At 41.4% G+C, this 144179-nt stretch overlaps 1 protein-coding gene across 1 annotated transcript; it reads right to left on the bottom strand.

Annotated features, from left to right (window-relative positions):
- Nucleotides 1-8707: 8707 nt before the first annotated feature.
- MEI4 (meiotic double-stranded break formation protein 4) lies at nt 8708-71982 on the bottom strand. The gene is made up of 5 exons (XM_063124824.1): nt 71910-71982; nt 70781-71026; nt 66995-67554; nt 42567-42698; nt 8708-8977 (listed from the first exon to the last, which is right to left on the bottom strand). The coding sequence occupies exons 1-5, from the start codon at nt 71980-71982 to the stop codon at nt 8708-8710; spliced, it is 1281 nt and encodes a 426-aa protein (XP_062980894.1).
- Nucleotides 71983-144179: the final 72197 nt, after the last annotated feature.

Genomic DNA, 144179 nt, shown 5'->3' on the forward strand with positions numbered 1-144179 from the left:
GATTATTTCTTTCCAGGACAAGCGAGAAGCATCTGGGTTGAAGTAAGGACAAGATCACTGACTCTTATCAAAGATTTAAAAGACATTCTGGCATATATAACAGGCATTCTCTCCCTTTGATGATCCTATTCCTAGTTCTGGCTGGCTGTCCTGTGAGCCTAAGGCTGACTGCCACATTTGAATTTCATATACTCAAGGGCTTCCCGTGTGTTACATGCTGCCACCAGAAGATAAAAATAAACAGAAGCACAGGGAAGACAGGACCAAGCCTGAAAAGTCATTGCTAGGGTGGTAAATGCTACTTGTCATTTAATGCTTTAAAGTACCCTTCCCCAACTGGTACCCTCCAGATATGTTGGACTACAACTCCCATAATCCATAGCTGGCCAGGAGTGGTATGGGAGTTGTCGTGCAGCACTTCTAGAGGGCATCAGATTGGGGAAGGTTGCTTAAGGGGTTTCAAAGTGCTTCACATATATCATCTTGCCAGGGCCCTTAAAGCAACACTGTAAGGAATGCCAGTCTTTGCCATGTTGCAAAGGGAAGAGGTTGAGACTGGCATGCCCAAGGCCCCATTGAATTCACGGTAACGGTAAGCTTTGAATCAGGGATATCCTGTCTCTCAGGCACTATTCTACGGCACCTCTTAAGATCCAGACTCAGTTCAGACAACATGCTAAGCCACGGTAGTGAAGCATTTTGAACTAAACATTATGGCTTAGTGTGCCATGTGAACAATTCTTAACCATGGCGACTACATAACCACGGTTTAAACACGCTCACTAACCATTTGCTTCAAAAAGGTTAGCAGCCTAACCATGGTTTAGTGTGTTGTCTGAACAGGCCCACAAGAGTTTATTATATTACCAAGTTAGTTACTAAGTTAGAAGCTGCCTTATGTTGAGTCAGACCATGGATCCATCTAGCCCAGTATTGTTGACACTGACTGGCAGCAGCTCTCCAGGGTTTCAGGCAGGATTCTTTCCTAGCCCTACCTGGAGATGCCCAGGATAAAAACAGGGATCATCTGCATGCAAAGCAGCTGCTCTATCACTGAGCTACGGCCCACCCCTAAACCATCAGTAACAATTTGATGGTTGAAATCCAAAGCAAGAAAATGAAGGTCAGGTGAAAGTGAAGAAGCAAAACAGAAACTCAGAAATGGTGAAGGCAGACATGGAGTCACCCACTGGTAACCCAATTCTATTTAACAGCATTGCCAGATTATCTGTCTGAGATCCAAGTTCCAGAGCTTTAGCAACCTTTGGAACTTTTATCTAGGATGGATAGGAGGCTGGGAGGAAATATTCCAACCTAGGCAACTTGAGAGGGAAGGAAGCCGTCTCCTCAACACTGCCACTACTTCTGTAGGTCATGCTGTGGGGGAATGGACATATAAACACCCATTTCTGGCTAGGGAAACAACCGTAGCAGAGCTGAGAAAACCCACCCAGTCTCCAGTCAATCAAAACAACCACTCATACAGTCTGCTGCTTGAGACTCACTTGTCACCCAAGGAACTGTTTCTCAACTTCCCTCTTCGAGGGGCTGTCTATATGCTCTGGAAGCCCCAAGGTGGCTCCGCAGTGGTGCTGCGTTGATTATACAACACAGCAGCCAACTCGAAGCCACCGTGGGCTTTCCAAAGAAACCCCGCATTTTAAAAGTTGGGTATTTACCCTGTTTCAAGATGGGACAAGGTGAACACTGGCCTTCGATTGTCTAATTTCACTCCATCCTCGATACGGAGGAGTGGCTGGGTGGGTGGCGACCCTTGATTGGTTGCTGTCTGCCTGGGCAGAAAGCATGGGGTGGGCTGGTGAGCCAAATGGGCGCTGTAATGCCCCTGCATTGCCTTTGCTGTGGGGAGAAGAGTCAGGAGTTTCCCTTTTGCAGAGGAGCCTGTAAATCTGCAAAATTGCTACAGAAGGGAGTAAAGGGAGAAAGCCAGGGAGGGACAGGGGGAGGATGTAAACCCTGCGCTGACTCCTTGACGTTGGGATTACCCGGCACAGCCCTGGAGTGAACCTGCAGGATTTGAGGGGACGCGGCGCCAATGCGGCACCATCAAGACAACCTTTGAATCAGTTATTACAAAACTTAGTTATGCTCCTGAACAGCTTCTGCTCAAGGACTTACGCTGTTAACTGTGGATCTTTATTTGCCTATAGCTAATTACAGGTTCTATTGTGACTTGTGACTTGGATCTGGGAAGTGAGGTTCTGATAGATATACAAATGAAGGTATAGTATTAAAATAATAACAATAATAATAATAATAATAATAATAATAATAATAATAATAATTTTATTTATTTATTACCTGCCTCCTTTGGATCAAGGTGGGGAACATTAATACAATACAATATAAATCAAATGCATAAAACTAATTAAAAGAGCATATAAAACCAATACAACATTAAAATAACAATCAGGGCATCTGAAAATTCTTAAGTTTAAAATTCATCTGGGTAGGCCTGCCGGAAGAGACTAGTCTTTATAGCTATTTTAAACTTGGAAAGAGTGCTAAGTTGACAAATCTCCCCAGACAGGCCATTCCACAGTCTGGGGGTGACAAAAGAAAAGGTCCTCGGGTAACAGTTGTTGTCCTAGTTTTGGCTGTAGTAAATTCTTCCCAGAGGACTTGAGTGTTCAGGGCAGATTGTACAGGGGAAGGCGTTACGATAGGTAACCTGGACCCAAACCATGTAGGGCTTTAAAGATAATGACCAACACTTTGTACTTTGCCCAGAAACTAATTGGAAGCCAGTGGAGTGATTTTAATATGGATATAATATGCTCACCCCTAGATGTACCGGTGACCAACCTGGTTGCCATATTTTGAACTAGTTGAAGTTTCTGAACTAGGTATAATGGTAGCCCTATGTATACCACATTGCAGAAGTCGAGCCTTGAGGTTACCGGTGCGTGCACTACTGTCTTTAGATCTTCCAACTCGAGGAAAGGGCGCAGCTGGCGTAACAGCCAAAGCTGATAGTATGCACTCCTGGCCGTCGCATTTACCTGGGCTGTCATTTGGACGATGGATCCAGGAGCACCCCCAAGCTGTGAACACAGTTTTTCAGTGGGAGTGTAACCCCATCCAGAACTGGTTGACATGCCTCCAAACCTAGGTTAGGGCCCTTGACAGTAAGTATCTCCATCTTGTCTGGATTCAGCTTCAGTTTGTTTTTCCTCATTCAAGCCATTACTGCCTCCCAAGCATTCATTCAGAAGAGACACACTGTCCTTAGCTGATGCTGTTATTGAAGGCATATAGAAATATATTTGGGTGTCATCAGCATACTGACAGCACCCTGCCCCATGCCTCTGGATGATCTCTCCCAGCGGTTTCATGTAGATGTTAAACAGCACTGGGGATAAGACAGGCTGTGCTGGGGCACAGGGATGTCAAATAGAGCCATAAAGAGCACCATGAGATTCTAACTTTCATTCCTGTTTAAAATAATCAACAGAACTCAAGATAAGAAAAGTCATCAACTATGCAGGATGATGCACTGATATCTCAGTGTATTTGTAGCTTCTAAAATCTTTTCTAGCTTTATTGAAAATTTGTAAGGGAATAAACAAGAAGTGTCAAAAACACTTACTGTGATGTACTTGACTGACATGTACTTCTTTACGCTCTTTGCTGCAATTATCGCCTTAAGTGACTCTTACGCTATGGTGTAAATTTGTTTAAGAAGATTTCCCTTCCGATTTTGAACAAAGAATTAGAAGTGTCAAAACAAAATCTTCAGGATTAGACGAGTCATTTCACTTCTGGCTATTTAGAATGTCAGTTTTTTAGAAGCCTTTGGTTGGAAAAAAATAGGAAGTGGGAAGGTTTTTCTGGTCCAGAATATACATATATTACTTACTTACAAGCATATCTTTTAAGAATTCCAGAAGGTGAACAAAAAGAAAGAAAGAAAACGGGGAGGGTGACTCCCCTTTTCAATAGCTATCCAAACAATCAGTGGGGATAGACGAATGTCAATTTTGGTTTCCCATTTTTCCAACCCTAAGTCCGTTTTGTCTCATTTCTGCATCAGTTTGCCATTTTTAAGAAGTCAGCAAGAACATTCATATGCATTTTCATGTGCATTTCTCCCAATATACACATTTTTGTATGAATTTTGCCCAATATACATATTTTTGCAAGCAATTCATATAATGCATTTTGTATGTTATTTTCACAAATACATGCTTTTTGCATTTCCCCCTAATATATGCACTTCTGAACAATTTTTTTTATTGTGTACATTTAAATTCAGAAAAGTGTGGATACTGAAGGATAATTGCAGTTTGATTAATGTACTGGTGCTGGAAGTGTGAATTATGTATGTTCACATTAAAATGCAACCTCAATTCATTTCTCTTCTATTCCTAACCATCACATTTCCCCTATGCCTTTCCCCCCTCTCTATCTGATCTCACTGCACTCCCCTCTCTCTATTCTCTATTCAAGCTGTAATTTCTGAACTGACACTCCCCACCTCCCATTCATTTTGTCACCATCCACGATTCTATTTCACTCACCTGCTGTCACTCATTTTTCTATTCCGTCTTCTGTTACAGAGGGCAATGCTGGTGCCATGGCCATCAGGACAATGACTAGTGTGGGAGGAGAGACCTCCAAAGGAGAGGGCAATGGAGGTAGCAGTGTTGGAGGGAAGAAGCCAGGTTTCAGTGAGGGCAAGTAGTTGGGAGGATTGAGAGAGAGGAAAAGATCACGGAGAGCGACTGCTAGAGGGACCAGGAAAGAAAGGTGGCAGACAATGAGTAGGGCTGGCAAGGAGTATTGTAAGAGAATTGGACAGAGAGATGGGCAAAGAAAGTGCTGATCACCAAGAACAGAGGCTTGGTCACAGAAAGTAAAAAATGGGCACTAAATGCTCAAAGCTCTTGGGCACCATCTTTTGGCTGTTGCCCCATCTATCCACCTTGGCCTACTGACCAGATGTTGAAATGGAGGCTTAGGCTGGGTTCATCCCCTCTTATCTGCCTGTAGATACATATGGAAATTTTGCTTGAAAGCAGGAGTAATGCAGCAAGCAGGCTCTTCCAGGAAAGGGGAAGTTGGGAGGTTCCTAGCCAGCTGTCCATGTGTTGAAAAGAAGGTTAAGCTGGGACCCCCTTACTTACATATAAGTTATAGCTTACATATAGCTGTAAAACGTAAAAGGCTAATGTAAAGCCTCTTACTCTTTGAATTGGTTGGCTATATCTTTGCAGGCATATGCTTACATTTTGGAAAAAGGAATTTGATTAAAGCTCCTAAAAAAAGATAATAGACTTATAAATTATCTATGTATATCTACTTTAGGGCAAAATCTGTTTATCTGTCCCTCCTTTGCTGGTGAATTTTAAGAGCTCACCAATACAGCAAGTTTCTGGAGTGCTGGACGTAGACCAGGGAGCCCTTGGTTCAAATCTCTACTCAATCACAAAGCTTACTGGGTGACCTTGGACAATTCATTATCCCTCAAGCCTAACTGACTCCACATGACAAAAGGGTGGCAGCACACACAAGCTTCTTAGTGGAAAGGCAGGATAAAAATAATAACTTGACTAACCTGCAACATACAAGACACAGATCTTGAGAGTGTGAAGATAAATAGTTTTGATATTTAGGCTGCAATCCAATATACACATATACTTGGGAGAAAGACCCACTGAACTGAGTGGGACGTAATTCTGAGAAACACACGTAGAACACAATGAAAGATTGCAGTCCTAGCTACATCCTGCACTAATTACACTATGGGAGGATTACTGCCTGAGGCACCAAGTGCTTCTTCAGTGGAATGATCTGATGCATAATCAGCAAGTTTCTTAAGACTAAACATTAACACTGGCATATTGAATAGATCTATTGTAAAGCATAAATGGTTCTAATAATGCTTCTATGATACCATGGACTTTACTTCATTCTTTACAAACAACATGGTATATATATATATATATATATATATATATATATATATATATATACACGCTTAAACAATGAAATAAAATATTTTATAGGGTGATCAACCATTAGTGCTAATTGGGAGGCTTTTATAAGTCCCCTAAGCTAAAGTTTAAACTTCAGACAATGAAGTTTTATTCGGCAAATCTTCTAAAGATTGCCTTCAATAGTCTTTTAAACACCTCCCACACTAAAATTTTGTATAAAAATCTATCTAGCAGGATCATGTTATTATAGATAAACCTTAAAGATACCTTGAACTTTGTCAATTACTCTAAACAGTGGGAGTTACTTAGGAAGATTCTCTTTTGAGGCAGGCCTTGTTCCTAGTTTTTTCTTGGGACCAAACTAGACATTAACAATGACATTGATGGCTTTTAGCAAGTAAAATGGCATGTGTGGAGGCCCTAATGTGTAATGGAATGGGGGTAGTCCATTCCTTACCCCCTGGCTAAGATCCCTACTAAGTCCCTTGCACCTGCTATTCATATTGGACAGAAAAGCTCCCATTCATTTCAATTGGAGTGGTTTTTCCTGCGCAAATAGAAGGCACAGGAGGACCAATGGAGAGAAGAACACAGTGGGGAGCAAAGGCTGAAAGCCCCTTCTCTCCACATCCGGGTCCCAATCTGAATCAGGCCCCCTGCACCTGCAGTTTTCTTTTTTAAAAGCTGCTTTTTGCATGAATGCTGCACTGCCATGTCTACTTTGGCCCTTTGGACTGGCGCCAGGCCCGTTCATGGAATCCTAGTCAGCTGCCACTTAGAGAGTAATGCCTTATTCCCATGTCTTTTCAGTAATCTCTGCAGATCAATGAAACGGCTGAAGGCGAGTGTGCAGTTTATGGCTCTTGTGCCTGAAAGTTCTTCTACACAGCAGTTTATTGCAAAGTATACAGAAGCTTACTGCACAGAGATTGTGGCCATTGCAAGGAACAGAAGGCAGTGTAGAGTATTTCCATATGAGGGTGGCAATACATCAGATATGCCTCTATTAGTTACAGAATGTATATGGAGTAGCAAAAGGTTTCCATTCAGTTGCAATGTGCAGAACATTCATAGCTGTGGTTTCACCTAAGGATTTCTAGAACAAAAAGGGGGAAATTCTTCTCTTTTTGATCCTGTGTTGCTACTTGAACTTATAAGGTCCTTAAGTTTGATGTCTTTAGTGTGTGTGTGTCAACATTCTCCAAAGGCCTTTATTTTGAAAAGGCCGCAATTTGATGACTACTGAGAATTAGTCAGAGATGTAATTTGCATCTAAAGGTGAACAGATTGCTTTTATATGGAAAGCATAATTTATTAACCACAGTTACTGTTTTACTCTGAGAGACTATTTCAAGAACAGAGTACTTCATAGAAAAATATATTCACTTTGAATTTAATTTTTCTTTTGCTCATCAGCAGATGTTTCGGAGAACAATTCCTTATCTAGCAATTAAGTTTGAAAAGAAACAGCTATGAAGCCATATTTATTCCCTGCTCCCTGCCGAATACCATTTGGGATGATTCAATATTAAGTATTTTGGTACTAATAACCATTTATGTACCTATGATTTCATCACATATATGAGTAAAACAAAGTATTTTTATTCAGCACTGTTCATAATGCATGACAAAAGCAAATAATTTTAACCAAAAGCGAGACAATGAAACTATTTTTTCTAGTTCTGTCAATCTCTTGGACAGCAGACATATGCTTACGTATCTATATATCCCATTAGTTTGGTTTAGTGCAGTCCTCAATCAGGACTACACTCTTAATTTCTAAGGGAGAAATCCTATTGTTCCTGGCAGAGTGCTGGGGAATATAGGATTGTTTAGAGTTCCCCTCATGAGACTGTAGGCACTGCTACAGTATAACCTTGGGAGGGGGTCTCTCAAGTTCTGATCCTCCCCTGCGGCAAATGCGGCCTCAGAAGAAGAGATAAGGGCCGTTCCGGTGGGCAGTGAGAGGAGAGGCTGGGATATGAGAAATACTTTGGCCTACCCACCATCTGCAGCCACCATCTCTAAACTCAGAGCCCTTCTAGAACAAACATTCGCAAAAGGAGGATGGAGAGGTAAACGTCGCCTCTGTCACTCCTCCTGGCCAGCCAGAAGTAGCCTGGCAAGGCGCTGGATACTTGGAACCCTCCAAGATCAGAGGCGGCTTCCTTCGAAGGGGAGTGCAAGCCATAGGGTTGCACTCTAAGGTAAGTAATGGGGCATTCCAATTGACAAACTTAGCCGTGCTATTAAAGAAGGTGGGATGTAACAGACGCTTAGCAATTTCCAGTAGCAAATTGTTTAGGCCTCTTTCCTGAGAAATGTTGGGCACTCCCGGGGATGGCGGCGGTGGGAAGAAAGACACCTCCTAAATAATTGCTCCTAATCAAGATGATTAGATTGTCTGCTGAATCATACTGTTAAAAATGTTCATAATTAAGCTCTTAATTTTGAGCCCCAGAGTGCATTATGCTTTTTAATGAATATTTTAATTTTTAATAACAGAGCTAATTTTGTTTAATCCAAATATCGCATTAAAAACAAAGTTGCTCAAATCCCTGCCACACCAACAAACACTTTACAATCGTCATCAAAAAACTGGCCAAACACCCACCCAAGCAATTTTTGATACCAAAAGAAGAAACTGCCCAGCACTGTTGTCACTGGAATTCATGCTGTCTTCTTCTTTACAGTGGTGAATGTCACTCAGTTACTGCTTGCCCTTTCTTTGGTTTGATAACGTATTGTTATAGAGGAGGCCAGCTTCTTTCACCAGTTTCTATTTGCGATGCGTTTAAAATTGTGCCTAGCCGCCATAGATAAATACAGAACAAGGGAAATTCATCGGAGAGGTGAAAAATAGCTTGATCAAGGTTCTGCAGAAAATTCTTCTTCTGTTCTTCATCACAACTTGAACTGGTAGAGTTTTCCTGTTCTGACCCCGTTTCAAGAAGCTGTTCCAAAACTCTACACAGAAAGAAAATATTTTCATATTGCATATGGTACTTGGCTTGAATCTAGGAAGAAGAAGAAAGAATCAGTCAAGACAGCATCATCAGTATAAAATACGGTTGTTCCCAGTAGCGTAGAAAAAAGGGAAGAGACTTGGTGCCAGTTCATACATGCATCTGCCACATCACTTGAGTTCTCATTACTCAATACTTGTTGACTCACAGCTGAATGTGTGAGCAAACAGCATTGATAAGCATAGTGCAGGAGGTGACAAGAAGTTCCATCTGTGGTGCTGGATCTAGGATGGCTCATTCACAGATGTAAGTTATCACTCAATGCTGCTACAGAGTCATCAAGAACATGCATAGATGAACCAGGCCTTAGAAAAGTTGTTCTGTACATAGGATGCATTCACTTAAATGATTCATAGTAGACAAATCACTGCATATTCTGTTAGCAGAACAGACTGATGAAGGTGATTGTGTACCACACAATACAGAACACACAACTTGGGAAAACCATGAGAATCTAAGTTATGTCAATAAATAAGCTCATAAATCATTTCAGCCCACATTTGAAAATATGTGTGTTTCTCTCAGTACAGCCTTTAGTTGAATTCTCGTGAAGTAAAGACTTTGGATATTACATTTGTATTTAAATAAGATGTCTTATCTTGCTATGCCTTTCTACTTGTAATATGAAATATGCTGATTTCTTTTCTTTTTTCCCTAAATGGGGATTTCACATGACTGAATAAATATTTGAGATAGATGATTGGGAATTCAAATTACATCATGATTAAAAATAAGGAAGGGAAGCAAAGGGATCTAATTTTCTGAAAATAGAATCTAATGGGATGAAAATGGAACGGAACACAGAAAATCTAAATCTATTAAAACTGAAAACTTACACACACTGACCTGGAAGTCCCAATGGGGCTTACTTCTGAGCAGATATGCATAGGATTGCGCTGTCCTGCTAGAAACTTTCTACTCACTTATAAATTGGACTATCAAATAGATCCATAGCTAGCATTCAGGAGTCACTGGATTTAGGTGCAATGGCATCTATTTTTGTAATGTCCAAGTTATTTATTTATTTATTTATTTATTTAATATGCTGCTCCTTATAAGAAATCACAAAACAGTTTATGTTTTTAAAGATAATCATCTTGGTAAATGCCCATCCGGTCTATTTCCCCCCAAATATCCAAGTAAGTATCCATTTGAAAGTGGTGCCTATATGCCAACCTTGCAAATATTAAAAGTGTTGTGAAGTGTTAAAAGTGTTTGTGAATCGCCCAGAGAGCTTCGGCTATTGGGCGGTATAGAAATGTAATAAATAAATAAATAAAATAAATAAGTCCTCAATCTATTCCATCATAGAAGATGAGTCTTTTAGCTGTCAAAAGGGCATGGAGAATTCATTTACGCTGACCATTTGTTAATTTCGCCTACTGAAGGGGGGGGGGAGTATAGAAATGTAATAAATAAATAAATACATTTGCTAAACCAACATGGGTTAAATGTCCTAATCCAGCTGCGCCAGTGCTGCTTGAAGTTTAAAAATCAAATTTTTGAAGTGGAACCATTTGTATTATAGGATCCATAGCTTTACAGGTTTGTATCATTTAATTTTCACTTGGCTCTGATTATTCTAGGATTCCCCCCCCCCCCTTTCTTTGAGCTTCTTCAGATGGGGGAAAAAATCACATATCCTTCCTGTCGCTTTGAAAAATCACATTTCCCTCCTGTCGCTTCTGTCCCACAATAGGGATGAGCAGCTTCCTCCTCCTTCAGACGCTGAAGAATGAGGAAGTAAACAAAGACCATGTGGCCCATTCAGTGGGCATTTTTATCGCGCTGCTTTCCCTGCACACAGCAGGAAATGGGGGGGAAATGATTTTCCAGGGTCTTTTTTTTTCTTTTTATAAAGGCAAAACGACCATTCCTGCATTGAGCAGGGGGTTGGACCCGATGGCCTTATAGGCCCCTTCCAACTGTACTATTCTATGATTCTGTTCTATGACCAGAAGGTGCAGGAGGCGCGCGGAAGGCAGACAGCGTTGTGAAAAGGACCCGCGAAAATCCGTGAGTGCCCAGTAACGAGCGTGGTGTAAAACTCTCATCTGATGATGCTCTTTGTCTTCCCTTACTAGTAGTACTTCCACCCTACTTTCTCTTTCACTATGCTGTGTTTCATCATTGCACTGTTTTGATGATGTTAAAATCTTGCTCTTGTTACTTTTTCTTTTAGCTCTCTACTCACTCTTCTTGCTTCCTGGAATTCTTTTTCTCTCTCCCTCCTCTGACTCAAGCCTCCTCATCACACTGACACCATGTAGTGTATTATTAAATACCCACAGCCATGTTGAAGTAGAAACTAAACTGCCTCTGCAAAAGCAGACAGCCCCTTTCCTTCTTGGTCTCTCTACCTAACCTTTCTATTCATCCATGAGGAACGATAATAGTATCACGCTACAGTCAGCACAACTGAGGAGAAGCTGTAACAATAATCCCATTACCATAAATAAAGCAACCCCTTCTCTTGATCTGCAAAGCCCTCATGCTTACTAACACACACACACACACACACACACCTTTGTGGAACTCTAGGCTGTTTCAAAGTTGGACAGATTCTGCTTCCAAACAAACTTACACGTTTTATTTACACCAAGACTTTTCTAAAGAGCTCTCAGGCTGTGGCCACTCTCTCCTCAGGCCAGAAGCAGTGGGTGTTACCCTAAACTATTTCTTGGTTCCTCCCAGGAAACACTATCCATTCAGGCTGGACCCTGCAGTTATTTCATATTCTTAAATATGCAAGTGTAGCTTTCCATGGAGATCTTTAAAGTGATTTGCTTAAGCCCTTCTCATTTTCCTGGGACTTGCACAAGGCTTTGCTGCTGCTCATCTTTAAAGTACTGTTTAATAATAGCAAAATAACTGCTTGAGTCCTTATTTTCTTCCTGAAGGATCTTCAGCCAACTGTCGTCTTATTCAATGTAATATGTAGACTCTACAACAAAAGTGTGTATGGACACTTAGACATGATACTCAGTCATGTGTATCTTTCCCCCAATATTTTTTTAATCAAAATCAGCCTCAAGAGGCTACAGGTTTAAGGACGGGAGAGGCTGCTTAATCTCCCCTCTCCTTCCTGGTTGTTTTTCTCTTAAAATCCCCATTCCCTGGTACTTTTCTCCCTAGGGCAGCTTTCTTAAAGGTCAGCATCACTGACATGGGAAGTAATCCTGCTTGCCCAAGTTGCAAATGTAATGCTTGAATTGGCCCTAAAGGTTAATTCATAGTAAAGTTCTGGGTGAATTTTCAAACAAGTCTTTTTTTTTTTGGTATGCCTTCCTTTCATTTAGGATATCAATGGGTTTTCTGTATTTTATTTATTTATTTATTTGCCAAAGATGACAAACCACTGTTAACAGTTTTGCGATTTGTGTATGTGTTTGATAATTAAAATAATTTTCATGAAATAATGTGAAAATATGTTTGGGTAGCAAAAATTCTCCAAAACACTTTCTGATCCTTCCATAATGTCTTATGCTTATAGGCAACCGCTAGTCCATTTTATAGGACCAGGGGTTGTCTGTAACACTGGATCAGTTGTATAGATTCTCTCTGCGTTCGGACAACACGATAGTCAACAGTGGGGTAATAATCAACTCGACTGTTGTTTATCTAGGGGGTACTCCCCACACAACATGATAATATTCAACTGTGGTGTGGATTAGGATCAGTGTTGAGTTGCCTATTAGTCCACGCTGAGTTGATTCACTCATCCACCACCCTCTCTCCCCGCCATTGCTGCTGAAAAACTACCTTGTCAACTGAACTAGAGCAGCAGATGCCGCTTTGACCACTCTTGCCTTGTGACTCTGTGGCTGACGAAATAACCAACGGTGGCTGAGGAAATAACCAACTCTGTACAGTGTTGGTTATTTGTGTTGGCTATTTTGGCCAAATAACCAACTGCTGGTTAAAAAACTCCTACCACACAACACAATAACTTATGGTGTGTTAAATAACCAAGTGTCGACTATTTAAACCACCATTGGTTATCATGTTGTCTGAACCCATTCCAGTGAACAGGCCAATCTGGGAGTTAGGTACACCATTCTGCCACTGACAGCCATCTAGCTCCAAGGTAGTGGTGAAGTTGGTACTAGCCACAGCATCGGATACCATGCCATATGCGTATTGCCAAAATAAAATCTATTAAGGGTGTGGCACTGCACTTTGGAGCTTGAGTAAACATGGACAACCCTTAACATAACACGTTAAACCAAAAGGTGCTTTGTAAATTGATCTATACTAAGCTCCATGTACATTCATTTGTGTCTAGTGTGATCCATAAATGAATGTGTGCTCCTGGCATGATACCTTGCATTATTATTATTATTATTATTATTATTATTATTATTATTATTATTAATCATTATTATTATCTCTTTCTTGCTCATGGTGGTTTTTCTAGATGGATATGACAGGCATTGCCAAGTCATGCTGCCTTTTACAGATTCAGGAATTTTCTGACCATTGAACATGTTTTAAGTATGACTGCTTTCTGGATGTTGGTGTGGATGTATTTTGGTAGGCCCAGTTTCTGAAGGTTTTCCGTATAGTTTTTTTATGTGATGCTGGTGACTGATGTGACTAAATAATTGTGACCTTTTCCTGTGGCCATAGTTCTTTGACTTCCAGGGCCAGTGGTGTATATTTTTCTCTTTTCCTCTTTCTTTTCAACAACATTTTTGTCATTTGGTATTGCTATGTCAGTGAGGTATGTGTGTTTTTCTTTTTTGTCTATGACTGTTATGTCTGGTTAGTTGCAAGGTATTGTTTTTCAGTATGAATTGTTTTGTCAGTATGAATTCCGTCCCAGTATATTTTATGATCTGCATTTTCCAAGTTTGTTTCGGGTGAGTATGTATAATATGGTATAGGTTGTTTGAGAAGGTTGAATTTAATGGCCAGTTGTTGGTGAATTATTTTTGCAACTGTATTGTGTCTGTCCATATAGTCTATTCCTGACAGAACTTTACATCGTACTGTTACATGGTTTATTGTTTCTTGGAATTGGTGGCATTTCTTCTTCTTCTTCTTCATTATTATTATTATTATTATTATTATTATTATTATTATTATTATTATTTCCTAAGTATCTGAAACCATCTCCTTATGCAATGTATAACATAAGATTAACATTGGCATTTAAACCTTCCATCTTCGGTTATTAACCCATAGATTTTACTTTTTACCATATTTATTCTTGATGGGACATATATGGGATATTTCATCGACAAGCAACAGACCAATTTGTGAGCAGCAGTTTTTGCAACATGAAACAATGCATCTTTGCCTTAGGATGACTACAATATACAACTTAGAAATCAATATAGTATCAGTCAGATGCACATTACATTTCCTATACCCTTTTAAGCATATTTATATTTCTCACAGTAATAAGCCCTTGGGAGTACTAAATCAACAACAAAAGCCAACAGAATCAGTGGAACTGTTCAAAACAAATGAAGGGGAAATGCTGCATATTTCAAGTGAAATATGTAACTGGCAGTGAAAAATACCCACTGAATAAGTGAGAAAGATTGGGTCTTTGAGATTTTTGTATCGAGACACATCAAAACCTGACCACCCATGCAGAAAAGTTAAATAAAAATTTTCAGGAGCAGCTTAGCTGACTGCCCAACCACAGACAGACCAGAAGCCAAATAAAAATTGCCCAGAGCATTATCACATGCTGCTTGGCCAAGGCATAGAAAAATGTTCTCAAGTAGCATGAAATGCAATCTCTACAAATAGAAGTAAAGCCCATCAGGACTAAACAAACAAACAAGCATGAAGGCTAAACAGTGAAAGCCAAATGTAGTGTGCTGAAATGTAGTGACTTGCCTATGGCTGTTCAAGGAGTATAGAGCTGAGCTGTGACGGAACCTGGATGGGAAGTGGGTAGGCTCATAGCTCATGTGCTTAACTGCAACGCTAAACCAACTAGCAAGTCAATTGAAAGCTAACATTTTATTCATTTCCTTTGATTGAATTTGGGTTTAAACCCAGAGGGGTATATTTATAAGAATGAATAATTCAGAAGGAAAAAAATACAAAGAAATTTTGCCTTGTGGTAGTCTCTCATCCTAACAGCTACTCGTACATAAACATATCCTTAATTTCCTTAGGCACTCCCTGTTTAGCTAGTAAGTAGAGGAGATGGTTCATTTGTCACTTCATACACTTTGTGTAGGTGATCTTCAGTTACCACCATCTAGATTGATACTAGATTTACTTCACAAAAGTTTTTTTAAAATATATGTCTTCAATTTAACTGATTATTTTGGAGAAAACCCCCCCCCCCCCAATTTCATACCTGAAGCTGCTGCCAAGAATCAGGAAAATTCAACATAAGTCGTCTACTTTCCAGTTCCTGGAAGAGCCTAATAGAACATACGGGGAAAGAGCTGCCAGCATCAGCTATCAGCTTGCATCAATGAACTGAAGGTTATTACATATACTAAAAAAATAAATAAAAAATAGAGCACTCTCAGATTTTGTACTTACCTTGTGGAGATGGCTGCTACTGCTAGATAAGCAAGGTAAGAAAATGAGGAAAAACAGAATCCTCTGTCACCTTAAGAACTAAGTAATTTAGGCTTCCCTCCTATACATGCTTACCTGGGAAAAGGTCCTTCTTGAACTCAATGGGACTTAATATCTAACCAGAAGTATAGGATTGCATTGTTGTTGAGCCATCAGATTGTAAAGGAAAGTGCCTACTTATAAGAAACTCTATATGCTAGATGAAAAAGGGGTACTTTCATTCATCAGAGGGAACCTTTGGATTCAAGCCAAGCCATTTTCATGTTTGCAGTTTCTTTGATACACAAGCGAGACACCTTTGCTGGAAAATATTTGTAATATTACCCTTAAATTAACCCGTTCTTAGAACAGCTTATGATAAGTGCATAATGTCTCTGAAAAACGCAAGCAAAAGGTTCACCTCTGCTGTCTTGTGCGGTAACTTATCTCAAAACAACCAGAGAGCATTGACCTTTTGAGTCGATGAACACTGTGGGGGGGAGCCTTAATCTTAAAACGTGATAAAGTACAAATATCTATCATGTTTCAAAGCAAAATGGAACTTTCAGTCCTGAAAGGAGAACATTATTTTTATTTTGTTGCATCAATATATAATGTCTTTGCTTTGGAGAAATTGTTTTTCGTGTGCGTTCCCCTCCCTACCTCACCATCCCTGTGTCAAACCACCAAGTAGGAATCTTGACAAACAAGTTGACTGAATGTTTCTTGTTTGCTCATTGATTATGAACACTTCATTTCTACAGTCAAGAGGTTCCTGCTCTGCACTCTCATAAAAGAACAGGTTTAGACAGATTCTCTGCACGATATAGAGAGAGGATTAAATAAGAGAAAATATCTAGTAAATCTCTCGTACAGCTTATCAATCACACTTCAAAAACTGTTTGTCATAGCACATATTACTGTAAAATAATATTGGCTATGGCAGCCAGAATAATTGTAAACAGAAACAGTAGGATAAATAGGATTGCATCCAACGCTGGTCGTAGTGGAACGGCCACTGATTTCTCCCAGCCACTTGCAAATCCTTAGATCTGCTCCACAGAGTTGGGGTATCTGTGGCATTACACCCCACAAGTCAGTTCCCTAATGTATGTCTAGAATTTGTAAGTCTATTGTGTTTAGAATGTTGACCTGAGTGGGTGGAGATTGAATATCTTAGGAGGGGGGAGGAGGATATATAAGGGAATGACTGAGGAGATGGGGTGTGTGTGTTTTTAAAGTACTTTGGTTCGAGGGAGAATTGGAGGATCAGGGTAAAGAGGGTTGTCTTTTGAGTGTAGTGTGCAGATAGTCAGTTGGTGTACATTAATAAATCCTGATAATAAAGAAAGTTCAAGAGTGAAGCTGTGAGAGAAAGGAAAGTGTGTATGAGAAGAGTGAAAGGATTGGATGAGAGGTTTTGACAAGGGTCTGAAAAGTTTTATTATGAAACAAAGTTTGTGAACATTGAAATATTTTTTTATTCAGTTTGTTTTTCTACCACAAAAATCCCACCTGTCTCCCTGGCGTTTATCATCTGCAATTATATACATATAACACCCGTTCTGACATTAATTCACCATCAGCACATATAATTCACAGCACATTATTTTATTCCTGAAATTATTCCTGTTTCACCCCTTTCTCCACGTAGTTTGTAGAACGGTGGTGTTTGTCCCTCACCTCAAGCTCATAAAGTGGTGGCGCTTAGCTTGAGCAGGGAGTGTCCACAGCCAGGCCTGTTGTAAAGAGCCTGTGTCGTGGCACAGTATCTCCTGAGCAGATTTGGTAGGTGCCCGGGAGGCTGCAAGGGGAAGACTGTTTGTGCAACATTGGATTTAACACATAATAAGGAATGGAATAATGCCTGTAATACTTACAGTGACCCTCTTTCAAGAATTTATCCTGATATTTGGAGGGCTGGGGCAGGTAGTGTGGCTGCTAGAGGGAGACTGCTTTAAAATATCTCTGCTTAGAGGTGTCACATGGCAATTTCTTTCCACGTAATGGCTTACCATGCAAACTGGGGAACTTTGTTTCCTGTTCACCTTCTAGAGTCATTTGAATCATGGAAGAATAGAGAGAAAGTCCACTGTGGCCTGCTGAATGAGAATGGCTCACTGCTTGGAGATAGCTAGAAATGATGCCATTTAAAGCCCTTTGGGGACTTCCATGTAAATGTTAGTCCTGAGGCAAGGGAAGTAAAGGCAAGGAATGGGAAGAAAGGTAATTGCCACGGCCATAACAGTATTGCTTCAAACTTAAAATGATTAAACGTACAATCCTATGCATGTTTAGATAGAAAAAAGCCCACAAATCCAAGCATTCCCCAGCCAGCCAGGGTTAGTTGGGGAATGCTTGGAGTAGTAGGACTTTTCCATGCCTAAACATGAATGGGGTTGTGCCTTAAATTTGCTTAATTTCTTCAAGGACCTTGGTACGCCAGTTGGAAATAGTGAATCAATGTTTGTGAACTACAAGCAAGCCTCCCTTGGACAGTGTCGTGTCTGTTGTTCAGGAAGAACGTGCCTTGAATATACCTTGTGGATAACACCCAGAGTAGGTTGCAGGTCTAATGGTGTTTTTTGGGTTTGTTTTTTTAAAGAATTGCTTAATGAGACATACAAGTTTTAAGACATTTGTTCATGATGTTAACACAGTTATCAGATTCCAAATACTTATTCAATATTGCCAGGCTTACTGGCATTCAAATTAAAATGCCATCAGTATGTTTCGTAAGATGCCTCTGCTTCCAAAGAAACAAAATATGTAAACATTTCTCTAACATATTCCACTAGCTCAATTATTGTAGTGTTGCAAGTATGTATGCGCAAGTTCCATTGGTGTTAATTAACAGTGGGACTGTATGCCTCATATATCCCCCAATGTTGGGGAGAGGACAGCCCCTGCCCATGTAACATCAAAGTTCTTGCATGTGCGCTTGAGCGTCTGCTGAATGTGTAATTCCACCCCACCCTACCCCACCCCCAGACGTTAAGCTCATACAATCTGCCTGGAAGTATAAGCATACAAGAGCAGTGAAAGATGATAACGTACTGAGCAAGGCAGGGCTGTTCAGAAGGGAGTAAGGCACCAAACCTCTGCCTTGCTGCGTCACTCAATATGCTCTACTCCCTGTTGCTGTATGCCTGCACTGTTGCATATGTCGTCCCTTTGCGGCTGCTGTTTGCACGAATGGGATATTTAAGGACAAGAACAAGCTGCCGTTTCTGCAGAAAATGGCGGCTCACTGAGGGAGCAGGCGCCAGTGCCCTGCAGCAGAGCGCTCACAGTTCACCCCTCTCTGGGGTTGGGTAAGTGGCGAGGCTTTGGTGAGCGGTGTGCAGGGAGGTCCGCCCATCTTTAACTCCATGCAGAGCTGGAAAAATTCCTGACTGAAACTCCGAAGAGCCATTGCCAGTCATGCTGTGTTTGTCCCCATTTGCAATGGGTTCCAAAGTCCCCCTTTTCTATGTTGTGGCTCTGAAATAATGAGTTTAAAGTCTCTTGATTCTTTGTGCAATGGGACGCTGTTCCTGGAACAGGAGAATGTGGATACAAAGGAGTACTTTTGTGTGGCTGTGTGAATTCTACCTCCCCCCCACTGCACTCATAATCTTAAATTTCATGCACCTCAGTTCCCCCTTTCTGTAATATTGGTTGCTGTCTGTTGGGGATTCAAAAGACTGCTCTGCTTTTGCTGAGCCCTTAGCTGTGCCTCTGCTGACCACCCTCCGTCCCACCAGTCAGATTAGCCACCAGCCTCCACTGTACTGAACAGCTACACCTAATCATTTTATGGTGACAAAATTATGTTGCTATGGCATATCTTAACTCCCATATGACATACCTTAATTTCATGAACACATTGATAACACTTTGTTGTTGGCAGTATAGACTGGCACATACAAAATTAATGAAATGAAACATAGGGATAATCCCCCACACCAAAATATATGGAAAATATATCAAGACCAAGCTAACCAGATGTAATGCCACCTGCACATACCTTTTAATATATAATTTTGCAAACTGGGCACAAAAAGAATGTATTTTATTTTCTGATGGGCTAGTCACAACCATATTAGGAGCAATATGAACAGGAAATGATAACAGAAGCTTCATGAATTCAGGTTTTTAAGATCTCTTTAAAAGACGCCTAATCCAAGTTGCTGAAATTTCATTTATAAAGGTATAGCTAAGCAGGACAAAAATCAACTTTATACTGCTCTCGTCACTTGACTAAGAATTTATGGACCAATTTTTATGCATTTTATTATGGTGGATATTCGAGTGTGGTAGATGAAATATGTATTTCATACATCATTTTTGAAGAAATATATTGAATCACCTTAAAAATAAAGTAATAGGCTATCACATTTGACAATTTATTATTCTTAAGGTGTTTTGATCTAAATCCTCAAAACTGATTATGAAATACATATTTCATGTCATAAAACTGAAATATGAAACCGTTTGCTGCACAACTTGCCCCTCAAATTAAAGTGAACTACAGAGAAAGATGATGATGATGATGATGTAGGAAAGAGCCATTCCATAAAATGGACTACATGTGGACTACATTGCATTGTAAAAGTCTTTTAAAGCAATAGTATTTATTTCTTTATACAACTGGAAATCCATTTAAGACACCCTTCCCCAACCTGGTGCCCTCCAGGTGTTTTGCACTTCAACCTCCATGAGCCCCAATCAGCATGGATAATGGTCAGCAATGCTGGGAGTTGAAGCCCAAAACATTTAGAGGTCATCAGGAGGGGAAGGCTGATTGATATATGGTATATTCTAAGCATCCTTAGTTAGAAGGCCCACTGAAACTGTGATAGGATTGGACTTCACAGCCAACTACTAGCCTTCCCCAACATGGTGCAATCCAGAGGTTGTGAACTACAACTCTCATAGGCCACAGACAGCATGTCCAATGGTCAGAAAAGTTAGAAGCTGTAATCCAAAGCATCTGGAGTGGAGAAAGCTGTACTAGACAATAGACAATAAAGCGTGGCTAGCAAGTCCAGCTGCAACTTGTAAATCCCTGTTGCCAGTGATTACTATATCTAAAACCATTTCTCCTACTAATGTCCTGAAATAAAATCGGTGGAGAAAATTTTATCACAGTGCAGAATAAAAGGAAACCTAGTCATAGAATACATCTCTAGATGAAATGGGAAATCTAGTAAAACAATTGTTGGTTGTGAATTATGTATTATTTTATATATTTATACCCTGCCTTTTAGGATTATTCCATACAAAGCAGTTTACAAAGATTTAAGAATGAAGACATCAAATACGAATATAAATATCAACAGCATAAGAACGTAAGGAGAGCCATGCTGGACCAGACCAAGGGTCCATCTAGTCCAGCATTCTGTTCACACAGTGGCCAGCCAGCTGACGACCAGGAACATATAAGCAGGGTAATTGAAGTCACCCATTCATTCATTGTTATTTATTATGGTCACAGACCAGCAAAATCAACACCAAAACATGCAAAGGATAGATAAAAAGTGACATAAAAACAAAATACAGCTTGGTGAGTTGCTTCTCTCAGAAGGATTGCAACGTTATTTTTCTAATTTGCATTGAGGTCATGAGAAACTTAGAGACCCTTTCAGTAATATGGGAGGACACATCCCTTAAACAGATTAATACCAACTTTGTGGGGTCACATCCAGAAAAGGCTGTTAATAAAGGAAAGATTAACTTTTTTCTGCATTCCTCATACATGTTACAATGCAAAATGACATGTTCAACAGATTCTATTGCTCCAGAACCACAGGGACATATCTGTTCATTAACCGGTATTTTACTAAATCGTCCTTCTAGTAATGCTGATGGCAACACATTAAAGCGAGCAAGGGTAAATGCTCTCCTATACTTGGGAATGGTTAAAGCATATAGATATGAAGCTGCAGTGAGTCCATAGTTATTAAAAGTACTGTAGAGCAGTGGAGAGCAAGATTTGTTAGCAGCAGTTCTTAAATGCTGTAGATCTAGATCTATTAGGCTTTGAACAACAAGAGATTGGGCTTTCTGGAGCCCATAGTTGCTCTCAGCTTCCACAGAGAAGCCCAGCCTAAGTAGCTTCTTCTCCATCTCTCTCATCCAATGAGTGACACAGGGATCTGAGAGCAGTAAAAAGACTTAGCTACCAGGAGCTGCAAGGAAGTGTAGCCGTAGCCACCATTTAAAGGCCTCGATCCATGCCTTACATTCAACTGATCTAATACCCACTTCCAGATAAATAACTGCATTCCCCACACCCATTATTACAACACTTCTTTATCTGGAGGCCTACCTGGTTTTGTCACCCTGGAAGACCATAGCACAGCGCTTCTGTGTAAGAATCTACCCCCTTTAGGTGTTCTAGTCTGTTCAACACTATGCCCTCTATTACTAGCAGTGGTAATATCACAAAGTAAAACAGCACAGCCCCCAAATCTTCTTAAATCATGTCAGTATATCCAGGTGTAAAACATAACACAAAATATCTTCCTAAATAAAACTGGTTTCAAAACAGACTTAAAAACAAAAAGAAAAGGGGCTTACAGGATTTCCCCATGGAAGAAGTTCCATTACAAGTAAAGATTCCCATCAATTTTCTGGTGCAGAAGGCACAATGCTCTTTTTTGTCTTTCTGTATAACAAAACTGGAACCAAGTTATACTTGCTTTTGTATGTGGCTATTATTCTGTTATGTGTAAAAGGGAGAGAGAGCTGGACAATTCGTAGCTGTACAAAAAGGACTCAGAGACAGAGGAGAATGATGAGCAATTGCACTTCACCAGCTTCAGTCCAGGACCAAACAAACTCATTTGAAAGTAGTTTTCTGAATAACTCTCAGGTCCAACAGTTACCTTACTGAAACCTTGGCCCCCATTTCCCAACTTTCTCCCTCCATGCAGTAAGGGAGGCAGGTTTGTGCCTTCTCATTGGGCATGTTTGACCTGCCTCTGAGACCTTGGTGCATCCATTTGAACATCTTTCATTGAGGGTGGAACTAAGTGCTATGAGGAAAGCCTTCCCTATTATTTCAACAGATGCTCCCATCTCACAATAAAGTGACATCACAGTCCTATTCATTCCTTTGCCTCAACTTGTGAGGGCTTAAAAAGGACAGAGTCAGGGTCGAGAGTGCAGGCCCTGCCCCCTACATCTGCCAGCGCAAAAACATGAGGAGAGCTCCCTTTCAGACCTTGCTGATTCAACATGGCAGCATCTGAACTGAGGTGGGTGGGGCCAATATGCTGGGAGAAGTAGGGGCGGGGCTAATGTGCTCCACCCTGAATTTCTACCCCCTTTAAGCCCTCATGTCTTCAGGCAAATGCCTGAACAAGGCTCACATGTTGAGGATATTTGCTCACAAAAGCAGACGTATAATTTTTGCAAGCTTAGCAGTGAGCATATTATTCATTTAACACTTGGGAGAATTAAAGCAAGCCCCTGTACCAAACCCAACTTTTTCTTTAAGTTTTTCATCCTTGTTTTGGGGAAATACATTGAGCAATATCCAGTGCTGCCGCTGTGCCTCTGCTGCTTGTGTTTTGCCAGAACCCACCATTAGCATAACAGAAAGCTAGCACTTCCAAGAGCAATGCCAGAAGTGAGCAAAAACGGTAGTTTCAAGTAAGTGTAGTCCCTTCTGTTGGCTTTGCTGATCTGCTATGTGTTAGATGTAATCAACATCGAGTGTGCAAGCAGCTCAGCCTGTCATAAGGGAAGAGTGCAGCAGAAGATCAGATAGTTAGTTAGATACATGTTTGCATTATGTTCTTTATTTTTCACTGGTTAGTATCTAACTGAAGATTCTAGGTGTGTCCCATAATGCAATGCTCAGGCTTGCTTCCTGGTTCTAACTGCTCTTTCTGTGACAGCTATGTTTTCTGATGACAGTAAGAAGTCTCCAAGAAGTCTTAATAACATTAGTTTATCTCTCCACTCCTAGTCTATCTATTAATGTTGCATTTTTGTTCTCAGAATAAACAAATTCATTTTTTTGGTTCTCTATTAAAGAATTGTCTCTAGCATTTTTCTTTAAGAATACACAAATTAAGACTTCCACCAATACTTTGTTCTGGAAATGGCGTCTTTCCGGTTTATTTAGGAAGTACTAGCTTCCATTTGCACCAGCAGAAAGTCCTACTGGATACTGCCCAGGCCCTAGAACAAATTTCATGTTAGTGTAGTTTTTATTTAGTCTTTGGGATAAAGTGTGAAACATTTGTTTGATTTTTATAGTTATGTGAATATATACATCCTTGCCACAGATAGCAAATCCATTTCTCACAGGAAATGATAGCTATTTCAAACCTCACTACAAGAAATGTTTTAAAAAACGCACACACCAAAAACCTAACTACAGGAGGCCTAAAGGGCAAGGTGGAAAAATTTAACTTGGTGTCAATTAAATCAAGCTGTGCTGCTTTCTTGTTTAGTTTATGCAGACAGTAGGCAGGGCAGAACTCTCCAGGGAATAAACCTTGTGAGCGTGGAGAATCAAATTCTGAGCAGAATATTAAGATACTAAGTGAAATGACAGGCAGCCCAAATCTGAGATATATGCTTGGGGGGGAATGGATTGCAGTTCCTCAGAGGTACAGAAGTCTAGGCTGCTATACCCAACAACTTGTTTCAAAATTGGAGAAACATTTTAATAAATGAAATATACAAAAGTTACTTTAAATTTTTTTTTCAAGAAGACGTTGATCAAAACTGAAACAGTATTTCCTAATTAATTTCAACTATGAATCAATCTGATTTGTGATAGAGGAGAAATCCTGTCCTTTCTTCTACTTCTCTATTTTTTCCCTTACTAGTCTTGTAACTCAAAATATCTGCATAACCTATACTTCCTTCACATTGAAGGGGCAGCTTCATTAAATCCTCACAGTCTTGTACTTGGAAATATTTCACTAAGCTCCACAGGTCCAACTGCAGGATGCATAGTTTGAAGGTTTAAAGTTTTCCCTGTTTTTTTTAAGCTTAAGTGGCTTAATGTTTTTCTCACTTTACTAGCTAGTTTGGGAGAATTATGTTCAAAGTGTGACATACTCTGTAATGTAGTGTAAAAACCATGGCCCTGTTCTAGTGGAATTCATTCAAGACCTGGAGCTATTACATTAATGCAGCACTGCGAATGGTACATTTTCAGCATGTGATATATAAACAGCACAAAGAAATAACTAAACATCACAAAGATCATTTTCTCACAGTTCTCTCACACACATACTGTTAGCCTTTCAATAAACAACGCAGATCACCTGACTCCACAGCCTGTTGTTGAAAATGAATGCATTTCTTACAAGTTGGAGGATATCAAATAAGGCAACAAGTAAGGCATTCATTTATCACAATTTTTATACCACCCATCAGCCAAAGCTCTCTGGGCGGTGCGCAACAATTTATAAAGTCCATTGGCCATGGATTCTCTACATGTCTGAGGAACAGGTGCATCCAAACCACACATACAAACAGATTCATGATAAGAGAATTCAGCACGTATCAGTATCTATAGGCCTGACTCGCATTCTCGTCCTATTTTATAGAACAGAAAGAATTGCATGTGCAACTGAACACACAAAGCCCTTGTGTCACGCATTACCTTACATCTATGATGGGAGGACATGAATTCCTGCTCGCACAACAAAAAGGAGCAATAGTGAATGCAAGCATTGGCCTAGTGACAGAGTTTGTCAACAGAAGCCAAGTAGCAAGTATTTTCTGGAATATAAAAAAGGAAGAAATTATTAATTGAACTTTGGTAGCCTACCCCCAAATGGGTGACTTAGAAACTCTTAATGATCCTGAAGTTAAAGAACAATATGCACTTAATTTATCAGCACTTATTACAATTTCCAGAGGGGTACCTGGCAATTCAGGATAACACTTCATGCATCTGATGAAGTGAACTGTGTTAACAAATGTTTTAGTCTATAAAGTGCTAGAGGACTTTGTTGTTTCAGCATTGATTAGTTACTCCATGTAGTTTTATCCCATAATTAAACATGGGAATTATAAACCAAAAATACTTAAATGATGAAATATGCAAATTATTAGGTTCTCTTTTGTAATTACACATTGACATTGCCAGTCACTATTCACTGGCTATAATTTGAAATCAAACATCGGAAGCAGTGATAAAGTAAAATGTAGCTCATGCAACTTAACATGATCTTTCCAATTGCTGAGCACAATTAAAACATCTTTTGACATCAATTTGGATTACAGTATAAGTATATTAGAAAGCCATACTAGTCCTGTTCTTAAAAAAAGTCAGTGCAGCCCACCTCTTCATTTATTGCCAAACGTTTAAAGTGTGTATGAGATATCTGAAAGGAAGTCATGCTAAATTATGCCAGTCCTTTTCCAGCTTCATTGGCTGCCAGTCCAGGTCCGGGCCCAATTCAAAGTGATGGTATTAACATTCAAAGCCTTAAACGGCTTGAGGCCAGGTTGTCTGAAGGAACGTCTCCTCCCATATGTACCTGCCCAGAACCTAAGATCATTTTCAGGGGTCCTTCTTTGTGAGCCCCTGCGAAAGGAAGTGAGGCAGGTGGCTACCAGGAGGAGGGCTTTCTCTGCTGTGGCACCCCAGCTGAGGCACGAGCTTCCTAAAGAGGTTTGCCTGGCAACTACATTATACTCTTTTCGATGCCAGATAAAGACCTTTTTATTTTACCAGTATTTTAACAGTTTATCGCCTTAGTCTTTTAACTTTGCTGTTTTAAATCTGTATTTTAAATCTGTATAAATATACCACTTCCCAGTTTCAAAGTGCCATTCAAGCATTTGTTTAACTGTGGCTGACAATGAATACAGAAGGAAACACTGGGTAACAAAGAGAATATGGTGTGCAATAGAGCAGCAGAAACAAAACATTATCGAATCAGAAAATAATTACCAATCTAAATATTACAATTAATAACATCTTCAGCAGTTATGCACACATGGAGAGGCAAAAACATCTAGTTCTAATTACGAAAGGCTATCCACAAGAACTGTACCCCTTTTGCATTAATTTTCCATTTAATGGAGTTGTGTTGGCATGATATTTGTGGAATTGTACCAACAGCATATTAGTAGAGTGCAGTACATGAAGCAAGATTATGGACATGAAAATTACCATATTTCAAATAAAAAATGAACGCCAGCTTAACTATTTGAAGTATGAATGGATAAACAACGCCATCTTTGATAGACAACAGTTAAATAAAATTCCCAATGGACTGTATTCTGAGTTACTCTAACACGTTTTATAGTATGCTATCATAACTGTCTAGGAGACTAATTCTTTCCCACCATAAGGAGCACTGAAACTGTAATGGAAAGTGCAAGTTCCTTTTTAATTCAGCTCTTGTGCATTATATTATACCCATGGAAGGGGGCTTATGTCTTTCAACAAACACTGCAATGCAGGTGATCTATGGTGGTTCAGAGTTAACTGAGATGTGTGGAAATAGCCCAAAGTCAAGGCTTTCCCAGAAGCATCTAAGAAATGGATCTCTTCAAATGGAGTTTTTCCTCCACCTCAGAATGATACCTTTTCCCCAGAGACCTTCACTGTCCATGATAGCACATAAATTGTGAGCAGAATCCTCTGAACCCATCCTTGAAGATCTAACTACCTTAAAGTAGCTTAAGGTCTTCTTCAGATGCCCTTCTGGATGTCCCACCATCAAGAGAGCTAAAGTTGGTGGGAACTCGGGATAGGGCCTCATCTGTGGAACTCTTCCTCAAAGGAAGGTAGCCTGGCCCCTTTCTAGTTTTACCTAGGTTTTAACCTAGGCTGTTAAAACCTTTTGTTCTGTATGGTTATTAGTATTTCAAATCTCTTAGCTCCACACTCTGTTTTTAAGATTCTCTCATATTCTCAATTTCTACTGTTAGTGCTATTTTAAAGTTTTCAAATTGTTCTAAAGTGTTTAAATTGTTGCAAGTTTTAAGTAAGTCATCTTGGAGGTCCTATTAGGGCAAAAGGCGATTCATAAATGTACAAATAAAGACCTCTGCCTCTCTCAGCATTACCAGGTTCCCCCCGCCCACTTCCAATACACATATTTGCAGGGGCAGAGGGTGCTTGCTCCTAAATGTGCGTAAGGTAAGTGTGCGTATCTGACACTCCCTGCAGTCACCTGCTATTATTTTCACACCCAATGACACAATAAAAAGTGATAACAATTACGTTTGTTCACGCCCCTTCCATAAACAAGCATTTTTGCTCATGGAAGTGCTATACTGTGGTTGAGTGTGAATCAGGGCCCGGTGGGGCTGGCTGCACATGGCCCCTATTGGATACTACCCATTTGTTTCTAAATAGGACATACTGCACATCTTGTCAATGAAGGTATCACGGGAAACCTTGCTCATGTGCTTTACTGAAATGTAGATATAATGTGTTCATGAAGACTGAGAGGGGTGGGGGAGGAAGCTTGCCCTGGCATGACTTATTCTCAAAAAATCCATGCTGGCTCCTAGCAATCAATGTATTATTTTCTAGACCGCTTTTCCAAACCTGGTGCCCTCCAGACATTTTGGACTACAATCCCCAATATTTCTGACCATTGGCCATACTTCCTATCTGGAGAGCACCACATTTGGGAAGGTTGTCCACAGAATGAGTGCTTAATAATCCATTTTAGATTTCACCTTCACCCCCTTTTTAAAGGTGGGACATTTGCCTGTCTCCAGTCTCCCTGCACCTCACCCTTTCCCCCAAAATTCTCAAAGATCACAGCCAGTGGTTGTGAAATAACATCTGTAACCTCCTTTAGCATCTGCAATGTAATTCACCTGGCCCTGGAGACTTTAAAGGAGTTGAAATAGCTAGATGTTCTCTAATCACCGCTTCACCTCTCCTGGTCTGCAAATCTTTACTTATATCTATTGTTTGTTCTGCTTGCCTCAGGTTGAACACAACTCTCCTTGTGGCAAATGGCTGAAGCAACAGAAGAGTTGGGTAGTTCTGCCTTGTCTCCATCACTACTTAACACTTCACCATCTTCCTCAGAGTGGATCTACCCTTTCTTGCTAAGAGCAGACTAGGGATTTAGTTTTGAAATGTGGATAGGATAAGACTCCTAAATCTGAAATATGTAGTGGTGATGGATTTATTTATTTAATTTATGGCATTTATATCCCACCTTTTTTCCTACAAGGAACCCAAGGCAGCATTCATACGCCTACTCCTCTCCATTTTATCCTCACAAAAACAACCTGCGATATAGGTTGAACTGAGAGTCTATGACAAGCCCAAAATCACCCAGTGAGCTTCCATAGCCGAGTGGGGACTAGAACCCAGATCTCCCAACTCTTGGTCCAACACTCTAGCCACTACACCACACTGGATGGCATTAACTTTATTCTCACAATCATATGCTAACACTTATTGAAACTACCAAGTATAAGCTCTTCGGACATTCTAGTGACTACTATTCCAATACTTTAAAGTATGTTAATATCGTAAGTAATATCTATTTGAAAATGAACCCACCAATCCCGCATGCAGATTACAGCCACTTTTGCCTTCTACAGAAATGAGCTACTTCTTCAGCCTAGGAACTGGACTACTTCCAGCTGAGCTGCCAGGGTGCCTAAGCCCCCCACTGTATAAGGAGATAAATGAGGAGCCAATTATAAAGAAATAATCTGAGACATTGTCTCCACACGTTAGCAAGTTAGTGGACTGTTTAAACACAGACTTTTAAAAAAGCCTCAGGGATTGTTCCATAAAGTATACTTTTAAAAGGTAATGAACAAAGACATGAGAGGCTAGTCCTAATAGAAAGTGTAATTTTCATAACGTAACAATAACTTAATATATCAAAACTTGCCAAAGGGGAGAAGGCAGTGATTCATTATGGGGAAAGTGTGTCAGGAATGTAAGTAGCTGACATTGTTTTGCTGCAAGGAAAACAAATGCCTTGTGTTTTCTGACTCAACTTTTGCATACTTGTGGAGCTATGAGATCGGTAACAAAATAATCCCCTTTTAATTTCTTTTAGGGCACAATACTGTTGGATCCGCCCTTGATACTAGTGCGCTTTCAAACTCGGAGGCTTACGAGTATCCAAAGCAGAGTGGGAGGTGCATCCCTCTGCAATTTAGCTAGGCAGCTATTTTTGCCGATCTAGCTTACGTGTTGGGGAGGGTATCAGGCTGGGGATACGGCATTAGCTGTCCTCTCCCCTCCTATCAGCATGCCCCCTCTTTCCCTCCTCTCCTAGCTGGCGTTTGTGATCTTGTAGAAGCAGCCGGAACAGCTTTCTCCACGGCAGCTGTGAAGAGGAGGGGGTGGGAAGCTCAGATTCCTGCATCCAAGAGCAGTGCGCTGTCTTAGGCCTCGGATCCAGGAATCTGAAAAATCCGATGACCCTGCAGACACAGTCTATGGGCCATAGGATTTCTCTCTTAATTGTTTTTCAGGAGGTAAGAAAGGTCCCTTTCAGTTCAGGTTTCCAGGAATCAATAACTTTGTGGGTCACTTTGAAAACAGTATTTGAGGGCTCTAGTTATTCTTCATTCACACACATACACACCAGCTTGGCTCACCAGACTTGCAGCTTGGTGGTGGAGTGTCCCAAACTCCCAAGCTGAAGAACCTATTGCTTTGCTTCTCCCCTGGCCTGAACAACAGGGGCCCTTCCCATTGGGAAAGGGATGATTGTTCCAAAGTGCCCTGAGATGACACAGAGGATGATTCCCCATTTGCCAATGTGGAGAGGGCACTGACTGGCCTAGTGAGAAACCTGCTAGGCAAGTGAGGGCACCAGCTAAAAGAGTGATTATGGGGAGAATGTACAAAACCATTGTGGAATAAAAGACTAGATGGCAATCAAGTGATAAATGACAGACGTTTCTTATTAACAGAACTATTTTAAGATTTTGCATTATGAGAGACATTCCACTTTTCATTTTTAAACCTGTCCAACCTTGCTTCATTGATTTTCCAAAACCTAACCTGCTTTATGCTATAAATCACTCACAGAGCAATTCTATGCATGACTACTCAGAAGTAAGCCTCACTGAGTTCAATGGGATTAACTCTCAGGAAAGTGTGTATATAGGATTGCAGTTATTAGTCACGAATAACTTAAATACCATTCAATGGGTCTACTCTAAGAAGGACCTATGTCGGATTTCACCCTTGGCCTCTTAAACAAGAGATAAAAGCTATCACATTTGTTCAGTGAGGCATATCACAAACCATAGCTTGCAAACCCACATCAAACATGGTTTCAGATCTTGGTCTATAGCCAACCCTAAGCCATGGGTTAAGTGTTCAAATGCACTGGTTAACCATGGTTAATCAATGGCCCATAGAGGGAGAGAGGCATGTGGTATCTCCTCTTCTTCCCACTTACTTCTCTGGGATTTATGCAGAAGATGTGCCTGGTGAACAATGTCCACAGGGAAAAGACAAAAATGTAATTGTAGTTAATCTGGTTTTCATGTAAATAATTCTGCAACCACTCTTTTTTTTTAGTGCCTGAACTATAATCATACAGGAAAAAAAAGATGAACAAATTCTAAAGCCAGAAAAGTTTGTTTGTTACCAATGTGACAAGCACCATAGATTCTTCTATTTCAATAACCTTTTTATTTCTTCTACCAATTGCTTAATGTTTCAGCTGCTGCTTCATTTATTGCTCTTTACAATTCATCTCAGTTATTTGTTTTATATCACACAATCAAATTGAAATATAGCTGATCTGGATATTGCTTACCACCTTGTTTAATTATGAATAAAGGCAACAAGGCTAAAAAATAATTTCCTCCATTACAAGTGCAAAAATTGCACTTGTAATAACTTTACGCTTGATATAAAATACTATGGCTCGAAGCAGAGAATTTTAGAATATTTTTGTCATTTATCACCAATTAAAATGGTATATTTCAGATCTAAAACATCAGTTGAAAATGATAGCATTTAATACTCATTAATAAAATTAGATCTTTTCTCTCTTTTTTTTGTGGTAAAACAGAGCAATTGCAACATCAGCACTGCGTCCTGTAACATAACTATACTAATATTTTAGAATGATTAATCTATTGCAAAAGTAAAAGTCTCCACAAGGTGATTAATTAAAAAAAAAACCTAATCTTGCATTTTAGGGCTGCAGAAATAATTACCAGTAAATTCAATACTGCAATTTGCCATTGGGAATTCATTTTAAATAACCTCTGAAAATTGTCTGACAAAAGTAATTGTGGTTTGGAATTTGCAATTTATGTAGAAGTAGGTGGTAAAAAACAAATTTATATTATTTATTATTGCAGTCCTAACAATGAATTACATGCATTAAAAACCTGGCCAAAACCAGCATTTTAAACTGCTCTTTTATAATTATTTTGTAGTGATGCAGGCAAAGTATAACCTATGGACTGTACCTATTCTTTTCAAATCTCACTTTAGGTCCTCCTTCTTTCATTTTTCCTTTAGTCTGGAAAATGGGGATTGTGGAAGAACCAAGAACTGGTAGCACGTGCTTCAAAAAATACAACATTGCCCACTCTTATATATCCATTTAAAAACAGAAACAAACACTCAGGCTTGGATCCTAAGTTGCTTCTCTGTTCACGTAATGCAGTCTCCACCAACTTCCAACCTCACTCTGTAAGCATCTCCCTGCATGACACCATTTCAAATGACCCCAATATAACAGGAGCAAGTTTTCAGTGTGTGCAGAGTGCAGTGGAGGGAAGAGGGAGGGAGGAGAGTCTCATTCCACTGATGAAAGGAAAGTTAGAAACTGAATCTGAGATGATTAATTGCCACAGATGCTGTGGCCATCTTTCTCTTTGATGATCAATAAGGTAGCAAGAGAAAGAACACTAATACTGCTTCCTGTCCCATATGTGGTCATAAGAATAAATCACAAATTTGGAAAAAATGAAAAGTATGTTGCCAGATATCTGCAGGGCTCACTTAGGGCAGGTTCGCCCATCACGCTAAGTCATCATATGAATAAGCCACAGTGGGTTGGTTGTTCACTGAGCAACCCATGATACACCTGACAGATAATCAGGCTTGCTGTTGCTTGTTCTCCAGGTGGCTGTGGCACATAACCCAGGCACTTTTGAAGAAGAACCTGTCTTTTATCCCCTCCCTGCTCTGATCGCTATTGCCTTTCGTTCCCTAGCTTTTTTTGCTATTGGTGCCTCAAAAATGAGCAAACGGAGTCGTAATTTTTTAAATCATTTTTTGTCAGTCCTTTGCAAGTGCATTCTTATGGCTGTCAGATACATGTAGTCTTGCCTGGTCAATTTCCTGGTATGTTTCAGCTATCAAAGGGAAGGGCAAAGTAGAATAGGGAAGATACAAGGAAAGTGATGAGACAAGGCTGCATAGAGGATAATCTATGCACAGTTGTGAAGGACCAAAATAGAAATAACTGTAAGACAAAGGAGGGACCCAGTAGTGCAATTCAGAAACAATGAAGATGAGAGTTCAAAGTGCTGGTATTAACAAAATGCTGGTATTAACATTCAAAGTCCTAAACAGCTTGGGGCCAGGTTATCTGAAGGATCACCTCATCAAATATGTACCTGCCAGGACCCAAAGATCATCTTCTCTGTGAGTCCCTGCGAAAGAAAGTGAGGAAGGTGGCTACCAGGAAGAAGGGCTTTTCTGCTGTGGCACCCCAGCTGTGGAATGAGCTCCCTAGAGACGTTTGCTTTGTGCCTACATTGTACTCCTTTCAGTGTATACGTTTTTATTTTCCCAGTATTTTAGAATTTTAGCATCCTAGTCTTTTAGCCCTGCGGTTTTAAATCTTTAGTTTAAACCTCTGCACTGCTACTAGGTTTGATTCTGCTTGTACTTTTATGCTGTGGTTTTATGCTCCCATATTTTATATTTTATGCTGTATCTTGTGGATTTAATTTTTGTGAACCACCCAGAGAGCTTTGGCTATTGGGCGGTATAGAAATAAATAACTAAGGGCACAAAAAGGGTGTGTGTGACAATCTCCCCACCCCCAGAGATGTGATCTTCTTGCTTTCAAGTGTTAAATTGACACTTCTCAATATCCTCCACCTTTTCAATGCTTCCGAGTCTCCAGCTACTTCAGAAAGGGGAGATATTAACTCCCTCCCCTTCTTGTGGCTTTATGGGAGTTGTAGTCCAAAAAATTTAGAGGGCTCCTGGTGGCCTATCCCTGATCTATCCCAACTCTATTTATTTTTGTAGCCCGAAGCAATGCTCTTGGCCCATGATGGCAATGGACCCTTGTTCTCTGGACTGGGCCCTTTGGTCATTCAAAATTTTCCAACCCAGGCTGGAAGAGTGTGGGCAAACTCAAGAGAAGGGGGCAACACTGTCATGGCTAAAAATACCAACATGTGCAAAAAGTGTTAAAAAATTAAATATAAAACTTCCCCCCCCATCCTAAATCATGGAAACCTGCTTGTCTTCTTACTTGTTCTTCCAACTCTTCCCTAAATTTATACTAAATGAGATTTTCTTGTCGCCCACCTGTTCTCCCCACCCCAATGCCTCAGAGACTCCTCAATCTAGCAAAATGTGGTACAATTCAAGAAAGAGAGGTAAATACTCAAGCAAAAAGCCAAACATTTTTCTTTCTTCAGGGTTGACGTGGACACTGCCAAAGACTACCAATGAATCTTGCTTTTATACAGAAGATAAAAGGTTGCGCTACATTACAGAACTGAAGCTCTTCACCTCCTTTGCTTTCCAGCCCAGCAAGGTGAAGCAGTTGATGATAGCACTGCTGCCACATGAAACCTTACTTTGTTTCCAGCAGTGCCTCGGAATCGCAGCCCGTTTATCTGAAGCCAAGGAAACATTCCGTTGAGATGGTTTTCTGCGTGAAATTGTTTCCTATAGCATTCCTGACAATCACGTTTACGATGTAAAGTGAAAACCAAGGCTGGAAAGAAAACACACTTTTTCTTTTTCTGCTTGGGGAATGGTTCTACAGCTTCCTCTTCAGGGACAGGAGAAAAACTACCACTCTTCAGCAGCTGACTGGTTATATATTCCCACTTTGCTACTTGCTTGTCAGTATATATTAGGATAGCATTATTGTAGAGGGATTAGCCAATTTTTCTGCAACTCTTAGATGAATAATTTCGACTGTGGCTGTTTTCACATGAAACTGGGTTGTAATCATCCCTCAGGTTGACTGGCAGAAGGAAATTTCCACAAGGAACAATCCTAGCCTGAAAATTACTTGCTGTTTCCAGTTGTCTCAAAATCATAAAAGACTCTTGTTCTCTTAAAAAGTTTGTATGCAATGATGATTTCAAACAGTGATTCCAAGTGAAGGGCCTTTTCAAATCATTTCAGAAACAAGGTGCAACAGGGAAATTGCGACAAAGTTTTAGTCCAGGGGATAATAGTACTGACTAGTTTTGATCAAATGTTTCGGTTGACTGTGGGCTTCAGAAGACAAACAAAAATTGGTAGCTTGGTCCTAGTTTGCATAGAGCAGGCAATCCAGTGACTTTGCTGCAGAACTTCAGACTGAAGATGGGATGCTCTTCCAGACAAACAAAAAAATCCCTGTACTTAAAATATTAGTACGTTCAGGGAGAATGCTTGGTTAGAACCTTTCCCTTGACATCTAGTTTTCTATGTGCAGAGATATTTTGTATGTATGTGTGTGTGCGGGGGAGGGGGGAGAAGAGAGGAAAAAATCCTTCTTGTGACTCACACCAGCATTCTAAAATTATACAACCCAGATACAGTTTATCAGTGATAAGAAGAGTTTGGATGAACTGATGGCTACCACTTTATTGACTACAAAATCAATACGGTCAGCTCTTAACATTCCAGTCTGTTTTCTCTTGGGTGATCAGGTGTGTGCTGGAGGTCCAGTGCCACCACGTTTGACAATTGCCATAATGGTAAGGGATATAATAAATCATTTGTTTCAAGCAAGATTAAGATCAAATCAACATAGCTTAATGTCAGCATTTTTATTTTTACAGAATGCAAAGAGACCCCCCCCTTCTTTTTTTTTTATAGAAAGTAAAGAATCTTTCTTGGCTTCCATTAATTCCTGTCTATGATGTTATAGAATAAAAATGTATAATACATTTAGGAACTGGATTATAAAAGCTCTGTCTTACAGAGTTAGGAGTTGCTGAAGTTCTTTTCTTCTAATGCAACTGAACTCCTTCCATTTACGGCAAATGCACTGGTAAAACACCTCTGAGTAAGAGGAAACCAGTAAAAGCCACTGCTTTCGCTGCTCTTATCCATGCGAAATGATTACCTGTTTGTCTACTATAAGATGCTGCCTGTAGTGACCGCACATTATAAATGGAGTGCACTTTAATTTGTTTTTTGTTTCATTTTTTTTGTATGATGGTATTTGCAGCATATCCAGCTCTAAAGTGAATGAGCATGAAGAAAAGAGTGAACCACATTTCTCTGAAATAATTTGTTTTTGCAAAGAAGCAGGTATGTAGTATAATTAAGCAGAGATGTCAGTGAACAAGGCAGGGACTTAAACAAACAGGTGCACCTCAATTATCTATAACCAACCACGATTAAGCAACAAGAAAATGATCCCCTGGACTAATGCACGTATGAAATAGGTTATATTTACAAGAGTCACAGCTGTCATTTCTTAATGATAGCTGAATAAAAACACTAAGCCGAAGCTAATTATTATAAGAAGAAAAAAGTGGGAAGGTTTAATCAGAGTCTGGAATTACATGCATAGACTCTTATATTTGGTTATTTAGGAGATGTAAATGCATTGGCTTGGGTTGCAGTCCATCCCATCCTGAAGCCTTGTAATCATTATCACCAAAAGTTACTAGTAGGGCTGTGCAAGCCTTGGCTTCCGATTTCTGAAGCCGAGATGGCCATTTTATGATGAATCCTCCATTTAGTGCACAGCCCTAGGATTCTGCAGGGGGGGAACAACCTACAACTCCTAGCATGGACTGACTAGAAGGGATGGACTTACCAGGGCCCAGCAATGGCAGACACTCGTGGCCTCACAGCTGCTGCAATTGCCCGCCCATCTGCGTGATCCAGGACATGCAAGTCCCTGGATGGGTCGCCCTGCAGCCACCTGCTTCTCCTGAGAGCTGCCCACTTCTGGTAAAGGCTCCCAAAAGTGGGCAGCTCTCAAGGGAAGCAAGCAGCTGTAGGGTCCTCACAGAACGGGCTGTCCCAAGGTCAGACATGTATTTTGCTTCATGTCTAGTTAATACGATACAATTTATTAGAAAAGATGATACAGCATAATGGATAAATATGGAAATTAATGGCATTGGTCCTATTATAACATGTTGCCCTTTTTATCGTGGAGAGCCAGAGAAATACAGAAAATCAACAAACTGTTTCTGTTATGCACCTTGAAAACTTGGAACCAATTGGTAAAACTATTACAGCCATTACCCTTAATTCCAGTTCTTTCACACCTGGACCTTTCTTTCTCAGATAAACTTCACCAACTTGCAGAATGGAAAGACAGAAAATAAATAAAAATGTACACGTTAATAGACTTGTTTGTTAATGGGAAGTCCTTAAAAATATATCAACTTGATAATAAACTAGGGAATGTAGAGGTTTCATGGTACCAAAAATATCAAATTATTTCATTTGGTAAAAAACTACATCAAATTAATGGATCATTAAGGCCATTGATCATTTGCAAAAACTATTGTGCCAGCACTACTAACATTACTAGAGGCCAAGTCTTGGTTATATATAACTGGTTAATAGAAGTTAAATTTGAAATACTACGTAGCTCTAAACTTGCATGAGAATCAGTTTAGATGGAGAAATTCTGAATGAGAAATGGAAAAAGATTTGGACCTCAGTTCTATACAGGTCCATCTCAGCCTTGACAAAAGAAAATATGGTGAAGGTTACACATAGCTGGCATTTATGCCCTGTCCAACTTTCATGCTTCTATAAAAATATATCTACAACTTGCTGGAGGGCATGTGGTGAAAGAGGGTTACTTAAACATATGTGGCTAGAGTGCCCAATAGTGAAATCTTTTTGGGAACAAATGGTCTCTTTCTTGTCATGCGTGACAAATCAAACAATATATTTTCAGTGGGAGCTGTTAATAGTCACTATATTTTCTGGATAAAACGATCAATTAAGACATAAACATTTGACTTGATTTCTTCTTGATGAGGCTAGGTACAAAATTGCTCAACAATGGAAAAATTAAAATGGACTTATGAAGCGCAGCTGGTTAAATAGAGTTTGGACAACACCTTTATTAGAAAAACTGACAAGTAAATTAAAATATGCAAAAGGAGAAAGAGATATGGACAATTTTGAAGAAATGTGATTCTTCTTTTATTTCATTTATAAATAAAGAAAATTCTTTGTATGTACAACCCTCCAGGACAGCATCTGAAGTATTGGAAAGATACATTGATGGATTTGTTATCAAAGAAGCAGTAGACAGAAAAGAAGGGGAGTTTTAAGACCTGGTACTTCTATTACGTAGCCTCAATGGCAATGATTCCTGATGTAATTTATTACTTATTGTTGCAACAGGTGGTGAGAAGAATTTTGCCTGTGTTTGTTTTTGTGTTTTTAATTTTTGCTTTTTTGTTAGCATGGTTGTTGTTTGTTGTGTGTAATTTCTATCATGAATTATATGTATTTAAAAAATAACACTTCCTTCTTTATGTGCATGTCGGGGACTCCCCCTGATGGTTCCACAGCTGTGTTCTTTGGCTTATGCCTAGCAGAAGCACTGGTGGAGAGCAACTCGTTGGACCCTGATGATTAACAGGAAGGAACATCCTATTGGTTCAGGAAGACTTTGCTTTGTCTGAAGGCCATTGATAAGAGGAGATTGTACTTCGTACTGCACTGTAAATAGAGAAGACAACACTTTGCTTGCAGCAGCTGCTAGAGAATGGATGTGGGAAACCTGCATGGACCCCAGAGCACCAAAATGAAAACAATGTAAGTCATGATTGTATTGCATTTCTAGGTCACGGCAAGGAAATAAAACTCCAATATCTTGACCATGCTGAATTATTAAGAGAGGCTGTGGATAGTATCCAACTAAGGCATTCTACAATGCTAACAATGTTAGCTTGAGCGAATGGATTCCCTGAAAACCTATTGCTCAAGCTAATGCTACTGGCATTGCACTAGAGGTTCCATAACAAAGTTTGCATTAGTGGAATGTCATTGTTGGATATTGCCCTATGCAAAGCAATATGATTTATTTAGCCCCACATAATGGTTAAAAAACCCCACAGTGATATATGGAAAATACACTTTGGTTAGTAAAGATTACGCCTCTAAAACTGATTTTGCTACTGAAAGAGGAGTTTGAGAAGTAAGTATAGCTATGTCGTCTGAACAGATGCATTTGATCAGCTGTGTTATTATCATTGCCAGGGATGGATCTAACAGGGTTGTGTTGGCAGACTGAATTTGCAGCTCCCCCCTCTTTTTAAACTTCCAACCAACATGGCTTTGAGACACTGGTATAGGGAGCTTGTAAAGGACAACATAGAGATGTTCACATGGCCAACACGTGTTTGTGCTTGCGTACCTTGGAAACAGGTACCTTGGAGGGGGAAGGAGATTACCATTCTGAACACTTCACCAGGTGTTCAGCTTTGGAAGGAAAATTTGATTAGGGTTTGATTTGATTACAAATCAGGTCCCAAGACTTTGATGGCAGAAGGAACATCCCAAACGTTGCACATCAAAAACACAGAAAGTCAACTGAAAGAGTTACTTATATTCCAGATATAAGTAACTTTGGCTATCAGATTAAAGGCTCCCCACAGTGAAATAAAACAAGAGATGGAAGAGCAACAGAAATCCAATAACAAACAGAACAAAAACCTTCTGTCAGTTCCAACTGAGTAGCGAGTGACAAGGGGCTTCCGCAGATCCACCCCACCCCCCACTGTTAGGGGCCTGAAACCCATGACCTTGAGGATGCCTTGTTCAGTACACCACCATTCCTTGCACTTCTCTCCCTTCTTTTCAGTTTGGTTCCATTCTTAATTCACTGAATCTTGCCCACCTGCCCCAAATAAGCTCCCCATTTGGATTTGGTTCTTCTTGTGCTTAGTCAATAAGCTTTGACTTCTTTTCTGGTTCCTGATCGTGGCTTTCTTTCAGGATGCTTGAAAGTGGTCCTGTTGGCTCATCTTCCATGGCTGAGGTTGAGGTTGTAGTCTTTGTTTCCTGCTGGAGCTCTTATCTAGTATAGGAGTGGTGGGGTTTTCTTTGGTATGGAGTAGTGATGGTGGTGGCTCATACCTGATAATCCACTAAACACAGTTCTCCAGCATGTATTTTCTTTCAAAGCAGCCACTTTCAATAACTGATTATTCCCAATGTGTTTGAGGCTCTTCATTCCTCCTCTGGAATGCAAAGAGGACTGAAGAGGTTCAAGGAGCAGCACAGCTATGCCTGTCACCTCCTATTGCCAGTCAATGGGATCATTGAACTATTGTTGCTTAAAAGGGACATGCAGGAGACTCTTGCAAAGGAAGGGACATGTTTCAACGGAACAACAAACCCCCAAAACACTAATGTGCATCTTCCTTAGAATAGAATGCTATGTTATTAACAATAAATAATTTCATAGAATTTGTTAATAAAAGATCCATTCCCTTCATGAAATCCATTTCATTGCTTCTTATGTTGTAAGAGAAAACACCCGAGGTTGTTGTTGATGATGATTATGTGTCATCCTCAATGTTGCCATACAAGAAAGCAAAAAAGCAGCAAGTACCTGCTTCTTAACTGCATAGGAATGTTTCCAATCTCTTTCTTTGTTAGAATTCCACAAACTATTTCGACTTATAAACAACAAACTGAAAAAAAAATCCTCCTCCTCCTCTGCTGACTGGCACACCACATTATTTTGTATACTGTATTTTCTTGCCACTTGTAGGAAGTCATCTGCAGCCAAACTAGGATCTTGCCAACAAGAGACGATTATGACTCATCTGATTCATAATTCAAGAAACTCCTCTCTTAGCTTCATGTGAAAACCCAAACCATGAGTTTTTAAAACAAATGTCTTACCACTGCCGCTTAACCACTTAGTTCCCTGAATCTAAGTCATTTTTTTTTTGCAGTACACAATAATTCCACTTCATTTATATTTCTCATTGATGCTTACAATAAATTTAGTACATTATATGAAAAGACCAAAAACTGGCAAGGCACATTAGAGACTAGATAATTGTTGCATGTCATCATCAAGAGTTTACTTCCATTAGTGGCGAAGGCTGTAGGCATATAATATACAGTACATCCTGATTAAAGTGTACAAGAAAATAACCGAGTTAATGAGATGGGAATTAATAGTAATGGTTAAGGTACACACTGCAAGCATTATGGTGTAAACATTTTGTCTAAACAATGACCTAACAAATGAGAAACAATTTCCTTATGCAGTGAGAGAACTATCCATACTCGTATTCATGTCCTGACTCCCCCAATCAAATTTGCTAATGTTGGTTCTTCTGCTGCAATAGCTCTTAGAAATGGTTCTATTCAAGTGATTTTAAGGTCACAGATGGAATACCCAATGAGATTGAAATGCTTCCCCACTGGTTTCTCTTTCAAATGTTCCTATTTGAAACATCCATTTTTAATCCTCTCTCTTCAGTTTGATTCTCAAAAAGTACTTTATACAATGTGGTTACATTTAGGGAGCTGGGAGATAGATTCCCATTATAATTTTACACACCACTGAAGTACAGATATCTAAATGAACACCCCTCCATCAACCTTAAGCTTAACCACTCTGCACAAGTTCACTTTCTGAATACCTCCATGCCTCTGCCTATTATCCAGAGCAGGGGTGGGCAATTTTCATCCCATGTAACACCCCCTCCGCCTGGTAAGCTGCATTCCCCCCTCCCTGAGCCACTGCAAAAATAATTTAAAAATGTCACCCATAGTGGCACTGAAAGGGTAGAAATGAGCTTGCTTGCAAGCTAATTTTGACCTCTTTGGTTCTCTGTAGTGGCTAAGGAATACTAAAATGGTCAGTTAGGTGGCAAAGAAGCTAATGTTGACCCTTTTGATATTCCATAAGCTGTTACAGAGGCCATTTCCCCCCTATATATACACACACATACTGATTTTAGAATCAGCAGTGGGGTCAGTATCCAGCCTGCAGGCCATGCCTTAATCTACACCAAGCAGGTTATTGTACTATGAAAGTGGTATATCAAAGGCAGGAGCCACATTACTGCTTTACAGTGGTATCGAAGTGCACTGACAACTGTTGGGGGCCCTTGACACATACCATATACCCCTTTCATTCCACTATATCTTGCTTGATGTGGCTCCTGCCTTTTATATACTGCTTTCATCATGCAGTATCCCTCTTGGTGTAGATTAGGCCCATGTGTTGCCCTCTCCTGATCTAGAGCAGGATCCATAGTTTACACTGTGAAGGACGTGGTATAAGTGAAGCAAGTCCAGAACGCTCCTCCAGCTGCTTCCTCCAGCTGCCACTCCCTATCTCTAACACTAGGGTGGGGGGCTACTTGAGGTGGATAAAATCCAGCAACTCGTGCAGGTTCTAGTTCTCCCAAAGGCTGCTGCAAAAGGAGCAAAGAGGGATAAAAATACCCTCCCACACTTTGCTGCCAGGCCCAGCAGCTTTTAGAAGGTAATGGGAAGAGTGTGTTTTGGGTGGTCAAAGCTGGCAGGGAGGGGGGTGGATGGCTGAGACAGGAAAGAACTCTTTCAGTTTGAATGTTGAACTGAGCTAGAAAAGAGAGTTTGGGGGCTTTAAAGCTTGACCCTACTTTGGAGAGTCAACTTCCAACCTGCTCAAAGTGCATAACAAAGTGTGGTGCAGGTGAACTTTGCCACTATCCCTACTGAAATCATCCTCGCAGATGATTTTCAAGTGTATTTTGAAATCCGGTGCCGAAATTACAAATGGAACTCATCGTGGAAGGCTTCTTCTGCGTGTGTGAGCATGTAACTTTTAAGCTTAAAAATTATAGCTCTCCAATGTCAAGGTGAAATCTATAACACTTAAATCTTTATGACAGAATAAAATCAGAAACACAGCAGTACCTCATGGGCGTGCTGCAGCTCATCAGCAAATCGGCCAACTTCTCTGAAAAGCAGGGATATTGTGAAGTTCCTTAGCGTGCTACATCGTCCAAGCAAAACAAGGGCATGAGATATAGAATCTTGCATCTGAAACTGAATAGAAATATCAGTAAGCTTTGCCCCATTTTTAAAAACCCCGAATAGTTTTAAGTAAGTTAAAATGTGCTGTTATACTTGGAACATTCACTTAAAAGTTAGACAGAAAGAGGTTGAACAAGCAAGCCCAATACACAGTCATTTCTTGAAATGCAATATAATTGTATAATACTGTGGTGCATTTCAGTCACAGAGCAATCCCAAGCATGTTTACTCAGAACTAAGAACATTTAATTCCATGGGATTTACTCCCTAGAAAGTACCCTCTGGAATTGCAGCCCAAATTACTGGAGCAGCACCTCTTCATTCCAATGGACCCATTTTGGAGCGGCTTCCGCCCAATTAAACTGCACCGATGTAATTGTCTGTGAATGTCACTTTAAGTTTAATGTTTATGCTCATATGTAATAGAAATGTCAGAGAACAGGAAACAGGCTTGACATTGCCTGATTTTGCATCTTATAACAGAGAACTAGAGCGATCAGGCTGTGCTACGGCTGCCTGCCCACACATTCTCCCAAGGCAGGGACGGAAGGCATTGCACTCCCTCGTATTCCTTTACCAGCTCAGCCCAGAACCCACCAGAAAGCACTGGGGTTTGGAACCATTCCAGAATTGATTTTGCCAATCAGCAAAGCTCCAGCCCTGATATGCCCACATCTTCAGATCAGAGGAAAGGTTGCATTAGGCTATAAAAGCTTATGACATGGATTCAAATTAAGGGAATTCATTTGCTCTTTGATGCGTGTTTGAGGCTGTCTTCTACCACAGTTGTTTAAATTACCTTCAATTTAGTACATTTATTTGAGGGATGTATACTCTGCCTTTTGACTTCTTTTTAAAAAATGCACAAGGTATTTTATAAAATAAATATGCATTAGCATAATCAATATAAAAAGTGAAAATAAACCCAAACAAATCCTACATCAGTAGAGTTTGGGTTGAAGACAAACAGTCATTTCTCTGCTAAAAAATTACATTGAAATTCTGGGGATTTTTTTTTAAAAGGACCACCCCCACCTGCCTCAAAGAATGGTCAGGTCCATATGGGAACACACAGTGCTTTAAACAGAAAAAGGGCCATATGAAACCCTACCACTCAAGAGAGTAATTGGGTTTCTGTATGTAACAAAGCAAAAGGAGCACCTTTTGAAAGATGTAAAAGTACCTTTAAAACTAGTTTTGGGTGACCAAGTGCTACTATATACAGAGCTACAATTAACCTGTGCTAGGATAGTCTTTCAATTGGCTTCATGGCTCAGTCCATCGCTGGATAACCACAGGAGGCTACAAATTCTGACAATAGAGTCTCAGTGTTGGCACATGTAGCGAGGCTCAGATGCTGCCCCAATCTAGGCTATTTCCCAGCATAGGCGTGCAAGGAACAGGGGGAAATCTCAATACACATTATCCAACCTTCTTCTGATCACTTTAATCCAAACTCTACTGTGCTGGTACAACTATACACCTTAATTTTAGGTAAGTAACAAAACTTTTCTCAGTGGGACACAGTCCTGAAGCTTTACCCATCCAAGATCTTCCAGATCATCTGCAAAATTTCAGTGACCCAGTTCGCATGACCACTGTGGGGGAAAAGTCATGGTGGCTTATTCCCCCCCCCCCACAGGTGTCAGGGGAATTTGCATGATTACCCTCGCTGGTGCAGCTTGCCAGGGCATGTGAACCTGGCAAAGGAGGCTTGTTGCCATGGTGAAGCTAGCACAGTATCCTAAAACAGCCCATGGGTTCTAAGTGGCTTGTTAACCATGACAACAAGCCACCCTTGCTGGTTTTGCACGGCAGCACAAGTTGTGCTAATGAGGGTAATTATGCAGATCCGACCGGCACATGTGGCGGGGAAAATAAGTCACTGTGGCTTATTTCTTCCACCGTGATTTTGTGCGAACACAGCCAGTGTTACTGTAACAGCCTGCCAAGACTAAGGAATGACAGGCTGGTGTAAGCTGCTCCCAAGCAGGCAGACAAGTAACTACTGCCAAGGAAGGCACTGAAGGAGTGTCTCACCTGCAAGCACCATCCAGGCCTTCCAATGCTGGAGACCTGGAAATTCCTAGCTGGTAGCCACAGGCAGGCATATCAAACTCTGGGCTTAGCTCCTCTTGGAGGCACCAGAAGAGTTCCCTAGAGATGGACAGCATCCATTCCTGGAAAACCGTGATGTCTTGCCAGTACATCTAAAGGCGAGAGATGAATATGTTCACGGTTTAAATCCAAGAAGGAAGGTTTAATTTCTTACCCCGAATTGTAAGTCTGTATACCTTCTAGTCCTCAGTGCTGAAACCCAAAGAAAAGACTTACAATTAAAACCTTACTGCACTTACTTGTGGATTCCTGCAATTATGGAAGCTAAGGAAGGGGGTGGGTTAATGTTTCTGGGGGACCCACAAACAGTCACCTTGCAATCATTCAGTGCATCTTCTAATGACCAAAATACCAAAGTCCCATTACACAAGATTCTTGGATTCTACTATTTTAAATAGCCGGTTTTATTACCCACTTGTACACAGATGCGTGCCTGAAAAACACAACATGCATCTTAAAATGGGAGATATAAAAATAATAAATATGGAATTGAGATCTCATTAATTTCAAGGTCTGCCTCATGATTTTGGAACATGTCATCTTAATAGGCTGGAATTATGTCCATGCCTGATTTACTGTTCCATGGTACACAACATTGCAATTTGAGTGCACTTCGCGTTTGCCATGTCTACCTAAAGCTACTGAGGCTATCTTTATCTGGCAACTCACACCACCTTGAGTTTAAAAACAGACAATCAACACAGCTATCTAGTGCTGTGGTTTATTCTAGATCTCATTCTGTGCAACTGACCTCTCTGAATTAGGTGACTATCACTTTCATTCTACTTCACATCGCTAGTCTTCAACTAATGGGCAATAAGACTACTATTAGTCTTGTACTTTTGCTGACAATAGTCATGGAAGAAGCAGGGAAAGCAATAAAAAATAAAAATAATCCATAGAGCTATGCATACTTCACTGAAAATTAGTTGCAATTTTTTTTTGGTTATTTTTGTAAATCTAATTTAATAAGATAAGAACATAAAAAGTGCCATGCTTGATCAGACCAAGGGTCCATCTAGTCCAGCACTCTATTCACACAATGGCCAACCAGCTGTCGACAGCACCCTCCCACCCATGTTCCCCAGAAAGTGGTGCACACAGGCTTCTGCGTTGAATATTGGAGAAAGCACACAGCCATCAGGGCTAGTAGCCATCGCTAGCCTTCTCTTCCAGATAAGTGAGGCTAGTTCATATTGTTTTCCAAAAGCAGACTTGAAGATTTTTTTTTTTTTTTCAGATGCAGCATTTCACAAGAAAATGTCTCAAAAAGATCTGAACGATATTTGTGAACCAGACATTTACTCATTTATATTTTGGGTATGAAAAACCTAACAGCACCACCAATTCCCACTGGGCCTGGTTATTATGGTGCTTTGTCCCTCCTACCAGTTACCTCTCCCCTTTGCCTTGGCACAGTAGTTCTTGCACATCGTGCCATGTAAGGATGCACGAAGCTTTCTGTCTCTCAAAACTAAAAGCCCGTGTCTAAGCATCCAAGAACATTCTCTCTGTTCTAAAGAAGGGCCTGTTCAGAATAGTCTTAGAAGATCTGGAGAATAGGTATATCAATACAGGGAAATAAGTTTTCAAAAATACCAAGTAGGACCTACAGTTCAGTCTCAATTCTGCCCCACCCCATCATAATGGGATTGCAGCCTGGGCCAGGGCTCCCTGGGTGGATAAAGTGTAACCATCCCTGCCTCATGCTCTGACCCATTATCAAACAACTGTGGGTAACTCCAAATAGGAGGTAACAGACACAATGCAGAGAATCTTGCGATTAATTCCATTCGCACATGAAGGCAATTTGAGTTTTGAAAACAAAACACACGCAAACAAAACAAAAATGCTTTGTGTTGCATAGAAGAGGCTTTTATTTATTTATTTATTACATTTCTATACCGCCCAATAGCTGGAGCTCTCTGGGCGGTTCACAAAAATTAAAAACATTCAAAGTATAAAACAACAGTATAAAACCATAATATAAAATACAATATAGAGTTTCAAAAGCCATTTTCAATTAAGCATGGGGATCTGTGGTTCAAATATACCAAGCCAAAAGGTCAAATGGACAAGCCGTTGGGCATGCCTAATGGCCTCTCAGGAGCGTGGCCAACAACATTTTATAGCATCAGTATCATCCATAATCCTTGTTGAAGCCTTGAGAATGTGAACGTTGTTTGTGACTCCCAATTCTTCAGCATGTTGTTCCATCACTTGCTAGATTTTTAAAATCATTCTGTCTCACATCCCTTTAAATGGAAATACTTTCACACTGCACCTTTGGGTCGTCATGTTTGGGCAATGATTGAAGAGTATTGTTCACAAGGGACAGGAAGTGAGTGAATCAAAGCCTTAACTGTATCGTGGTGGTTACATTATGCAGCAATAGTGCTGCCAGTATAGACAAAGGGCACAGCTATCATTGAGGATGTGTTCTAGACACCAGGGATTATTTTAATAGAGGAAGTTTATACCAAAGACATTGTCTGAATATGTTGTGATCATTCAGCTTCTGTGCAGGCATCAAGATCCTTTGACCTATGGGGCAGATGCGACCCACTGAGTTTTCCTCGTGCCAGCTTCTTTCCCAGGCCCTGCCCACTGTTCCAGGCAAAAGTTCTACCTCCTATCAGCAGCAGATTGGAGATGAGACCTTTCCCTGATCAAATTCTGAGATATAGAGCCTCTCCCAGTGCTTGGCAGAGAAAATGTACCCCTCTCAGTTGATCTGCATGGATCAGTTTAGATGGCGGGGCTGGAAAGGGTGTGTGTGTCCATGCGTGGAAATGTTATCTGTGTGTGCACTGGGCATGTGAGGGAATGTGGGGGATGCGACAAATGGCAGAATGGCCCCACCTCCTGTTGCCATGTGACCCACAACATCACGACCCAGAGCCAATTCAGCCATTGTGTCGAAAATTGTCCCCCGCCTCTGACCTGAGCACCTGACTGTCAATTGCTGACATTACCTTGCTAACGCAATTAAGTCTCCCAAGCAGCAGTTCACAATATTAGAAAGTGTCAAAGTGGGATATAGTTCACAACATTACAAGAAAGACTTTTTTCCCCCATTTTTTAAAAAGGTATTTCAGTGTTGCTGCAAACTAACCTGTCACTTTTCGTGCTTTGAATTATTATGATTTAATATGCACAGAATAAAAAGGAAATCACATTTGAAAGATTAAAAGCGCTTTGTGCTAAAATACTCCCTGATGATGCATGAGGCCTACTCACATAATTCTCTAGGAGCTTTCTTTTATGTAGTATATGTTGAAATAGCTACAGTATTATGAGTAAAGCGACCAAAGGAATACGCTTCACAGATAAAATTGTACTTTGCACACCCTCCTTATCAATCTAATTATTTTAGTTGTTGAGAAAGAATCTAGACAACCTCTTTTTCCAACTTGCCAGCCTATCTATCCAGCTTTGAACTAGGAAAAGCAAGCAGATAAACAGACTACTAGACAAATGCTTAACTAGCCCAACTATGAATGCAGGAAAATCTTTAATCTTTCTTTTTCCATCTCAATGCAAGGACCTGATGCACCAGTGAATATATATTTTAGGCACTAGTCTTACTGGGGGCGGGGGACAGGAGGACTTTAGACAGACATGTGTATTACTTCAGTTGTGAAACACTCAAATAAAATTTCTCTTTTCCGTGCCCCTGAACACCACTCCATGCTTTACAACTGCTTCTATATTCTGGATTATGTTACAGCAAAACAAAACAAAAATACCCCAGTTTACCAAATCTGATAAAAGAAAAGAAATACCCTGAGCATGTGTACTTTTACATTTTAAACTCACTTAAATCATAACACGACTCCAAGAAGAGAAATTGAGTTTGCTTCTGCTGCTCTCATCCCAAACACATTTACTTGGGAATAAGCACATTTTGTCGTAGGAAATTTTTTTTTTTTAAAGTAAAAATAAAGGTACAAATCCACATCTGGTTGACTACACATCAGGAATTCTAACACCACACCCTAAAAATGTATCACGAGAGCTGTGCTGATCATAGGCAACCAAGCAGCAAATTAATACTGCCACTTTACAGAGGAGGAACACCTAAATCTCTATCCGACGAGCATTTTACTGCATGCTCGTTACTGGCCACTCACGGAGTTTGCTCAGGTCCCTCACCTGATGTCGTCTGCCTCTCGTGCGCTTTCCACTCCTTCTGGCCTTCCTCGCGCGACAACCCCCCCCCCCCATTAAGTCTGATGTTTTTTAAAACTTGGAATTGCTACTCTCCTCTGCTGTGTGTAGGGGAAGCAGCGCCATTAAAGCAGTGGACTCAATGGGCCTTGTGCTCATTGAGTACTTCCTCTTTTGAAAGAGGAAGTAACTGAGGAACAGGAACACGGGTGGAGAAGCGAAGGTAGGGAGCGTGTTAACCCCCGGTGTGATGGAGCTTTGAGTGTGGTACCACCAAGCAACTGTATTATCAGCACGTTTATCTCAGGAGGAAGGTGCCACTGTAACTTCCTTTAAACAGCTGCCAGCATTTATTATTTATTTATTTATTACATTTTTATACCGCCCAATAGCCGAAGCTCTCTGGGCGGTTCACAAAATCATCAGCATCAGTGGGAACGAGGACTGAAGAGCGAAGCAGGGAGCTTAGATACCAGCACCATGACCCCTTTTCTTCAGGGGAAGAGGGAGGAAACAGCAAAGAGAGTCTAGCAGGATCTGGGTGACAGTATACCCCATGCCCCTCAGCATTTAGTAACCACAACACAAAGAATGCCAGTGCGTAGGCTCTCTGGGCTCATGTAAGTGTGGGATGGAAAAGAACACTGAGACGGAGGAAACCTTTAAAAAGGAGAAGGGAAAGAAAAGAGTGAAGAGGTGTACTAGAAGCATAAAATTAAGGTTGAAACCCTGTGCACATTGACTTCAGAATAAGTCTCAATGAATTGAAACACGGGGGGCTTCCACACACAGTCTTCAGGGCGCCCCGAAACTCCTAGTGTAGCTACCTGGTCAGAAGAGACGGAGGAAGAGGCAGCGGCGAAAAGTTCCCAGGGCTCGGCGGCTTCCTTGTCGCCGAACCCAACTTCCCGCCGGCCTCCTGCTGCTGGTGAAAGAGCCACCCGGGTTGGAGAGCTCGGCGGAAGAAGGCGGGCTCTTCCGCTGAGCTCTCCAACCCGGGTGGCTCTTTCGCCGGCAGCAGGAGGAGGCCGGCAGGGAGTTTTCGCCGCCGCCGCCGCCTCTTCCTCCGTCACTTCTGATCAGGTAGCTACACTAGGAGTTTCGGGGCGCCCTGAAGCACTTTCGGGGCGCCCCGAAGACTGTGTGTGGAAGCCCTTTAGGGCTTCCCATTCTGTTGTTAACATTGCAGAGCTGTTGGCAACGTATCTTTCAGCCAGCTCTGTTTCCTGCCTCTTGGAAGATGAACCCCTCATTTCCCTTATGGGGAAGGGGGCTCCTCCATGCAAAGCCTGTGTGGCTGCCAAGCAGTGCCTTGGCAATGCAATTGAAACACAAAGCAAAATAAAGAAAAGAAAAGCAGTGGTGGCAGAGCTTCTGTGCTCAGCTGTAAAGCTGCTAAACAGGAAGCGTGACTTAAAGCAAGGCTTCCGCTGCAATGTTTGGGGCCCCTAAAGGGATGAACCTCTGCCCCCAAAGTCCTGTAGTAGATGGTGCCACTGCTCCAGGACATACCTCTTTACACAAGTGAAGTACTGCTTCACACACCACATAATTAAATGTTGGAATTCACTACCACAAGATGTAGTGATGGCTACCAATCTGGATGGCTTTAAAAAGGGGGATGGATAAATTCCTGGAGAAGAAGGCTATCAATGGCTACTAGTTCTGACAGTTATATGCTACCTCCAGTATCAGAGGAAGCCTGTATACACTAGTTGCTGGGGAACTTGGGTGGGAGGATGCTGTTGCACTGTATCCTGCTTGTGGGTCCCTGGTCAACAGCTGGTTGGCCACTGTGTGAACAGAATGCTGGACTGGATGGACCCTTAGTCTGATCCAGAACAGCACTTCTAATGTTCTCTGCCCCCTTCCCTCAACTCCCTTGCCTTAGGCAGGTTCTCTGTCCTATAAAGGGCTTCATTTGAGCCCCATCCCAGCAAGCACCTGTTTTCAAAACCAGGGCTAGGAAGTCTTGGAGACAGTGTCTTCTCCTGTTCATCTAGAGGAATCTACTTCTGTCCTGCAGCAGCTTTATTCTCATAAGGGGGTTGGTACAAAATATCCGGGGGTTTCTCTATCTGGTGTGGAAAGTGGTGGTGGGATGTGTGTCTGAATATGTCTCTCTCTCTCTCTCTCTCTCTCTCACTCACTCACACACACACACACACACACGGAGAGAGAGAGAGAGAAGGAAGTTGGAAGTGAAACTGGGAAATGGAGAAGGAATCTGGATCATAGGACATCAGAAGGTGTCTTACAGTGCCAGGTCCAGGTTGCTGACAAGATGCTGTCCTTTAGTAATTCTACCTTCTTACCGCCATTGTTACCAGCTGATATTGCTCTTCATCCTTTTTCTCATAACTGCTAGCACTTGTTTGCTTAAGAACATAAGAACCATGCCCTCTATCTCCTTCTTGTACTCGTAATAGCTCAGTACACATGAGGTCAAAATATTACTCATGGATCTTTGATACTCTGAAACGTTTAGGTATAACTTTATGTTTCTATCAATGCATAAAGAGAACGTTAAAGCCTGAAATCAAAGCCAACCTTTATACAGATGATTTTTTTGTTTTGCTTTTTAAAACACAAGTGATATTATTATAGATTCCCACAAAGGCAAGCATTTGATAATGTGCCAGATACTGTAGCAGAAGCTAAACACTGTAATGGTAAGTCATGGCGGAATTTCCACAAGCAAATCCTTTGAGCGGTACTTAAAACTAACAGATGAAAAAGATCACAGAAGAGTGCAAGAAGGAGGGGTGAAGGTGGGGGAAGAAAACATTAAAGTTAATAGCCAAAGGACGAAATGAGGCATGAAGAGAATTTGAGAGATAGGCTCCAAAAAGCAAGCAAGAAAAAAGATGGGGAATAGCCCCCAGTCAACGATACATCACCTCTTTTATAGCAGTAAAGCTAACCAGCAAGGAGTACTAGACGGCTGCATATGTCCTGCCATCCAAAATGTCACTTCACTAACTCTCCAAAGCCTATCTGGTCTGATTATGTTAATCGATTTAAATTCAATCCCTTGAGCACCTTTTTTTTAAAAGGAACATTACAGGAATTACTGTGCTCAGAACAAAACTGTTTCTATTACATCCAATGTCAGAGATAACAGCAGAATCTAAATATTCAAAGTATATTTTTGATGTAGAATTCCATTAAAAAAACACCCAAAAAAACCCATGAAGGTCATCTGTTTTGTAAAATTCTTTAAGGCCTCTTTCTCCCTATGCAATTTACGCAGCATGTGTTGTGGCCTCTCAGATGCATGGTCCCCCACCCCCACTGCTCCATTCGGTGTAGTTTTAGGCAGCAGCCATGGGGTGGGAATGGTGGCAGGAACCTGGCAGGACATGGCTATCATGGTGAGCTTGGCTGGTTACAAGTTGTGCAGGCCTAAGGCATGGTTTTCCATCACTGTGTTCAGCATTTCAACATCCAGCCACACTTGCTTTTAATGGGTGGTTGTACAAATGCAGGATCAAACAAAACTGGAGAACATCCAAAAATACCCAATAGAATGAAGAGACAAAGACTCAGAATGTTGGAGGGGGGGGGAACCCCATAGTTCTAGTCTGAGGAGTAGCCCTGACTAATATATACTGGCCTTCTTGAGGGGTCCATCTTTTTCATCATCCTGAGGCTTCGTCTCTTTATTCCATTGGCCGTATAAATGCTGACCGCTCAGCACAGCACGGCTTGGCATTTGCATGCTGCTTCGATCCGTTTAAAAGCTGCTTGCCTAGTGGGATGTCTGGCAGACACCACTGGCATTCATACAAGCAACCGAGCACATGGCATCCACAGCTGGAAGTCAGCACGGACTGATTGAGAGTGACAGCTGTCGCCGATAGAGTGGGCCGTGTTAGTATCTGACCTTAGGTGGGCGAGCTTATGCAGGCTGAGCTGAGGAAAACTATGCCAGGCGCTCCGTTTGCACTTAAACAATGGGATATTCCTGATATCCCCTGCTATTCCCTAAAAAAGAGAGTCCTTTATTGTAACTTTCCTAAAGAAACGTATACAAGAATATTTTACTGTCTCGCAAACATAGCTCCTTTGGGAAAGTTAGTATCCCTAATTCTGTTCCACCATCAGTGCAGTTAACCATTGTTTTCAGAGCAACAAAAGCCACAAGGGAAAGGCACTGAATGCAACAAATGGCCAGGAGAGAAACGGTTCGCAGGAGTACCTGAATTTATTCTCCCCTGGTCATTCATTGCCTTTAGAGTCCAAAGGGGCCTCTTGCTAGACTCACCAGAAGCACAGCTACAAGTGCGCTGACAGTGCGAGCTGGAGGATAAAAAACTTGCCTTCTTGCAGAATCTTCTGTAGAGGCTCCATAGTAGGCAAACCATATGTTTGCCTTCATATATTCTCTAGGGCAAATTTTGGCCCTCTGGATGTCTGAGCCAACAACTCCTATCATCCCTCATCACTGGGTGTGCTGGCTAGGACTAATGGAAGTAATAAAGCCAAAATATCTGGAGGGCTACATATTGCCCATCCCTGCTCTAGGTGAAAGTATGGAGCACCTTGACTCTTTTGTCACACCTATAAAACTTTTTGTCCAGCCTGAATTGAAAAAAAGACCCCAGTCCTCCTTTCCATCTTGGCTACTCTGGCCAGCCAAAATCTGTGCATTCCTTCAGAGATATAGGATGCAATGGACAAACTGTCTTCTGTCCTGCCAAGACATACTGGGAGGAGTTCAGGTCTTTCTAGAGAGGCCCACTGCACACCACAAACACTGCTCTAAACCAGTAATAATTGTTTATGGCATTCACATCCCACCCTTGTTCCAAAGAATACAGGTGGTATAACACATTTTGCCTCTCAATAACCATGTGAGGCTGAGAGACAGTGACTGCCCAAAATTACCTAGTGAGCTCCATGGCTGAGCAATGATTTGAATCCAGGTTTCCCCAGACCAGCACTCTACAGGCTACACTAGGGCAACAGGGGTGGGCAACTTGTGGCCTTTCAGATGTTTTGCCCTACAACTCCCAGCATTCTTCACTATTGGCTATGCTGGCTAGGGCCAATGGGAGCTGCAGTCCTCCAGATGTTTTAGCCTACTGGTTGCCCACCCCTGTACTACTGCCTTTCCTACATTACACTGGCTCTGAAACAGGGATGGGCAACCTGTGGCCCTCTAGAGTTTGTTGGACCCTACCCCATAATCCAGGACCACTGGCCATGCTAGCAGAAGCTGATGGGAATTGGAGCTGAAGGCCACAGCAGGTTGCCAGCCCCTATTCTAAAGCACAAGCATTTGAACCATGCTGTCATTTCCCCCCTCCCAAAACGCTTGAATGCATAAGGCTATATCAATCTAATTAGACTGAATGGGTATGACTAATGATTTGCCAAATAAAGACCAAGAGCCTAGAACGACAACTATTTTTTTAAATAGACTATTTCAGTCAGACATTTTTATTTCCATTTATAGGTTGAGCTAGAAGATCACCATTAAAAAAGAATTTCTGGTTTAAAACAGCAATGCATCAAATACCCTAAGGTAGAAAATCCCCATTCTCTTTACATTTTCCTAGAGGTCCCATCTGCAAAAGACTTCCTTGTTCACTCTGTTGAGCACATTTCCCCCCTCAGAAATGTAGTTCTTTAGGCTGTCACTCATCATTACAAGGAGCAGTTTCCTTTAGACACTAGAGCATGATCTTGTGCGATTAATAAAGAAGGTTATCAGTCAAATGAAATCAAATGAGAAGGGCTTTAACTCCCTTCTACTTCACACTGGGAAGAAAATGAAGCGCAGACAATTTTTAAAAAATTGTTATGGGCGAGAGCTAATCAAGACAGACACGAATCAGGAGGTAGAAAAACAAGAATTTGCAATAATAGCAAAGTTTACAAAAAGTAAATGAGACATTTTAAACACTGGGTGTTTAAACATATGTAGTTCCTAAACCTATTGGTACTCATAACTTTCATTAAACAAGATTTTCAGATTTTCCTGCTGGAGAATTTAAGGGCAGAGTGCTATGCATGTTTAGCCAGAAAGAAAAAAAAACCCTACAACTCCCAGCATTCCTCAGCTAGCATGCTTGGAGTTGTAGGACTTTTTTTTCTATCTAAACATGCATAGAATTGCTTGTGGAATATCTGTTCTGTCTCCTAAAAAGTTCAAGGGTTTTCTTTACACTATGTGTTCAATGACTTAAGTAGTATAATGGAAATATTACATTTATTGTTTTTATATCTCACAAGTTATGCTTGCCAGTTATGATTTCAAGGGACAAAGGGCTGAATCGTGATTTTGAACACATAGGGCTATTAATTTCAGAACTGCTTTCCGGTTGGCTGTCTGCCTGGAAAACTCAGCTGACGAGATAGTACATGCCCATCATCAACCTCCCACCACCGGTATATTCACTACAACCATAAAATTTATGTGGGAACCAATTACAAACAGGATTAACCCACCTATACCAGCCCATGTGTTTAAAATATAAGTAGCTTCTTTGTTGAGCAAGTTGTTTTGTGATCTAACAGCATGAGGAAAAGAGAGTTAATTAAAAAAAATGTTCTCTTATTCCAAGCAAAATTGTGGGGCTATAGATCCTATGGAAGTGTCAAGGCTGAGCTATGAACAGTGGTCTGGAGAGAATCCGGAAACAGGAACTACTAGCCAGGACCAAAGAGCAATCAGGATCAGAGGGCACACCAGAAGGCAAAACCAGAAAGCAAGACAGAAATGCAGGCCAGTCTAAAGCTAAGGAGGATGCTGAGGGGCTCAAGGAAGGCACAAGCTTTAACAGGAAACCCTTTTTACCAATGGTCAGCTTGTGTGGGCAGAGTGCGTCTGGAAGGCTCTTTACTGAGAAGGCTGCAACTTGCAGTTCACTGAGTCACCACATGGGGGAGCTCTGCACAGTTCCATCAACAGGAAGTAGCTCAATTAGGATGACAAGACTGCTCTTTCCACTATTCAGATTCTGCAAAGAAAATGCAGAATGGAGCTTTCAAATGGTACACACAATCTGAAGGCAATAGCAGGACTCTAGAATTATTGGACCTCTTAACCAAATTATTGAACAATTCTGCATCATTACTACAAATGGTATTATCAGATTGCATTGCTCACAGGTGCTGCTGTTAGACAACCCAAATAATACCAACTGCTGAATTTTAGTGGCCTTCAGTCAGAATAAAACATGAAATTGCTGCAAAGTAACTTTCAATTATCTTCTCTCTTTGACAGTAGATAGTAACATTTGCAAGAAAATTCAATTGTTGAAATTAAAGAATGTGCTAGTTATAGGATATTTCCCATGTTTCATGTTATTCAACAAAAATAATACATAGGACTATTGCAAAGAAAGAACAAGTTGAAGAGAAAAGGTACTATGGTTAATACTTTAGAGCAGGGGTAGGGAACGTCTGGCCCAAGAACCAAATCCATCCCTCCCGGGGTCCCAGATGGCCACACCCCTTTCCCCTGTCTCCACCCCCTTTCCACAACTACTGATTCTTTGGTAGCTTCCCTGTTTTAGTGCCATGTTTCCTCCCATTATAAAAAGTCGGAAATGCCTCTCCTAAGGCTTAGTTACTTGCAGTAAGAGCTTTAAGTTACAATATGCTGATATTTCTTGTAATTTTGGTCCGCACCTTTTGACTTCTACCAAAGATTCCATATAGTTCTCTAATTCTGCCCAAATGGTATTTACAGTCGATTTTTTAAAACAGGGTGGTATATAAACATAGACCAGACTTCTACCCCATGCACCACTGGAATACAGCCTCCAAGAGCTTCTCCCAAATTGAATATGGCCCTCACCCTGAAAGAAGTTACCCACCCCGGCTTCAGAGAAAGACAGTTAAATAGTCACAGTACAGTCTGATAGCAGCCTGTTCTTCTTAAGACAGTGCATAAACTTCCCCCAACATTTTCTTAATTTTTATTTTTTTGCAGGGAATATTCTTATATAGTAAAAATATGCGGGTGAACATATTCATGCATGCTTTATTTTTTAAAAAATGTTACTCATTTGTTTTTTTAAAAAATACATAAATTCAGTAAGTCCCTAGCTCACTCTTTTTATACACTACTTGATACTGAACCAGGTTTCCATCCCAGTGGTAAAAAGAACAAGGCGTTATTTTAAATACATACCAAACCTACCAAGTTCATAAAATAATCAGTTCAAATCAAACAATGGTATTATAAATGAGAGTTGAGCTAAGGGTGCATATCGAAGAAATCAATTTTACAAGGACTTTCTGTATTTTGTTTTAAACTCTACTACAAGGACAAATTATTATATTTCTGGTCATATTTGCCACTGGAAAAGAGAACTATTTATGAATAATTCATTTTAAAATTAGTTTTCTCTGAATGCATTAAGAGGCCGTTCTTGATAAGAGTGATCTGAAATTGAAAAATATTATTAAAAAAGCAAGTCTTTTGAAGAAGGTGACATAGGAGTGCCAGTACTTCCCATGTTTCTACTGTTCCCAGGTCTATAAAAATGTTCTATAGAGTTATGCAAATTCAGTTCTTTTCTTTTTTTAAACGGGACTACACGTTTTGGCAAGACAGGAGTCCAATTATGGTTTTCCCCACTTAAATTCTCTCCAAATAGGTATAATTATACCGTTTTTTCAATATTCTCCGATCTTATTTACTTACTTCAGTTGCTTTTTTACTATCTTATTTCTTCTTCGACTCTATTCTGTTGTTAATGTATCATTATAAATTCCCACTATTTTTTATTAGTGTGCCCAAATGCCAGCACCTTGCAACAGATAAAACAGGGTTGTAAAGCACAGATCAATAATCTGAAGCAACACCTTTAAGTGCATTAAGTAAAACATCAAGTCTAAAAACTAGAAAGACCATGTATGCATGAATGGCACAACTGAGAATAATTCCAGCTGGCAACCAGCACAGTGACATGTGAAGACCACAAGCAGGATATGAGCACAACAGCACCCTCCTGCTTGTGTTCCCCAGCAACTGAATCCGGACCATGCCACTTGGCGCCGTAGTAACGGAGACAGTAACTGCTCCAAATGGGAGCTGCAAAAAGGGGGGCAGACCCTAGATCTCTCTTAAAAGGATGTGCTGGAGACTCAGAAAAGGCTGGAATGGAAGCAGGGCACCCACAAGTGTTAGTCCAAAACTTAAAATCCCGGGGATCACTTTGCTAAGTGGGCAATCTTGTTTCCTTTCCCTGACCTGTGACTGTCAACAACTGACAAAATACCCTGTATGCAATCTCAACTTGTCAATTTCCTTGTACGTTTCATACTGTATGTAGAATGTAAGAACAGAAGAAGGCCCATGCTGGATCAGGCCAAGGCTCCATCTAGTCCAGCATTCTGTCCACACAGCAGCCAAACAGTTGCCAACTGGGAACCCCGAAGCAGGATATGAATGCAACAGCAGCCTCCAACCAATGTTCCCCAGCAACTAGTGTACATAGGCAGACTGCCTCTGATACTGGAGATAGCATATAGCCATCAGGAGTAGTAGCCATTGATAGCCTTCTCTCCAGGAATTTATCCAACCCCCTTTTAAAGTCATCCAAATTGGTGGCCATCAGCACATCTTGTGGTAGCCAATTCCACAGTCAACTATGTGCTGTGTGAAGTAGTACTTCCTCTTATCTGTCCTGAATCCCCCACCCATCAGTTTCATGGGTTGACCCCACATTCTAGTATTATGAGAGAGGAAGAAAAATGTCTCCCTATCCACATTCTCCACACCATGCATAATTTTGTACACCTTTACCATTTCTCTCCTTACCCTTCCTTTTTTCCAAGCTAAACAATCCCAATTGTTTAGCTTAGAAAAAACTACCTTTGTTGACAGCTGAAATATGCAAGGATTTTGACAAGGCTACATATATTTGACAGCTGCAAGCACACGCTTGTGCAACTATGACAGACAATAAAATTTGTCTAATCTCTTTATACCCATCCAAGTTAGTAGCCACCATTATGGCTTGTAATAGCAAACTCCATGCTTCCATGCACAAGTACTTCCTTTTATCTGTTCTGAATCTCCAACCATTCAGCTACATTGAACAACCCCAGGTTCTAGTATTATGAGAAAACATACCACATGCACAACATCCACAATTTTATACAACTCTATCATGTCTCCCCTATACTCACATTCTTTTCTAAGCTAAAGAACCCCAAACATTATATTCTCTCTTCATAGGGGAGTTGCAATATCCTTTTTGAGGTACAGTGACCGGAAACATACACAGGATTCCAAATGAGTCTGCACCAAAGATTTGTACAAGGGCAATACAAGGTTGGCAGGTTTTGGTCACCTCTGTCAACTCGCTACAACCCCAGCTCTCAAGCTACCTTGTTTTTCATCCTTCAGTTTATTTATTGCTGAGCTTGTCAAGAGATGACAACAGCACCCTTTCACTCAGGAATTCAAGTACCTGCGGGAACAGGCTGGAAAAACAGGTGTCAACTCCATCACATGCTTCTGAATTTAGGGAGATGAAGCAATGCAGAACAACACAGAAGCTTGTTGGTGAGCCTGAACAAGCAGGGCTACACATAGAAGTGCAAAGAACAGGGTTTTGTCATTCCCTCAAAGGACCTCAGTCAGGGATAGGGACACCATGGGCCTAAAGCTATAAAATGATTTATTTATTTATTTATTTATTGCATTTTTATGCTGCCCAATAGCCAAAGCTCTCTGGGAGGTTTACAAGAATTAAAACCACAAAAACCATTCAAAATGTAAAACAACCAGTATAAAAGCATAATATAAAATACAATATAAAAACACAAACCAGGATAAATTCAAGCAGCAATGCAGAAATTAATACAGATTTATACAGATTTAAAACAGCAAAGTTAAAATTAAGTTACTATACTGTTAAAATGCTGAGAAAATAAAAAGGTCTTCACCTGGTGTCTAAAGGAGTATAATGTAGGTTCCAGGTGAACCTCCTTAGGGAGCTCATTCCACAGCCAGGGTGCCACAGCAGAGAAGGCCCTCCTCCTCGTAGCCACCTGTCTCACTTCCTTTCTCAGGAGCTCATGGAGAAGGACCCCTGAGGATGACCTTAGGGTCCGGGCAGGTAAATATGGGAGGAGGTGTTCCTTCAAACCATTTAGGGCTTTGAATATTAATACCAGCACTTTGAATCGGGCACGGACCTGGACTGGCAGCCAAGGAAGCTGGAAAAGGACTGGCGTGATGTGGTCTCATTAGACAGTCCGTTAGTAAATGTGCTGCCCTGTGTTGCACCAGCTGAAGTTTCCAGACCATTTTCAAAGGCAGCCCCGTGCATAATGCATTGCAGTAATCCAGACGAGAGTTTATCAGAGCATGGATAACTGTAGCACCTGCTCCTCTTGTCCAATCACAGTCCTAAAACAACCAGAGCAGTAACAGAATTTACCTATCACCAATGTAATGGATAACAGAGGGAAAGACACTGGCTGTGGCTGCCCCATATTTTGGACATCCTTCACTAGAGTTTTGCCAGACCTTGACTTATTTAAGCTCTTACAGAACACACAGATTTAATTTTTTATTTTAATCTGGAGTAGCTTTTTGCTAACCGGGGAGGAAGTGTTTTTAAACTACTTGCCACACATTATCTGTTTTAATTGGGTTTTAATTGGATACTATAGAAATGCTTTCTTTAGCTAATTGTTACTCAACAACAAGCCTTTGGGACATAGCCCACCATTAAAAGCTTTAAAATACTCATTTCAAAGAGATGAAACAAGGGCTGTAGAAGAACACGATCATAAAAGAGGCTCTCTAATAAGCCTGATCTCACATATTAAGACACCCAACATCAAAAAATAGCAAGTTAATTCACATCAGCTACATGTTACCTTGTCAATTAAAGCTCTCCGACCATTTAAAGATTCTTTTTGCAACTTTGGGCTTGTCACATCTCTTTCAAGTAACCATTAGCTGTTCTAGTACATAAAATCAATTCATGGCCAAGTACTTGAGCTTGGCAGCTTCAAGGATTAGTGAGTTTCAAGGCTGTAAACGCAAGTAGGCTTCTTCAGGATGCTGCTGCCATGAAATGGCTGAGAAGATCCCACTCACAGTCTCACTCACTTAAGAATGTTCTTCTCTCCCCAACCCACCTCCAGTTGTTTAGACAGTCTATCCGAAGCAACATACTGACCATCATTCCATACTGATGTAATTATTTATGTATTTAATACATTTCTGCTAAGGTACTGAAGGTGTTTTATGATTTTTAAATGCAGAAATAAACAAATCTCTCTCTCTCTCACCCCCCACCTCCCACCCCGGAATATAGTTCTCTCAGGCCAACTGATGATCTCTTCAAAAGCTGATGGCATGAAGTTCTCAGACCTGAACTTCTCCTATTTATTTGTGAACCTCCCAGAGAGCTCCGGCAATTGGGCGGTATAAAAATGTAATAAATAAATAAATAAATAAATAAATAAATAAATAAATAAATTGCATTTATACCCCACCTTTCTTTCAAAGCCGGCGCTCATGGTTCTTCTCCTAACCCCTTTATCTTCATAACAATTGGTGTCTGGGTTTGCATGAAACGGTAAAGCCACAATTGCTGAGAAGGCAATTAACATGCATGTTTTTGTTACGTAAATAGCTACCCACGGGGAAGCCTGAATAAGTCGGGACTGTGCAGGGATGAAGAGTTTAACTCTCTCTCTCCCCTGCCATGATCCCAATAAAAATCCACTCTCCAAAGCCGCTATTTGCAATCCAAGGGAAGCTGCCATTGGTGCCTCTGGGAACTTCCCTTGAAATAGCCACTTTGAAGAGGCCATTTTTGTCAAGACCAGGGGAAGAAGAGAGAGTTTAGTCATTTATTTATTAGAATTGTACACCATCCAATTTGCAAATGCCCTCAGGGCAGTTTGCAATCATAAAATCAAACAACAACAAAGCAATAAAAAATACAATATTAAACATGAAAGGTATTTTTTTTAAAATGAAACATTCAAGAGCCAGCAGTAAAACTAATATTCAAGCAATAGATTAAAGAGAAAGGTCTGGACTAGGCATCTAGATGTGTTCAGTGTAGATCTCCCAGAGAATAGCATTCCACAGACGGTCCCACTGCAGGCAAGGTTCTTTCCCTGGTGGCCATTCATCACACCCTTGTAGGTGGTGGCGCCCAGAAAGAGCCTGCGAGGATAATCTTAGAAATTGGGTGGGAACATATGGCAGGGCGTTCCTTCGGGTGAAACATCCTTCATTTTTCCTGGTCCCAGCACTGCTATTTACATAACAAGAATGTGCACACTGATGCAATTAATGTCACATCTTGTTTGGCCCTGAACTTACAGCATTATTATTAATGACCTGGCCTTCACTGTATTTACTGGATTTATAGCCTGCCTTTCTTCCATCATGAAGCTCAAGGCAGTGTGCAGGCCCTCTCCCTTCCAGGCACTGAATGGACACTGATCAGCTTACTTTCAGCAAGGTGGCTGTATCATATGTTTTCAGACCTAGGCCCTGGGAAATTGGCATATTAATTTCAGTGACAATTGTGTGGAGAAAACTATGCCAACAGAAAGGAAGTCAAAAATGAAAATAAATTCTGCCTATGTATCCAGACATCTTGTGCGCTCTCTATTATTATACAAAAATTCCAAGGACTGTTTTAGATCTTGAGCTCTCCAAGGTAATGATCACTATTTGAGTTATACTGTTATCTACAATAAGGAGGCAGATGGGTAGGAACCACATTTAAATGTAATACAATTAGCATGATGTAGAGATTAAGGCTCTCTGGCGTGCTCTCTCTCCCCATTTCCAAATAATAGTCTAATAAATGTTGAATGTTTTAAAGACTGAACTGTTGTTCCCTCATCTTATATGATCCTTATATGATATTCTTAAAGCTGATCAGAAGGTGTCTGAGTTTCTCAGTCACACTCATAAACCTCTGGGGACTCAATTAATTTAAGGCAAAGGAAGCTCGGTAGCTTTAAACTTGAAAGGCACCGGAGAGACACATTAATCTATTTTTAAGTATTATCTGTCCCTGTGTTGGAAAGTACTTGCAAGCGGAAAAGGAGTCAGCTAAAGTCACCAAGACTGTTCACAACTTGCGGCAACGTATTACATTTCCTTCGAGCAATTCCACATCTGCGCAGCGAACTTATTACTGGTGCTTTGTAAATAAACAAACCAAGACTGTTCACAACCTAGAGCAACTTATTAGATTTCTTTTGAGAAATTCAACATCTGCACAACGAACTTATTACTGGTGCTGTGTACATAAATAAACCAGTATAACTCACTGAGCACTGCACTATCCCAGTTGAAATGAATGGGAGCTGTCCAACGTCACCAGGAAGATTTTCTCATTTGTCAAAGGCCTCACAGTTACCAAACCATAGAATCAATGACCCTGTTCAGATGACACGCTAAGCCACTGTGGTTAAGCATGCTGAGCTAAACATTAAGGATTAGCATGTCATGTGAACCATGAATTGGTGTGTCATGTGAATCATTCCTAACCATGTTGGATACATAACCACGGTTTAAACATGCTCACTAATCATTTGCAGCAAAACAGTTAGCGGCCTAACTATGGCTTAGCGTGTTGTCTGAACACGCTAAGCCATAGCGTGTGATTTTAAAAATGGAAATAATTCTAGACTTTAAACCAGGCTGTATGTGAAGTTCTCTGAAGACTTAAAATGTGCTGTACAATGGTGCATATTATTATTAGCATCGCCTATATTACTGAGAACAGCACACACGCACACACACACACACACACACACACACACACACACGACGACTGGCATTGTACCAACAGCTGGAGGAGACGAGGGTAATATTCAAAATTGGCCCTGGGTCAAACTAGACCACCCTACCCCAGTGCAATCCAGGCTCATTAATGAAGCGAGTGCAAAACACAGAACTTTCCGAAAAAACGCACTATAGTTCATACCTCGGACCCACGTATAAAAACATCACGACCAGTCAAGACCATCCACACATACACGAGCTCTTTCACAGATCAGTTCATAGAATACAGCGACAGATTGTGTCCCAAAGAAAGAGCTGGCTAGAAGCTTATCAGAGGAGGGAACAGGGGAGGAGGACACCTTCTCCTCTCACCTCTGCATCACAGAAGAGACTATGGCCGGATCTGCACTACTGCTTTAAAGCGCTTTATAACTGTTATATAGCGCTTTAAAGCAGTAGTGTAGATCCGGCCTATAACTAAAGAGAGAGTGCTGTTTCCATAATGCCCTGTCTTGGGATGGCATCCATGAGAAAGGAAACCATAACAACAAGGCAATAAACCATACAATTTGCAGGAGAAACTTTTAACACTGGGTTGCATCCATCCACTGGTGGTATGGAAATTGCTGGTGGTATGGATTACCCCACCCCCTGCATTCTCCCGCACACCCCAAAACCTTCTCTGGAGGGATGTGGGAGCCTCCAGAGTAGATTTGGGGGAGGTGGGCTATAGGGGTCAGAGAGGCAAGGGAAGCCCACTTGCATGATGATGCCCCACTAAGTAGAACTTGCTTCAGCTGCCAGAATGCAATGCTTGGGTTGAATGCAAGGGGTAAAAGCACAAAAAACAAGTTTATTGAGGGATTGGGGTGGGTGGGGTTGTGCGCTGCATAGGAACAGCTGACAGGCTGCCTCCCTAGTTGCCCAGTGAAGTGAAAAGGACAAACCGATCCCAGGGATAACCATCCATAGAAAATATGCCTCCCAAATTATGCCTGTATAATGAGCCACAGGTCTTTGTTGAGAAGTTTTATGTCCCAGCTATACGAAGGTTTTAGTCTGAACAGAGTACGCCTGCCATCATTTTGCAACAGTGGGAAAGAGTGTTTCTATCAAGTGCCGTCCTTATAAAAACAAAAATCAATACATATGCCTAGCTTCAGTTAGTAATTGTCCTTTTACTGCGACTTATGGCCTAGACCACAATGTGGTTTTTGGTCACAGTCTTTTAGACCTCCAACAGAGGCACAATATGATGAACCCCTTGTATATGTCTGCTAAAAAAAATCACACACGTCACTCCAAACAGGAATAACACAAAAGAGCCTGAAAGGGTTTCTACAAGTAAACACTAAAGGAAATGAACATTTAAAAAGATTTACTTGGGAAGGAAAGTGGTTGTATCCTGCCATAGCAGTCAATCAAAATAGATAAAATCATTCAGCTTCCCTTCCCACCTTCATCCCCCCACCCCCCAAAATTCTGTATCTCTAACTTCTCTATTTGGAGCACCCTGAAAGCAAAGTATGATGTGGCACAGCAAACTGAAAAAAAGAAGAAGCTATACTTACAATTATTAGATAAAGCTATTATGCAACCAAGCCCACATTTATTCTCAAAGTTGAAGCTAATTTGGGCACTACAAAATTCTCTTTCATTTGTTTTGTTGTTGTTACAAATACTCTTCATGACATCCACTTAATTGGTTTCCCAGAAACAGAACCACTATGTAAGCCATGACTCTTAAAACTGCCTCACGGTTAATACCAAGCACAGGTGTTTGGTGGAAATCCGAGCAAATTAAAACTGGTAATTAACACTTCTAAAATAATTCTTCTTATGCTGTAATGAAAGCCTATTAAGTAAGAGTACGCGCCACACTACACTGTTTCTCAGAGTGCCACTACATCCTGCTACATCCTTTTAAATAGCAAAAGTATTTTCAAATGCTGAACTTCTTTGAAATTCTATGCTTAAGTAATCTGAAATTTGAAGCCATCTGGGTGTATATTACTAACTGCCAACCTCTTGAGCTTATCTGGTATGGAAGGCCTTGATTCTTCTGCCCTCTGCAATATCTGAAATTGCTTGACACAGTCTTATCTTAACACTCATGCATAATATGCTCTTTGAATATTTTCGAGACTATGCCATAACTCATGCTAATAAGTCTTGTTGAGCACCCAGATTGCCAGCATGCTCATTAAGAGACTTGTACGTTTTACACATCTCATGAGCATGCTAGCAACTCTGAGTCATGGTGCTACCACTTCTCTATTTTGCAAGGAACTCCATGAGATCAAAAAACTGCATGCTGGCTCCGTTTCTATTGCAGCACAATGATGGGGCCTCCACTCAGGTGTACGTTTTGCCCAAACAAAGTCTGAGGCTAGAAAAGGTAGTGGGGGTGGGGGGGAAACCAAAAGCCAACTTGCACAAGATCCAGGAGTCCCCTATGCAGCAAAACTAGATCTGCCCACATCCAACCCTGGACTGTAGCCTGTGAAATGGGCAACCCATCCCAGAAAGGGTTACAGAGGAACATAGGAAGCGGCCTTATTCTTAAGTCAGATCATTGACCCATCTAGCCTTGTATTGTTGACACTGACTGGCAGAGGCTCTATAGGGTTTCAGGCATGTTTCTTTCCTTGCCCTACCTGGAGAAGCCGGGGATCGAGCAAACATCAAACAGACACACACACACCGCCCCCAAATGATAGCACCATAGCTCAGTGGTAGAGCAAATGCTTTCTGTGCAGAAGGCCCCAGGTTTAACCCCTCACATCTCCAGGTAGAGCTGGAAAAGACCCACATCTGAAAACATGGAGTCAGCATAGGCAATTCTGAGCTAGACAGACCTGGCTCCAGCAAGAAACTCTGCACAGTCTAAGCAGAAGCTATATGAGGGGGAGTCTGGGCCCAGGTGGCTCACAGGTATAGAGAGCAAATCCACTGCTGAGAGATGGCCCTGATGCACTGATACACACTTAGCACAGCTACGGCACACCAGACGGGAGGGGCCCACAGAGAGATGGTGCTGGCAGCACTGTGTACCCAGCCGCTGGAGTGTGCTTACATGCTCAGTGGCCTCCACATCCCATCTTTCACACAGTGTTTAGAAGCTGCTTTGTGCCCAGAATTTCCAGCAACTTAAAATGCTCAGCATCATGCTTCCATATTCAAACATCATAGGATCAAAACACCGTCATGCTTGTTAACTCAGCTGCATACAGAAATTCCACAAATACAGAATTTGCGCGTGGAGCAAATTACTTACTCTATTGAGGTTGCTGCTGTTCAAAACAATTGCTACAAGTCTTTTCACAGAGTCTTCCAGCTTCTTGAAACACCTCCCTGTAATCTGACTGGATACATCTGCATCATTTAATAACTTGGTTATGACACAGACTGCCTGACTCATAAAATCTGAAAAGGGCAGTTCAGGAAGGCTATATGAAGTAACCAGGCCATCGAGCAACCGAGAGAAAGAGTCTGATATCGTGGATCCATCCCTTCCAAGTTTTTTCAAGTCTGTTCTTAGACCTCCAGCCTCTGTCAGTTTCTTCAGTTTGAGAAAATGTTGTAGGAACTGCATGTGAGAAACTACAGACTCTCTCTTGCTGGCACAATAAGAAGTCAGTATTGGAGGTGCACTTGACGAAACCTCAGATACAGAGCTGTTGCAACCGGGCTCCCTGTGGCTGAAAGTAGGCAAGGTTTCCAGCATACTGGCTGTGCAGTCGCTTGACACATCACATCCGGAATCTTCAAAATGGCCTGAGCAATCTTCTGTATTAGAAGACAGCAGAGTTGCCTCACCTATGGCATCTATAGTTCCTAAAACACAAGAACAAAACCAGTGAGCCAGTGCATTGTAGTGGATAGACCATTAGAGCCTGAACTGGGAAATCTGGCTTCAAATCCCAAGTCAGCCATGAAACACGCTGGGCTAGGCACAACCTCTTAGCACAAGCTACCTACCAAGGATGTTGTGAAGTTAAAATGGGAGGTGATGTAGAGAATCACATGAGCAGGGTTCTCAACCCTGTGGCTAAAGACTGGAGGCTGCATGTCAGAGATGGATAGGCCTTCTGCAAAGGCGTGCAGGCCAATGTTAAGTGAGTGGGGATATGCACACACATGCGACACCAAATCATAACGTTCATACACACCTAAGATCACTTCACCCCCACACACCAATTAGGCTTGAAAAAACAGGCCACTCTGGAAGGACTGGACATCCTTCATAGAGTCAGAGGAGCACGGTGAGTTTAAAATGGAAACAACTTCTTCCGAAGTGCTTCGTAAAATGAAAATACCAAAGAACTCTAGCTTCCAGCCAGGGAATAGCTTTACCAGGGCGCTCTCCAATTACAGTGCAAGCAGTATATCAGAACTGTACCACTGTTTTGCATTGCTCTTTGCTAGTTCACTCTTTTAGGACTAGAAACACTGAAAGCACTTGTGGTGGAATGATAGTGGCTTCTTTTGTGGGGTGAGGGTGGGCATACACAATCTAAACGTTTCCTTATTCCAATCCAGACCAATCCTTTTCTAAAAGCTTTCCTTTAAAAAATCCGCTCTTGCATTGTATTTTTAAAAAATAATTATTTAATCCTGCAGGTAGTTTGTGCCTGTTTTGTCTAGAGTGTTAGCTATTATTAAATGCTGATCCTCACCTTAGCATTCTGGCCATATTTATAGCTGCATTTGATATTTAAGGTCTCTGTATCTATGAACAGTACTGTAATCTAGCCAACTATATTCTTTATACACTCTCTCTCTCTCTCTCTCTCTCTCTCTCTCTCTCTCACTCACACACACTCACACACACACGCACTACATTAGTGTACACTTGCAGATTTCAATAAGCTGTCAGCCATTCCATCCAGGAAGAAGCAGAAGCATGGCAAATTTTATGCTGCCCCAAGGCAGCTTCTGGGAATAGAGACAGAATTGGCAAAATCACATCTCCCCGCCCCAAATCAAATTCAAAGGCGTGTAGCATAAGAAACTTTGCACTTAGCTCTCTGAATTGGGAAGGCCCTACCTGCTTAGAAAGTATTACAGCTATGCCTGCAAATGCCATCCAAGAAATAAAAAGTTTTAAGTGCCTAAAACAAAATGGAGTAGGCAGTGTGTCTGCAAAAATTGCAACACTTTTCCCCAAAAGTTTCATACAAGGACAACGCCAGGTAGGGAGAGGTGAGAGGGAGAGTTGTGAGTGCAGTTTTGTGAGTGACAGGTCTATCTTCTAAGCCCAGGGAATGATTTTACTAGGGGTCTCCGATCACACTGCGTTGGGGGTCTCACACATCTGTAATACTTTACTTTCTGTCTGTGTTCTTTGTAATGTGTGTGTGGGAAGTGAGTGAGAGACAAAGTATTGTGTGTGAGTGATACACACACAGAATCTACTGAATATTGTGCATATTAAAGAACTATTAAGTACATATTAAAGTGCTAACACTTTAGTGTAAGAGGCAAGAGCAAGAGTGTCAGAGCAGAGTAGAAAGAGAGTGAGGACTCCCCCTTTCAATTTCAAACTCCCCCATGGCTTATTTCCCCTGCCATGGCCAGGTGCAAACCCAGTCACTCTCTCCAAAGGCTCAATTTCCTCTCCCTCTGCAAGTAAAACCATGCTGGTTTGATACTGCTGCTGGAGCCACAGAAAAATATATATTAAAAGTAAGTGGCTAACAGGGGAGGTGTAGGGAAGATCGAGGTTACACTAATGTTTAAAAAAAAATAAAAGGGAAAATTAAGAACATTGAAAGGGAAGTAAAGGAAATGAACAGTAGAAAGTACAGTGGAAACACAGAAAGTGAATAAAGTGGAATATACTGTAGACTGCAGATACACCTCATTTTTGCTCTAGCCCCTCCCCTTTTGGATGTGCAGCTCATGACCAGCAGTGAACATGGCCCCTCGACCCTAGGGAAGTAGCGCAAGTGGACATCCAGGACTTTCTGGCTCTCTTCTCCCGACCGGCCCTCAGCACAGCCTAGGAATCTGCCAGTTTCCCAGCTCCCCAGAACAGATTTTGAGGGAACACAGGAGGCTGCAGAAATCAGCCCTCTCTCAATTTCACCAATGGAACTGCTTTTGCCACCAGAATGACACCACTGGATGCAACCTATTGGTGATTATCAGTAGTTTTGGTAGTGTTATCATCAAATACCAGGGTGTCAATTTTAAATTAAAATACAATAATATCATTCTCTTTTGTTATTCCTATTAATATCCTCTGACAAATATACAAGGCTTTATGCTTGGGAGATAACTAGGGAAGATCACATCAATTTTTATTTTTTTAAAAAACCTAGGAAACCCTCCCACACCCCCAATATTAAAGCTGAACATTTCAAGAAATGAGGCATGCTACAATTCTTAGCAGAAATACTGATGGCAAACATGTAAGAAAAGGTTCTTCTCTCTTTACTTTGATCTAGCAGCATTTCAAACTAAAAGGGGTTCTCAAGAAATACAGACCAGTGGATGAAAAGAAAGGTGGCAGAATGCTTTGAACACCAGATTGCACTTCAAACAAAGTATGATTCTATGGGCAGTGGGCCTCGGTTACTCTGTGGTCTCAGAAGCCCGTCACTAGCCAATGTACTGCATATAAATAAAGACCCTCTGGCAATATTATGTACTAGAATTCTATCTTTACGTACACATTTTCTTCACTTCAATGTAATGGGGAAATGCAAAAGTTTGGCGCCTGAAGGAAAGACCTCGATTAGTACAACTAAGTAATCTGGAATTCTGGGAGGTGAGACAGCCTCTCTCCACCCCCCTCCTCTTACTTGCAATAGTGGCTAAGAGTGAGAAGACAGGCTATATCTGACCCAGATCACAGACTGGCTCTCCAGACCAACCTTGTGGGGTAGGATCGGGTAGCACATTCCACACTAATACACATAGTGTCCCCCCTCTCTTTAAAGAATAAATTGTGTTAGTGGAGTGCGACTAAATCTATGAGTAATGAAAACTTTCCTATCTACGACAGCGTAACATGTTAGCCCATGCTCATTCAAAATAGACATTACATTAAACTTACTATTTTCTACACAGAGTCCTGAGGAAATTTTGCTCAAAAGGAGCTGCTGCCTTAAGCAAAGAACTTGAGCTTCTAATGCTTCAACTCTGAATTTCCACTTGGAATCCTGTCCAGATACTATTTTGGCAAGGTGAAGCGCATATTCTTTGCTGCTTTTATCTGGCGGCTTTGAGCGGATAATAGCTAAAGCCAGTGCCAACTGCGAGGTTTTCAAGTACCATGTCACATCTTCTTTATCTTTTATTTCTGTCAGAACAAACAAACAAGAAAAAGCAACATTAGTGGTTTTCTCCCTACTAAGTTATTTTACGCACTTTATTTGTTTAGAGGAGACATGCTGGAAAGAGATCAGATTTCCTAGCCCTCACAAGGCCTCAGATCAATCCAAAGGAAAACCACCCACAGTAAGAGAATTAAATATTTAGAAATAGCACCAATATAGTGTCAAACATAAAATGTAGTCTGACAGTTTGAAAGCAATAGCGTGAATCAAGACTCTCTAATAATGTGCGCTTCGATGGAAGCCCTGTCTTAGTCAAGTTATGGATGCTATCATTCTGTCTGAAAATCATTTCATTGAATTCTATGGGAGTGTGGCTTGCTACAAAGTCCGGAAACTGTGTTCCAGTCCCTGGACAGCAACTTTGGACATGTGAAGATGTGGGAAAGTAGGAATGTGCCTGAGCGAACTGCGCATTCGTTGAGCCTGCCTGAGAGTCACCATGACTCATTCTGAGGATGCAAAAGTTGACACCCAACTGTATCCCTGGGGTTGGGGGCTCAGAGGGCAGAATCCAATGAGATGCTTACACCCCACTGATTCCCTTCCACCCTACAATTCCCTCTGCAAGCAGTGGGGCCTGCCGATTCCATTGCGCAGGCATGACCTACCACTTAATGTATACCAATTAATGTATTTTTTTCAGTGAAAAACTCATTATAGATGGCCATTGTGTTTTAACTTCCAGGTAAGTGAGTATAGGATTTCAGCCTTAGTATGCAACTTAACTGCATCTACACAACCTTTCTCTCTGTCTTAAATGGCAGTGATATCATCCACATAGTGTCAAGCACGATGAAATCTTCATGATTACTCAAGATCATGAATCTTTTGCCACCATAAATCTACCTTTTGATAGTTTTGGGGTGCTTTCTGATGAGCCTTTTATTGTCAATCGCCCTGAATCATCAACATCTTCCATCTGTAACCCCCCCCATGTTTTCCCATCACTTCTTCCATTTTTTCCCCCCACAATAAATCTGTCAAAGAGAAAAGACAGAATAGCTGCAGGTGTTTGGGGCCACCGCCCCCTTCTGACTTTGGCTCCGCCCACCACTGGCATCTGCCCCCCAGAGCTTCCCCAAAATGGAATTTGACCCTCAGCCTGAAAGAAGTTCAATACACCTGCTACACTGGGACTTAACCCACACCACGTTCAATGGGGCTTAGTTCTTAGTAGAACATACATAGCATTGCACAGCACATATCCTTGTATTGGGACAGTGGGCAACCTGGCAAAATTGCTATGCTTAGCTGCAGGAACTGTTAATTGAGGGATCTACATGGCCATTGCATGAAGTTCAAGATGCTTGACAGGCCTAACAATAATTGAGTTGCATATCTAGTCCACTAACACCTTTTTACATATATTCATAAAAGTTTTAAAATATGCATCTTCTAGGATATCACAGTTTCTTACGCTGCCATTTCAAAATATAAAAGAGTAATCCTTCCCAGCTTTTTTTATTGCAACTCAAGGCACTTTCAGGGATTCAAGATTAACAAGTTTTAGGAAGGAAAACCTTTCCAGTGCTAGGAATTATGACTGAGTTGAAGGGCTGAAGAAAAAAATGAGGTGAAGTCTAAGGTTAGGATTTGAAATGCAGATTCTGTCACATGGCACAGATTTATTCTTGCTGAATTTTAAAAAAGAGTGAAAAAATGCTCTCACTTTCCTTTGTAATAATTACCCTCAAATTCATATATGGATCACTATTTCCTCTTGCTTCCAGACAACTCTGTGCTGAGATTACAAAATGTGCTACAAGAAACCAGCCCAAGTAGCTAATAGTGGCATGTGAGCTTGCTACGGCAATTTGTTACATTTTATTACTATTACTATTATTATTTATATTTATATATCACCCCATAGCTGAAGCTCTCTGAGTGGTTTACAATGATTAAGAAGATTAGATTAAAAAGACTGAACATTAAAAAAATATACAAAATTTAAAAACAAAAACATAAAAACAGCTAACATTTTAAACAATTTTTAAACAGCCATGCCAAAGCTCATTTTGGAGTAAGTTAAAACTCAACATATGCTGTTAAATGCCTGGGAGAAAAGGAAAGTCTTAACCTGGCGCCGAAATGATAAGAAAGTTGGCGCCAGGTGGGCCTCATCGGGGAGATAGTTCCATAATTGGGGGGCCACCACGGGAAAGGCCCTCTCCCTTGTTGCCGTCCTCCGAGCTAAGCAATGTAAAATAATTCTTCCTCCAGTGGTCATCAGCCCTGCTCTGTTCCATCAACCATTTTTTCCTCCTCTATTTCTCCTCCTGTTCTTGACCTGCCTCCCATATGATCAGCTCTTTTTTCATGCATTAAAGGCTAATTTAGCCCTTTACCACTATAGGAGAATGAGCCAGACATGTGCAGAATCTCCACAGCTCACCTCTGTGGGCCAAAACAAACATTACCTTCACCTTCAATCGATATCTAGCAGCTACATCTGGTTTTCATTTTTTATTCTAGGTGGGTGATAGAGGCCTTTTAATGTGCCTACTCTAGAATAAAAATGAGAGAGAGAGAAAGAGAAAGATGTAGCTGCTAATATACAGATTTAAAGGAAAATCCTGGGAGACTGACCCAGTTGGATCCCCCCACCCTGACTCAAGAGCAGGCAGAGGATATCTCAAGGCCTGCTCTACTTGGATACTGCCCCTCAGCAAAAAAATAATAGTCCCTAATCACAGGCTTACAACAGAAAAAGACACAATACACAAGGAAAAAGTGATTGGGAGGGAAGAGGAAAGTATTATGTAGACTGTCTGCAGGGCTGACACAAAATAACAGGCTTAAGTTACAGGAATACCGTTTTTGATTGAACATCAGGGGGGAAGTTCACAATGAGAGCAGTCAGACAATGAAACCAACTGCCTAGAGAAATGGTAGGTTTTCCGTCACTGGATGCATTAAATCAAAGATCAGACAGCCATGTTTAAACAGGATTCCTGCACTGAGTAGCGGATTGGATTCAAAGACCTAAATGCCCCTTTCACTCTATGAATCTATGATTCTAACACAAGCACATCAGGCAAGCACTGAAACATTTTGTTGTGGGGCTGTGTTTGTCATCTCTCTAATGCTAGGTAAGAAACACACACACACACACACACACTTGGACTACCCTTACTGCCACTCAATAGCCCTATTCAGGTGTTCAGTTTCAGAGTATAAGAAACACACATAGAGAGGGAGTGTATGGATTTCCCAGGATCCAAAGTAGCATGGAGAGCCTCCCTTTCAGAAATTCACCCTCCAAGTATAAAGAGCAGTGGAAATGGCTAGCACACTCCCCCTTGTCACATGTTTACTATACCCAAAAACAGAATAGCTGAACAGGGTGGGCACTGCTCAATGCTGTGGTACCTGTGCACATGACTATCAGCACTGAAGAGTAGTTTGCCATTTGGGTGGTCAAATGGGGTAGCTGCTACTCACCCCAGAAAAGTGGCAGGTTATAACACTGTCTTTTTAATTTACGAGTATTTTTATATATCATTACAGCTACTGGGTCTGCCGATTGAGCAGAGGGGTGGGAAAGAATGCCATTCAAAAAGGCACTTAGCAATTTGAACTGAATTTTTAGCTGACGTTTGCTAAACCCGAGACATCCTTTAGGTGCAGCTGCTCTCTTTGGGAACAATAAACCAGGGTAATACCATTTACCAGTGATAGACACTGATTGCTCAAATGGAAGCAAAGATGTGTATTTTGCATCTGTAGCAGTAACCAAGGAAAGGCACTTTGTGGCACAAGATCTACTGGTGAATTTCAAGGGTCTCATTTTCTCCCAATATGATTTCCTTTCAGAGCCCTCATGTAAAGAGCCCTTTTGTAGTTTATATTTCTGTAGAAAGCAAAAACTGAGCTATTTGAGTTTTTATTTTAGCTGGTCACTGAAGGACCAACTTGTTATTTCTGCATGACTTGTGACTGGTGGGACTGTGTTTGCAATAAGAAATGTTTAACATTTAGAAAAAGAGAAGCCTTACTATAGCAGCATATTCTTTTCTATTTATTTTGGGCGAGCTATTTGGTTAATGATCATATGGTTATCCTGCCTTTCTTTCATCAGCATACACAGAGTTCCCAGGAGGTCTTCCTTCCAGGCCTACTTTGCTTCAGCAATCATCAGGTCACACCCTAGGAGAGCAATTCTAATTTAGGATGACCACTTTTGAATCACCAAAAGAAAAGAAAATGCTCACCAAGAAAAGATAGTGATTTGCGCAACATTTGCATAAGGTCATTCATATGCACATATGCAAATTTAGAAATAATTATTATAAGTAAACCAGAAGTACAGTACATTTCACCATGGTGTAGAAAACTGTGAACAGGCAATCTGCATGCCTCCTGTTCATGTGCTAACTGAATGTGAGTTAATTATCTTTAAACAAGAACAGGGCAGAGTCTTCAAATTGAACACTGTCCTCTGTAAAACATTTCACATGGCCACTCTAAATCCTAAACATCCGTACTAGGTATACTGAATTGAGTAGGACTTAATTATGAGTGTGCAGTTAGAATTAAACAATTGACATGCACCATTTAACTAGAACAAGGTTAGAGCTGTGTGTGTATTTAAATAAATTGTTTTTTATTACCTGTTATTTAATTCTAAGGTCTACTTAAGAATAAGTACTGAAAATAAATTATTTCTAAAATATGGCAATCAAATAGAATGTTTAACTCCTGTTCAAATGACTGGAAGGCAAACAAACAATCAGGATGAGATTATAATCTGAAGAGAACTTTGTAATTAGTTCCCAATTTTCATTAGAATTACAATAAAAACAAGAACAACAACCAAATAATTATTTAGTCATAACAACAATAACGAATTGGTACGATCCCTGTGCTTATTTTACAATTGAAATACACTCTTCCATATTTACCATGTGATTTGTGGCTGCTTTTTTAAAATCATTATTTTGTTTAAGACATGATCGTAGTACTTTTTTAGTTTACAAAAACGCCTCCCTTTCAGAAGCCAGTGGTTGACAGGAAGGCTGAAACCAAAGGTACTTCCAGACACACAAAGGTGCTTCCAGACACACTACCAATCAAAAGACATTGCCTAGCTATTCCATCTTTTCTCTCCCTAATGGATTTTTGTGGTAAGAAGACAGAAGCAGCAGTGGAAAAACATGGGAAGATTACTAATGGAAGGGAACACAGTAAAATTCTGTGAATGAAGCAGGGCAACTGCACAAGAGAAACCTCATCAGGAGTTACAGCAGCAGTTCCACCTTTTCTCTTTTCTTCTCTCCCCTTCCCCTGGTGATGTTTAGTAAACTAAAACTTGCTACATAATTGCTTGGAAGTTTCTCCATCCCCTACTATTGATGGGAAGAGGAAAACTAGATGACAGAGCTGCTGTTTTATGTAGCTGCCAGACAAACCCAATATTATCTAGTTACAGTCTAAGTCAGAGGTTGGCAACTTGTGACCCTCCGGATGTTTTGGCCTACAATTCCCTTGTCAGCAAAGCCAATGGTGATGGATGATGGAAATTGTAGGCCAACATTTGGAGGGCCACTAGTGGCCCACTACCAGCCTAAGTGATAAGGATTGTGTTGTTTTTACTGGAGTAGTAAGTAGCTATCTTCTTGTGTGAATATAAAGAAAATTCAGAGAGCCCCTGAGCTGCAAACAATGGAAAATCTGACCAATAATATTCCAGTGACTTTGCTGAGATTATATTTGTTCGAATTGTCCTGCCAATTAAAGCTCAAGATGAAGATGACAACTTGATTACAGCGAGTGCTTTCTTGCTGTTCTCCACAACAGCTACCAAGAAATTGCCCCATCAGTTATAATTAAAATGGCATACAGTATACAACAGTAATAGGGCACATTTTTCAAATGGGGTTGTAGAGCCATGTCATTACAATAATGCTAAGTAACATTTTAATAGAAGTGGCATAATTAGCGCACCTAGCACAGTGCGGTGTGTCCATAATAAATAATGGCATCAGTGGGGCTGCTCTACAATCAGCATGGATTAGTCTAGACGGCTCTGCAAATTAAACAGCTTCTGCCGCCCAGCTTCATCTAAAAACCAAGAAAAATCAAGAACCTCTTCTGTCCCTCCCCACACAAATTACACCGCACGGAATGTGTTTACAATTAATAGATTCCCCACCACATCTGTTTCAATGATTTAACATTTAGGCATAAATGCTATCTGGCTACTACCTTCTTTTATGCAAATGCACTTACATTAATTTTGCAAGCAACAATTACAATATTACATCAAAGTTCAACGCTGAACTCACAAGGAAAAGAGCAGCTGAGATATTCCATTAAGCTCTAACGAATCAGCATTTCAAGAACTTTACAGAAGCAAATATTTTGGGGCAAAAAAACAAAAGGAGATGGAATATATGTGTTGCGGGGGTAGAGAAGCATACACACCTATGTCATTGGGCTTATTTCTGTCTGTGTCAATGACAGAGCTGGAGTGGGAAAAGCATTTGAATCTAGATAGTAGTCAAATCCTCTCTCCTAAGCTGCTGACATTCAGCTCTTCTCCTCCTTTCGCCCACCTTTTGTTTTGTGGAGGAGGGTCTACAACACTCCTTCCTATGACTCAGCAAAACCTGAGGTTACCAAAGTGCTCTGAACTCCCTCTCAAAGCTTGTTCTGACTCAAATCCAAATTAGATTGTGAGATTTGTTTTCCCTTTCGCATAAAAATCCACACGTATTTTCATGCATATTTCTCCAAATGTACAGTGCACATCTTTGAAATATATGTATTCTTTTTTCATTGATGAAAGCACATTTATGTGCATTTTCCAAAAGTTCACATTTTTCATGTGCGTTTCTCAAATGTACGCATGCGTCTAATACGTTTTTTTTTGGTCCGCAAATCACGTGCAAGCTGGAAAATGTATGGACTCCAACATCAGATTGCATCTGGGTCCGTGTTCAATCTGGAAGATGCAAACTGGGTAAATCCTGATCAAAAATTAATTTCTCATACATCCCTTCCCCACCACTGTATTTGGCTATCACCTCTTCTCTCTTTTGTTTCTGAGGAGGAACCTTTGTAGAAAAACAGCAGGCTTTCACCATGGCTTACAGTAGCCATACCTAACCTGGTGCCCCCAGATAATTTTGAATTCAGTGTACATCAGCGCCAGCCAGCATGACCAATCGTCAGGTATTCTGGAGGTTGTAGTCCAAACATCTGGAGGGCACCAGGTTGGGGAAGGCTAGCCTTCAGTCCTCTTATTGTAGCAACTATTCTCTCCTCAGCCTGTAAATGTCTGCAAGAGATGGGAGGCAATTCAGGTGGAGTGGTAGAAGCGGACAGGGGAAGAGGTGGAGAAGTGTGGCAAACTTTTTACATAGATTTATTTTAGTCTGGCTTATGGGAATTTTTATCTAAGGAATTATCTGTTTTATTTGGAGATGTTGACCTTTGTATATTAGAAAATTTTGTTAGCTGCCTTCAGCAATTTTGGTCTGAAAAATATTTCAATAAATAAATAAATAAAATACATGTATGCTAAGGGGTGAGAATTTTGGATCTAAGGACCTGTTGGAGAGGGTCATGGGATGTGTAGTCGAAGAGAACTTCTGAGTATGTTTGGTGCGCTAAATGTATATTCAGGGAGAAGAAGGAATCCTAGTCTGAAAGCTTACACTTCTGCCACCATCTATAAATTATAACTGAATCATAAAATGGGAAACAAAGTAAAGCCATAATATGAACATAGGAAGCTGTCTTATACTGCCTTATACTGATTCAGACCACTGGTCCACCTAGCCCAGTATTATGGACGCTGGCTGGCAGTGGCTCTCCAGGGTTTCAGGCGGAATTCCTTTTCTTGCCCTACCTGGAGATGCGGTGGATCGAACCTGGGACCTTCTGCATGCAAAGCATGTGCTCTATCACACTGAACTAAGGTCCCTCCCCTAATCCTAAACATGCTTACTTAAAAGTTAGCTCTCATCAAAATCAACAGAACTTAATTAAGAGGGAGTGTTAATGTGTATTATACTGTGATTTCTCTATCAGACATTTAACATGTGGGACAAGATTCAATCCTCCAATGCACTTTGCCTCATCTCTGCCTCCCCCGTCCCATACGTCTACTCCGGTCAAGGAAGCTCGTAGTCTTGGCTTTATATTTGATTCCTCGCTCTCCTTTATTCCTCATATCGAGGCAGTAGCTAAATCCTGTCGTTTCTTCCTGTATAATATTGCCAGGATTCGACCATTTTTGTCTGTCTCTTCTGCCAAGACTCTCGTTCACGCACTGGTTATCTCTCGGTTGGACTACTGCAACCTTCTTCTCTCTGGCCTTCCCTCGTCTCACATCAGTCCGCTGGTCTCTGTCCACCACTCTGCCGCTAAGATCATCTTCTTGGCCCGCCGCTCTGACCATGTCACTCCACTTCTGAAATCTCTTCATTGGCTTCCAATTCACTCCAGAATCCAATATAAACTTCTCCTGCTGACCTTCAAAGCTTTTCACGGTCTAGCTCCTGTCTATCTCTCCTCTCTCATCTCACACTATTGCCCCGCTCGTGCTCTCCGCTCCTCTGATGCCATGCTTCTCGCCTGCCCAAGGACCTCCACTTCCCTTACTCGGCTTCGTCCTTTTTCTTCTGCTGCCCCTTACGCCTGGAACGCTCTTCCAGAACACTTGAGAACTACCAACTCAATCACAGCTTTTAAAACTCAGCTAAAAACTTTTCTTTTCCCTATAGCTTTTAAATGTTGAGTTTGGTCTGACTCTATACTGTTAGCCTCACCCTACCCGGTGCCTGTTTGCATTCTCTTTCCCTCCTTATTGTTTACTACAACTTTATTAGATTGTAAGCCTATGCGGCAGGGTCTTGCTATTTACTGTGTAATCTGTACAGCACCATGTACATTGATGGTGCTATATAAATAAATAAATAATAATAATAACATGCGGGAGATCAGTGCTGCCTTGTGGTGCATGCACCTGAGTGCCATGTCAATGAAAGCTGTGTGGCACTTGCTCTTTTCTTCTGTTTCAATGCTCCAGAGAGCTCTGTATTGTGCCTGTCATGACTGTTGCATGGCAATTATCACTACTATTTCACTGGGTTCCCAGGTCCAAAGCAACTGGTGGCAAGAATTGTTGTTTTCTGCTGCAGGAAAGGAAGGTTAGCACAGGCAATCAATTCACCAATGCCACTGTATCAGAACCAAACACCTCCTGGCATCAAGGGAAGCTGCAGTAGTGCCAGGCATCAGGGAGGGGGAGGGCAGCCAGCAGAGCAGGGGATGAACAAGAACAGTCGCTCAGTAATTAGAGTTCAGCAATTAATTACAAGGCTGTAACTGATAAGATTTGTAACAATGCACCAGAAGTCTGTAAAGCCGGTTATCTGTTATGTATCTATTGCTTGAATTTTCAATCTATTAAACCTATCCTCTTCAAGCCTCATTTCCCTATTAGAAAAGTCAGTCTCCTCATCATCTCATGAGAATATTTAACTTATAAGAATCCAGAGTCAGTGAACAGTAACAGTACTTTGTACTTCACTAATAATGGAAGGCAATAGAAAGGAAAGCCTTTATCCTCCGTAAACCTTAGAAAGATAAAAAGGATCTTCCCCGTGCTTATCAATTTGATTCCCATCAAAGTAGGACCAATATCAAAATGTTAGTACATTTTTTAAAAGCTGTACAGCACCAAGTACATTGTTGGTGCTATATAAATAATAATAATAATAATAATAATAATAATGATGATGATGCAGCTTCAGGTTATGAATATATATATATTCTTAACAAACAGCTATTGTTTTCATTCCCATCACCAGTTTTCTAATAGTAGGTGTCCCCACCACCCGCAGTCATGCAAATTGCACCCATGCCCCCCTCCAATCCAATCAGAAATGCAACGAAGAACAAAGAATGAAAGCCTCTCCCTGCATGTTAGGATCCCAGTCCAGATCAGAGCTCATTCTAGCTATTTCTGAAAGAAAAAGAAAAATCCTGCACATGATCAACATCATATTCAGTTTGGCATTTGTAAATGGAATTCTCCTGTGTATAACAGAAGAAATAATGCCTCATTTAAGATGGTGCTTGCTATTTTGCAATTTTTATATTAAACATTTTAAAAATCTGCCCAATTAATCGTGGGGATCTTCTTAAGTTTTTTAAAAAAATTACTGTTCAATGTTACCAGTTATTTGAGGTTACAGGCATAGAATCTACACCTTATGGGGTGATAAGCTCTGGGCATTCCCTAGAACAGGAAAGGTTCAGACATGAGGGTTGTAGGATCCACTTGCTTTTTGCTAGAATCCAAAGATCCACCAACCACAGCCATCAACAAAGGTTTGGTTTTACCTAGGCTTCATTATATTCCACATACCAGCAAACCACCCCACAGTGACTTTTTCACAGATATATGTTTATACATTATATGTATAACTTGTTGCTGGCTACTTTATTTGTACTAAATATGACATCATATCCTTCAAGCACTCCTAACAAATTGTGAGTCTTAGGTCACAGTATGGTTGTTATACTTAAAATGATAGCATTTTTGGAAAGCGATGTGTAGAACCCTCAAAGGACAAAAACCTATATAAAGACTGGGAATATTTAAACATATAATGATCCCACCGAAGGCAGATTATTTCTACTGCTTTCTCTCTGACTTGATAGGAGAAACACACGTGTACCTCATTTAATGCGTTTCATATTGCAAGGTGACAAATTCTAGAGAATTAGCCATGTTTGTTGCATAAAAAAAAAAAGGAGGAATTCTGAGGGCACCTGAAAGACTGACAGATTTATTACAACCATAACAGAATCTTGCCACAGTAGTTTTTAAAGTGCCACAAGGCTCCTTTTTAAACTGGAGGTCCGGCACCTCCAGATGTTTAAGGCGCAAAAGAAGCAGCCTGTGATCCCCACCTAATCAGAAACCTTCGTTCTCACAGAAGAGAGGGATCCACCCCAACAGACAGACCCACCTGCAAGAGATTCGAGGCCCTCCATTCCATTCTCCAGCCTTCGCGGTTGGATGATTATGACGAAACTGCTGCTTTAACCCATCCCAATACCGAAACGCGTCACTGCCCCCTATAGGGCGCTAGGTGGCATTGCAGCTCAGCCTAGTGCTTCTAAATTCTATACTGTATTGTTTCAACTTGGTTCATGGTTTAATTTGTTTTTAACTGCATATTTATTGTTTATACGGTATGCTTTTATCTGTACGCGGCCCTGAGATCTTAAGGATATAGGGCGGGATACAAATATTTTAAAATAAATAAATAGTGAAAACGCTTGGGCGAACAAAATAATTAGGCAGTGTCATAGGTAGCCAGGGGTTGCTTTTGGAAGTCATATTTCCACAAATGCTGAATAACGTCATATGAATGGCAAAGGTTTAAACATCTTTTAAATGCACCTGTTTTTGCACCAGAATTGCTGGGGACTGATGGTGACAGGCAGGCCAAGGACTCCCACAATGCACATCCAGCAACCTCCTTGCAATTAAAAGCTAGGGCTTTTCTCTCTTTGTCTCTTTTTTTTTTAAAAAAAGGTGCACCAAAATTTCCACAAAAGCAGAATAAGGGTATCTAAATTGGCAAGAGTTAAAACGCCTTTTAAATGCATCTGTTTTTGCAGCAGAATTGCTTGGGCCTCATCATGGCAAGGGCCAAGAGGCGGGGCTAAGGCGGAAGAGGGACAAGAAGACGCCGTTCGCTGCGTTTTGAGTGCAGCCTTTTCCTCCTGCCTGCTTCGTGTAAAAGTTTGGTAGTTGAAAATTAGTATGGCACAACACTGGCAGGCTAGACGCTTCCTGATATGTTCAGGGTTTGTTTGTTTTTATACACTTATGTGCTTATTATACTTTTAAATTGCTCAGTAACCAAGGTTCTCTGCAAACTTGTTTTTTTTGTTTTTGTGTGTGTAAGGAGGAGCGTTCAAAAGAGGCATCCATCCCCCCCCCGGCAGCCTTTAGTGGTACAATCCATTCTACCGTCTCTGGAAACCATTATGGATGTAGGTAGAAACGAGGGATAACTCTGCTCTCTCCATTAAGGCAGAGAATGAGAAAGGGGGGAGGTTAAACTTACAGAAGCACGGGAGGCGCCTCCCTCTTCTCTAGGATCGTGGGGCTGTGGGGGAGTTGGGTTGGAGGACTAGCAAACAGTAAAACTACACATTAATTTCTCTCTGAAAACTAATGGGTAGAAAAAGCAGCTGGGACCCGTCAAATCATCATAATACTTGATGCAAATGACACTGCCTGTAACCCTTTTACTAGGGATTGATAGAGGAATGCCCCTCACGAGACTCCTAGTTATGCAACAAGATTATAATAATCACCACACTGATTATTGTCTCATTGAACTCGATGTACTTCTGAGTAAATCAGCACAAGGTAAATCAACCAAGTAAACAGGCTCTAGAAGGAAGGAGGTTTTCTCTATAAGAAGGAGCAAAGAAAAGGCTACTATTCCATTATCGATTTTATTTATTAGATTTTTTTAATCATTCCTTTCCTTTAAGGACTTAGGGTGTGTATTTCTCCCTGTATTATTCTCCCTCACCCCACTTTATCCTCATGACAACCCTGTGAGGTAGGCTTGACTGAGAGACAGCAACTGGCCCAAGGTCACCCAGTGAACTTCATAGCTGAAGAGGGAATTTTGAACCTGGTTCTCCCCAATCCTGGCTTTCTGAACTAAGGTGGAGAATGTGTTTCTACCCTAGGGCCAAATTCAATTTTGGGACAGCTCTTGGGGGTTGTATGCCAGTGGTGAGCGAGGCCAAAGGCAAATGAGGCATGGCCAAAATACCAGCGTATTCTAGTTTTCAGCTCTTTCTGTTCGTGACTAAACCTTAGGTGAGGCATTTTGGGCTCTTAGAATGGAGAGGGGGGCAGTGCAAAGGCTGGAAAACCACCAAATGATTGGTGGTCAAAGGTAAGGGAGTGTGTCTAGAAAAAGGGGGTGTTTGAGACCCAAGTGAAGGGGGGGCAGGAATTGGCTCACAGGCCTGAGTTTCCTCATTGCCTGCTCTAACCGTTGTACCATATTGCACTATAGCTATTTACCACTGCTTAAATCACTTGTGAATGAACAATTTTATTATGGAATTAATTGAGGACCCAATTCCATATTTCACAGACCAACATACTATAGGAAATTCATTAGCTTCAATAGGCATTTTAATGAATATGAGTGAATACAGTTAAATTTATAGGTAAGACATGTCCCACAGAACTTGTAATAAACAACACAGTTTTCTTTTGATTGTGCACTGGTTTTCAGTAGAGGATGTGAAGAGAGCACATTCAGGGTGGAATAAGTTTTCATTCCAATACTCTACATTTTATTTGTATGACAAAATGACAGAGCTTTTTAAATAAAATAAAAGTATACATGTTTTTGAGATACAGCACTAGAAGTTTTATGGTCTGCTTTTCATTTCAGTCTGGAAGTGGATGTTTGAGGAATATGGTGTGAGTACTGTTCAATTCTGGGTGATGTGGAGTCTTGTCTGGCATCTTGTGAGGCATTTTTGTCATTGTTCCAAAACACTTCAGCATCGAAAAAGTAGATGCTGTCATGATCATCAATATAGATGTATTCTGTATTTTTAAAAATCCAGATAGCCTGGAGAATAATAACCTAACCTTTTTAAAAATAATAATAATTAAGATTGTTGGATAGTTATGTGAATAAGATTATATTTACATGGGCTATGTATATTGTCTTTTTGATCACTGGAAATGTCAGAGAACTGTTTTAAATGGAGTTCTTCTAATGTAATGTTTCATTCCTGAAAATGAAGTGTTAATGCACTAATGCATATGATTTATGATGTGTCATGGGGAGGCAGTAATGGAGGGTGTCACAGTTTCAGCCTGATTCCATGCTGTGCTGTAGAGTATTTGAAGAATGAACACTGAACTCCCAGGACAAGGCAGTATCTTCTTTTGCCTTGATCAAGAAGTCCTTGATCACAGAAGCACCAGAGGGCTGGGAATGAGCTACTCATGATCAGCCCCAACCAATGACCTAAGGAAGTACCATTTACCTAGTGGGGTTACACAGCTGTAGTGAGGAGTGAGAGAGGGTTTGGAGCAGACAATTGGAAGAACAGTTCCAAATATGGGATAGTTTTATGCTGACCATGTTATACATTTATATCCCTGTTAGGTTACTCTAGAATTATACATAAAAAGAACAATTGAGAACTGCTTATGAGAGAAAATTGCTGCCCTCTCACACAATATATTATTTTGCTCATTGAGATTACTGCTGTCTTTTTAATGAAAGATAAACATTTTGATTAATTGGACTCCAGTACATACTGTGCAATAGATTATAATAAATTTGTAACTGTCGGTGCCTTATTATGTTGATAATTATGATGACAGAAATGCAGTTCAAATACACACAAGCTCCTTTGATCTCAATTTGCAATTCTAAACGGTTGTGTTGAACCAGAATGCTCAGGGAATAATGAAATGTTTCTCTGGCAACTTTTCAGAATATTCTGATAAGGCTACAGCTTTCCACTCAGCTGAATTCTGGTTAAAATTGCTGAGAAAATATAGGACATGGTACTCGGCACTTCCGTTTCATTTCTAATCTAAGTGCAAAGCACTTTGCAGGGCTTGAAAAATAAACAAAATCTCCCTCCATATATAAGATATGTGGAAAAAGAAGAAAAATCAGTTATAAGTTGCTTCTCTGCCTGAAAGGCGCTTGAGGCAATGTATGACATTTAAAATGCTTAAAACCAATAATATAACTCAATGAAACTACAACCCAATAAAGCACAACAGCATAATCAAAATAATAAGGGCTTATGCACAGATCGTTCAGAATGTCTCTCACACACTTTTTAATGTGTACTGTCATAGAAACTCTTCCATTGCACATGCTAGAACAGAGGTGAGCAGACTTCAGACTTGCACAGTCTACTTAGTGTGTTGTTGTTTTTATTGTTTTTATTCTAAGACACTGAAATCTATCAAGGAGAGCCTGGCTCTTAATACTTAGAATTAAAGAATTCTAGCCAAAGATATATTTTTCTGAGTACCAGAGCTGAACAGACCTCACAGTTCTTCTACACAAAAATTCCACTCCAGGTTACCTCAAGCTTTCTTCATTTAAACAGTATAATTATTTGGGCAGGAGGATTTGGGGAAAAGTCATGTCCTTGCTGCAATTGTTAAATAATTGGAGGCTAGAAATAGTTTCCGATTTACTGCAAAACACCCAGAGATCTACATCTAGTTGCTGCCCACTCCTGTGTTGACGAGGTGATAATAAATAGCCTTTTTGAGTGGAGATAGTCTGCAGGGTTGTGTGCTACTACAACACTGAAGAGGGGAAGTGCATAGGTAGCTGAAACAACACAGCAACTTATGGTACAGCAGATATGAGTGATCACTGCTGTACTTAAACAATAAACATACATCCAGCAAAAAAGAAAAGTGACTGCTACCTGTTCACATTACAGGCACTATTCAATAGATGGCCATGGGTAGTATCCAGTGTTGTCCCAGTGCCAGCACTAATGCCAGTTTTGGCTTACGCTAGCGCTGAGACAATGCTGGACATTATCGAATGGCAATAACACTTCTTGTAGTTTGAATTACATTTTCCACTGAAATCATACCGCAATTCTAGTACTAGGTGTTGTTCCAAATGATGACTGAAATCAGGTGTATGTCAAGATAAAGCAAATAGGATTGGGTTTAGTTTTTAGAACAAGAATATGAAATCTATTTCATTTCATTAAAGACACATAATTCCCCACCCACCATATTTATATATGAGCCACAGCTGAGCAGATTTAATAATAAATCTACTCACCACCTATAACTACATGGACACTGCAATGTCCATGTAAATAATGAGATGCCAAGTTTAACAAAGAGGCCAGCAAATCTGATATTTCTCAGCTTTTCTAGGCTAGCAGCTACTTTGAAGTTTTTCCACTTTTTTTTTTTTACTGATTACAAGTTTTTCTTGTTATTATTTTGCTTGTAGTATGCAAATACAAGTTGTTGTTTTTAGTTTCTTGGGGAAAAGAATCTACAGACCTGCAGCCTAAACATACACATCTTTATTCAGAAGTAAGTCCCGGTGATTTCAATGAGACATACACATACTCTCAATTAAGTGTGCCTGAAATGTAATCCAGCAAATACATTTGGAAACCTATGTCATCTCAACCTCACTTGAAGAAGCAAATGTATTTTCTGATTTTTAAGGAAGAGTCGCTAAGATAAAAGAAGATAACTAGAAGCTTGTAGCCAAATAATTATCTGGTTAATTCAAAGCAATTTGTGAAATTCAGCTCCCCGTCTCCATACTTCTTGGCTCTCTATGTTCCCCTCTGCCAGGGTTGCCAAGCCACAATATTTGATGAGATAATTGGCAGAACTCACCTGCCAGGCTCTTTTTCTTATCTAATCACTTTCTTCTAGCCAATAGTGCTATCTCTGGGCCAGCCTTCCCCAATCTTATGCCCTCCAGATGTTTTGGACTACAACTCCTAGCATTCCTGACCATTGGCCATGTTGACTAGGGATGATGGGAGTTGAAGGCCAAAACATCTGGAGGGCACCAGGCTGGGGAAGGTTGCTCTAGGCTCATATGGAGTTTTGCCCTGCCCTACTTTTTCCTTGGTACCTGCTTTCTTCAACTCCATGGGCGTTACTAGACGAGGCTCTAGCGCGCGTTACCTTCCGCAGTCACGTCGAGGCTTCCAGATGACGTTCACGAGGATCCGCCGTTATCCCGCGGTGAAGCCTCTTTCTCCCGACTTTAAAAAAGTGAGTTTTAGGGCGCCTTTTCCTGCTGTCCCGCGGTAATTCGGAGTACGTGTGGGAGGATGTGAGGTCACTGCGGTCGGCACTGGTCAGGAAAAGGCGTGCTAAGGGGGAGTGGTCAGCGGCTTCGGTCAAGCCGCCTCCGCCATTTGCGCGCAGTCCGCCAGCTGGGGCAGCGCGGCGGAGCGGCTTTTTTTTTTTATTTCCCCAGTGACAGTTTGCGCAGGACCGGAGGACCGGAAAAGTGGCTGGTGACTCCTTGCGGTGGGCAGCTACCGTGGCCGCATAATGGCGGTGCTGTACGCTGCCTGTTAGTGTGGGTACCAGGCTGGCAGAGGGCAGAGCTGTTTGTGGGCTGCTGCCATGGCTACGGCCAGATGTGGGTTGGCTCCTTGGGATGGGGCACAGGGCACAGAGGCGGTCATCGCCGCCGACACCTCAGAGGCATGATGGGAGATGTAGGCACAGAGTGGCCATGCAGACGATTGACCTCGGGTCATATGACACCCGCCACGACCCCCATCAGGAAGTGAGCGCATCAATGTTGACCCTCAACAGCACCAGCAGCACTTCAGCTGGCACTGGCACTGCCGCCGCTGCCGCCGCCAGGGCCGGCGGCGGCATCGCTGACGGCTGCGCAAGTTTGCGGTCTTTCGGACGTGCGCAAACCGTGCAGCGAGCGAAAAAAAAAGCCGCGGCAATCAGGCCGGTGTGGCTGCGCAACCGTTCTCGCGGCGGCAGCAGCACAACCGGCGCAAACTTCCGCCACAAATCGAAGGCAGGTGTGGAGCATGAGGCGTCACGGCTGAACGGGAAAAGCCGCTTTCACCGCTCCTCAACGACGGAACACCCGGTAGGTCTAGCAACGCCCCATGCCTCCATTACCCACAATTTTCCTACTCCCCTGCTTTTCAGACCTTTACTGTTCCTACTTCGTTTAGTCAACCTGTGTATTGAGCAGCCTTCCTATTGCTCTTCTCTCCATAGCCCCTCCTGTACAGACAACATGTTAAGCCATGGTTAAGCTGCTAACCCTTTTGAAGCAAATGTTTAGTGCATGTTTAAACCATGGTTATGTAACCTCCATGGTTAAGACATAATGTTTAGCTCAAAAGGCTTAACCACCATGGCTTAGCGTGTTGTCTGAACAGGGTCATTGTGAAATTTTGGTTAGCCCTTTTTCCCTTGATTCTTTCTTTCCTCTGGGTCCTCCCCCCATCAAAACTCCTTCTCTATACCTATCCTTTGTCAAATTCTATACCTACCCTTCTCTATCTCACAGTTCTCTATCTGTGGTGTATTTTGTACTCTTTTTGCAGCCTTGCTATCTCTGAGTTCATTACATCCTGGGATGGGACCAAGTTTTAACTTCAGCCAAACTGATAATGTCCCCTTCCTTTACAGTAGCTGGCATGGTTGGCCCTAAGATAAATAGCACCCCGGGCCAGGAGTCCCTTTGGTGCCCTCTGCTCATGGTCAGTTTTGCAGGGCCACCTAGAGGGTTTATGGGGCCTGGTGCGGGGGTGATGTATATCGAGAACAACATTGCTTAAAATTAGGATGACCATATTAAAAGGAGGACAGGGCTCCTGTACCTTTAACAGTTGTATAGAAAAGGGAATTTCAGCAGGTGTCATTTGTATGCATGCATCACCTGGTGAAATTCCCTCTTCATCACAACTGTTAAAGCTGCAGGAGACCTGCCCTCTTTTGCAACTGGTCACTCTTGTATAGCTCCTGCAGCTTTAACTGTTGTGAATTTCACTGGGTGCTGCATGCATACAAATGACACCTGTTGAAATTCCCTTTCCTATACAACTGTTCTCCAGCAAAGGAGATCGTTACCTTGTCATGGTGCTGGAGCTTGAGCACCTCAAGGATGCCATGAGCTAAACCATGAAGGGACACCCAAGATGGGAAGGTCATGGTAGAGAGGTCAGACTAAATACGATCCCTGGGGAAGGTAATGGCAACCCACCCCAGTATTCTTGCCATGAAAACTTAATGGATCAGTACAACCAGAGATATGTCGGTATACCATCGGAAGATGGGACCCCCAGGTCGGAAGATGGTCAAAATGCTACTGGGGAGGAACAGAGGATAAGTTCAATTAGCCCCAGATGTGATGACGCAACTAGCTCAAAGCCGAAAGGACAGCTAGTGGCCGACGGTGCTGGTGGTGAACGACGAATCCGATGTTCTAAAGATCAACACACCATAGGAACCTGGAATGTAAGATCTATGAGCCAGGGCAAATTGGATGTGGTTATTGGTGAGATGTTAAGATTAAATATAGATATATTGGGTGTCAGTGAACTGAAATGGACTGGAATGGGCCACTTCACATCAGATCACCACCAGATCTACTACTGTGGACAAGCGGATCACAGAAGAAATGGAGTAGCCTTCATAATTAATAATAAAGTGGCTAAAGCAGTTCTTGGATACAATTCAAAAAATGATAGAATGATCTCAATTCGAATCCAAGGTAAACCATTTAACATCACAGTGATCCAAATATATGCCCCAACACAGATGCTGAAGAAGCAGAAGTAGATCAGTTCTATGAGGATCTGCAGCACCTACTGGATAATACACCAAAAAGAGATGTTATTTTCGTTACAGGAGACTGGAATGCTAAGGTGGGCAGTCAAATGACATCTGGAATTACAGGTAAGCATGGTCTAGGAGAACAAAATGAAGCGGGACATAGGCTGATAGAATTCTGCCAGGACAACTCACTGTGCATAACACTCTATTCCAACAACTGAAAAGACGGCTTTATACATGGACTTCACCAGATGGCCGACTCCGAAATCAAATTGACTACATCCTTTGCAGCCAAAGGTGGCGGACATCTATACAGACAGTAAAAACAAGACCTGGAGCTGACTATAGTTCAGATCACGAACTTCTTATTGCACAATTTAGAATCAAACTAAAGAGAATAGGGAAGACCCACAGATCAGTTAGATATGAGCTCATTAATATTCCTAATGAATATGCAGTGGAAGTGAAGAATAGATTTAAGGGACTAGATTTAGTAGATAGGGTCCTGGAAGAACTATGGACAGAAGTTCGCAACATTGTCCAAGAGGTGGCAACAAAAAACATCCCAAAGAAAAAGAAAACCAAGAAGGCAAGATGGCTGTCTGCTGAGACACTGGAAGTAGCCCAAGAAAGAAGGAAAGCAAAAGGCAACAGTGATAGGGGGAGATATGCCCAATTAAATGCAAAAGTCCAGAGGTTAGCCAGAAGAAATAAGGAATTATTTTTAAACAAGCAATGTGTGGAAGTGGAAGAAGACAATAGAATAGGAAGGACAAGAGACCTCTTCCAGAAAATTAGAAACATCGGAGGTAAATTCCAGGCAAAAATGGGTATGATCAAAAACAAAGATGGCAAGGACCTAACAGAAACAGAAGAGATCAAGAAAAGGTGGCAAGAATATACGGAAGATCTGTATAGGAAGGATAATAATATCGGGAATAGCTCAGACGGTGTGGTCAGTGAGTTAGAGCCAGACATCCTGAAGAGTGAGGTTGAATGGGCCTTAAGAAGCATTGCTAATAACAAGGCAGCAGGAGACGACGGTATCCCAGCTGAACTGTTTAAAATATTGCAAGATGATGCTGTCAAGGTGATGCATGCCATATGCCAGCAAATTTGGAAAACGCAAGAATGGCCATCAGACTGGAAAAAATCAACTTATATCCCCATACCAAAAAAGGGAAACACTAAAGAATGTTCCAACTATCGGACAGTGGCACTTATTTCACATGCCAGCAAGGTAATGCTCAAGATCCTGCAAGGTAGACTCCAGCAATTCATGGAGCGAGAATTGCCAGATGTACAAGCTGGGTTTAGAAAAGGCAGAGGAACTAGAGACCAAATTGCCAATATCCGCTGGATAATGGAGAAAGCCAGGGAGTTCCAGAAAAACATCTATTTCTGTTTTATTGACTATTCTAAAGCCTTTGACTGTGTGGATCATAACAAACTGTGGCAAGTTCTTGGTGGTATGGGGATACCAAGTCATCTTGTCTGCCTCCTGAGGAATCTGTATAACGAACAAGTAGCAACGGTAAGAACAGACCACGGAACAACGGACTGATTTAAGATTGGGAAAGGAGTATGGCAGGGATGTATACTCTCACCTTACCTATTCAACTTGTATGCAGAACACATCATGCGACGCGCTGGGCTTGACGAATCCAAGGCTGGAGTTAAAATCGCAGGAAGAAACATTAACAATCTCAGATATGCAGATGACACCACTTTGATGGCTGAAAGCGAGGAGGAGCTGAGGAGTGTTATGACAAAGGTGAAAGAAGAAAGTGCAAAAGCTGGGTTGCAGTTAAACCTCAAAAAAAAAAAACAAGATTATGGCAACCAGCTTGATTGATAAGTGGCAAACAGATGGAGAAAACGTGGAGGCAGTGACAGACTTGTATTTCTGGGCGCAAAGATTACTGCAGACGCTGACTGCAGCCAGGAAATCAGAAGACGTTTACTTCTTGGGAGGAGAGCAATGACAAACCTTGATAAAATAGTTAAGAGCAGAGACACCACACTGACAACAAAGGTCCGCATAGTTAAAGCAATGGTATTCCCCGTAGTAACCTATGGCTGCGAGAGCTGGACCATAAGGAAAGCTGAGCGAAGGAAGATAGATGCTTTTGAACTGTGGTGTTGGAGGAAAATTCTGAGAGTGCCTTGGACTGCAAGAAGATCAAACCAGTCCATACTCCAGGAAATAAAGCCAGACTGCTCACTTGAGGGAATGGTATTAAAGGCAAAACTGAAGTACTTTGGCCACATAATGAGAAGACAGGATACCCTGGAGAAGAGGCTGATGCTAGGGAAAGTGGAAGGCAAAAGGAAGAGGGGCCGACCAAGGGCAAGATGGATGGATGATATTCTGGAGGTGACAGACTTGACCTTGGGGGAGCTAGGGGTGGCGACAGCCGACAGAAAGCTCTGGCGTGGGCTGGTCCATGAAGTCACGAAGAGTCGGAAATGACTGAACGAATAAACAACAATACAACTGTTAAAGATACAGGAGCCCTGTCCTCCTTTTCATATAGTTACCCTACTCAGAACTTTGATCTCTCAGCTGCTGTGCTTCAGTTTGCACAAGCCAAAGTTCAAAAGCCACATCCTGAGTAGTGGCAGTGCACTGTGCAACACAGCAAATATATATATATATATATATATATATATATATATATATATATATATATATATAAATAAAAGTTACCCAGCTGATCTCTTACAGCTTATAGCTTTATTGACATCAAAGTGATTTTTTTTTTAAAAAAAATATTTTTAAGCTAATTGAAGGAAGATCATTTTTGTAGTTAATACCAAAACAACCTGAAAGAACCTTGAAAGAAAGATTACAGACACTTGCTTTTTGCCAGACTAATTCGCTGCAGACAGTACATTAAACACACACACACACACACACACAGCCGGAGCCCAGCTTGGCACACACCCACCCCAGCTCAGTTTGGCATCCCTGTCAGCTCAGTCTTGCTCCCACGTCAACTCGGCGCCCTGGGTGACTGCCCACCTTGCCCACCCTTTAGGCCAGCCCTGGAAGCTGCACTGCTAACTGTTTTGTTCCCAGAGCAAGTGAATGTTCTTCAGCCATCTTTCCTGCTCAGCCAATCCATTTCAGTAGTTTCACAAGCACAATACAATATAGATATTGAAGCAATTGAGAACTTCATTATGCAGTCTCTGTAGAAATATTTCATTGAACAAGCTTCCTTGAGCAATTATTTGTTTGTCTAATATTCCTTATTTTCCTTATCAAAACCTTGATGTGTTAAAATATTTGTAAATGCATTATCTACTTCAGATGTCCATAATATCTGTGTTGCTATTGAATGAGATAAGTACAAATGATTTGTTCCATGTTCTTTAATTCAATGTAGTTCCTCTTCTGTTTCTTTTTCCTGAAGAACAGTACTGTGTGACTTCCATATATTATGCTCCAACAGATATTGATCTAATGGGGGTTTAAAACAACAACAACTACATTCTCTTTTACCCCATCCTTGTCCAATAGGAATGATTCAGTATACCAAGTAAGAGGTATACCCTATTTTATATTATACGTATATGTCGCTTTTTAAAATGGGATCTGCATACATAAACAAGAATGCAAAAGGAACTATTTCAGATAGTTGAGAAAAAATTATAATGATCTAAATAAGTTATACTTTCTATGCCAATGCATAATGTAAGACTGCCAGTTACATAAAAAAATAACAGGAGGTTTTAATTTATCTTATCCAAATATAGTTTGTTGCCCTTTTCCATATTTAACCACTACTTTACTGCAGGGTCTATGCTATTATACCTAAAAGATGTCAAAGCTTCCTCTGCCTTACTTATTGGCTGAGGTACTGGGTTGTCATGGAATGGTCACAAATACGTTAACTTTGTTCATGTGTTCTCCCTCCATGCAATTGGAGTGGTGTACCAGGGAGAGCAGGACTGTGTTCATTAGCTCCACCCCTTCCATTATATTCTTATCACTTGGCACAGTCATCTTCTATGTGTTGGAGGGCAAACATCTGCATCAGGAGTCTGTGCTACTCCCCTCGTCCTCCTCCCCATGGGATTGAGAACCCTGATTGTGCAAGATTCTAAAATGTACAGGGAACTCAGTCATCCCACTCCTGCCCCCCACAGCATGTAAAAGTCAATGGACCTCAATAGCAAGGATATGATGAAGAAATTGGAACAACCCAGTACTGTCCCACTCTCCCCCTTCTAACTGCAGGTGGGTGTGGGGGTAGGGTAAAAAGCCTGAACAGACTTCCAATAACAGAATGTTTGCAGAAGTCTAGGTTCAAAAAATGAGGCAGAACTAGAAGTTCTCTCATTTTGTTCCAATTATTTCTTTCCCACTCCTGATGTTGGACGTAGAGCTGTTCCAGAAAACAGAGACATGAGACCTGAACCATTCTGAAATGGCTTGAACAATGGCTTCTAGAATTTGGGTAACTAAAGCATTTTATCCGTAGAGTCTCACAGGACATAAACAGTCACTTTGTGGCAGATTCAGGCAGGCTCTCTTTTCTTCTTTGTGTTTGGATTCGAAGTGATTTGATTTTCTATCAACCTTTCTTTTGTCTAGTCCATCCATTTGCATCTGGATTTATACCTTCTGTGTCTGCCAATGCTTAAACACTTTGTTGAACTATACAGATACTTAGTTTTACATGATAATTGAGGTACCCCAGAAGGCTAAAAAGAAAGCCAGCCTGGGATGGTGGTGCAAAATAACTATAGTTTTGCTAAGCTTTTAAAATTTTAGCCAGGAAAGCATCTGAAGGTGCAAGTCTACAGGGTTTATCAATGCTGCTGCTTGAAAACCAGTTCTTCTGTAATGACATCACAACATGCATTGCTCTGCTTCTTCTAGCACAGCCGTGATGTGGCCCTTGAACCCAATCATGTCCAACTTTTGCTTTGAAAACATCTCCAGATTGTGCTATTACTGTCATTAAAGAACAGTGCACTCTGCATGTTTGTATTAGGTCAGAAAGCATGCCTTGCAAAATATTAAGATTTACCTTTCTACATATCACTAATTACCTTATAATTTATTTGATGTTGAAAACATGACACATCAGCTTTGGCACAATTTAGACTGATATTTTGAAGTCATATAAACTTTATAGAAAATGTAAACACCGCACATTTCCTGCTTGAATGACTTGCAGGCAGATCAATATGCAATAAAGTTAATTAGCTCCTTCTGCAATATAATTTTTTAATATGCTGACTTATTAATATTTAATCTTGCTGCTTTTATTTTTTGGTTTTGATTTGTTTCTTGCTTTTGTTTGTGCAGAATTCCACCAGTATCACATTTGGAGAAAAGTGCAAAGAATATATTTCTAATTTTTATTCATCTAAAACGGTGAAATTTGGAAGATCTCCTTTGTGTGTGTGATGTGGCCTACATTTTCTCCTTGTTAAAAACAACTGCCATTGTCCTTCTATTGGGAAAACACACACATAATCCAGCCAACGTTTACATCAATATGACTTAAAATTAGTTAAGGTGACAATTCTGTATAAGTTTACCTAGGAGTAAGTTCCATTGAGCTCAAAGGGGCTTACTTCTAAGTCAACTCATATGGGATTGCACTGTAATTTGAGCCAACTATATACTGCGTTAACCACCATATTAATTGCAGCTAATTTTTCCACTTAATTTTTTTAGTAAATGTTTTAAAATTTAAATTATTTTATAAAACAGTTCTTCCCCTCCTCCCCCTCCACCAAATACTTTTAGAATACCATCTATACCCAATTATTGTAATATTTATTTTTATCTGTTAAGTGCTTCTATAAGTTGACAGGACAACAGAGCTCATGTGGTGTAGAGGTTACAGTGTTGGACTGTGGAGCCGAAGATTTAAATGCAGCTATGAAGCACACCTTGGACCAAGCAATATTTGTCAGTCTAACTACCTTGAAAGATTGTTGTGAGAATAAAAAAGGGGGAAAACAATGTAAGGTGTCTTAAGCTTCTTGGGGAAAAATAGGAAATAAAAATAATTAATAAACAAATGTTATATGCTGCTTATTAGTCATTACTACCACTTAGAGGCGCAACTGCATTAAAATGAAAATGGGCGATTTTTTTCTTGACACAGAAAACATGAAATGCAAAGACACTTTGAAAAGTGTGACTTCAAGTGAATTTATTAGAATACACATATCCCTATTGTGAATGTCACCCTCTTAACACTGGTGTCTGAGTCACACAATTGTTTTACAAGATTAGCATTTAACGTCAACAAGGGTAACCATGATATTTAAGTGTTCCAGTAAGTAGCTGCTTTGGTATGCAGAGTGTGCATTAGTTACTGATTGCTTTCCTGCTCTTATAGTTTTGCCATTTTGATCTTCGTTTATCACAAATTATTATTGATCATATATAATTACATTTAGAGTACTTTGTCATTATCTTATTACTCTGTATAATGGCCGGTTGCCTTTCCCTATTTTATACAAGAATGATAGCTTAACTTCCCCAAAGCTACTCTATGAGTCCATGGCAGACTGGTCTAGAATGTTATCCTAGGTCTTCTTGGTCCAGGCCCAACATACCCTGTATAAGGCTTGTTTGTTTATTTATTTATTTTTATTTATTTATTTTTACATTTATATACCGCCTCACAGCTGAAGCTCTCTGGGTGGTTTACAACAATTAAAAATAGTAAACGTTAAAAGTATACAAAATTAAAAAAAAACATAAAAAACAGTATAAAAACAACAGTATCCATTTAAAAACAACAATTCTGGGGTCCGTTAAAAACAAACTTAACGTTGTTAAATGCTGTTAAAATGCCTGGGAGAAGAGAAAAGTCTTGACCTGGCGCCGAAAAGATAACAATGTTGGCGCCAGGCGAGCCTCATCGGGAAGATCATTCCACAGTCGGGGGGCAACCACTGAAAAGGCCCTCTCCCTTCCCTCGGAGTAGGCACTCGGAAGAGGACCTTAGATGTTGAGCGCAGTGTACGGGTAGGTTCATGTCGGGAGAGGCATTCCATCAGGTATTGCGGTCCCAAGCCATGTTCAACATATTGTTATATATACATCATTGAACCATGTTATTTCTAACCAGGGTGCAGAACATCTTTCAGCCCAAGAGCCAAATTCCATTTTGGAGAAACTCATAGGTACACGTTCCAGTGCTTTGTGGGACCAAACATGAAAGGGGCATGGACAAAATACCCCCCAAATACCAGCATAATTGGCTTTAGCTTAATGCTGTTACTGGCAGTAACTAAACCTTAAGGGAGGCATTTTAGAATGAGCAGGGGAAACACGAAAACCTGGAATCCACCAAACCATTTGTGGCTGGGGACAAGGGGGTGGGGCCTGGGAAAGGGGTGTGTGGTCATCCTAAAAGGCTAGATTGGGACCGCAGGAGGGCCAGATTTGGTCCCCAGGCCTTAGTTTCTGCAGCCCTGGCTTATAATATCTATATTGGATTTTATATGCTTCGTTTGTGCGCCCGGCTCAAGGATCTGGTTTGGATGTTTAAAGTTCTAAAAGGCCTGGGATCATCATTATTATTATTATTATTATTATTTATTTATATAGCACCATCAGTGTACATGGTGCTGTACAGAGTAAAACAATAAATAGCAAGACCCTGCCGCATAGGCTTACATTCTAATAAAATCATAATAAAACAATAAGGAGGGGAAGAGAATGCACCAAACAGGCAGTATAAACGTCAGAGCAAAATCAAGTTTTAAAAGCTGGCATTTAAAGGCTGTTTCCTCCCATATGAAACTGTCCAAGATTGTGATATGCCCTGCTCAGAGTCCCCTCTACCATCAAATGTATGGAAGATGGTGTGAGATCTAATTGGAAGGTCTCCTTTTGTTTGTGAAGGTCAGCTGGATGCAGCAAAGGCAGCCATGCCATTTTCAGGGAGAGGAAGGAGAGAGGTGATCATTTTTTTGCTGTTGCTAATTTCACTTTCGCCTGCAGCTGCATCGCTCTCACTGAGGAGAACCCCTTGTTCCTGGCTGCTGCGAGACTCTTTCCCATGAAGCCTTTCCAAGAACAGGAGAGATACTAGAGGAGGTGCCAGGGTGTTGCTAGCAGAAATCCAAAATCCAGCTTACACCTGTAGGGAAGCCATTGTGGCTGAGCTCAGTAACATTTTAGCAGGCAGAAAAGACAGTTTTGGTTCAGTGGGCTTTCTCGGTTGCTGATGCTTTTGAGTGAAATCTGTCTACTGCTATTTCCTAACTCTGGTTAGGGATTACTGATCTGCTCTTAGAATAATTTTGAACAATGTGTTCTAGAATCTTTTCTTTATACACTTTGTTTAATGGGCTGGATGAGGAAAAACAAACTGAAACTAAATCCAGACAAGATGGAGGTGCTGTCAAAGGCCGCAACCTGGGTTTGGAGGTGTGTCAACTGGTTCTGTATGGTGTTACACTTCCCCTGAAAGACTGTGTTGGCAGCTTGGCGGTGCTTCTGGATCCGTCACTCCAAATGACAGCCCAGATAGATGCGACGGCCAGGAGTGCCTACTATCAGCAACTGTGCCCCTTCCCAGAGTTAGAACACCTAAAGACGGTAGTGCATGTGCTGGTAACTTCAAGGCTCGACTTCTGGAATGTGCTCTACATAGGGCTACCTTTGTGTCTAGTCTGGAAACTTCAACTAGTTCAAAATATGGCAGCCAGGCTGGTCACCAGTACACCTAGGAGTGACCACATTACACCAGTTTTAAAATCTCTTCACTGGCTGCCAATTAGTTTCCAAGCAAAGTATAAAGTGTTGGCTATCACCTTTAAAGCCCTACGTAGTTTGGGTCCAGGCTACCTGCAGGATTGCCTTCTCCTGTACAATCTGCCCTGCACACTCAGGTCCTCTGGGAAAAATCTCTTCAGCTAGCAAAAACTAGATTAACAACTGTTACCCAGAGGACCTTTTCCTCTTCTGCTGCTCCCAGACTGTGGAATGGCCTGCCGGAGGAGACTTGTCAACTTAACAGTCCACTAGCATTCAAGAAAGCTATAAAGACTGATCTCTTCTGGCAGACCTATCAAGAGGAATTTTAAGATGTTTTTAGAATGTTTTTAACAATGTATATTATGTTTTAATTCAGTTTTATATATTTTATCGTTTATTGTTGTTCCCCACCTCGATCAAAATGGAGAGGTGGATAAGAATTATTATTATTATTATTATTATTATTATTATTATTATTATTATTATTATTATTTTACTAGGCTATTGTTAGCCACCTTGATTACCACAGTGGAAAGGCAGTGTATAAATGCTGGAAACAAAATGAAATAAATGCAAGGATGGGGGCATGTCATGGGTATCCTAAGAAAAAACCACAGCCAGAAGGTGAGCACACCAGTGGATCCAGTTCTTTCCCCCTCTACTAAATTGACTGCTATCATATAATGTTACGATCTTAAACATGTGTGCTGCCATCCGGCAAGAACGATCAGCACATGGGAATAGGCTATGTGCCTGTATCTGAACTGATCAGTGTGCAACAGATTGCAATGTGGTGACATCCAGCACCCATGAAGAGAAGCGAATACCTAGATGAGTCCATGTGTTCCCTGCCTTTCGGCTCCTGCCCCATCCGAGGGCTCACCAGCACTGTAAAAAGCTCCTCCCGAAGACGTCTGGGGGATTCACCTGGGTAGCTACAGGGGCTCAGCTTACTCCTGTGATCGCAGTTCTCCACGTGGGCACTATTTCGTGGAAGGAGCTATCACTGAAAACAACAGGGCTTTCACTAAAATCCAAGCAATGTGCCCGTGACACATAATGAGCCGCCACACCATTATCTCTCTTAGCCTGTACAGGTTTCTTTTTTTAAGGAAATCTGAAACATAACCACGAGCCACCTTGACATTGCATCTGCACCCATTTGTACACAGAGATCTAATAGTGATGCCTGCCTCTGAATATGAATTGTTATAATTTTAAATAGCAGAGAGATGCTTGCAAGTGGTTTCCATTTGCTACCCTCATTTTTTGACAAGTCACTGTATTAATGTGTCTGAAAGAGCTCCCCCCCCAAAAAAATGGGGTGTTGGCTCTGGACCAAAAATCTGCTTGAGGCAGCTGGTTTGTGTTTAATACTACAGTCCTGCTAGAGCAGGTGTGACAGCTCAGAGGAACGTTGCATTAGATGTCTACAACAGGATTCTGCATGAACAAATAGAACAAGAGTCTCCAATAATAATGTTTGTCTGTTGCAATTCCATTACAATGACTTTCAACAATCTGTGTGCATATATGTCAACAATATATGTGACAAAAAAGGAGATAAAGTGGAAATATAGTTAGACATCTCAGCCTCCATCTTAGTCAGAAACTCAGTAAGATTTCAGGCGCCAATCTAAGTGCTGGGTCTAAGAATATGAAGGATGGAGAGAATGCTCAGAAAGGTGACATACAACATATACATTGTGTATATAAGTGCTAGAGAGGTTTTAGAAATGAATTAAACACCTAGGCAAGAGTTTATACATTACCCTCCAAGTTAAGGCATGTTGAATCTGTATCTAGGGTCTCAGGATGGAATGTTTTGTTTTGTTTTTCTGATGGAAAGGTTTCCAAGTTTGAAACGTTGTCGTCATCTAAATTAAAATATTTGGCAACTAGGCCACTCACGCTTCTTTGTTGCTTTGCTTTCTGAAACAGGTATGGATATTTGTAATTGTTTCCCCTATATACAGGATGTGGCATCCAGGACACTTCTATTAAGTAATAGTGATCAAAAGTCGAATTGCTGAGTTCAAGGTCCTTTTGGATGCCTATGGGCTTCCTTAAATGAGTGATTTATAGCATGCTTGTTATTGGCCACGCATGGACGTTCGCAGTCATTTTGACGATGTCGTGAGTCTCCTGTGAGTCTCCTGCTCCCTTCCCCAGTTAAACCATTCAAAAATAAATCTCAGAAAAACCATTTCTTCTGAAATATGTCAGAATTTGTCAGGATTTCCTGCCATGTGCAGTCAAAGTTGCATTATGAAATGCCCACTAGAAGGTGCTATATTGAACTATATGGTCTGGGAGGTTTTAAATTACAGGCCACATGGTCACTGCACCATTCCCGTGTAATTCAGCTTGTTTCAAATGCGGAAGAGAAGCTGGAAGCAGAGCAACTGCAAGGAAATTTCCCCTTGTCTGAAAATCCTCTATAAGAATAGAGAACAAAATCAAACCCAGTTCTTACTTCACATTGCTGGCATGACCTCCATATGTTATAGTAGCAACTAGGATACACTGGATGCAGCAGTCTCCTCTAGTTCTTCACATGGTGTAAGTACTGTAGGAGTATGGCTGGGAAATAGCTGTCCATGGTATTTTATTTTATTTATTTATTGCATTTATATCTCACCTTTTTTCCTTCAAAGAACCCAAGATGGCATACATAATCCTCCTCTCCATTTTATCCACACAACAACAACCCTGTGAGGTAAGTTGGGCTGAGAGTCTGTGACTGGCCCAAAGTCACCCAGTGAGCTTCCGTGGCTGAGTGGGGCCTAGAATTCAGATCTCCCAATTCCCCATACACACTCTAACCACTATACCACACTGGCACTGGCATCATGAAGAAATCTGATGCTGATCATGAGGACCAGGGAAGTCTGCAGAAAGGTGCTCTCAGTACTTTGCACGGCCAGACAGCCCCTCCCCCCACAACTGTATAAAGCTATCTCTGCCACAGCAAGGATATTCCAGCCTCCTATTATTGCATAGAGGTGAGATAGGAAACCTAACAGAATGCAGGTATGTGGACATAATACTTGGACTGTGCAAAAAGGCCCTGATGGAAATATTAATCTTCCTTGTTCATCTTTAGTTTTTCAGAGTAATACACAGTTTAGAGTGAAATAAAAACAAGCTGTACTGAATGATGACCAATGATTACAAACATCTTGTTCATTCTTCCCATGAACAATTTTTGGAAAAGAATCTGTGGTTTGGCTCACTGGAATAAAAGCTGCCTATTTCTGAATGTAATGTCTATACGTACCTGAGTTTGTGTAATATGCAGTAATGACAGTTAATTTTCCCAACAGAGCTTTTAAATCAAGGAGCCAATTAAATGTACAAAGTTTGTAAAGTACAGCCAGGTACAATTGCATTGGAATACATTAAGGCTTGCAGTGAAAGTGTGGTCTCTGAAGAAAGCCCAATTGTCTTTACATTCATTAGGAAATAGAAGAGGGATAGCCAAAGGTTTAATCAAGCTCTTGTCTTTAACTTTCCAAAATGTACTTTCCCCCCTGCCTTCCTTTGACTATATTTTCTATGCTATACTATGTTTCTCCCTTGGGAATGTTCAGCTTTCATTCCTTTTCAACTACCTCTTTTCTATTTTTTCAGATTAAAGATAACTATTCTTCCCCAATCCTATGTATGCAGTCCTTCACATAACACAGAGGCCAATTCTTTTCTTTTCTAAAGAATATTTTTTTCTTTTGATCGCCCCACCTCTGCATACATATATACCAGTCTCCTGCTATGGCACTCCTTTATTCATCAGTCCCTCACAGGAATTCTCCACATGTAGCAAAAATCCCGCAGCCTTACCAGGGCTTTGACTTCTGGAGTCTTTGTGGGTTTAAGGATCAGCATAATATAGGCGCTCCCCACCCCACCCCACCCCATTTTTTGCTGGTTCCTTCCCATGTTTTAATTTTACTGCCAGCAGATGGCGCTGCTTTATAGTGCATTTTCTATTCATTACTGCATTTTCAGGTTTTTATAAAATAGTGGATTCCCTCTTGAGAACAGTGGGAGAAGCATCTTGAAAAGGACCTGCAAACTTCCGTGAGTGATCAATCATGAGCGTGCAAATAAATCGCTCATGTGGAGAAGCTCCCAATCTTTCAGCCTTCCTGTTTCAACCTGAGCATAATGGCAGCTATTCTACCTTCACTCAATATCAACTATATATTTGTCATACCCTCCCCTTGGTATCTCTTCCCTGAGGCTATGGGTACGTTTGTTCTGTGTAAAATTGGAGTCTATCCTTACATTTCAACTCTTCCCCTTATAAACCCTCACACCCAATTCGAGGGACACTGTTTTTGCCTCTAGGCTTCACTACTCCCTTAATACTGCTGCCACCATATAAACTTTATTTAATTCCTTTTGTTTCACTGAGAGATTACCTCTAATGAAAGATGCCACACTGTATGTTGTGAAGTAAAGAACTTATAATTTATTATTTACACATAAGATGGTAAAGAAGATGTATTTGCATGTTCAATAAAAGCTGTGAAATTAACATTTCATTTGTTCCTAGCCTAACCTAGCTCCTCCCTCTATGGCCTTAGCTAGACCAGGCTTTATCATGGGGCGAACCCTGGGATCATCCCTGTGCGTCCAGATGACACACAGGGGATCCTGGGATCAGGGAGCGATCATCCCTCCCTTGCCCCGGGATAGAACCCTCCCCTTTGGGCCCACTTTTTTCACGGTCTCGTGCTGAGCCTGAGACCTCGGAACATGTGGCCCATTTCTGCGGTTTGACCCTGCTCCACGCAATTACTTGCGCGGAGCCGGGAGCTGTGCCCATCGGGGTTAGGGCGGGGAAAACTAAATTAATTTTTAAAAACACTTCAGCACACGAGCGTTCGTGTGCTCCGTCTTCTTTAAAAATAAAAAATGGCGGGTGTGACACCTCTCTTCCTGAGGTCGTCGCGCCTCACGTGTAAACGAAGGAGGGATCTCGCGTTAATCACAACATGAGATCTTCCCTCCTCCGTTGCAGAACAAAAGGTAGGTCTAGCTAAGGCCTATATCTATACCAAAACAACAAACAGATGCTCCCTGCACTCTCTAGCTCTAAATCCCAACTGGCTTAACTAACTGACTCCCACCTCTTTAAACCCCACTCACCCCACCATCTCCACCAATCATACGCCAGCAAGTGAACATTCCCTTCACTCTCTCTTCCCCCTCCCGCCTTAACTAAGTTACTATATTAACTCTACACAAAGGATATAAACAACATCACCATAAACACACTTACCAACCTGTACCATAACTCACTTTACATAGCCAAATATCACAACATATTTGTAATGCATGGAACTATATGTAATTTTGCATTGCTGCTGTTTTTATCTGGTTGAGCTTTTATATTGAGCTTTTATATTGTATTTTATAGTATGGTTTTATACTGTTTTATACTTTGAATGTTTTTAATTTTTATGAACCGCCCAGAGAGCTCTGGCTATTGGGTGGTATAGAAATTAAATAAATAAATAAATAAATAAATAAATAAATAAATAAATAAATAAATAAATGTACTAGCCAGTGCCAATACAAAAGAGAGTTTTGCTGAGGGCTGATTTGCACAACCATTCTGGGGTCAAGCATGGTAGGTTACTGAGCAAGAATGGCCACCAAACATAGCTGTCATGACGCATCACTATATCCTCAGACCATGAGCCACCACACCATCAGAATCCTTCAGTATCATCTCCATGTTTCTGTATTCACTTTCGGTCCGTTGGTTCATCCACGTTGCCCTTTGAGTATGCGCAATCTTCCAAATGTTGCTGAATACATATAAACTGCCATTATAAAGAAGAGCATGTCGTGTATTGTCCAGTCAATATTCATAGTTATATATTTTCCCTTTCTTTTATGAAAATCGAAGACTATACAGATGTTTAATTTCTTTCTTTTTTTTTTTAATCCTCTTGGAAAATTAAAAAGGCATGCAAGAGGCCTCTTTCACGTTCCCAGGTAAAGGAGAAATTAAAAATGCAAAAGTCGTTTTTTGTGTCAAACAGGGTAATATAGCTCTTGCTCTGAACCAGTAATAAGTAATAAATTATACTCTCTTCTGAGCTGAGATATGGACATGGATACAATTATAACTGAAATATTGTAAGGTGAATTTCTTATACTAAGGAGAAATTAATTAAGCCATGATAAACATTTTCATAATGGCATAGTTAATCATGTTAATTCTTACAATATGGAACTTTGAAGAAGCTTCTATACATTATGTTTATTTTTAATTGCTTTAAAAGATCCAAACTCAAGCCTAGCAAATAAAAATCCATTGGTGCATATCCTATTGTGGATTACTACAGTGATCTCAGTTGCTACTTTCATAGCACCATTAATGAAGATAAAGCAGCGATCTTGGCAGCAAATCGGCAGGGAGTTTGGCAGCACACAAAATCATTTGAGGGGCTCCATGTGGCCCGTGGGGCATAGCTTGTGCATCCCTGCTGTAGACGATAGGATTACGACTTTGAGGGCTCAGCCTCTATGCATTTGAAGAGAATGGTTGGCCACAACTGGGAACAAGCTTTGGTTTGAGGTGTCTGTAGCCCTGGCATTTAGTTTTTATATGATAATAAGTAGATTGTTTGGTTTTGAACCCCTCCCCACAAATTCTAACCAAATTTGAAAGGTGTCCATATTCAAGAAGTTAAGGATCTTTCAGTCTGCAATATCTCAGAGAGGCAGAAGTGAATGGAAACTGAGTTTTGATAACAATAATAATTTGATTTTCATCCTGGCTCAACCATCAGAGCTACTGTGGTTTATGGAAATAACGTATGTGAGGTGCCTTGAATGCTTGAAATGTTCTCTACTGTACAGAACTTAGCCCAGCTGGCAACTGATACATTTCTGAATGATAGTCAGAAGACTTGTAGCGGTAGCAAAGAGCAAACAATCCAAAATCTTAAACTGGAACAACAGATGATGTTCCTTGCTGAATTTAAACAGCAGTATTTCTGTGAGGGCACAAAATATGCCGGGGGCTAGGTCTTGCATCTGTTTTCATCTGAGGGAACATGTTCCCCAGTACAATCATGCCAAGAGCTAAGAAAAGATTACATTCACTAGACAAGCCATTAGCCAAGCTTCAGGTTATTCAGTACTTGTGAATATGCTGTATCCTTCCTCACATAACCCCTTTTGAATATAACCATGTTTCAAATGACACACATTAATACTTGAATCAAGGTTATATACCCCCCTACCAAGTTTATTCATAAAGATTTCCCTAGTGGCAAATAATTTAAAATGCTTTAAATAGTGGTGATGGAGGGTTTGTCTCCCAAGTACAGAATATTATTTTGTTTGTGAATGTACACATAACATTGAAAGCTGGCATTCCTGACTGGCACCTCATGCCACCATTACTTTTAAGTGATGCTGCCTGCCATTTTATTTCAACTTCACAGAAGCATTTTAAGGATAGTGTGGAAACTGCTTCACATGGTGAAGTTTGGATCAGTATTTCATATGACTCACACAGTATCTCATTATTCTTTTTTCCTCCCTTTATTCAAATTGCCTTTTAGATCAACACAGTGTTGTTAATAATAATTAGTGTGTGGTTATGTAAGGTTTTTAAGGCAAGTATATCACAAGCTGCTTAAAAGAATTGCCTAATTAAGCCAGTCACAATATCCCTCTAATGTATATTTATAAAGGATTGCTTCACCCACAACTGAAATAGAGTCACACGGAGGGTCAAATAAGGTAGATGGTGCATGGCAACTTTACGCAGTATCATATACAGTGACAGAGAAGGAAAATATCATTGTTGGATATACAAAAATATCTGGTAGATATCCGCTCCAGGTGCATTTGGTCTGGTTCACACATACATGCACATGACTTGATTTCTCTGTACTTGATGATAGTATACTTGATGACTGGCAATTGAACATTTGAACTTTTTCAAAGAGCATTGTGTATTATTATTAATATTAATATTACTACTAGTAGTGGTAGCAGTAGTAGTACCATTAATATCCTACCTTTTTTCCTCAAAGGGACTCAAGATGGCGTACACAATGCTCTTCCTCTCCATTTTATCCTCACAACAACCCAATGAGGAAAGTTAGGCTGACAGTCTGTGACTGGCCCAAAGTCTCCAGTGAGCTTCCATGGCCAAGTGGGGACTAGAACCCAGGTCTCCCAAGCCCCAGTCCAACACTCTAACTGCTACACCACATTGGCTCTCACTGAGTTTGAGATGATAAGATAGTTATTTCTGTGGCATCATATCAGTGGTATGAAAGTCATCCCAAGAGGTACCAGTCATCACTGAATGAGAAACATGCATGTGTGGACCAGTCTTTCCTTTCAGGAGGTTAAATCAATATGTGCCTAGGACCGGTTCACTTCCACAATTGTGGGACACTCTGGAACTGAGGTGGCTGGTGAAAACATTGCTGGCTTTTAAAGTATAGTTTACCAAACTTAACTACGTTGTATGTTTTAGTGCAAGGTGGTTGTGACTCAGTTCAGGAAAGTGGGAATGGGTTGTGGAGCCATTTGCTGCATTCTGTTGTTGTGCTGGTTATTCTCCGAGGGGCCCTATCTGAAGAGCTCAGTCAGGTGTCGCAGGGGCCTATACCTCCCCCTAGATACAGGATGAAGATCTGCTTTAATACACAAATAAAAGGACAAAGACCAAAAAGCAACACACAGGAGATTTTAGGCACTTCCTTCTTCCCCATCAGTATCTCCCTTCTGCCTCTTCTTCCCTTCAAAGAGTCTCTCTGGTTCACCCAGGTATGCCCTACCACTTTTTCCAGTAGCCTGAATTTGAGGTGACGGGTTACCAAGGCAACTGACTGCTTGCTGCCTCCTCTTTTGCTGATGCAGCTCATCTCTCTCTGTCCAAGGAAAGAAGAACCACAACAGTGATTCATGAAGGGTGCTTTGGAGCCCTGCCCCTTCCTGGGGCGGATCCGCATGTCAGCCCCAGAGCACACTTATGCGACTCTAGGGCACCCCAGAAACGATAGTCTGTACTTGCCTGTAAAAAGAAACTAGGAAGAGACGGAGCCGCCGCCGCCGCCCAGCTCTCCCCAGCCGGCTCCTCGACCGGGATGGAGAGCTCGGCGGAAGAAGGTTGGGTGGACAGCGGAAGAAGCTCTCTACTCCCGCCTCCTTCAAAAAGAGCTCTCTGAGCCGGCCGGGGAGAGCTGGGTGGCGTCTCCGTCTCTTCCTAGTTTCTTTTTACAGGCAAGTACAGACTATCGTTTCTGGGGTGCCCTAGAGTCGCATAAATGCACTCTGGGGCCGACGTGCGGATCCGCCCCTGGTTTCTCTGGCTTCCATGACCAATGTCACCTCTCTGTTTCCAACTTAGAACAGCCACTTTTCAGCAAGGCAGTGTAGTTGAGGGATTCCTAACCTTGTCTAAAGGTGTGTGGATAGTCAAATGCCAAGCGAACAGGGCAAAGTGGTCTAAGGCATTTTGATGTCTGAAGCAAAGAACAAGATGGTGTGCCACCCCCATCTCAATTCCACACATAGATGCTTACTTTACTGGTGACAGGCCAGCATCCTCCGCTGCACCTGATGACAGCAGGCTAGCTTATGGGGTACACAGTAGGGTGTGTTTGCTCTGTGCCTTCTGGCATCTGCCATCAAAAATGGCTGCCTAATGGTAGGACCAGTCCTGCAGAGGGTTTAGAGTGAGGCCTGGGATGCATGGTTCATGGGATCATGACCCAGCATCCCTGGATCATGTTTTTATCCTGCTGATTTATTATTATGGTTAGTGTGTCAATTTGAGAAAAGTTGTAAATGAATAATGTTATGAAACTCAGAACATTTATTACAGGTGTCCTTGGACTGGGAAGCCAATCTGTTCCGTCTCACGACTGTCCCCTTCCTTCCATACTGGCTGAACTTCATCTCTGACATCTGAGTAAGCAAAGAGGATTTTGTACAATTTCTGTGATCTCAGCATTTTCGGCTGCTAGTGTAATATAAGATGTTAAAGGATTAAGCTGCAAGTTTTATTCGTCATTCAGTCCTGTGAAATCGGATTCAATAAAAGTGCTCTTCATTCTCACTAGCTATTTTATAGGCCAATGGAACCTATTTCTTATTGGAGAGAAGGAGGGTCATCCTTCAGTGAGCTATCAAGTTAACTTTCTCTTCAGAGCCAGATGTTTTAAACTCTCCCCCACCTCAAAATCAGCTGGAATTTCTTCTTTTTGCTCTATTTTGTGCATGTGCTCATTTTACTGTTTTGTCACTTGTTGCTCATGACGTTATTTTCTGGTCACCACTTTCCCCTTTTTTATATAGAAAGATAGAAAACCATACCAGCATGCAAAGGTTCAACTGAACCTAAGCAACGAGGCACTTTCTCACTTAGATACAAGGGGCCATATCCAATTTGATACTACTGTATTAACACTTCATTTTTAAACTGAACAACTAAAAAGCCTGGGGAAATAAACAGGTCTTCACCTGGCACCGAAAAGATGAAGAGTCATAAGAAGCAAAAGCAGGGCTCCCAAAGTTGTCCATCTACAGCAGCTATCTAGATGGTATTGAACAGGCACATAGGTTACCTGGTCACAGCTTCCCCACTAGAAGTATTGTATTTTTATTGAAATAGTTGTAATTCCTTCTAAACAAACCTGACCCTTCTTTTTTTGGCAAAGTGTAAATGCATGACCACCCTAGTGAGCAGAAAGGCTACCCTTTATAAACCAATTTTAAACTCAGGTCCATGGTATATGTCTGTGTGTGTGTGTGTGTGTGTGTGTGTGTGTGTGTGTGTTTGTGTTTATATCTATCTATCTATCTATCTATCTATCTATCTATCTATCTATCTATCTATCTATCTATCAGAATGAGTGTAACTCAGTGCAGCTGCAGTCATTATTAAGCAGCTAGAAATCAGCATAAAACATTCAAAAGACCTTATAAAAAATAAAATAAAAAAGACCTAAGTAAACAAAAACTGAAAGCAGGTATTCCTGCATGTCCCAGGTGTTAGCACATTCTCCATTTCCAGAACAACAGGGGGAAAATTGTTTCCTGAATTTCTGCCGCTCTCCGTTGCCTGGCAGAGATGTTACATGATCTGCGTTGAAAAGGATCACTGTACTAGTTTCAAAGAGTAAATGTTGAAATGATTACTTATGAAGAATATATTTAACAAGCGCAGTGTCTTGCTGGGTTATTGTTAATATAGACTTTAACATTTACCCTACATATCAAAGCAACATTTCAACCTTCAGATTCCCATTAAAGTCAATGAACGTCATGCTGCTAAAATACACTCAGTTCATTGGAAGTGTACCAGTTACCATGCTGGGTGCCTAGCAGTCATGGAAATGTCACAAAGGGGCAAAAATAAGCTTGAAAAATATAATTAAGATGACAGTCTACAAAAGTCACTAGAATGGTGTTATAGCTGGTCACTATAGCAACCAACACAACGCAAGAGGAGAAGAGAATGAGCATCATATATTAGAATGAAAATGGGGCATTTAATAGGGAAGCTGAAGAATTGCACCATGCTATGAATTGTTGCTATTATTATTATTATTATTATTATTATTATTATTATTATTTTATATAACAGTTTTAATGAGTGGTATGACTTACTTGCTTTGCACCATGACAACTCCGTGAAGTAGTAATTAGTTGTCTCATTTTTACAGATAAAGACCAAAGGCTGAGAGATGGTGGTCCCAATACAGCTAACATTCATTGTGAGCTTCCCTACATGAGACATTTATCTTATTCTCATCACTCCCTACTCATGTTTGTTTACAGGTTCTTGGGATCACCATCTCTCAGATGATGTCATGACCCTCCAGCTTAGCTCCTGCATCTAACCAGCACTTTCAGTGAGGTTTTTTTTTAGAGCAGGGAATATGTGGCATTTTCTTGTGAAAGCAAAAGAAAGCATGATTTCCTCTTCTGTATTTATGCTGTTCTAATATACCACAGCGCCACCTAGGGGTTTTGTAGCAGAAAAGGAAATGCTCCTCGTGTTGCTCTCAGATCTCAATTCTGCGATGAAATTGAAAGCAGATACAGCCGATTAATAGCCAATTAACACTCACGTGTAGAAAAGCTCTATGACTAGGTCACATTGAAGTCAGTGGAACACTTTTGACACAATTAACTTAAATTCTTTTGCTTTCAAATAGGGATTTAGTGATGAGCAATCAGACATGATGCATGCTACAGGAACACACACAAAGAATCAGGGGCACAAACATCAGCCCTACCCCAGTCCCAGTGTCCCTGAACTTCCCCTGTTCAGCAGGAACATCTGCAGGGGGCTTCTGCTCACATTTGTTGAATGCAAGTAGAATCCTTTATGTAGTCAGGAATCCTGAAAAAGCTGGGTTCCTGGGCCCTTTGAGACTTCTACTCACATTCAAGGAATTGCAAGTAGAAGCACTCCACAATCAACGTGGGGAGATGTGGGGACAGAGGGATGAGCCAGGTCTTTGGGGATGAGGCCAGCACACTTGGCTCCATACCTCTTATGTGTATGCAAATATCCTATCCAGACATAACCCCTGAATAGGGCTAGAAAGTTTGCAGAAGTGGGGTTCATGGCTTGTCTAAGGCCACCCATGAGGACCCTAGCAGAGATGACATTGGAATCCAGAACTCTTTTGTCAAAGTCCAACATTTGTCCCACTAGACCACTAGCAAAAATTTCAAGATGTCCACCTACTTAAAGAAAAAAGAAATGTAGGACATCATTTTTACCCATTCAGAAAGCCTCATAAATCCAAATTATATGGAAGTCTTCTTTCTCTTTTTGACAAAAGATACCACACTAAACCAGGTTGGATCCAGAATGTATTTTCCAGGAATGGAAGGGGTTCGCTAATGGAAGGTGCCTTTGCTTGATATTTGAAGCACTCCCTCCTCACTCTCTCCCATCTCCCATCTCACCCTATTTAACACTGTCCTTTGAGCCAGTTCACACATCACAGCCAATTCCTGGTTTGTTTAACCCAGGAATTGGTGGGGGGAATGAGCAACCATGCTGTCTCCTGTCCACTCGCCACTTCTGCTTTTAGTTCATGATGTTCAAACCTGGAAACTCTGTAGGGCTTAAACAACTCAGAGTTAACCCAACAGCAAACCATGGGTTAACTCTATGTTGTTTAATCCCTAAATAACCCAAAGTTTCTGGGTGCAGACATCACAAAACAAGCCAGAAATGGGGCATTCCTAGGTTGTAAAATGAAAGCGGAAGTGGGCAGGAAGCAGCATATTCATTTTTCCCCATGCACTCACAAATAACCTGTCGATAACAAACTATGGGTTTTTTGATTGTGTGAAGCAGGTCTCTATGTAACATTCTCAGGGGGAAAGGGTTACTGGGGGCGGGGAGTGAGGATAGGGATGTTGATTTCCACCAGCATCGTTGTGCAACTCCCTGACTTTAGGGCACTATTGAAACTATTTCATGATTTAAATTATAAACAGCTCTTTTTACCAACAAAAAAACTAAAACAAAAAACAACCCAGAGTGCCAACCAATTACAAATATATAAAGAGAACCTAATAATGAAAAGAATGAGTAGAGCATATGCTGAATAGATCACACAAAACACAGCTATGAACAACCAGACTGTGTTATTTACGTACAAATTCGTATACATTCCATAGTAGTACAATTTAAAATGAAATACAGCAGTAGAGCAGTAATTCTGATTCAGATTGGAATTGGAATTGTATCTTTAAAGTCAGGAACAGCTAGTCTAATAGGTGGAATATTGCGAAGAGGCCCTGTCCAAAAAGTTCACTGGAATGAGTGTTTCAAAAAAACAATTCAATGGCTTTATAAGTCAAAAAATGATCCACTCCTGTCAAATTTCTGGAACTGTTCAATAGGAGGATAGTCAAGTCAGCCAATTTCATAATAAATAAGAGTGCAATCCTATACACATTTTCTCAGACGTTAAGTCCCAGTGATGCTTACTCCCAGATAAGTAGGTATAGGATCACAGCCTTAAGCATGGCTGTTAAAAAAGAAAGAAGAAAATTCCATCAGAGCCTTGCAAAACATAACATAAATCTGACGTAGTTGACTTCTTTGTTGCTCAATGGGCTGAATAAGAGGAGACCTGTTCCAAAAATGTCATAAACCCCAATGGCTAAACCTTCAGTTCTCCATAAATGAGTCTTCTACGAGTGCAACCCCCATGCATGTTTAGACAGAAAAAACTACAACTCCCAGCACTCTCCAGTGACCATTGCTGTTTGGAGGGATGCTGGGAACTATAGGACTTTTTTCTGTCTAAACATGCATGGGGGTTGCACCCTAAAAGTTAATTAATGCCAATAGACAGGAATGTTCACTGCAGCTCTTATCAGCGGAAGAGCTTTCCAGCCTTGTTCTGGATCTGTCCCTGGTGCTGCTTCTGCCATGGTTGTTTCCTGCCCAAGGTTATTTTCTTCTACTGTAATGCAGACACATTAATATTGAAATGATAGTGACAGTCAAACAACAGTGGTAGCTGCAGCTAGGAAACAGACTCACTGCTGGCCAGGCAGAAACATCAATTTCACCACTTGTTACTACAGTGGCAGGAGAAAGAGGGGCATGCAAGCGGGAATGAAGGACAAGCAGACAGTCTAAAGGGCCACGGACTAAATACATGGCGCAGAATGCAGTTATAACTCAGTTTTCACATTTCTCTTAATTGTGCGATCCAATGCTAAGCTCAAAAGGCAATCCAAACTGCAAGGTGCAGTTGAGTTCAAAATGTACATTTTAGGATAAAATGCTAACAAAAACGTGCATTTTGGGTAAATTCGGAAGGAAAATCCACAGTTCAGCAGGGTGGGGGATACTTTTAAAAACGCTACAGATTGATGCAGAAACAGTACGGAATGGATTTATGAATGAATACATGAGAAACTGACATGGATTGAAAATAGATTGACCTGTCCTCCCCTACTTGGGACCCATATGAACATACAAAGCTGCCCTATACTGTGTCAGACTTTGTCCTGATGCTATAGCAACTAGCAGCAAATCTCAACGTTTTGAAGCAAAAAAAATCATAATTCCTGACCTTGATACCTGAAATTCTTGTAAATGGAGGTGTCAAGGGTTGAATCTGGAGCTACATGTGTATGCAAAGCATGTGTTCCCTCACTGAGCTGTGGCCCTGATCAAAAGGGTAAAAGCATTTCTCTTTTGGATGAGGGTAAAGAGGGTGGAAGGACTCAACGTGATTCTGCTCTTTAACAAAACTTAATTAGAAACAAGAGATTTCAAGATTGCAGCCTGGTGTACTGCAACCCAGGGAAGAAACTAAGTAAATTAATAATAATAATAACAACAACAACAACAACAACAACAATCTGGTGCTGGTTTCTTTCCTGCAATAGGTTATTTAAACTATTTTGGCAGACAAACTAGCAACCTGCTGTTCTAAGAAACAATGGGCAGGAAATGCAGTAGACTGGAAATTCATTAGACTGGAAATCAACGACCTAAATAACAATCTGGATGCACACATCACTTTAAAGTATGTCGGAGAAACGAAGCACAATGTAAATGAGCTCGGGGAGGTTAAAAGTAATAAAATGCAAGACGTCGGCAAACTCTGTAAATGTGCTTCATCTTGCTTATTGATTGCAGGCAGCGTTCTCATTCAGTGGACCCTGCCCGCCCACCCCAGCCCTGCACTGAAAATGCCACACTCACATTAGCATTGAGGAATCAGACAAGTGAATCTACCACGTAGACTATGTATTGTACGTGGTGGTGGTGCCTTTTCAAACGGCCCGGAAACTTCCGTTGGTTCAAAATAAAATCACAAGATAATTAACCCGGACTGCTTGTTTTGAACATGTTGTGGCAGTGCTTTACCAGTTCCACTACTCCCAGTCCATTTCCAGACCCAATATGAAGTGCGGCTTTTAACCTAAAGCCCTAAACAGCTTGAGACCAGAGCTAGATCTACACTAGTGCTTTTTATCAGTATTGGAATCTACTAATAACTGTTGGTGCATGTTACGCATTCCGTATACCAGTTTTCTAGCATTATTTCTTGCTTTTTATTCTGTTTTATCTAAAATACCGCAACAGATGTCATTGTGTGGGCTACGAAGTATAAATGTGCAAGAGGGATGTAGCATCACCATAAAGGGATCATATTCATATGACATGAGATATGTTACCTGAAAGGATTGCCTTCTTCTGTAATTATCCATCTCAACATTAAGATCCCATAAAGCTGATTGGTGGGAGATTCAGGAGAGATAAAAGGAAGTACTTCCTCACACAGTGCATGGAATTCACTTCCACAAGATGTGTTGATGGCCACCAATTTGGATGGCTTTAAAAGGGGTTAGATAAATTCCTGGAGGAGAAGTCTATCAATGGCTACTAGTCCTGATGGCTATATGCAACTTCCAGTATCAGAGGCAGTAGCCTTTGTACACCAGTTGCTGGGGAACGTGGGCAGGATGGTGTTGCACTCATGTCCTGCTTGTGGGTTTCCTGTGGGCAGTTGGTTGGCCACTGTGTGAACAGAATGCTGGACTAGAGGGACCCTTGGTCTGATCCAGCATGGCTCTTCTTGTGTTCTTAATTTCTCTTCAGAAGGCCTTCTCCATGTGCCCCTGCCAAGTGAAATGGGGCAGGTGGCTACTAAGGAGAGGGCATTCTCAGTGGTGGCAACCCGGCTATGGAATAGCCTCACTCCAGAGGTTCTTCTGGCACATTTCTTATGTCTTTTTGGTGCTAAGTGAAGGGCTTTTTATTCACCCAAGACTTTTAAACACTCTGTGGGCTCTTGCTGTTTTTGTATGGTTGCTAATCCAAGCTGCTAATTTAAGGGTAAGCAACTTGGAGTCTTCCAGATGTTTTGAACTACAACTCTGATCACTCCCCAGGCTGGCTAAAGCTGATGAACTACTATAGACCAAAACATCTGGAGGGCGCCAGGGCGCCAACTCTTGTGCTAATTCTTTCATGTTTTATGTATTAAAGATAGGCTTTTTACATTGCATTTGTATGGTTTGTTATTTTTAATAATGTTCTTTTCTACATTTTTAACGCTGACTCTGTTCAGACGACACACTAAGCCACAATAGTTAAGCATTTTGAGGTATGGCTTAGCGTGTAGTGTGAACCATTTCTAACCAGAGCTGTGCTTCCTACTTTCAGGAACTTTTTCTGTCCTTGGAAAAGACACGAACTTTTTTTCTGTCTCTTTGACAGGGAAGGGGAGAATTTTGCAGAATTTTCTCCTTGGGGATGGGGGGGGTGTCAGCATTTCCACGTACCTTTTAGAAGAGTAGCTGGTGGTTTTTCTTCATGAATGCCTTTTGTGGACCATGTGTCCTCGACCTCGCCAATAGGCATTCAGGAAGAACTCCTGGCTCCTGCAAGTGCTGGGGGTATTTTTTAAAAATAATAATAAAAAAATAGAAAGGCCCCCTCAAAACTTCTTACACTTTAAAAGGTATGTAGAAACCCTGTCCCTCTCCACAAGGAGAGAAATTCTCCAAAATTCTCACCTCTCCTAGCCTCTTTCAACAGAGTTTACATTTCCCCCACCCCCGCCATGAAATGCCAAAAATTTAATATTCATAATTTTCAGCACAGTGCTATTCTTAACCATGGTGGCTTCATAACCACAGTTTAAATACGCTGACTAGCCATTTGCTGGAAAAGGGTTAGCAGCCTAACCATGGCTTGGTGCATTATCTGAACAGGCCTGCTGTGTTTTCCTTGCCTTTACCTTCCATAGAATATTTGTTGATGGATGGCCATATAAATGTAAAAAATCAAACCAATCAATCGGTCAAAAGGCATAGATATATAATCTGCAGTCTGGCGAAGTGGTGTGAAACAATCGCCTGTCTTGCCCGAAATACTGTATAAAGATGCTGTCACAGACAGCATTAGAACATAATCCTCAGGAGGATGTGCTCAGCTATTGTGTTTAACTTATGTTTTCCTGCCACATATTGCTTTGCAGTCTTCTCCCTACACACCTTTTCTATGGTGAACGGTGGATGACAACTGAAATGAGTGAACTAGCAGAAGGTAGACATTTTGCAGTTCGTGCAGGTAATAAATTGTAGACAATTGTCTGAGAAGATGACACTTACAACTTCTACCACTTTTCTTCATCTCGTGTGAAGGAAGACAGGCTAACACCTTGACAGACCAGCGATCTTTGTTCTGGAAAGTCATTTGCAGTTAGTGCAATCTAGCCTGGCTGGACCAGTTTAGTATTTCTTGGTAAGATCACAAGAAGCTGCCTTATACAGGGAGCACCTGAATCCCTTGTGACAATAGTTTCATTGCCTGCCAGTCTGTTTCCAGGCACAGTTCAAAGTGCTTGTCAAGACCTTTAAGGCCCTATATGGCTCAGAACTGGGCTACCCGAAAGACTGCCTTCTCCCATACAAGCCTGCCTGGGTTTTAAGATCTTCGGGAGAGGCCCTTCTCTCAGTACCATTGCCTTCAGAGGCACGTCTGGTGGTGATGTGAGAGAGGGCCTTCTCAGTGGCACCTCCCAGGAGGCTATGTTGACTCCCTCTCTGCTGTCCTTCCATTGGCAGGCAAAGAGGTTTTTGTCAAGTAAGCCTTGGCATGTAAGCTGCTCTGCTGGGTTGAATGCTGGTTTTACTCTGTAATTTTTGGAGTGATTTTATATGTGGTTTTAATGCATTTGTTTCATTATTATTTCTAACTACCATTTTTTTTTAAAAAAAAAAGTCTTTCGATTGTTAGCCACCTTGGACACCATTTTCATGGTGGAATGGTGGGATATAAATAAATAAATACTGAGTTCCTCTAGCTCGATATTTATTTATTCGTTCAAAGCATTTGTGTCCCACTCTTTAGTCAAAAGGCTCCCAGAGCAGCTTACAAAAATCAACAATCAGATATTGACTAGCAACTTACAAAAATCAATTATGAGATATAGGGTTTCAGGCAGGAGTCTTTCCATCCCTGGGATCTTCTGTATGTAAAGCACGTAATCTGTCGCTTGAGCTACAGCCCCATCCTGAAATCCAGAGAAAGCTATGTATATATAATCCTTATGTATGGGTGGCTGAATGGTGTACTGTGAAAAATCTTTGGCAGTATTTAGGCTGCAATCCTGTGCACATTTGCAAGGGAGTAACAGTAGAATCATAGAATAGTAGAGTTGGAAGGGGCCCACAAGGCCTTCAAGTCCAACCCCCTGCTCAATGCAGGAATCCACCTTAAAGCATACCTGACAGATGGTTGCCCAGCTGCCTCTTGAATGCCTCTAGTATGGGAGAGCCCACATCCTCCCTAGGCATGTCTACTCAGAAGTAGGTTCAACAGGGACTTACTCCCAGGTAAGTGGGGATGGCGTTGTAACCTCAGTCCCATCGAACTCAGTGGGACCTACTTCTGAGTATACATGATTGGGATTCGACAAAGCGATGTCGTAACCAGAAATGTGTAAGTGGCATCATACAAATAACTTAGGCAATATTGGGCTGAGAATGCAGCCCAAATAGCCAAATACTATTGATGAGCCAATGGCCTCTTAATAAATGCACACAGGATTGCAACAGTAGTCCACAAATACATTTTGACTGGCCCGAAGGGCTTTTATAGTGCAATCCTATGCATGTTTGTTCAGAAGTACATAAGGATGTTAATGGCATCCTCCTCAATAAGTTTGCATTGTGTGGCAACCTTGGTTCCTTGCTTCCTCTGACCAGCTGCTATGGTGGCACAGTCGGTACCCAAACCTGTGGTGCCTTCTGATAACATCAACTGTTGTTTGTCATTTTGTGCTCATTTAGTTTTGCCACTGGGGAAATCCAAAGGAAAGGCAGAGAAAGAAGGGCTGGCTCAAAAAAAAGTTGAAGGGCAAGATGGCTCTCGCCCTCCCATTCCAGGTACAGAAACCGACCTGACTGGCAGCTGAACCTTATTTCAACCCTGGTGAGCATCTTTCACTGCCTCTGAGAGCAGCAGACTTGCTTAGGAGGGTAGAGCAGGGCAGGGGCCACACGTAGCCCTATCCTTTGACATCTCACCGCTGCTCCTGCCTCCCCAGGCATCTGCTGCCTGAGACAGATGCCTTGGTCCTCCAGTTCTCCTGCATTCTTGGTCATTCAGCACACTGACTGTGGGAAAGGGAAACTCTCGGTCAGCCAGGAATTGTCATTTTGGAGCTACTGCCCTTGAACGTGCAGGCCAGTCCTTTCCCAAGAGAGCCCCTGGTCATTAAGTTGGTTGCATTCTTAAGCTGCTCACGCAGCGTTCTCTTCTTCCAGTCAAATCGTGTTCCTGCAGTTCTGTGTGTCGCCCACCCATCTTTCAGCTATTTTGCGACTTAGCTGACTATTCCATTTGTCTGAGCTTGTTTGTCTCAACTTTGAAAACCCGGCTGTCATTGTTTCTGAAGGGAATCTTTGACACATGAAAACTAAGGCTGGAGATGACTTGTATAGGATGGCCATTTCTGAATTTCCCCAAAAGAGGACATGTATCATCAAAAGAAGAGGACAAAAGAGACAAAGATTTGCATGCATTTGCATATATTCATTTATATGTATAGGTGCTGCTGCTATTATTATTATTATTATTATTATTATTATTATTATTATTATCATTATCATTATTATTAAAATCAAAATACGGTTCATCTTACCATAGTATGGAAGATTGTGACCAGGTGACCTGTGTGCCTTGCACAGTTGGCTGTCCAGGTGCTCATGGTGGGTGGGCAACGTCAAGGCCCTGGAGCTCTTCCTTCTGATGGTTCTTCATCTGGATACCAGACTTGGGCTGGAGAATCCTTCAAACAGAGGATGCCTTCAAAAGAGAGGACTGTCCTCTGGCAGCCCTTCAAATAGAGGACTATCCTCTGTAAAAGAGAAGACATGGCCACCTAAGAGAGGGGCTTAGAGTTTGATTCATTGGCGCTCTGTCATGTGCCTGATAGTTATGGATGCACACAAAGACAGGTGTAAAGGCAATATATAAAAGGAACAAGTAAATGAAATCTAGAACACATTAGGAGCATTTCAGTTGCAATCCTATACACACTGAATCCCATTGGCATAGCGGGTTTTACTTCCAGGTTAATATGCATAGGATTGTGCTGTTATTTATATTTGCACATAATGGATACAACAAAGAGAAGTTAAAAGACAAGTTGAAATCTGTTTTGCTCTTTTTTTGCACAACTCATTTGTGTTTTAAAGTAAAGCAAATTACTTTAGCTATGGAGCTATGCGGGTGGCTTAGGGGCAGATCAGAATAGATAGGGTGATCCTTGATGGATCAGATAATGTTGCTGGCTCTGGGTGACTAATGCTGGAAAATAATTTACCTCTTGGCACATGAATGATGGTAGTTGTTAAAAGCAATAGTTTCATAGAATTGATTTTTTCTGCTCCAGCTTCCTGCTTTTGCAGTCTGCCTTTTCTCCTACCAGGCTGACATTAAATCTTTAGCCACTGACATACACCTTAAGAAAAGGAAAAAAAGAAATCAAATTATAAACTCTAGGTTGCTCATACTAACTTCCGAACATTAAATTTGGGGAAACTGAAAGAATATTCAAATACGATCTATCATGACCTATATTTTAGAAGTTTCTCTGTGTGTGCATGTGTAAAGTAAAGTTAAAGCCCATCCCATGCTGTAGTTTGGGGTTAAAGGTCTGATCCTTGGTCTGGAAACACTGAAGGTCAGTGTTACTCTTAACAGGTGTTTTAGCCAATCTCAGTCCACCTTCTCCTGTGGTCACAGGAGACTCTGCTGATGGAGATTGGATAGCAGTGACAAAGCAGCAGTCCTGGTTGCTGTGGCAGTGAAATGTCCCAGCATTACTGCAAAGAGGGTAAAGTGTCCTCATACTGTCACATAGGGCCTTGCTAGACCTACCTGATAATCCGGCCGGGAGTTGGGGCGATGGCGCGCTGCAACTAGCGCACGCCGTCGCCCTTTTCCACACATCAAGACGCGATGGGGCAAGGGGAAACCCTGTCGCGTCTGCTATTTCCCCCCCCTTAAAGGGCCATGTGTGCAGGAGCGCACCGCCGGGAAGGTAAGTGTTTTTTTTAAAAATAACCCCCCCCTGATTCCCCCACACAATGCCTGATGCCCCCCGCCCGCTCGCCCGTCCTCCCCCCGCTTGCCAGGCTCGTGCCCATGCCCGCTCTTCTCCCCCTGCCCCCCATCCCCAATGCCCGTGCCCGCTCTTCTCCCCCCCTCTCCTGCTGGGTCGGTCTTTCCCTCGGCCCCCATCTCCCCCCCCCATGATTCCCCCCCCCAAGCCCGATGGGCACAGCAGTCCAATGGAGCGCTGTGCCCAGTCCGTGGCTTCTCCCGGCTTTTTCTTCTTGCCCACTTCTCAGCAACAGCTAGAAGAGGACTGGAAGAAGGGGGCAAAACTTAAGCAAACCTCTTGGTATTGGTAGAAGCATCATTAGTGATGCCTAGGAGATGGTTGGTAGGAACAGGCATATTTAATCAACTAATTTAGTCCTGATGACAGTAGTAGTATGAAAGAAGAAACTTCAGTGATTGAAAGGAACAGTGGTGGTGCCCTGGTTATGGGATGCCCTCCCCACAGAGGCTGACCTGGCACCTATATCGTGTTCTTTCTAGCATCAATTGAAAAGCCTTTTATTTTCCAGGCCTTTTCATTATATGTTTTTAGATTTGGGACACTGATCATTTCCCTGCCCGCTGTTTTTTTATACTGCTTTTATACTGATTCTGTTTTGTCTTGTGCTGGTTTTTATGCTGATCTTGTGCTGATTTATTTTGGGTTTTGTAGGTTTTATGGTACATAGGTTGAATGGTTGTAATGCTTGTTTTGATATAGTTTTAAATCAATATGATGTTGTTTTATTTTCTACTTTATGTAGTTTTTAAAAAAAAACTGGCAAGAGGACTTTGCTGATGGGTGGTATAAAATGGGGGAAATTGGAATAAATCCAGCTATTTCAGGATTGTGGATCCAGTGCTATGCCAACAAAGGTTGTTCATATGCAGCCTTACAAATGGTAACTTGAAATGATTTTAGCAAATTATGCACATACTAGATGGATCTAAGTGTGTCTTTCTATGAAATAGCAGAGTGCAGAAGCATATGAACACAAAGTAACAGATGTAATAGTGGGATTTAATGAATCTTTTCAAAAGGTTTTCATATAGCTATTTACTCAGATATATCATCCCTTTACTCACTTGGCATTTCAACCAACGGAACTTCAAGGCTCAGCTAAGACTATGGCTATGTTGATTAATGAAATAGTTTGTCTAAGCAAATAGATATGAAAGTCATTTGAACTTCAGTGAGCAATTTATTATTTTACTTTCGACAACTTATGAAGGAAATAACACAGATGCAGAGCAGTACAATTAAAGCATTTTATTTGTCCAATAGTTTGATATGACATCTCTACCAAATGGTAGTTATTTCCACAAGTAATCTAGGAGCTCCATCAGACGAGCATTTCATTGTACGCTCATTACTGGGCATTCACGCTTTTTTGCAGGTCCTTCTCATGACACGGCTGGGGACCACAATACCTGATGGAATGCCTCTCCCGACATGAACCTACCCATACACTGTGCTCAACATCTAAGGTCCTCCTTCGAGTGCCTACTCTGAGGAAAGCTCAGAGGATGGCAACAAGGGAGAGGGCCTTTTCAGTGGTGGCCACCCAATTGAGGCTCACCTGGCGCCAGCATTGTTATCTTTTCGGTGCCAGGTCAAGACTTTTCTCTTCTCCCAGGCATTTAACAGCATTTAACAACATATGCTAAGTTTGTTTGTTTTTTAATGGACCCCAAAACTGTTGTTTAAATAGATACTGTTGTTTTATACTGTTGTTTTTATATTTTTGATGGTTTTAAATTTTGTATACTTTTTAATGTTCACTGTTTTTAACTTTTGTAAACTGCCCAGAGACCTTTGGCTATGGGGCAGTATATAAATTTAATAAATAAATAAATAAATAAATAAATAAATAAATGTCTGCGTTCTAGCCTTCTTCGTGCCACTAAAAAAAACACCCCAGTAAGTCTGACTTATTTTTAAATATGGAAGTTGATGTTGTCTCCTGCTGTGTGCAGGAGAAGCAGCTGGATCAAAATGGCCCACTAAATGGGCCATGTGTACGTTGTTTACTGCCTCCTCCTCCTCTTTCTAAAAAACTATCATTTTAAAAAACTAAACAAAATCTTGAAATCCTGTTCTGGGAGTGGGAGAATTGGCTCCTTCCATTGTTAACATTAAATATGGGTTTCCCCTGAAGTCGATGCTTGTTCTTCTGTTCCAGATGGCACCAGTATATGCTTCCACATCAGGTTCACTGCTCAAATTCTGTACATCTGGATGTGCAACAGTCACACTGATCCACTTTGGGAAACATTGTAGATCTTTTGAGCTCATTCATATGGCTGGGAACCTGAAGACAGAGAGCCTTTGAAGGAGGGCACTATGAAGATCCATCACCACTGGAGCTGCTCATGCTACCAATATTTTCTGTTTGTCAACAGATTGCAAATAAGGAATCTGTTGAAAACTCTGCAGAAGGTGAGAGAGGGGGCTCTTCCACACGTCGTTCTTGGGGCGCTTCCATCTGCCCCCAGTGCACCCCGAGAAAGAGTGTGCAACATTTAATGGAGATGAATTAACCCAAGGCAACAATCCCTGGGCTCTTCCACACGTCGTTCTCGGGGCGCTTCCATCCGCCCCCAGTGCACCCCGAGAACGAGCGTGTAACTTGCCTGGTGAAGAGACGAAGAAGACACGTCCTCGCCGGCGTTGCTGCCGCCGCTGCCACCCAGCTTCCTCCGCGCCAGACGGGACGAATAGCTTGGCGGAAGAAGGCAGGCGCCTTCTTCCGCCAAGCTATTCGTCCTGTCTGGCGTGGAGGAAGCTGGGTGGCGGCGATGGCGGCGGCGAGGACGTGTCTTCCTCGTCTCTTCACCAGGCAAGTTACACGCTCGTTCTCGGGGTGCACTGGGGGCGGATGGAAGCGCCCCAAGAACGACGTGTGGAAGAGCCCAGGGACTGTTGCCTTGGGTTAATTCATCTCCATTAAATGTTGCATACTATGCTTTCCACACGAGTATTAGCTCCTCCACATTTGCAGTTAATGTGCAGGTAAGTCTAGAGTCAGACATTTTCCTTCTCAAGCTGCCCTGAGTGATGTACATGCATCAGAAGGGCAGGTTGTAAATAATTATATCTATAATAATAAATGAGGATGTGTGTCTGTCTATGCCACAGTGCCAAGATCATAAACCTAAACATCTGAGACTCGGCATGCATATTAAGGGGACCCTAGGGATGTGTACCTTGGGATTATTTTATTTTTAAAATGCGTTGATGAATTTGAATTAATTTAAATGTGCCTGTGTGTTTGAAGCGTGCAGTACTGTCTTCAGCAACTAGGTGGCAGATGTTCTCTACTAGACCACAGCTTTGCAGTTGAGCTGGCAGAGTTTGAAGCCATGGGGGAGTAGTCTGAGTTATAATGCTGTCCTCTCCCCACTGTTATGTGGCAGCCCCCCCCCCCCATTAGAGAATGGACTGGACAGACCCTTCTCTCAGGAGTGTACAATGAAAGGGGCTGTGTCTACGGGTGTCAGAAGGCATAGCTTCATTCAAACGGCAGGCACAATGTGTCCAACTCTGACAGCTTTGTAAGTTTTTTTAAAAAGTTTTTTCTATATCAAACTAAAGGCTATTCCAACCTGAGCAAAGCTGAGTCCATTCGCTTGCAAATAAATAAATATGAAAGAAATCCATGAGTTTCAAAGCTTATCTTAGTCCTATTCTGACTATTCAATGGTTCTACATTTACAAAATACAGCTGCATTCACAATTGCTTCTCACATTAGATATTTCTAACAACTAAAAAAGATCCTGAATTTGAGCACTTAAAATCTAGCTCAAAGTTCAGAAGATAATTAAGAGAGTTAGATTACTCAAGGGAAGTGTTTTCTTTCAGCAGCTAGAAAGGAAAGGGGAATTATCCGCTATATAAATTAAACATATCTGTTCATACTAAACAATGCTCAGAAAGAAGCAAAGGTGACAAGGAAATACACAGAAGTTGCTGTTGAAGCTGCAACCACAAACCATGAAATGTCTAATGACAAAACCCTGAGTTCAAGACACAGACCAGTTTTTTTTTTGAATTTATTTATTACATTTTTATACTACCCATCAGCTGAAGCTCTCTGGGCAGTGCACAATTAAAAACCATAAAACACAAGTATAAATTTAAAACATTAAAAGTTTAAAAGGCAATATAAAACCAGCTACATTAAAGACCAGGGAAAGCCTGTATAAACAAGTATGTCTTCAGGAGACGTTTAAAAGATATTATGTTTTCACACAACATGGCAGGCAGGTTGTCATGGGTTAAATAACCCACAATCAACTGCGGTGTGCTAGATGTGTGTCTATGGCTGCTGTTTTGAATATGCAATTCTAATCAAGATGATGGGGGGTTGCACTGTGTCATGCGAACCTGTCCACCATGTGTTATTAGAGGGTTAAATAACCCTTGCATAACTCTTGATTAGTAGTAGCGTTATGTGAAGATTGTTTAACCCTGAAATAATGAGGAGGCTGGGTTCGCACAATATTCATATTCAAAATGGCCGCATGTGCCCAGCATGCAGTGTGCCTCATTATGGGTTAAATAATCTGTGATGGCCAGTTGTGTCATGTGAACTCGCCCAATATAGACAGATGGAATTCCCTCATTGAGTCTACCTTCTCACCGCCATTATCACAAGCTGTTACTGCTCCGCAGCCTCTTTCTCATCTACAGCTACCAGTTGCACAGAGCCAGTGAGCAAGCAGGTAACGGCATTTATAAATTGCTCATCATCATCATCATCATCACCACCACCACCAACGTTGTTTGAACCAAAGCAAGAGGCAGGTGAACAAGCAGCTTGTAATGGTGAAGGGGAGGAGCAACTCCAGGGGCCCCTTGTCATTGGGCCCCTGCCGGGGTGTGGGCCATCGCCAGGTGCCTCACCATGCCTATCCTTGACATTGGCCCTGATTAAGGTCATTTATATAATATTGTTATAAATTAGAGCCTTGATTATGCAGAGCAGTCCCCCTCTAGGTTATGGCATAGCCTAGCATAGTGGACAAAGGGTCCTGGTTCGTGGCTGATTAGTTTAAGGTGTCCTGAACAAGATGAATTTAGTGATGACTGTCACTGTTTTATCTACAAATATAGGCTATGACCCTGTTCAGTTGACATACTAAGCGATGGTGGTTAAGGATTTTGAGCTAAACATTATGGCTTAGCATGTCATGTGAACCATCCCTAACCATGGTGACTACATAAACATGGTTTAAACACACTAACAATTAGTTTTAATAGGATTAGCAGCCTAACCATGGCTTCGCATATTATCTGAACAGGGTCAAAATTACACTTTCTGGATAAAGGTGTTTTTCCAGGCATGCACAGAGAAGCATAATTAGTCAACATGTAAGTTGCATTCTTTGGCAAATATCTCCATTGATTCTGCTAAATAAACAGAATGTGTCTGAATTATGTGGTACCAGTGTCCGTTACTTAAAAGCAACAGACACCAGACCTCCTCCCCCCTCTCCTCCTCCTAGTTAGCAGACAAGACCTGGAAAGATGTATGTTATATATACAACGTTGCTGAAAATGAAGTATAAGCTAGAAACAGAATACTTAATCAAGCAACGAGGTTAGTCAAGAATAAAAATGAAATGAACTATTTGCCATGCTGAAAACGTGATTGATAGGTTTCCGCACAGCCACTAAAATCAGAAAATAGACACCGAAAATTGTATGAAGCTTTCTCAGAATGTGTAAGCTAATAAAAATTGTCATTCTGAAATTAAGCCACATACAGAACACAAAGCATACAGCCCCTCACCCCACCCACCCAAATGAACATAAGGCTCTTCAAGGCCTGCATTATTGGGAAAGAGCAGGGGGATGAAGTCATTTATGAGCAAAAAGAAAGAAAATGGGCACCTGCAGCATCAAGTGGATGTAGTAAATCGAGTGGTATCTGACATAATTTACATACTCATAAACTTCCAAACTGTTTATGAGAAGCAGAAAAGACCAGTTGGAACAGTCTCAGGCACAGCTGAATGACTGAAATACATATGAGGAGGTAGAAAGATTTTTTTGTGTACCCAATTCACCATGTTGACAATACAACAACCTCCAACTCTTATCCAATTAGCACATAAAATCATAGACAATTCTGACTGACAGAGGTTGACCACAGAACTAACGTTCATTGATAGCTTCCTATGTTGAACTCCCCATCCTACACTCTTTAATCAAAATAATGCTTCTCTTTCTCCTTCTCCTTCTCCTCTTCCTGGTTTAGGCTTTTGAGCAAAAGCAGGCTTTTTTAAAAATCCCCCCCCCCAAATGAACTAAAAGTTTGATTGACCCAAACTTTTCATATGGGTGGCCATATGAAAAGGATGATAGGGCTCCTGTATCTTTAACAGTTGTATAGAAAAGGGAATTTCAGCACATGTCATTTGTATGCATGCAGCAGCTGGTGAAATTCCCTCTTCATCACAACAGTTAAAGATGCAGGAGACCTGCCCTCTTTTGTATCTGGTCATTCTAATATAGCTCTAGTATAGCTGAAATTCCCTTTTCTATACAACTGTTAAAGATACAGAAACCCTGTCCTCCTTTTCATATAGTTACCCTATATGAAATCCTATGAAGTAGCCAGAGATTTCTGAGTGTTCAGTGTCCTGCTGAACTGCGGCTGACAGGATGTGAGGAGCAATGAGGGCAATTTTTGCCTCTCAGAGCTCCATAAGATGGGGAGAAAACACACTTTCCTACTGTTGCTTCTCTGCCCCTGCTTTTGTTGCTCAATACTTCCTTTTTCTCAGGGAGAGGAAAGAAGAAGTAAACAAGGTGCACGTAGCCCATTCAGTGGGCCATTTCCCCCCCCCCGCGCTGCTTCTCCTGCACACAGCAGGAGATAACAGCAAGTCTCTAAAAATAAATTGGACTTACCAGGGTCTTCTCCTTTTTTTATCATGGGAAGAAGGCTAGAAGGGACAGGAGATGCATAGGAGGTGGACGATGTCGTGAATAGGACCCGCGAAAATCCGTGAGTCCCCAGTAACAAGTGTGCAATACAATGCTTGTCTCAGTCTTCCATTTCTGGTTTTCTCCCCCCCCCCACCCCCGGTAGATGGGCTTGTGCACCTGCCTAGAGAGGGTGTGCTGGTGGGGGAGAGACTGGGCTAGATTGGCCATAGGATTCCTCATATCCTGGCCACTCCCCTCCTTCCTTTGAAGCTTCAATCAGTTTGCAAATGTTGTTTTACAACAACCCTGCAAGGTAAATCAGTATCAATACAACAACAACAATAATGTGTTTGCATCTGATTTTAATACCATTCTGCTTAATATTTAATATCTTTAATAGTTTTGGTTGATGTTAACAATTGCTTAGAGTTTTGGAACTGGGAGGAGATGTTTAGTGATGTTTAGTGAAAAGCATTTTCATTCCAAACCAATTAGGAAAAGAAGACTTCTTCTCAAGCCATCAGATGAGACGTTCTCCTTTTGATCTCTCTTTCCTCTCATGTGCAAGACGTAGGCATCAAGCTTAAGCAAGCATGATATTCACAGGATGAATGCGCATACAGTGCCTATCGCTTATCTAGACACGTTAAATGCACTGCAGTCTTCAGAAACTGCTACGTTCTAATTGGATGACAGGAAGAAACTGTCAAGGTCTAATTGGGGAGGGAAGATAACTGTCAGTAATGACATTTCTAGACGATTACAAAGCTCAGGGACTTAATCCTAGGTGTAGCTGAGCCAGAGTGTGAGTCATGTAATCATATTAAACAGTCAAGGGGCTCTCACTCTCTCTTATTATTATTTAATCATCCTGTCAAACTCTCTGTGGTAATACATTCTATGAACGGTGTCAATACTGTACGAGATAGTATAAGACCATGTCGATAAATAGCTGCCCATGCAATATTACTGTTGGTTATGAAAACTGTTACGAGCAGACAATGCCTATATTGTTAGAAATGAATCTCTGCTTCCACAAATCAGCTTCTTCCGTCCAAAACGAAGGGGTGTAGTTGTTGTTTTATGTTGTTTTATTTACATATTTTAATGCAGTGGCAGACTGGGGGCCGATCTACACCAAGCAGGATATAACACTTTAAAAACGGCATGAAAACAGTATTTGTAATGTGTCCTGAGCCTGAACAGTTGTCATAACCATTATAAACCATTATAAGCAGTAGTGTAGATCCTGCTTAGGTCTGGGGTGATAGCATGGCAGCAAATAAGCAAGAAGAAGGGAGCTGGTAAGGCCAGGCTGTGAGAAGCTGGGAGATTCAGAAATGGTGGCCATGCTAGCAGGGCCAACCCTAACATTAGACAGAGTGAGGAGGCTGCCTCGGGTGGTGGATGATAGGGTTTGCGGGGAGCCATGGGGGCAGGCTAAGCAACAAAGAGCACACACAAGGAAAGTCCACAGGTGTGTTGTATTGGTGTGTGCTATGCACAGGAACGACAAACTGCCGTGCAACTTTGGGAAATTCCCAGCGGACACCTACGGTGGCAGCCCCCCCTCCTGCCCCCAGCAATTTGTCTCTCCTGGAGGATAGAACTGTGTGTACTACTTACCTTGCCTGGCACCCCGTAAATGAACTTGCTGACCTCAGGTGCAGTGGAGAATGCTGCATAGATCCAATTGGTTGGTGCCATCTTGTCCTTCACCTCCGGAAACAGGAAATCCTGGCCAGCCCTAGTGGAGCCAAAAAGGATATATAATAAAGTGGGGTCGACACATGAGAATGGAATTTAAGTCTTAGTCCTATACACACTTCCTGGGGAGTAAGCACTTTTCTACATGAAGTTTTCGCACCTTTACCGAGGCTTCTACTTCCAGTATCTTTGTGGGATTAAGATCTACGCCTTTACACATTTTCCCCTCCCCTGAGGTTTTTCTTTCCCTACCTTCCTCTCTGTTCCATTTTACAAACATTGGGTGGTGCTGTGATATAGCAGAATTGCGCAATTACACAGGATTCCTATGGTGCTATTAAGGCCTTTCAGAAAATACCATACTTCGCATGTTAAGAAAAAAAATGTGATAATGATCACAAAGCACAGGATAGGTAGGCCCTGAAGATTGATGACATCATGTAAAGAACCAGCAAACTGCCATGAGTGAGCAATCATGAGCGCACAATAAAAGCCTCATTTAGAAATTTATTTATTATTTTATTTATTACATTTCTATACCGCCCAATAGCCGGAGCTCTCTGGGCAGCTCCAAGTCTCATTGAACACAGTGAGATTTACTTCTGAGTCGACATGCATAGGGTTGTGCAATTATTGTATTGTGCTGGAAGTCAAGTGCTGACAGAAGACCACAAACAAAACACCTAGAAATATTTGGAACATTATTCTTTGTGAAATATGAGTTCTGCAGATCAACAATGCACATGTAGCATGGGTTATGCTGCTTGAAATAGGAAAAATGCTGTAGTAATGATCAAATCTAAAAATGAAAAGGGGCTTTTGTGATAGAAATGTTTTGGCAAAGAGTGGGAAACCAGTAGAAAATATGTTGTGTTCAGAGCAGCTGACTTTGGCTACAATCCTGTATACATGTACCTGGGAATAAAATTCCCTAAACTCACTGGGGCTTCCTTCTGAGAAGACATGCAGAGGATTGCACTGTTTACTATATTCTTTCTTTCTTTCTTTCTTTCTTTCTTTCTTTCTTTCTTTCTAACGTTTATATCCCGTCCTATATCAATTAGATCTCAGGGCAGCGTACAGATAAAAGCACACAGTATAAAACAGTAAATATACACAGCTAAAAACAAATTAAACCATAAACCAAGTTAAAACAATATATAATTTAAAAGCAGTAAAACTATTAAAACAGTTAATAAACTGTTTATTAATAAAAAAGTTAATAAACAGTCTTTATGCTTAGAGGATCAGAATTTAGACCTTGAGAATGGTTATTTTTGAACAAAGGTTTTCAAACTACGTTGCACAATTTCCTACTTATCTCTGTCTGCCTTTGTCATGTATGGCTTCCATGTAGAATTAAAAGTCTAAACCAGGATTGTGGAGCTCTAAGATTTTCCACTGCTATTGACAGATAGAAATGAGTCAGACGTTACACTTTGGAGGAGGTTGCACAATGAGCAGGGCAAACCACACGCTGTAGCTTGTTTACCCCACCCCTGCATGTGCCACTTGCATGACTATCATCTGCTTAATTACCCACACTGCATGGTGGGTTGCCCTGTCATTTGAACCCAGTGCGGTGCATGGTGGGGATGGCTTCCAATCCACCCCATACCCCATAGGTTGTGGGGTGGGATAGAAGCCAACCCCACCACACACCATACTGGGTTCAGATGACACAGCAACCTGTGATGCAGTACAGGTAATTAATAGGGTTGTGGGATGGATTATTTATTTATTTATTACATTTCTATACCGCCCAATAGCCGGAGCTCTCTGGGTGGTTCTCTGGGCGGTTCATTAGATGCCACCTGCGGTGTGCACCACTCCTGGTTTGAACAACATCGCAACCCATGATGCAACATGGGTAATTAAGTGCGGGCATGTGAGTGACATGCCCAGGGGTGGGGAAAACAACATACAAGTGTGTGGTTTCCCCCTCTGATCCTATGAACCAGACCGCTGGTATGCTTACAGAACACTGCCCCCTGAACCACTCGGCTAGAGAAGAAGAAAGACCATTGTGGGGGTTATTTGTGGTATTAAACAGTCATCGTAAGTTTATAAGAGAATGATTTTCCCCAACTGCTTCCTCCAAAATGGTAAACATTAAGAGAGGTAAAAGGTCACATAAACTCAAAACTTTGATTGAAAAATCCAGTCTGCCCAAGTTCAAAGAGTTTAGAAATGATCAAATAAAAGGTTAAGGCTAACTGGTGGTGTTACAGCATAACATTTAGGGAAACATTATCTACTTCCTCTAGTATGTGGATCTGGTTTAATATAATCTTGCCAGGATAAACTGCATCATTCATAAGGAGTAACACTAAAGGCATGACATGATCTAAAGCTAAGGTGACAGGCAAACTGATCCTAACTAAGTTTACTCAGAAATAATTAGCTTTGATTTAATTGGGTCTTGCAACATAGCAAGTATGCATAGGACTGCAGAAATTATTTTCAGAAAGAGCCAGTTTGTGGCTGGATCATGAACAGGCGGCAGAAGGAAAAAGTAAAATGGATTGTACCACTTTAGACAGCAGGTGAGGATACCACTTCTAAATGCCCCCCATATGTGTGCTTGTGTTGATAAATAGATAGAAATAGAGGCACCTTGCAAATAGAAAGCTGATCCAACGTCTAAAGGTTCTCACCCATCCATTTGCCTGTGTGTGCTATATATTTTTAAAATCATAATGAGTATTTATAGAGGGCCATTAAACAAATGTTACCCTAACTTTCAGTCTGAAGAGGTGTAGCCCATTCCGCCATCTCAGAGTTTTAACTAAGGAACCAGGGGTCAGTTTTTCCAGAAAGCAAATAATCTAGTAAACTTTTTAGAAATGGTTAAGGCAAAGGATCTTTATTTATTTAGTAATTTACACATACAGCTCTTTCAGTAACCTAAGATACAGTTCTTTCAGTAACCAAGAAGCTACTATGGGAAAGGGTAGTCTGTTGTTCCTTCTTGCCAGCTGAGAAAGTCATTTGTAAGTTACATGAAGTCAATTGTAGCCCTGTTTGCACATAACTATGGCAAACAAAGGTTAATTAATCCAAGGTTTTCTATAGCATGTGCAACCATCAATTGGCTGAATTTGACATTGCTCCGTCACATTCAGACTCGGATGCTATGGGTTAATCATGGGTTGAACAACCCAGACTTAACCTAACAACTAATTGTAGGTCAACTGTGGCTTTTTAAACCCATGATTAACGCATAATGCCCAGGTTCAGATGTCAAAGAGTTTGCATATTTCAAGGTAGCAGCATGTACACACCACACAACCCAGCAAATTGTGGGTTAATTAATTTACCCATGATTTGTTAATTAACCCATGTTTTGCTGTTGTTCCATGCAAACTGGGTCTCTATGGATTGAAAAACCACAGACAGTTGGGCAAACATATCTTTTTGTGGTATAAAATCTCCTATTGGGAGTGTATTCCTTACCTTCGAAACTTCCTCCACTGGAACATGGCACTCTTCAAATAGAATCCTGGGCATCTTGGACCTCCTACCTTATGCTTGGGGCTTCTTGGTCTATCTTGAAAATGTGTGAAGTTGGGTGCAGAACCTTGAACCTTCTGGAGCTGACACCCTAGAGACTGAGACCTGGTTCAGAAGTCAGACATGTCTTCGGTAATGTCCTAAGTGTATTGGGGGCTGGACCCAGGCTGTGGAAGCATAAATTCACTACATGAATGACATCTTGTGTGAGCCAGTTTGCATTATTTGCCAGTATTTATGATTTACTGACCCTTCTGTGGAAGAACCACAGTCATATACACAACTGCATGGGTCAAATAACACATTATTGGTGGGATTTTGTCAATTACAAAGTCCATCTTGGACGTCACCATCTTTGAATACAGGCTGGAATGGATAGCGACATGCTGAGAGTTGAGAGTGAGTGAGAGATTATCAGACACTTTTAGGAAACTTCAGGCAATCACTGTATCCCACAATCCAGTACAAGGTGTTTTCCCATGCAGCAATAAATAAAAACATAAAGAACTGGTCCCTTATTAAAAGGATAGGTATGTCTGGTTCTTTTCCCTTAAGGGAAGCTTCTTCTAATATGACTCAGCTGTCTTGCATCCAGTGTTCTGACAGAAAGTACTAAAAAGTGTTCATCATATTCTCTTAGAGAGAAAGCTGTAGAAGCTGTAGAAATGTCACAACACATCCTGACTTTATTTGAAATAACAAGGATGCCACTGCCATATCGCTCCATCTTTACTTTAGAATGCGGGTTCCCGTTCAGAAGTGATTGCTGCTGGATCTTTATGGTTCCCATGTCTATGTTTTAAAAGATTCCTGGAATATTAAAGGGTGACCATATTAAAGGGCGACCATATGAAAAGGAGGGCAGGGCTCCTGTATCTTTATCAATTGTAGAGAAAAGGGAATTTCAGCAGGTGTCATTTGTATGTATGCAGCACCTGGTGAAATTCCCGCTTCATCACAACAGTTAAAGCTGCACAAGCTCTGCCCTTGTTTGTATCTGGCCACTCTAATATAGACCCGATACAAAAGAGGGCAGGGCTCCTGCAGCTTTAACTGTTGAAATGAAGAGGGAATTTCACCAGGTGCTGCATGCATACAAATGACATCTGCTGAAATTTCCTTTTCTATACAGCTGATAAAGATACAGGAGCCCTGTCCTCCTTTCCATATGGTCACCCTATGATATATTCAGTGGATATGCATACAAATGCAACTCGCTGGGAAGTATTTAGATTTCACAGTTAACACATAGTGGAATCCTAATCATGTTTACTCAGAAATAATCTGAGTTCAGTGGGCACTCTCTAATAAATTTATTTCTGGGATTGCATTGAAATCCCAAGGGACAGAGTCCATTCAGATTCAAGTGAACAAAGGATCTGGCTGTGAAAGTAACAAAAAAAGCGGACTGCTACTTCTGCAAAGGTAATGTGAGTAACATATGCCGAGCTCACACGTTTCCAGCTTCTCCCCTATCATCAATAAAAAAGGCCCTGCTGGCTAAATTATATTGCCAATTATATCTGTGCAATTCCATTATATGTTTTCTTACTTCCTTGATGTCATCTGCGTAACCCCATTATGTTCAATGGCTCTGCAAATTGGTTTTTTAAAAAAATATTCAGCCTCTCTTCATGAAAAGTGAATAATTCTGCAATCATAGTTCAGAGCAGAAACACAATATCAACCCTTTCAACCTCTAATTCCCATTTATTAAATGAGTTTGTTATCATCTGGCTGGTTATCCCAGCATTCATCACTATCATTTTTGTAAGGAGAGAGAAAATTTTCTTCCTACTTACCCATTTTCTCACCTTATGCTGATAGTGTGATTGAGAGCAAATTTCAGCAAAGCTGGAATTCCACTTGTAATTGTTTCCAAAAGTTTAAATTAGCATCAAGCAGTCCTGTAAATAATCTGTTAAGTATATTTCAACTGTGATGTTCCAGTAGAATAATCAGCAAAGGGTGGTCCTGAAAGGAATGCTAGGACTGTATCTCCTCTTAGGCATGGGCTAATTGAGTCATTGTCATAACTGAACCCTGGGCTAGTTTGCACACACCAGCTAATGCACTGTGGCCTGCTAGGTTGGTGCTTGTTGCTCGCTGCGTTTGCATGCCCAGGTGGGCAGCAAAAATCAAACCTTTATGAAGCACTTGATGTGTTGCTATCCATGCACTTGGCTGCATTCATCCTGGTGGTTCACAAATTGTGCAAGTCCTTTGAAAGCTTAGCTGGTGCTGCATTGTGACAGTGTAATGGCATTGTAATGTTAAAACAGGCCTTGAATCCTCTGGAATCTGGCTTAGCCATTCCCTCCTGCCATTGCTCATTTCCTTCAGTCTGCAGACACACAGAACACCATGCCAAATGAGCTGTATTCTTGTCAAGTAATCACTAGGACAGGGCCAGCGTTTCCAGGAACAGAGCCTAGAAAGAAGAGCTTGGCAGGATCAAGCCTAACACTGAATTGCATTCAGAACCAAAATGATACAGGACCAGGAAAACAGAGAGGCCGGCAAGGGCACTGGGCTGGGGACCAGAATTCAAGGCAGACAGATGGGTCCAGGCTCATCTAAAGGAAATTTTTGCAGAGGGATGGAAGGCCAGCTTGTCTAAAGGTTGTTCTGGTAAGTAGCTCAACCCTTTGTGCAGGAGCGAGACAGAAAACTGCTGATTTCATTTATTTCATTTATTACATTTTTATGCTGCCCCATAGCTAAAGCTCGCTGTGCAGTTTGGAAAAATTAAAAACCATTAAAAAAGACATTATACAAGATACAAAAAGAAAAACATTTACATAAAACCAAAGGCAACATATATCTAAAGCAATTTGTTAAACCATCAGCCAAGATGATCTGAGAATTAATTTAAGATGCCAAATGTCTGAGAGAAGAGGGCAGTTTTAATCTGTCACCGAAAAGGTAACTATCCGGATCAGATCTGTTCTCCCTAGTGTGGGTGAAGGGGTTTCGGGGGCTGAATTGAGCTCAGAAGGAGGAGGAGGACCAGATTTATATCAGCCAAGATAGGAAGTGGGGGAGGAGATACACCAAGACTCTTCAAGAGTCAAGGATGAATCTTCCCAGGAACTTATCATGCAGGATGCTGAAGGCTCAGAGACCATTCTGTCACCACTCCTGGGAACTCAGCCTCTGTCAGAGGGGGAAGGGACATCAGAGTTGACAGATCCCAGAGTCTGCTGCAGGGTCAAGTGGGTGGAGTTGAGAGGAGGTGGGAGGTGGTCCCTTAGGGTACCCAGAGTTGTCTCTAAAAAGACCTCCCTGTGGTAAAGTGCCTGTTGAACTGCCAGGAAACTGTCCAGTTTTAGTTGAAAGGCAACTGCCTAGCTTTGTTAGGCTAATTAAGCTTAGAGGATATTTCTATTCACACCCCCATCAGGTATGAAGAGATGTTTATTTGTTGAATAAAGAGGCAGATCTCTTTATTGTCTTGCATCTCAGCAGGAGGGCTTGGTATCATGGCAGATAACACTGCTATCATACTGCCTTCTTTTGTTTGAAGAGAACACTGTTCATGCCAGGTGTGCCTCATCGGGAAGATAATTCCATAACTGGGGGTTGGGGGCACCACCGAGAACGCCCTCTGTCTTGTTGCTGCCCTCCGAGCTTCCCTCAGTAGAGACACCCAAAGGAGGGCCTTAGATGTAGAGCATAGTGGACAGGTCGGTTCATTCCGGGAGAGGTGGTCTGTCAGGTCACGTTAGTTTTTGTTCCTGGACTAATATCACTTGAGTTTGGTGGTCTATTTTACTCTAGCACAAATGGCATGGGTACTTATTCCAGGCTACTCTATTCTATTTCCCCTCCTCTCCATGGTTTTCCATTCACCTCCAACCACCAGCCAGAACCATGTGGCCATGGAGTCACATACAATTATCAGCTAATATGTAAGTCAAATTCAGAATAAGCAAGGAGGATAAGCCTTAATGCACTGTCATTTCTATGATTTCCAGTGCTCCTGCTTCTTACCAATTACCGTCTTGCTACATTGCAAGATACATCCACATTCACACATCCCATACTGGTAGGTATAATATGAAGGTCCTGTTTCCCCCTATTTAACCTCTCTCCGGCTTCTCTGAGTCTGGCCTACTGCAGGCCAGTTATAGCTGGATTAGTGATCTACAGTCCACAACTCCAGGACAACTGTGACAATCCTTAAGTACATAAGAACATACAAAGAGCCAGGCTGGATCAAGCCAAGGGCCCATTTTGTCCAGCATTCTGTTCACACAGAACCAACCTGCTGCCCATAGGGAACCCATAAGCAGGATATGAGTGCAACAGCACCCTCCCACCCATCCTTGATGTGTTTTTGGATTGTCCATAGTATTCCAGATCCATCCATCCATCCATCCATCCTTAATCTATCTGTATCTCTTTATATACCTACCTCTTTTCTCTGTTGCTTTTCTTCATCTCCTCCTTTACCTCAGACTCCTCCTCCTAGCTCCTTATCAGTCATGGGATTCTCTTGCACAGCAAATGAAGCTCATGGCAAGCATTGAATGGCATTCTTACCAGAGGAAAAACTGTTTTTGCAGCCTTCCCTGGAATGAGAAAATAATGGAAACATGAGAGGTGGGGTGTAAGTTGCAGGTTGTACAGAGCTGGGGGCTCATTCATTCATTCATTCATTCATTCATTCCATTTTGATACTGCCCAATAGCCAACAATAAATATAGGATAAATATATCAATAAATATAGGATGAATGTTCAAAAATTGCTGAGCGTAGCCAGTTGAGAAAGTCAGAGCTCACGGCAGGTTGAAGTCAACATGTTCTGGGCAAAAGCAGCCTATTAGCAGCATTTACCTGCTCTTTCTTTGATGGAGCAGTGACCAGGGGGCTGTCTATATGTGACAAAAGCCCCGCAGTGGGTGCACGGTGGCACAGGTTCAATTGTATGACACAGAAGCCACTGCACAAGCATCCTGGGGCTTTCTCCTGAAATTCTGAAGCAAAAAAAGTTGGGAATTTACCCTGACTATCTTGTCTGGAGTGCGGTGAGGATGGCGCATCGCTGTCTGTTGCTGCTGCTCCAGGGTTGCATCGAAGGTGTGGCTGGGGGGATTGCAACCTCTGATTGGTTGCTGTCAGCCCAGGCCGGAACACCTCTTTGCTGCCTCTGTGGGGAGAAGAGTCTCCTGCCAGCAGGTGCTAGGGGCCAGTGTGTGGCTGGGGCGATCCACCTGGGCTGGTGCTCGGTTTCTGAGGGCGCCCAACAAAGAGTGCTATCGGGGGCTCACTGGTTGGCGAGGCAGCAAAGAGTGCATGGGTGCACCAGCAGATGCTTTCCTTCTCCTGCCATTGCTAATTCAGGCTTGGAGCAAGAACTGGGCAGCAGCAGAGAGTTCAAGGGAGCTGCACTAGTGACCCAAGTTTGTCTGGCTCCCTCCCTCCCACCTGCCAAAAGTCAGCCAGGATGCCTGGGACTCTCCTCAGCATCCTCATCCTGTAGAAAACTCCTTTAAACACTCTCCTGCCATATACAAACACGTCTTCTGGGCCACTTATTTATAGATCTCATTTGGGAGGGGGGGCGAAGAGAAAGAAAGGGGTCGGTGTTTCACTTTGAAGGAAGAAAAAAAACCAAACACTCTGGAGCAGGCTATGGCTAGGGAAGGCAGGCAGCACCTAAACTGGTGTTGCAGATGGTGGCCGCGGCTGTGATGAAGGCAAAAGGACCCGGCCCGCCTCTGGATTGCTTTTGATAAGGTGGGTGTTTTTTGAAATAAACCATGTGTCCCGTTGCCTGGTTATGACTCTCCCCATTTGTCTGCCCCTCTACCTCCCCTCCCTCCATTTTACTTGGAATTGTGCAGGGACGGTGGCAACAGTTCTCCCTCCCACTGGTTCCCTAGAAAAAGCCAGGGAGGGGCAGCAGCGATGGCAGCTCCCCCCTCCCATGATCCATATAAAACCCGCACTTGCTCCTTGGCATGAGGATAACGGGGCACAACCCCACAGGAGTGAAAGCGCTGGGTTTGGGGGAATGCGGTAATAACTCGGCTCTGTGAAGATGCCCCCCAGGAAACCCATCCAGAAGTCCATAGAATCTGCATGACATGGAACTTGGAAAAAAGGCGGTCTACTGCAGGTTGGATTCCTAGAAATCTGATCTCATTTGAACCCGTTGTGGATTTCTCTGACATCCTTAGCTGTCGTGTGACCTCATCAGAGGTTTCACAGGACAGTTGTGTGGAAAAGGGACCTCCTTCCTGAGCTCCATCCAACCTCATCAACATTTTTACATGCCTTCCTTTGGCCAAAAAGTGGAGGCTGCCTCCAGAACTCTTATTTGTGCTGACCGAGTTTGATGGGTTTCAGGACTAATGAAATACCACGATCCCTGCTCTCCCTTGTGGCTCCCTTAAGCCTTGGACTGTGGTGGTCCTTTGTGACCCTGCTTCTCTCTCTTTCTTTGCACCTTACCCAAACATATGCTGTATGCACATATTTTAATTTGTAATCATTCAGCCTAGACTGTTTCCCTCATGACATAGGGAGGCTGACAAGTACAAAACTTAAGATTCATTGCTCCCAAGAGACAACTGTATTATTTATCAATGTAAACTTCTGACTGAGTAAACAGAGAGTATTAAGTTCAACTGGAAAGGAAAATCAATTAAACAAAAAGGCTGTAGAGAAACAAAATGCAACAAAAAAAGAAGAAGGGATAAGTATGATGAGCATGAAAACCAAGGCAGGGTCAGTTCGTACTCCGGAGAAGGAAGGCTTTAATTAGCGAATCAAAGAATATCAAATAAAGGAGCAAATTAAAGGGTTGACAAGGAAGGGAGGTATAAATAGTGGTGTTAATTATATAGACTTATGTAAAATTGAGTGGAGCAATGCAGTAGAATAGAACTGGAGTAATGGAAGGTCTTCTTCCAATATCTGCATTCTCATACGGGTTTAACATGTGCCATAATGATCCTGCACTACCTCTTCCTCTAAATTCCATAGGCAGTGTAACCTTGATAAAATAGGCACAACAAATATGAATGAGTGATAATCCAATGTTTCTACCTTATTAAATGCTATGAATCTTCAGTTATCCTGTATATGTGAAGTTGGCCATGGAAACCCACTGGGTGAACTTCCATGGTGACCAAATGAAAAGGAGGACAGGACTCCTGTATCGTTAACAGTTGCATAGAAAAGGAAATTTCAGCAGGTGTCATCTGTATGCATGCAGCATCTGGTGAAATTCCCTCTTCATCACAACAGTTAAAGCTGCAGGACCCCTGCCCTCTTTTGTATTTGCTCACTCTAGCTATACTTCTGCAGCTTTAACTGTTCTGATGAAGAAGGGATTTCATCAAGTGCTGCATGCATACAAATGACACCTGCTGCAATTCCCTTTTCTCTACAACTGTTAAAGATACAGGAGCCCTGTCCTCCTTTCCATATGGTTACCCTAACATAATTACTAGGTTGACATGACGTCCAAACCTGGTGAAGATAGGTGGATGAGGTGGTTTACAAACCACCTTAAAACCTTGGAACAATGGGTTTGGTGCCAGGCAAAGTTAATTGTGCTAATTAGGAGCCTTCAACCAAGGAAAATAAACAACTATGGCTTATTTTTCCTCTGTGATTGTGGGAACCCAATCTATGGCTGCAGAGTTGGGGCCTGAACAGTAACAGGACTAAGTGGTCAAACCAGTCTGTCTTCCTGACGTAGAATAGTTGTGAATGACCTTTTCTTTTGTTATGGTGATTGATCTCTCTATATAGATTCCTCCGGAAGAAGAGAGACATTCTGGGAATTTGGGCTTACTTTCCTGCCTCCCACATCCCAGCTGGGGAATATGCTAATTTGGAGTCTATGTGAACAGGAGAACAATGCAAGCAGCTGGCAAACTTAGGAGGACGTTACAACTGGAGACAAACCTGAACTTGGAGTTTGATGGGAAGCATCTCTATGAGGTTGAATATATCCTCTTAGAACAGCCTTCCCCACCTGGCACTCCTCAGATGTGTTGGACTAGATCCTCAGGATGACTGGGGGATGCTGGGAATTGTATTCCAATAAATCTGGAGGGTGTCAGTTGGGGAAGGCCATCCTAGAAATGTGATGGGGGAGGCGAACAGAGAACTCTGAAGCATCTATAGGGCTGTTAATGCTCTGAATCTCCACCTTCTGTTTAACATGTAAATAAGTAAAAATATTACAAAATGCCAGTCATAGAATCATAGAATAGTAGAGTTGGAAGGGGTTTATAAGGCCATCGAGTCCAACCCCCTGCTAAATGCAGGAATCCACCTTAAAGCATCCCTGACAGATGGTTGTCCAGCTGCCTCTTGAATGCCTCTAGTGTGAGAGAGCCCACAACCTCCCTAGGTAATTGATTCCATTGTCGTACTGCTCTAACAGTCAGGACATTTTTCCTGATGTCCAGCCGGAATCTGGCTTCCTGTAACTTTAGCCCATTATTCCGTGTCCTGCACTCTGAGATTATCGAGAAGAGATCCTGGCCCTCCTCTGTATGACAACCTTTCAAGTATTTGAAGAGTGCTATCTTGTCTCCCCTCAATCTTCTCTTCTCCAGACTAAACATGCCCAGTTCTCTCAGTCTCTCTTCATAGGGCTTTGTTTCCAGCCCTCTGATCATCCTCGTTGCCCTCCTCTGAACATGCTCCAGCTTGTCTGCATCCTTCTTGAAGTGTGGTGCTCAGAACTGGACTGTCAGTCTGCAGTAACCTTGTTCCCAGGAAACCAAACCTTGAATAAGTGCTGGAGCCCCTGAAATCTCACAATGGGGATTCACATTATGGTATACTCAGCTCTTGGCTTCTGCTGCTTTCCTCGTGTGTCCTAGGCCTAAGCTAGATGTAAGGATTATCCCAGGCAAATGGAGGGGTCGTCCCTGCCTGCTCCTGGAATCCCCTGTGTGTCATTTGGATGCATAGGGATGATCCCGGGACGATCCCAGGATATAAGCGTGGTCTAGCCATGGCCCTAGTTGTCCAATATTTATTAACATCTATGTTTTTTTCTGAATTCTTGAAGTTGGTAAGTGGCATATCTGTATTCCTAAAATGTAGCAACTCAAAAGTGAACACAATAATCGGGGCTGAGTATAGTCGTGCTGTTATTGCCTCTTATGTCCTGCATACAGTCCTTCTCCTAATATAGCCTCAAATGGCATATCATCTCCAGCATCCAATGGCATTTTTTAAAATGAAATATACATGAGCCTGAAATCTCCATGCCTTGCCAACTGCCTAAGGGGAGAATCTTCCACCTTCCAAAATGGATGAACTGATGGTGATTCAGAGTGATTGTTGTCAAATGGTAAGAGAAAATACTGAGAAACAGATGGCAGCAAAAGCACTTAGGTCACTTCTTTATTAGCACTATATGTATGCACTCAATGCCAAAATGTGAAATCAGTTGATTTGTAAGTCAAATCTGGCACATTCATAATTCTTGAACAAGCTCCAATTTAGAACCAATAAACGTCAACATTTATTTATTTGGTAATTCAAATGGAGTTAATTTATATTTTCTGCACTTGCCCTGCTAGGCCTGCATGGTTGAGCAGTTCTTAGTACAGTAAATGTACAGTAGAATAAGGTGGTCTAATGGCTTTTTAACCATTTTCTTTATTTTTAAAAAAATATTTAAGAGTAAGCACCTAGCCAACAGGCTAGGAATGTGGCTCCTGCTGCCTACTTTCAAAATGAAGCAGGAACTATCACTAGAAATGGCACTATGTGATCACATAACTTTGTTTCTTGAGTCTATACAGAAGTAAAGAAAAAAGATGGCTACCTCCAATCATGAATCCATGAAGCTCATTGGCTGTCCATAGGACTGTCAGCATTTCTCAGCTTTACCTACATTACAGCTAGGACATAGGCAAGAGACTAGTCCTCTTCCCTTTAAAAACAGGAGGGGTCTATGGCCCTCATGTGCTGCTTGTGGGTTTGTCAGAGAGATCTGGTTAGCTACTGTGGAAAGAGGATACTGGAGTAGATAGACCATTGATCTGATCCAACAGGACTCTTCCTATCTTCTTCTTATGAGGATAACATGCAAGAACTCCATAGCTGATGCCATAAGCCAGCATGGAGTAATGGTTAGAATGTTGGTCCAGGAATCAGGAGATCTGGGTCCCCACTTGACCAAGAAGTTCACTGGATGATTTTGGGCCAATCACTGTCTGCCAGAGGAGGTGAACCAAGTAAGCCACCTTGGGCTCTGTGCAAAAGGAAAAAAAGTGGGATATAAACATAATAATAATCTATATAAATAAAAATGTAAATGTTCGTTCGAAACAGACGTTATATCTCCGAAAGTTCTTCACCGATTGCTTTGAAATTTTGACACAACGTTGCATTCGAATATGCGAGCGTTGTTATGTAACTATGTTCTATATGGGGACAAAGGTTTGTCTTAAAATCGAAGAAATAGGCCTCCTCAAAACCAGTCCTGCTGATCATTGTGACATCGCCAACCAGTAGGCCAATCCGCTGCCTCTGCCTCCTCTCTTATTTGCATGTTCTCTCACAATTGGCTGAGTGAATATAGATGTCACACCTGTGACAGTTACACGTTCTGAAGAAAGGTAACTGCCAGGAGTTTCCACTAACCTCCTCACCGTAAAAACATCCTTTTTTAAAAACCAAACAATTTGCTTTACTT

Source organism: Elgaria multicarinata, chromosome 4 (genome assembly GCF_023053635.1).
Source record: "Elgaria multicarinata webbii isolate HBS135686 ecotype San Diego chromosome 4, rElgMul1.1.pri, whole genome shotgun sequence".
Taxonomy (NCBI): domain Eukaryota; kingdom Metazoa; phylum Chordata; class Lepidosauria; order Squamata; family Anguidae; genus Elgaria; species Elgaria multicarinata.

Bases quoted from the DNA above. Each gene is read 5' to 3' on its own strand.
- MEI4 (XM_063124824.1), bottom strand. From the start codon at position 71,982: ATGGAAGATGTTGATGATTCAGGGCGATTGACAATAAAAGGCTCATCA. The intron at 42,699-66,994 runs GTAAGTAATTTG...ATTTCTATTCAG, and splicing joins ACAGCAGCAACCTCAATAGA to TTTCAGATGCAAGATTCTAT. The intron at 8,978-42,566 runs GTACTGCTGTGT...TCTTCTTCCTAG, and splicing joins AGCTGCAGCACGCCCATGAG to ATTCAAGCCAAGTACCATAT.